At 33.0% G+C, this 144179-nt stretch overlaps 4 protein-coding genes across 11 annotated transcripts; 1 reads left to right on the top strand and 3 right to left on the bottom strand.

The window, feature by feature from the left end:
• The first annotated feature begins 62805 nt into the window (after positions 1 to 62805).
• On the top strand, positions 62806 to 64268 carry Rho1 (ras-like GTP-binding protein Rho1). Its single transcript, XM_081979706.1, has 2 exons — positions 62806 to 62982; positions 63096 to 64268. Exons 1-2 carry the CDS (start codon positions 62943 to 62945, stop codon positions 63677 to 63679), a joined length of 624 nt encoding a protein of 207 aa, XP_081835832.1. The 5' UTR covers positions 62806 to 62942; the 3' UTR covers positions 63680 to 64268.
• A 1961-nt stretch (positions 64269 to 66229) lies between these two features.
• Positions 66230 to 85194, bottom strand: LOC145729661 (gamma-tubulin complex component 2-like). 4 transcript variants are annotated; one of them, XM_081980515.1, is made up of 15 exons: positions 84866 to 85194; positions 84628 to 84804; positions 84306 to 84444; positions 83949 to 84250; positions 80574 to 80745; positions 80393 to 80521; positions 80168 to 80344; positions 79935 to 80109; positions 77595 to 77996; positions 74577 to 74923; positions 71543 to 71686; positions 71381 to 71452; positions 67098 to 67276; positions 66401 to 66488; positions 66230 to 66341 (listed from the first exon to the last, which is right to left on the bottom strand). In XM_081980515.1, the coding sequence occupies exons 1-14, from the start codon at positions 84916 to 84918 to the stop codon at positions 66431 to 66433; spliced, it is 2526 nt and encodes an 841-aa protein (XP_081836641.1). In that variant the 5' UTR covers positions 84919 to 85194; the 3' UTR covers positions 66230 to 66341; positions 66401 to 66430. The 4 variants fall into 4 exon arrangements, with proteins under 4 accessions (XP_081836641.1, XP_081836640.1, XP_081836642.1 ...); XM_081980514.1 differs by lacking the exon at positions 66401 to 66488 and having other exon boundaries at positions 84866 to 85161; XM_081980516.1 differs by lacking the exons at positions 66401 to 66488; positions 71381 to 71452 and having other exon boundaries at positions 84866 to 85153.
• A 147-nt stretch (positions 85195 to 85341) lies between these two features.
• Positions 85342 to 143018, bottom strand: Dg (Dystroglycan). Of its 5 annotated transcripts, XM_081980513.1 has the most exons (13): positions 142774 to 143018; positions 108130 to 108174; positions 96335 to 96585; positions 95966 to 96280; positions 95614 to 95911; positions 92012 to 93209; positions 90621 to 90972; positions 90350 to 90574; positions 89963 to 90295; positions 89661 to 89907; positions 89282 to 89515; positions 89177 to 89222; positions 86556 to 86782 (listed from the first exon to the last, which is right to left on the bottom strand). In XM_081980513.1, exons 3-12 carry the CDS (start codon positions 96557 to 96559, stop codon positions 89182 to 89184), a joined length of 3468 nt encoding a protein of 1155 aa, XP_081836639.1. In that variant the 5' UTR covers positions 96560 to 96585; positions 108130 to 108174; positions 142774 to 143018; the 3' UTR covers positions 86556 to 86782; positions 89177 to 89181. The 5 variants fall into 5 exon arrangements, with proteins under 5 accessions (XP_081836634.1, XP_081836638.1, XP_081836635.1 ...); XM_081980508.1 differs by lacking the exon at positions 89177 to 89222 and having other exon boundaries at positions 85342 to 86782; positions 142774 to 143017; XM_081980512.1 differs by lacking the exon at positions 89177 to 89222 and having other exon boundaries at positions 85342 to 86782; positions 92012 to 93206; positions 142774 to 143017.
• Positions 100721 to 102160, bottom strand: LOC145729230 (uncharacterized). The gene is made up of 2 exons (XM_081979908.1): positions 101766 to 102160; positions 100721 to 101712 (listed from the first exon to the last, which is right to left on the bottom strand). Exons 1-2 carry the CDS (start codon positions 102098 to 102100, stop codon positions 100743 to 100745), a joined length of 1305 nt encoding a protein of 434 aa, XP_081836034.1. The 5' UTR covers positions 102101 to 102160; the 3' UTR covers positions 100721 to 100742.
• Positions 143019 to 144179: the final 1161 nt, after the last annotated feature.

Raw genomic sequence — 144179 nt, 5'->3', positions numbered from 1 at the left:
CAAAATTCAAAAAAATGTCAAGAAACAAAAAAGGTAGAAAATTCATTTCCCTACTAAAGTAGAAAAACAGTATTTTGCCCTAAACCGTCCCTAGAGGGAGTTATTTGTAATAGAAAGTTTAGTGAGGACAAAGACACTAGGAACTTGAATTCAGTGAGCTTTGATCCAAATACAGTGCTTTTTGAAGCATTTTGGCAACGTTGCACATTTTTAAATAAAATTCTTGTTACAAGGGCCTTTTCAAGCGAATTTCCATGGATTTATTGGTTTAACTTTCGTAAATTTCAAACCAGAATTGCAATTTTTTTGACTTTTTTGACACCTTGTGCTTTAATCTCTAATAACTCAATTACTTGACGAAGTACGTCAAAAGAACATTGAATATAACTGATAGTGTTGACTTTGAGGTTGTCAAAAATATCCTTAGTTGATATGGTTTAGCCGCTAGATGGCGTCAAAATTGAAAGTAGTTTTTCTTGTCATATCTCCGCAACTTGGAGAATAATTAGAAAATTGTTTTCCGTGCAAACTTCACGAAAACGTAGTTTTCAGCAAACTAGTTAATTTTCCAACCACTGAAATTAAGCTTAATTATTCGTGGCAATTTCCAAGCAACTGAAACGACAAGCAACAGTTGGAGAATTTTCCTAGTAAGAAATCAGCCAACACACACAGAAAGGAATTATCGAAACTTCCTCAAAACTTTTAGTTTCCAAAACATTTTAGGAAACTCATTGGAATTGCTTAATGGTTTCGACAACTTCTCAGCTTTAACAGTTTTTTTAAAACAGTTTGACGACCACTCATTGCAAAAATACACAGTGTCCCAGACAAAACAGACAAAACGTTGTTATACATTAAGCAGATTTTTCTAAAACGAACCAGTAAGTAACACCATTATACAGGGTGATTTATAAAGATACTAAGAAATGTCTGTTATCTTCAATCTTTTTGATTTTATTCGCGTTTTTGAACTTAACTACAACTCGTATTAGTGAAACTTTAAAAAGGTGAATTTTTCGTGAATCGTCAAAATCTGAGGCCTAAATTGTCATCTGTCAATCACTTGTCACATTATTGACATGTGATTGTCAAAGATGTCAAATAAATTGAACTTATTGAGGTTATGTTGTTTACTTTTCAAAAATATATATTGTAATTGTCAAATGTATCACGTGTTGTTACCGTGACTACTAAAATATTTGAATTATTTGACTAATATTGGCATTTAGTGTCAACTGACTTTTACAGTGTTGCAAGCTCAAAATATGTTTTAAAGTCACGTGACGTGACACATTTTGACAGGTGTTATCTGGCCGTTACAGTGTTGCAAGCTTGAATCAACGTCACGTGACCTGGCTTTTACAATATCAACTTCCACAACTGTCTAAATTTGATTTACCTCTTGTTCAATGTTTGAAATACATTTTATAAGTGACGTGACATATTTTGACAGGTGTCAACTGGCCGTTACAGTGTTGCAAGCTTGAAATTGTATTACCAACGTCACGTGACACATTTTGACATGTGTTATCTGGCCGTTACAGTGTTGCAAGCTTGATATTGCATGATTAACGTCACGTGACCTGCCTCTAATAATTTCAGCTTTCACAAATGTCTAAATAGTATTAACCATGTGTTCAATGTTTAAAATATATTTTAAAAGTCATGTGTCACGTTTTGATAGGTGTCAACTTGCCGTTGCAGTGTTGCAAGCTCGACGTTGTATTATCAACGTCACGTGACTGATTTTGGCAGGTGTCAACTGGCCGTTACAGTGTTGCAAGTTTAGTTTCCCGGACATTTTAGGAAACTCATTGGAATTGCTTAATGGTTTCAACAACTTCCGAGCTTTAATTTTTTCAAAACAGTTTGACAACCACTCATACGATTGCAAAAATACACAGTGTCCCAGACAAAAAGGAAAAAGTATTTGAAAAAGGAGAAAATAATAAAACCAAAAAAATTCAGTGTTGAAAACTGTCACTTATATCACATTTTGTTTGAAAAGAGACCATAAAACTTCTTGCTGATTGTAATAATTTATTTGTAAAGAAGACAGCTTCCAGCTTATTCCAGGATTAGCTATTTTCCAGAGTAATTTTTGCGACTGGTGGTTGGCATGCCTTTTGCCTGGATTGTTTGTTGAGCTTTGCCAGAATTAATTTGGGCATTGTGTTGTAAGCGGGAAATATATGGAGCGTCCCAGTTTCGCATAAATAATGAGGATTCGCGCTATAATAAGAATGGGAATGATTCTCCTTGCTTAGTTTACATTCTGTCTGAATTCAATTTGTGTAATAATTTGCTTACAGGCTATGGAAAACTAATATACAGGGTGGGACCGTTTTATTAAAATCACTCTGAGTATGGTAATTGTCAAAAGTTTAGTGGGGACCCACAGCTGCAAATAGTTCTTTTCTGAGGCTGTTTAAGGTGAAATATTATTTTTGAAGTAGTAAAAAACTGAATTTCCTACAATTTTTGTTTCTTGACGTTTTTCTGAATTTTGTCAAATGTCCGAGTTACGGAGGGTTCAAATTTTGTAAATAGGTGTTTTGCCCCCAGATTCACAGACTCAAATAGCTCCTTTCTGGGGCTGTTTAGGAGAAATTAGTATTTTAGTGTTTTTGTAGGTAATTGAATTCCCTACAATTTTTGTTTCTTGACGTTTTTCTGAATTTTGTCAAATGTCCGAGTTACGGAGGGTTCAAATTTTGTAAATAGGTGTTTTGCCCCCAGATTCACACACTCAAATAGCTCCTTTCTGGGTCTGTTTAGGACAAAATAGTATTTAAGTGTTTTTGTAGGTAATTGAATTCCCTACAACTTTTGTTTCGTGACAATTTCCGGAATTTTGCCAAATACCCGAGTTACGAGGGGTTGAAGTTATAGTAGCCCCCACTAAACATGTTCTAGTAAATTGATCCTTTCTGAGGCTGTTTAGGACAAAATACTATTTAATGACAGACTAAACTAGACGTCAAACAGCATTGTTTTGGATACAGACAAAATCCCACCCATAGAGGTCTGAAATACTTTTTTATTACTTTTAAACAGAGTTTCCCGTATTCATAGTGGAATTTACAGCTTTAGAATTTCATGGACAGACGTTTGACAGTTGACACGTTAACTACACGTTAAGTAATTAGTTTTGCTTTAGAAACAGTCAAAAATCCGCTCATAGAGGTGTCAAATACTTTTAATATACTTTACAGTTACAGTCTCACTACTGCCTTCTTCCAAGTGGATTTATAGCTTCATGGCGCTTATTTTGACAGTTGACACATTAATGACAGACCTAATTACATACGAAATAAACAGTATTGCTTTTAAAACCTGCCAAAACTGTTCCCATGAAGCTGTAAATTCGTGGAAAGACCTATGGATTGTGTAAATTGCCATTCCTGTCTTCCAACTGTGTTTTATAGGTTTATGGCGCGGATTTTGACAGTTGACACATAAATGACAGAGCTAATTACATGCCAAATAAGCAGTATTGCTTTTAAGACCTGCCAACACTCCTCCCATGGAGCTGTAAATTCGTGGGAAAACCTATGAATTGTGCAAATTGCTATAGCTCTCTTCCAAGTGTGTTTTATAGTTTTATGGTTTTTGCGTGCAAATTTTGACAGTTGACACATTAATGACGCAGCTAATTACATGCCAAATAAGCAGTATTGCTTTTAAAACCTGCCAAAACTCCTTCCATAGAGCTGTAAATTCGTGGGAAAACCTATGACTTGTGTAAATTGCCATTGCTCTCTTTCAAGTGTGTTTTATAGTTTTATGGTTTTTGTGTGCGGATTTTGACAGTTGACACATTAATGACGGAGCTAATTACATGCCAAATAAGCAGTATTGCTTTTAAAACCTGCCAACACTCCTCCCATGGAGCTGTAAATTCGTGGGAAAACCTATGAATTGTGTAAATTGCCATTGCTCTCTTTCAAGTGTGTTTTATAGTTTTATGGTTTTTGTGTGCGGATTTTGACAGTTGACACATTAATGACGGAGCTAATTACATGCCAAATAAGCAGTATTGCTTTTAAAACCTGCCAAAACTCCTTCCATAGAGCTGTAAATTCGTGGGAAAACCTATGACTTGTGTAAATTGTCATTGCTCTCTTTCAAGTGTGTTTTATAGTTTTATGGTTTTTGTGTGCGGATTTTGACAGTTGACACATTAATGACGGAGCTAATTACATGCCAAATAAGCAGTATTGCTTTTAAAACCTGCCAACACTCCTCCCATGGAGCTGTAAATTCGTGGGAAAACCTATGAATTGTGTAAATTGCCATTGCTCTCTTCCAAGTGTGTTTTATAGTTTTATGGTTTTTGCATGCGGATTTTGACAGTTGACACATTAATGACGCAGCCAATTACATGCCAAATAAGCAGTATTGCTTTTAAAACATGTCAAAACTCCTCCCATGGAGCTGTAAATTCGTGGGAAAACCTATGAATTGTGTAAATTGCCATTGCTCTCTTCCAAGTGTGCTTTATAGTTTTATGGTTTTTGCGTGCAGATTTTGACAGTTGACACATTAATGACGCAGCTAATTACATGCCAAATAAACAGTATTGCTTTTAAAACCTGCCAAAACTCCTCCCATGGAGCTGTAAATTCGTGGGAAAACCTATGAATTGTGTAAATTGCCATTGCTCTCTTCCAAGTGTGCTTTATAGTTTTATGGTTTTTGCGTGCAGATTTTGACAGTTGACACATTAATGACGCAGCTAATTACATGCCAAATAAACAGTATTGCTTTTAAAACCTGCCAAAACTCCGCCCATGGAGCTGTAAATTCGTAGGAAAACCTATGAATTGTGTAAATTGCCATTGCTGTCTTCCAAGTGTGTTTTATAGTTTTATGGTTTTTTCGTGAGGATTTTGACAGTTGACACATTAATGACGGAGCTAATTACATGCCAAATAAGCAGTATTGCTTTTAAAACCTGCCAACACTCCTCCCATGGAGCTGTAAATTCGTGGGAAAACCTATGAATTGTGTAAATTGCCATTGCTCTCTTCCAAGTGTGTTTTATAGTTTTATGGTTTTTTCGTGAGGATTTTGACAGTTGACACATTAATGACGGAGCTAATTACATGCGAAATAAGCAGTATTGCTTTTAAAACCTGCCAACACTCCTCCCATGGAGCTGTAAATTCGTGGGAAAACCTATGAATTGTGTAAATTGCCATTGCTCTCTTCCAAGTGTGTTTTATAGTTTTATGGTTTTTTCGTGAGGATTTTGACAGTTGACACATTAATGACGGAGCTAATTACATGCCAAATAAGCAGTATTGCTTTTAAGACCTGCCAATACTCCCATGGAGTTGTAAATTCGTGGAAAAACCAATGTATGGTGTAAATTGCCATTGCTCTCTTCCAGTTTTCCTATTTTAGTGATTTAGTACTTTTAGTAGGGAAATCAACTTAAATAGTTTTTGTTTCTTAACATTTTCCTGTGTTTTTAAAATATTTAAAAATACAAATCCTTAAAGTGTTCAACGAAGCAGGAGCATTCAATTTAAATTCCTCCCTACGTTTATCAGATATTCATTATTCGGTTAGAATGTTCCCTAATCCCTTTTCCGCAGAAAACCCCAGTTTACCTGCTTATAAACAAAGCCAAATATTTATCTTGATTTGGAAGTTTCTTTGTCGGTTTTTGCGGGGGAGTTTACAAGGCTTCAGGCCAGGATCCAGCATTTTTACCGAAAAAAATCCAATATACGCAGCTGAAATATTAAGAGGAAACAATTTTTCCATGTCGGGGAAATCATAAAACAGATTTTTCAAGAAGGATCACCGGGCAAAAAGAAAACGGTTGTAAACGTGTTCGGTGAACTGGAATTGTGTTGCTTTCTGTCCATATAAATTCAGGTTCCGACACTTTTAGTCGTATATAAAGGAAAGAAAATTGTGTTTGTAGTTTTCCTGGCTAAGCTCAAAAGTTTTCCTAAAAACTTTCCAAACAGCTGAAGTTGTTAAAGTGGTTTTTGCACTTACGAGAAAGTTTTTTCGTAAATTAAATGAAATAAGGATGAATTGAGGTAAAAACATTTTGGTATTCACTGATTTTGTTCCATAATATATTGAAAATTGTAACATTTTTATCAGCTAAACAGATCAATTTCAGCGTCTTAGATACTTTATCTTTACTAAAATTTCTAGATTTGCTTAGGACTAAGAAAAAATTTAAATCCAAATTTAAGCTGAAAATTGTCAAATGAACAACAAGAATGGATTTTGCAAATAATTATCTATATTATAATAAATATTGAAACTTTCACAATCAAAATTTAATTAGATTAGTCCTATAATATCCAAAAATTGCCAATTGCCTCTAGAATCATTTTGGAGCTTTCTAAAAACCTTTGAAAATTGCCAAGTGCCTCTACAAATGTCATGAAACCTCCAAAAACTTTCTGAAATTGCCAGATGACTCTACAAGCATTTCAAATTTTTCAAAAAACTTTTGAAAGTTGCCAAATGCCTCTACAAGTGTCCTAAAACCTCCAAAAACTTTCTGAAATTTTCAGATGCTTTTAGAAGCATTTGGGAGCTTTCTAAAAACCTTTGAAAATTGCCAGAAGGTTCTGCAAGTGTCCTAAAATTTTCATCAACTTTCTGAAATTGCTAGATGCATCTAGAATCATTTTGGCGATTTTCAAAAAACCTATCAAAATTGCCATATGCTTCCTCAAATATCCTAAAACCTCCAACAATTTGCTGAATTTTCCATATGCTTCTAGAATCATTTTGGAGCTTTCCAAAAACCTTTGAAAGTTGCCAAATGCCTCTACAAGTGTCCTAAAACCTCATTTTCAGAAATTTCCAGATGCTTTTAGAACCATTTTGGAGCTTTCTAAAAACCTTGATGGTTCCGCAAGTGTCCTAAAACTTCCTTGAACTTTCTAAAATTGCTGGATACATCTAGAATCATTTTGGGGATTTTCCAAAAACATTTGAAAATTGCCAAATGCTTCTGCAAATGTCCTAAAACCTCCCAAAATTTTCTGAAAATTCCAGATGCTATTAGAACCATTTTGGAGCTTTCTAAAAATTTTTGAAAATTGCCAGATGGTTCTGCAATTGTCCTAAAACTTCCATCAACTTTCTAAAATTGCTAGATGCATCTAGAATCATTTTGGCGATTTTCCAAAAATCTTTAAAAATTGTCATATGCTTCCTGAAATATCCTAAAACCTCCAACACTTTTCTGAATTTTCCATATGCTTCTAGAATCATTTTGGAGCTTTCTAAATACCTTTGAAAATTTCCAAATGTCCTAAAACCTCCAAAAACTTTCTGAAATTGCCAGATGACTCTACAAGCATTTCAAATTTTTCAAAAAACTTTTGAAAGTTGCCAAATGCCTCTACAAGTGTCCTAAAACCTCCAAAAACTTTCTGAAATTTTCAGATGCTTTTAGAAGCATTTGGGAGCTTTCTAAAAACCTTTGAAAATTGCCAGAAGGTTCTGCAAGTGTCCTAAAATTTTCATCAACTTTCTGAAATTGCTAGATGCATCTAGAATCATTTTGGCGATTTTCAAAAAACCTATCAAAATTGCCATATGCTTCCTCAAATATCCTAAAACCTCCAACAATTTGCTGAATTTTCCATATGCTTCTAGAATCATTTTGGAGCTTTTCAAAAACCTTTGAAAGTTGCCAAATGTCTCTACAAGTGTCCTAAAACCTCATTTTCAGAAATTTCCAGATGCTTTTAGAACCATTTTGGAGCTTTCTAAAAACCTTGATGGTTCCGCAAGTGTCCTAAAACTTCCTTGAACTTTCTAAAATTGCTGGATACATCTAGAATCATTTTGGGGATTTTCCAAAAACATTTGAAAATCGCCAAATGCTTCTGCAAATGTCCTAAAACCTCCCAAAATTTTCTGAAAATTCCAGATGCTATTAGAACCATTTTGGAGCTTTCTAAAAATTTTTGAAAATTGCCAGATGGTTCTGCAATTGTCCTAAAACTTCCATCAACTTTCTAAAATTGCTAGATGCATCTAGAATCATTTTGGCGATTTTCCAAAAATCTTTAAAAATTGTCATATGCTTCCTCAAATATCCTAAAACCTCCAACACTTTTCTGAATTTTCCATATGCTTCTAGAATCATTTTGGAGCTTTCTAAATACCTTTGAAAATTTCCAAATGTCCTAAAACCTCCAAAAACTTTCTGAAATTGCCAGATGACTCTAGAAGCATTTCAAATCTTTCAAAAAACTTCTGAAAGTTGCCAAATGCCTCTGCAAGTGTCCTAAAACCACCCAAAATTTTCTGAAACTTCCAGATGCTTTTAGAACCATTTTGGAGCTTTCTAAAAATTTTTGAAAATTGCCAGATGGTTCTGCAATTGTCCTAAAACTTCCATCAACTTTCTAAAATTGCTAGATGCATCTAGAATCATTTTGGCGATTTTCCAAAAATCTTTAAAAATTGTCATATGCTTCCTCAAATATCCTAAAACCTTCAACACCTTTCTGAATTTTCCATATGCTTCTGGAATCATTTTGGAGCTTTCCAAAAACCTTTGAATATTGCCAAATGCCTCTACAAATGTCCTAAAACCTCCAAAAATGTTCGGAAATTGCCAGATGCCTCTGAAAGCATTTTAAATTTTTCCAAAAACCTTTGAAAGTTGTCAGATGCCTCTGCAAGGGTCCTAAAACCTCCAAGAATATTCTAAATTTGCCAGATGCCTCTAAAAAATCCTCTAAAACTGATGGATGCCTCTGCAAGTGTCCTAAAAGTCTCAAGAATTTTTTAAAACTGCCAGATAGCTTTAGAATCATTTTGAAAATGCTAAAAGCCTTCAAATACTGGTGGAAACCTTCCAAAAAATGTTCGAAAATTGACTGAGGCCTCTACAATTGTTCTACAAACTCCAAGATTTTTCAAAAATTGCCAAATGCTCTTAGAATCATTATTGAAATGCCAGACGCCTCCAGTTACTAGTGTAGACTTTCCAGAAACACTCTAAAACCGCTAGAGACCTTTATAAGTGTCCTAAAAGTTCCAAGAACTGTCTAAAACAGTCAGATGCTTCTAGAATCATTTTGGAAATGCCAGAAATACTACCAAAAACCTCTTGAGACTGCCAGTGGTCTCTAAAATACCAAAAATATCTTTCAAAACTGCTATATGAGTCTATAAGTGTCCAGAAACTGTAGAGCACTCTCTAAAATTTCCAGACTCTTCTAAAATTCTTCTGGAACTGCCAGAGGCCCCTACAAATATCCCAAAACTCTAAGGAACATTCTAAAATAGTCAGATGCTTCCAGAATCATTTTGGCAACGCCAGAGGCCACTAAACACAACAGAAAACCTCTGGTGTTTGATGTGTCAGATGACTATTGAAATTTATGACGTCATTCCAATTTTGTTTGAATTTTAGTATATAAACTAAAATGCACTTGTCTACACATTGCTGTCTTAAATGCAAGGTTATGTTAGGAACTTCCAAAGAAACAATGTAATGCAAATTACAGGACCGTAACCAAAAATTTAAAAAGTGACATAAATCAAACAAATAGAGTTCTTTGAAAATGATTTTTGCAAAACAACTGAAATGGTTACTTTGGTATATGTAAAATCTGTATTTAAATAGTATCAACAGGACCATATTAAGCAGATATCTGTTAATTAAAACAATGAAAATTTAAGGAACTAAATACATTTGAAATAATGCTGGTTGATCCTAATTTCAGTGAAAATTTTATATTCCTACATTCACTAAAGTTAACTTTTAATATAATTTCCATACATTCCCCTGAATATAGAACACCTGTGGAAATAATAAAATATTCATGACTTTTCCCCAGTCAGTCATAAAAGACTCATAACAAAACGAACTTTAAAACTTACCCCAGTTTTTGGTAGTAATATTAAACAATACCATTTCACCAAATACAGAATCCGTGTAGCCGTACACCAACTCTCCACTGATTACCCTGAAAACTAATTATGGTGACATGCTCTAGGAATTGATCATGCATGTATCAACTGGTTCTATAGGGAGTAAGAGAGAGAGATAGAAAGATTCCAGGCAGAAACATGTCACTATTATTAAATTTACTCTCAACTACGTATAACGGAATTGCAAACATGTTTATGGATTTGAAGATGGCTGAAACCCACAAAAAGTTTTCTTTTAAAAAGTTAAAATTCACATTTTTTTTGTGCGGAGAAAACTTATCGTGGTAAAATGGTAAGTTGTATGGATGTATTTTTAAGCTAATAAAGGAACCAGGGCTGGTTCTAAAGTAATTGTTAAATACTGTCACTCACCACTTTCTTAAGATACTTACTGGAACCTGGTAAAAATAGAAAAGTCGGTTAAATAGTGTTTGATAATAATAAATACAGTGTGAGAAATAAAAATTAATTAAGTAAGTTAGAGTATTTATAGGGTGTTTCAATTCTAACCTAGAGTGACATTGCAAAATGTCAGTAAAACGTCACTCTAGCAGTTATTCGTTGTTGGTAACGTTGGTAAGATTGTGATTGGTCAAAAAAAGGAGCAAGCTGTAATGTTTTTTTTTTGACCAATCACAAATTACTCACTGTGCTATGCTGACTATGATTGATGCTAAATTTGGTGACATCTGAAAACTCTCTGTAACTTTTGATGGATGACATTTGAAGTAAGCATGACACCGGTAACTTATTTGTTCCTCACTTAAACTACATCAAACGTCACTTTGATGTGGAAACATTGTATCTCATTTTTTGTCCACCCTGTACGCAATTTTTAAGATAGAGCTTTTTGCTTTACACCACTGGAAAGAGGAGCTCAAGACGGTTAATTTGAGTGGTTCAACCTCCCTGAACTCCCAAAAATAAGCGAGTTACAGGGTGCTCAAATTTTAAACCACAACTTCAATTGATTTGAAAATGTGTTGCATCACACCAGTTTTTGCTAAATAACTCAGAAACGGTGAAAGTTACAAAAAATGTGAATGAGAGCAAAAATGTTAGTAAAGAACTGCTAAACTTATCTCTAGAAGTTTCACAGTCTGTCATTGTATTGCTTTTTCATTATACAGGGGGTGCATGAAAAGTGTAGTGATTCAGATTTTTTGTCCACCCTGTACGCAGTTTTTAAAATACAATTTTTTGCTTTACACCTTTGGAAAGAGGAGCTCAGGACGGTTAATTTGAGTGGTTCAACCTCCCTGAACTCCCAAAAATAAGCGAGTTACAGGGTGCTCAAATTTCAAACCACAACTTCAATTAATTTGAAAATTTGTTGCACCAAACCAGTTTTGGTAAAATAACTCAGAAACGGTAAAAGTTACAAAAAATTTGAATGAGAGCAAAAATGTTCGCAAAGAACTGCTAAACTTATCTCTAAAAGTTTCACAGTCTGTCAGTATTGCTATTATACAGGGGGTGCATGAAAAGTGTAGTGATTCAGATTTTTTGTCCACCCTGTACGCAGTTTTTAAAATACAATTTTTTGCGTTACACCATTGGAAAGAGGAGCTCAGGACGGTTAATTTGAGTAGTTCAACTTCCCTGAACTCCGAAAAGTAACCGAGTTACAGGGTGCTCAAATTTCAAACCACAACTTCAATTAATTTGAAAATTTGTTGCATCAAACCAGTTTTTGCTAAATAACTCAGAAACGGCAAAAGTTACAAAAAATGTGAAAGAGAGCAAAAATGTTAGTAAAGTACTGCTAAACTTATGTCCAAAAGTTTCACAGTCTGTCAGTATTGCTATTATACCGGGGGTGAATGAAAAGTGTAGTGATTCAGATTTTTTGTCCACCCTGTACGCAGTTTTTAAGATAGAACTTTTTGCGTTACACCATTGGAAAGAGGAGCTCAAGACGGTTAATTTGAGTAGTTCAACTTCCCTGAACTCCCAAAAGTAACCGAGTTACAGGGTGCTCAAATTTCAAACCACAACTTCAATTAATTTGAAAATTTGTTTCATCAAACCAGTTTTTGCTAAATAACTCAGAAACGGCAAAAGTTACAAAAAATGTGAAAGAGAGCAAAAATGTTAGTAAAGTACTGCTAAACTTATCTCCAAAAGTTTCACAGTGTCAGTATTGCTATTATACAGGGGGTGAATGAAAAGTGTAGTGATTCAGATTTTTTGTCCACCCTGTACGCAGTTTTTAAGATAGAACTTTTTGCGTTACACCATTGGAAAGAGAAGCTCAAGACGGTTAATTTGAGTGATTCAACCTCTCTGAACTCCCAAAAGTAACCGAATTACAGGGTGCTCAAATTTCAAACCCCAACTTCAATTAATTTGAAAATTTGTTGAACCACACCAGTTCTTACTAAATAACCCAGAAACGGTAAAAGTTACAAAAAATTTGAAAGAGAGCAAAAATGTTCGCAAAGAACTGCTAAACTTATCTCTAAAAGTTTCACAGTCTGTCAGTATTGCTATTATACAGGGAGTGCATGAAAAGTGTAGTGATTCAGATTTTTTGTCCACCCTGTACGCAGTTTTGAAGATAGAATTTTTTGCGTTACACCATTGGAAAGAGGAGCTCAAGACGGTTAATTTGAGTGATTCAACCTCTCTGAACTCCCAAAAATAAGCGAGTTACAGGGTGCTCAAATTTCAAACCCCAACTTCGATTAATTTGAAAATTTGTTGCACCTCATCAGTTCTTACTAAATAACCCAGAAACGGTAAAAGTTACAAAAAATTTGAAAGAGAGCAAAAATGTTCGCAAAGAACTGCTAAACTTATCTCTAAAAGTTTCAGTGCCGCTACTATACAGGGGGTGCATGAAAAATGTGATTCAGATTTATGATTTTTCAAATTAATAACAGGAAAACGATATCTTTCAAGCAAAGTTTAATTAAACCTAATTTACTGGTCAAATTGGAATTTACTGGTAAAATTGGTAAATTTTCCTTTGATTCTAATTTTTGATAACATTTTTACTTTTTAATGGTTTTCAACACTAGTTCAGTTGTAAAACAATATATTTCACAACATTAAAAATTTTTAATGTAAACTGTGGCAGAAATTCAGCTTTTGCATTATTCCCGTTTCTGGCAACACCTTTGCGTGTTCAAACTAGTTACACTCGGAAAAAAACACGCAAATACAGACCCGAACTTAAAAGTTTGTTAATTATGCCGTTTTACATGGGGGAATTTCAAAACTCTCGACCTTCATCGGTTTGAAAGATAACGTACGCGGTGACCGCAAAGTTGTCGGTAAAATCCATACCGCTATTTATATTCAATCTAACCACCCCAAAAACTCGGTAAACCCTGAAACGCGGTAAAGTTCAAGATCAAAGATTATTTCGGGTATTGAGTTAAAATTAGGAGTAGCTACATACGGAATTCAGGTTATTTCCGCTCTGTGCACCATTGACGTAGGTGCCAGCCGGTCAATAAAACTTTATACCCCTGGGGAATTGGACAATCAATTTTGTTAGGTAAACGTCTGGGTTTTGTGGTATTGAGCTGATTTGTTTCCCATACTAAAGGAAAATATTACACAAAGCTAACTTACAGGTTAAAATTACTTACTAAACCCTCCCAAGCATAATAGACACGCCCTGGGACCAATCAACTCAAGTAACTTTCAATAGCAACGCCCATTGACCAATCAAAATCATTATTAACCCTCCTTGATTAACACCAAATTAACCCCACCAATTAGATTATTTCTTTTAGTTTGATCTAACATATTGGCAACGCCCCTTCAAGTTCTTCTCCACAAATGAATCTCTCTGAACTAAAATAAACCACGCCTTCACTATTTTATCTCTCTTTTAATTTGTACCTAACCAGAGATGGCAACGCCCACTAACCAGTATACTTATTAATTTTGACAAAGCAATTTGACACGCCCATTGACCAATCAAGTTTGGTTCTAACAAATGGTTACGCCCCCTTACTGATACTAAACCACGCCCTTTGTTTTTGTTTTTTTGGTTTAAACTGTTTAATCAGTGTTCTTTGAACCACCCTGTACTCCATAAAATAAGCGGAATACCGAGTGTGCAAGTTTCAGACTAGTTTTTGGGTGAAAGTGCGTTAAATCAGTTTTTGGCAAAAATCTCGAAAACGGTTAAAGTTACAAAAAAATTAAAAGATACCAAAAACGTTGCTAACGAACCACTGAACTTATCTAAGTAACGTTCACACTTGGCAACGTTTGTTGCTATACAGGGTGAGCCTGTAAGCTGTAGTGGTTTTTCGCTCACCCTGTACACATTTTTTGAGATATTTTTTTTCCAACACTACTAAAAAGAACACCTAAAGACGGATCTAGTGAGTAACTCAAACACCCTGTAACTCAAAAATTGAGGGAGTTATGACTGTTTGAAAATTGGAAGTTTCATTGAAGAACCTCAGTGCAAAGTAGGTTAAGAGCAATGTAACTCCTCAACGGTGCCAGATACGAAAAAACTGCAAGGGAGCAAAAATGTTCCTAATGATTTTCCTGATCTACCGTTGGAAGTTTCAAGGTCACTTTTTGCCGCCCCTATACAGGGGGTGCACAAAAAGTAAGGTGGTTTCCTTTTTTGGGCCACCCTGTACGTATTTTTTATGGTAGAATTTTTTGCTTTACACCACTGCAAAGAGGAGCTCAAGACGGTTCTAGTGAGTAATTTAAACACTTTGTAACTCAAAAATTCAGGGAGTTATGACTGTTTGAAAATTGGAGGTTTCATTTAAAAACCTCGAGTGCCAAGTAGGTTTAGAGCAATGTTTTTTAGAACAGAGTAAACAACAGGAATGCAAAAACATCAATTGGAAATCGCTTTCCTTGCTTACTTAACACGTTTTCACGTTATTTTCGCAGTCAGAATCACAGGAATTACTTTACTAAAATTAACCGCATGCATCAAGCTGATAAATGATGTTATTACCGCACAAAAGAGCGTTATTACTTCGGTTGTTAGATAAGACAGAAAACGGAAAGCGCCTAAACGAGCGATAATGTAAACGCAAGGACGAAATTTGCTTTTTTAATGAGTTTACTTCGGATCATCAAGTTTTAGCACGGTTCCTAAGTAATTATTAGAGCGATCGATGAAAGGAGTTTTATAACTTTGTATTCGAATTGGAATTGTTAACAAATTGAATACAGGACAATTCAAATTTGAAACTCAACGTTTTGCTACAACTACCCCCATTTTGTAACTGATTTTGAAATTAGCACCCATAAAATAATTTGACAAAATTTAATTAATTTAAAAAATAAATAAATTACAAAAAATTTTAAAAGTTATGGAAATTATTTACAAATAATAACACTGTCAAATGAGTGAGTGAATAGTGACAACTGTCAAAATTTGACATTTTAGAAGAATATTGCATTTAAATGAAAAAATTGGTCGCTTACAACCTTAAATCACTATGTTTGATTACTTTTTGCCATACCATGGTAACTAATGACAGTTGGACCGTAACATTTTGACAGAGGGTAGTTCAATAAGTCAGGAAACTTTCTTCCTTCTTCACGTTTCTTCGTCAGACATACAGTTTTGTGTCAAAAAATCAAGAATTTACTTACAAGCTTCACTAGCTCATTTACAATCACCTTCTTTAGCTAGCTTGGTCTGACAAGTTGGGTTTTGGCGCCCTCTAGCCGCGAAACAAACCAAACTACGACTTTATATTATCATATTTTCAGAAACCTCATACACTGGACTATCTTTTACCTTTTCTGACTTTTTTACGTAACACATCAAATAACTCAGTTATTGACGGTCAAAGCGAAGAATGTCAAAATAGTCAACATCGCTGTTTTGGCCTGATATGCTGGGTTTTAGCGGCTAAATTTTTGACAGTTTTCAAGACATAAAAAATGACACTTTACCTCATATTTCTACCATTAACCTAAACTAATTAAGGCAGTTGAAAGCGATTTTCAAAATTAAAAATTGTCCAAAAATATTCATGGGGTTCCCCCCTTTAAAAATTGTCAAAAATCTAGTTTTTTATTTTTCAAGCTCAACCGGTGAGTTGTACGAAAAAATGTCATATTCAACAATAGTTACGTCTTTTAGAGAGCCTTACATGATGAAAATTTCAAACCGTTTTTGAGATATTTCGAGAAATGTCCGAAAAAAAGTAATCAAGTTGGACGCCCTCTAGCGGTTAAACGGGGCAACTTAGTAGTACCCGCTCAACGTCACGTGATAGCTCTACTCATTAGCTACCTACAAGCATAAGATGTATTTTACGGAATGTTTCAAATAATCCAGTTATTCGCGATTTTTTGGAAAAACTCACTGAAATTTTGTCCAAATGATGCTTTTTCTTCGTTTACTATACTAACCGCCGCCATATTGGATTTAGACGTATTAAAGAGGCCGTTTTAACTAATTTTAGTATGGAGAATACGAATTGAATGTCCGTTTTGCTGTAATTGTCGCCATTTTGCCACTGACAGTTTAATAAAAATCAAAAATCAAATTTTTAATTTTTTTTGGGTAATTTCGGAAGTACTGTGAAAATCCAAATTTTTAAAACTGCATTTGGTTGAGCTTTTAATTGCACAACTTTGCCCCAATTTAAGCTTTTTCATATCTTCTATAGTTTTTGAGATCCCAATGGTGAGAATCAAATTTCAATTACCCTGTAGAGTGATGAAGGTAGCGAGTTTTACAACTTATATTTTTTTTAATTTGCTGGAAGCTGTCTGTAGATAGTTTTAAATAATTCATCTCTCGTAAATGACAAACCATTACTACAATGTTTACATATTCTGTTGAAGTATCAAGAAAAAAGCAACGCTTTGCACATTTCTGATTTATGACAGGGCTTGACGCGTTAAGGGTGGAAAACTCGAGCAAAACACTTTTCTCCGAGACAGGTAAATGTATGAGTGTTTTCGGTATGATGGGTATTGATTTAGGAGCACAGCTCCCCTGAAACAGTATTTTCTCCTCTATCTAGGTCATATACAGCGATATTTATTGATGTACCAAACGCATAAAATTCTCAAGTAAAGCCTGGTTTAGGGTATAACACTATTTTAGATCAGCTTTATTTGGTAAACTGCTGCAACAGTATTCAAATTCAGTCACTGTTAAGGGCAATTTCCATTGAGTCCACCGGAGATTATCAATTAATCACAGCCACTTTTCCCTCCAGAACGGTAATAACTCGGAAATAAGAACTTCCAACCCATTAAATCAAAATCTTCTCAATATTTTAGCTGCACCGACCTAAATCCAAAGTTAAACCGATTCAAATTAATAATTTAAGCTGGAAAGGCAAATTAATCAATCTGTTGTTTGTTAAACACTTCACGTAATTCGGGCACACAATATTAATAATGAAACTCACGCATTATGTTATTAGGTTAGGTTTGAAATATACCGGACTTTCACGAAAACAGGGGTGGTCCTGTCTGGTGTATTGACCTAAATTTGTGTAAGAAGACAAGCTTTTCATAATACATTAATTAGTATAATTTTTTAAGATATTTACTGCGTAATTTTGCGTTAGTTTTGAGTTCAAAAAGTACACTTAAAAGCACTTTTTTGTGCTTTAAAGTTTTTAGGAAATATCTCCCTTAAGAGGCCCTTTAGGGCAAAAGCAACCTTGTAGAGGATGAAATTTCTTACGACTGTCATTTTTAAACTTTTTCGCAAATAACGCGTGGATGAAATTGAATGTGTGTTTTTTGAAAGTTTTTTGGGTTTCAGCTAGTCATTTTTAGTTGGATAAAATCAATTAGTCTGGTGTCTTTGAAGATTTTACGATTAAACCCCTATAATTTCGCTCTTTAGTCTGCGAGTTGTCCGAACAATCTCAAATTTGCCTCTAATTACACACAGAATGATAATTTCGACTGAAAGCTTGACAACCTGTTGTCAAAATTCAGCTCGTCAGCTTTCTAATATTACTGAACTCAGTAAGAAGAAGCTATTAATGGTATTTTTTGATTCATCGAGCTGTAAAAGAAGGCAAGAACATTTAAAACTGATCGTAAACCTCTAAAAGATCTGAGCAGCTCTCTAATATTACTGAACTGAGTAAGAAGAAGCTATTAATGGTATTTTTTGATTCACCGAGCTGTAAAAGAAGGCAAAAACATTTAAAACTGATCGTAAACCTCTAAAAGATCTGAGCAACTCTCTAATATTACTGAACTGAGTAAGAAGAAGCTATTAATGGTCTTTTTTGATTGATCGAGCTGTAAAATAAGGCAAGAACATTTAAAACTGATCGTAAACCTCTAAAAGTTCTGAGCAGCTCTCTAATATTACTGAACTCAGTAAGAAGAAGCTATTAATGGTATTTTTTGATTCATCGAGCTGTAAAAGAAGGCAAGAACATTTAAAACTGATCGTAAACCTCTAAAAGATCTGAGCAGCTCTCTAATATTACTGAACTGAGTAAGAAGAAGCTATTAATGGTATTTTTTGATTCACCGAGCTGTAAAAGAAGGCAAAAACATTTAAAACTGATCGTAAACCTCTAAAAGATCTGAGCAACTCTCTAATATTACTGAACTGAGTAAGAAGAAGCTATTAATGGTCTTTTTTGATTGATCGAGCTGTAAAATAAGGCAAGAACATTTAAAACAGATCGTAGGCCTCTAAAAGATCTGAGCAGCTCTCTAATAATACTGAACTGAGTAAGAAGAAGCTATTAATGGTCTTTTTTGATTCATCGAGCTGTAAAATAAGGCAAGAACATTTAAAACTGTTCGTAAACCTCTAAAAGTTCTGAGCAGCTCTCTAATATTACTGAACTGAGTAAGAAGAAGCTATTAATGGTCTTTTTTGATTCATCGAGCTGTAAAATAAGGCAAGAACATTTAAAACAGATCGTAGGCCTCTAAAAGATCTCAGCAGCTCTCTAATAATACTGAACTGAGTAAGAAGAAGCTATTAATGGTCTTTTTTGATTCATCGAGCTGTAAAATAAGGCAAAAACATTTAAAACTGATCGTAGACATCTAAAAGATGTGAGCAACTCTCTAATATTACTGAACTGAGTAAGAAGAATCTATTAATAGTCATTTTTGATTCATCGAGCTGTAAAGAAGGCAAAAAAATTTAAAACTGATCGTAGACATCTAAAAGATCCGAGCAACTCTCTAATATTACTGAACTGAGTAAGAAGAAGCTATTAATGGTATTTTTTTATTCATCGAGCTGTAAAAGAAGGCAAAAACATTTAAAAATGATCGTAAACCTCTAAAAGATCTGAGCAACTCTCTAATATTACTGAACTCAGCAAGAAGCTATTAATGGTATTTTTTGATTCATCGAGCTGTAAAAGAAGGCAAAAACATTTAAAAATGATCGTAAACATCTAAAAGATCTGAGCAGCTCTCTAATATTGCTGAACTGAGTAAGAAGAAGCTATTAATGGTCATTTTTGATTCATCGAGCTGTAAAAGAAGACCAATCGTAGACCTCTAAAATATTAGAGCAGCTCTGTTAAGATCAGTGTCTCAATTGATTCATTAAGCTGTAAAAGGAATAAAACAACTGTCTAAACTCCAAAAAAGTCAAAAATCACTTTAAATTCCAATTGAGGTACAAAAAGTCTGTAAAATACACATGCTGCTTAAAAGTTTCTCTTCAAAGAGATCCTTGTTCACAGTTTTTTCAGTTATAGGTTAAATAAGCTATTCATCGAGCTATACAAGCTCTCATTAATTATCTACATTTATTCATCATTGTCCTATAAATATCTGAGAGGGTTGTCTCAAATCAACTACTTGTCAGGAACCTGTTAATCATTCATAGAGCTGCAAAAGAGCTCGGAGAACTGTGTGCATCTAATCATTGACTTTAAAATAACGGAGTTGCTCTAAAATTAAGAGACTGTCAATTTTCTCAAATGATCCATAAAGCTCTGAAAGGTCACATCAACTATCTAAAATTGACTTGTAAAGTGTAGAAGCACCTCAAATCAACTAATTAGATTTGCTGAGAATAACTAATTCAAATTAAGCTGTAAAAGGTCTCATCAACTGTGTTTGAGCGGTTTGAAATGTTCCATGGAGCTGTAGAATTTAGGGTTGTATTAAGTTTTGCTTTTACCTCACTCTTTGCCCATATAAAAGCATTGACAATTTCACCAACTAAAAAACCTGTTTTTGAGCCGTTTCTTCACAAAAGTATTCGTGTTGCAGTCGCTCATTAAAGAGTAATTTAGAGCAGAGTCGAAACCTCCTTAACAATCGTTATTACCATAACTCGAAAACAAAACGCTAACGACTCTAACCGGACTCTAATTATTACCCTCGAAGAGTGAATTAAGTTTTGAAACAATAAGGGTTCTAAATATAAAGTTGCCATTTTGCTATCGATTTTCCTAAAGAAATTTCAATCAAAATGATCAGGCTTGACCGTATCAAAAGGGTTTTGCCTGTAGGGAGTTGGGACAAAACGTTTTCATATTGTGGCAGTTTATTGTCGATGAGATGGATTTATTTAGGGTCCGATAGTCCCTTGGAGATGTTGCCCTTTGTGTGATGGAAGGGTTAATAATTGAAGTTGATATTCGGGTATAGTAGCCAAAGCCGTATAATATTATTTGCACGTCAAGTTTCGTATGATTGATAATTTGTATTTCAACTTTTTACTTTTAAGTACTATTAGTAATAATGATTTAAAAATATTAAATAATGTTAATGTAAAACCATTTCCATACACATTTTGATGTGTAAGTCACTAGTATTTCCATCAATTGGTGTCAAGAAATCAAAGAGTTTTTAAGTTTCTAGGACACTACAATTCTAAATGTTAATTCTCTACAAAGCTATCTTTCTTTAATTAGTTCTTCCTTAGGAAAACTTTGGGACTTATTTTATACTTTTGCCATTGTTTTTTAAAGGTTTCATATTCAAGTATTTTGATTTTTCTTCAAAAACTCTTTTGTCTCCTAAGGGAGATATTCCGTAATAATTCTGTTAAAAAAAAACCTGTACAAATTCAACATAGTGTAACTTCGTTATTTGCCAAAGTATCAAAAAAGTTTTAAAGAGTATAGTTGTAAGAAATTTCATTACCTACAAAATTTTATTAAGGTACTTTTGCCCTAAAGAGAGCCCTGAGGGAGATATTTCATAAAAACAGTGTTAAAGCACAAAAAAGAGCTCTAAAAAACCACATATAAGTTTAACCACGCGTAACTACGTTATTTGCAAAAACATCAAAAAATTGTATTAGGGAAAAGTTGTAGGGAATTTGACTCTGTATAAGATTATGTTAGGGTGCTTTTGTCCTACAAGGTTTTCTAAGGGAGATATTTTATAAAAACAGTGTTAAAGCACAAAAAAGAGCTATAAAAGACCACATAAAAGTTTAACCACGCGTAACTACGTTATTTGAAAAAACATCAAAAAATTGTATTAAGGAACAGTTGTAGGGAATTTGACTCTGTACAGGATTATGTTAGGGTACTTTTGTCCTACAGGGTCTTCTAAGGGAGATATTTCGTAAAAACAGTGTTAAAGCACAAAAAAAAACTTTAAAAGACTCTATGCAAGTTAAACCAAGCGTAACTCCGTTATTTGCAAAGATATCAAAAAAGTGTAATATGTTATAGTCGTAGAAAATTGTATTAGAATATCCTTTTAAACCTAAAAGAGTACTATTTTAAACGGGAAAGTAGTCACGTGACATTCGAAACTTTAGTTTGACTTCAGAAACAGTTACGTGACCTTTAGGATTCCATTTTGATACTAAAACGATAATCACGTGACCTGATCAGCTCTATGGAGCCAAATTGGTCCGTTCTCATGTTAAGGAACACTTTTGTACTCTTCTTTCGTCACGTGACAGCTGTCATAATTGTCAAAATTTGTTTTCTAGTGACCTGAATGTATCAAATGTCAAATAAATGTGGTTCTTTGAGGAATTACACTGTAAGTTGGGTTTACAGCTCCATGGAGCTAAAAACATTTTTATACTTTTCTGCTGCAGGTTTCAGGGTTATAGATATTATGTCGACAATGTGGCAACATTGTATTCCCACATTGCAGAACAGCTGATTTCACTGAGTTGTAAAGTGTGATTCTTCCACCAAATCATTGCAAATTTTAAAGCTTTTATGAAAATGAAAAATGTTTTAGAAATTCTAGAAATGTTGCAGAAAAGTCTAATAACGTTTTGAAATATCTTAGAATGGTTTAGGAAGACCGGAAATGTTGCAAAAACTCTACAAATTTTGCAGGAAGTATAATAATGATTTGAATAATTGTGACACCCTGTAGATACAGTAGAAAACCGAAAAAGTCCAAATTGAAGTGTTGGTTGCTTTTTTATATTTTAGTCAGCTAAATTTTTTTCTTTGTCGTTCAACCGTACATATCACGTGACAAAAAAAAATAAACAAAAAATTAAAAATAATAATATTTTTTCGATATCAACAACGTTGCCAAACTATTGGATGGATTTTCGTAATCGAAAATTTGCAGAGTTGCCATCATAATAATTTAATGCCAAACTTTTTTTCTAAAACTACCATAAATAATTATTATTCACATTTTAGCAACGTTATAAAAAAACTGGATTTTTCAAATTAAAAACCCCAAATTTAAATTTTTTAATTTTCCAAAAAAGGTTTGAATCACTTTTCTCATTTCAGAAACAAATTATTTGTCATAATTTAAACATAAAAAGAAATTTTTCTTCACCTCAAACACGATTTTGTCCTTGACTGTCCCTTTAAATTGTGTTTCTGGCTGTTCAAACTTTGACACCTCTTTTCTGCCTGACTGTACTAAATTTTGTAGTGTTTTTTTTTAGGTTATTGAATAGGAAATTTAATGAGAATTCTAAAAATGTGCTTAAAACAGTCATTTTCTCACTGGATGTGGGTTTTACAGTCGATTGTGTCCCTGACTGTCGTTTCAAACTGTTTTTCTGGCAGTTCAAATTTTGACACCACTTTTCTCAATAACTGAACCAAATTTTGAATTATTTTTTAGGTTATTGGATAGGAAATTTAATAAGGATTTCAAAAATGTGCTTAAATCTCTCATTTTCTTACTCTAAATGAATTTTAAAAACGATTTTATTCCTGACTGTAGTTGCAAACTGTATTTCGGGCAGTTCAAATTTTGACACCACTTTTCTCCTTAACTGTACCAAATTTTGTAGTGTTTTTTCAGGTTATTGTATAGGAAACTAAATGACGACATTTTCTGTAATTTATAACCAAGTTTTTGTAATGTTTCATGTTCACAACTTTTTCTAATTTATTATCATAATTTTTACAATATTGCCAAACTTACATTTTCCGTACACTTTTGCAACGTTGCCAAAATGACAATTGTCCTAATTTATACTAACTCTTAGCAATGTTGTCAAATAACCAGTCTCTGATTTATTCCCACATTGTAACAGTGTTGCCAATAAACAATTTCTGTAATTTTGTGTAATCTGTAATGTTAAATTTTTGTGTTTGTGTTAATATTTTTGCAATCTTTTGAAATTTGCCATTTTACCAAACTTTTGCTACGTTGCCAAATTGCCTTTTCTCCTAATTTTTACTAAAATTTTGCAATGCTGTCAAAATAGGCATTTTCTGTACTTAATTTAAAAAAATTGTTATGTTGCTGAAATTTCTATCAAATATTTATAACGTTGCCAAATGGACATGACGTCGGACTGACGTTTTCTGGCAGTTCAAACTTTGACACTGTTTTTTTCCCTGGCTGTACTAAATTTTGTAGTGCTTCTTTTACATTCCAAAATAGCAAATTGAATTAGGATTCCGAAAATGTGCTTAAAACAGTCATTTACCAAATTTTGTAGTACTTTTTAGGTTTTTGGATAGAAAATGTAATGAAGTTAACTAATCTAACTCAAATTTAAATTTTTTAATTTTCCAAAAAAGGTTTGAATCACTTTTCTCATTTCAAAAACAAATTATTTTTCATAATTTAAACATGAAAATAAATTTCTCTTCACCTCAAACACGTGACTATTCTTTACGTAATTTATAGAGTGATAAAGCACAAAATTCTTACAACTTTTTCTCCCTTCAAGAGCGCTTTACACGAATTGCCTTTGACAGAATGAAACTGAACAAAACCACGTATCGTCGACATAATCCCCAAGAAAATGACAGGAACATTCCAGTGAAACGTTTCGCGAAAACCTGCAACAGCTTTTAAATAAATTGCTTTGCCAGAAATAAACTGCTGCCGTAATGAAGCGACACTGTCGTAAAAACAGGTTTTTCAGACATGCTAGGCAAAAGGTTACACGTGCTAAGGCTTTTCCGCTGTACCTTAATATACAGTGATTTTGAATTATGTATGCGGCCTTTAACATTTATGTCTGTTAACCACACACACTGAATTCGGGCAGATTTAATTACCTACGTAAATATTGCATTTAATTAAACGTCCTGGTTTAAAATATTCATAAATGGAAAGCTTTTCCACTAATAATTAAAATACCGAGACTACATTTATGATACTGGGAAAGAAATGTATTTTACTAGATTACTGAATCGTAGTGGCAACGCTGTACACTCTAATTTTGGCACACTTCATACCTTGAGCAGTGTATTTTCTAGATTTTTTGTAATGCTAGTTTGACAGTTGTGACAATTGACAGACCAGAAATGACGTAAAATGAATGTAAAATTGTTTTTTATAATAAAAAACCTCAAAAGTTTGAACAGTTTGAAAGGACAGTCAAGGACAAAATCGACTGTAAAACTCACATCGAGTGAGAAAATAACTGTTTTAAGCACATTTTTAGAATTCTCATTAAATTTTCTATTCAACAACCTAAAAAAAACTACAAAATTTTGTTCAGTTAGGGAGAAAAGTGGTGTCAAAGTTTGAACTGCCAGAAAAACAGTTTGAAAGGACAGTCAGGGACAAAATCGACTGTAAAACCCACATCGAGTGAGATAATAACTGTTTTAAGCACATTTTTAGAATTCTCATTAAATTTTCTATTCAATAACCTAAAAAAAACTACAAAATTTGGTTCAGTTAGGGAGAAAAGTGGTGTCAAAGTTTGAACTGCCAGAAAAACAGTTTGAAAGGACAGTCTGGGGTCAAAATCGACTATAAAACCCACATCGAGTGAGAAAATAACTGTTTTAAGCACATTTTTAGAATTCTCATTAAATTTTCTATTCAATAACCTAAAAAAAACACTACAAAATTTGGTTCAGTTAGGGAGAAAAGTGGTGTCAAAGTTTGAACTGCCAGAAAAACAGTTTGAAAGGACAGTCAGGGACAAAATCGACTGTAAAACCCACATCGAGTGAGAAAATAACTGTTTTAAGCACATTTTTAGAATTCTCATTAAATGTTCTATCCAATAACCTAAAAAAAAATACAAAATTTAGTACAGTCAGGCAGAAAAGAGGTGTCAAAGTTTGAACAGCCAGAAGCACAATTTGAAAGGACAGTCAAGGAGAAAATCGCCTGTAAAATAAACTTAAAATGCGAAAATGACTGTTATAAGCACATTTTTCAAATTTCCATTAGATTTCCTATTACATAACCTAAAAAAACACTACAAAATTTAATACAGTCAGGGAGAAAAGCGGTGTCAAAGTGTCAAATGACAGTTTTCAGCTGAATTTCTCAACTGTGACAGGGTTGTTACGAAATGAGTAGTGTAGAAAAAATCCCTCATAAAACATTTTAACACGTGACCGTTTTTTACGTCAAAATGACATACTTAAAGTCATGTGACCATTATTATAGAATCGTGAGGGTCACATGACTCTTTTCAATGTATTTTAAAAATGTGTCAAAACGTGTCTAATCCAGACAAATTTGACATCAAAATCGTTGAAAAAATGATCGTTTTAAGGGTCACGTGACTGTTTTCAATGTTAAATGATATTCTGAGCATCACGTGACTGTGTTGGTTACGAAAACAAACTCCTGAAGGTCACTAAGCTTTTTTAAGGTTAGAAATTGCATTACTAAAGTCATGCGACAGTTTTTAAAACGAAAATATACTCCTGAAGGTCAGGTGACTCTTTTAACGTTAAAAATAACATTCTTATCGTCACGTGACTGTCTTTAAAGTCAACTTATATTTCTGAATGTCATATGACTATTTGTACAGTTAAAATGTTATGCCTGCAGTCACGTGACCGTTTTTTTGTTTAAAACAGTATTTTGAATTTTACGTGACTATTTTTGAGGTCGATAAGACGAATGACTATTTTCAATGGTCAAATTGGAATTTTTAAGATTATATGACTAATTTTTAAGGTCACAATGGAATAGTAAACGTCACGTAACTGTTTTCAGTTAAATTAAATTTTAAACGTCACATTACGTCACGTGACGGTGTTCCATCATCAAATTTACTTTTAAAAGTCACATGATAATTTTTAAGAATAAAATTAAATCCTGAACGCCACGTGACTTTAAAAAGTCACTTCATCGTTTTCATGTTAAAAATGATATTTTGATGGTCACATTACTATTTAGTCCAAATGGAATCCTAAACGTCACGTGACCATTTTATACTGTCAAAATGGAATCCTAAAATTCACGTTTTTGTATGCAATCATCAAATTTAGTTTTTAACATCACGTTTCTATTTATAATGGTAAAATTGGCAATTTAAAGGTCACGTGATCATGTTTCATGTCATAGTGGAATAGTGACTATTTTTAAGGTTAAAATGACATTCTGACATTTACGTGACGGTTTTTAATGCCAAAATGGTACTTAAAAGGTAACGTGACCGTTTTTAAAGTCAAAAAGACATTTAAAAAGTCACGTGACTTGTTTTGAATACGAAAATGGAATTAAATTCAGGTTTTTGTAATCTCAGACAGTGTAATAACACTCTTTTTTCGAATTTAGCGTAAACTGCATGAAGTTTGAAGTGGTCACTTGTCTGTTATGCATTCCTGACTGTCTGAATTCACCATACTATCAAAAATTATGCTTTAATGCAAGTAAAACGTTTGTTATACCACTGTACACCAGCAAAATAAAATTCTACATACTCCTGACAGTTTGGTTTTACCGTATACACTGTAGGCTAATTGAAGTGACCCCATTTTTGTTTAACTATGCTTTACTTTTTTTTTAGTGCTTCTGGAATAATTTGGCAGGTTATTGAAACAAGTTTCACCAAACAAAAAAAGCACCAAATAAGCGATGATAATCTCTTCCTAAGTGTCGTTTAAGTTAGCAATAGAACTTCCTTGTTTCCTCGCGTTATTGTAATCTACGATCTGTAAACATGAAAGTCCGACAAGAGGCGGATGTGAGGGGAAAATTAATTAGAACTTGCCCAGATTTGTCCATTTTACCTCAATTTAGTCAGTAGTTTCACTTTCACAGATTACCACTGAAGAAAAGAAGTTTGACAAGAGGTTATTCATTTGACAACTGCACTAATGGCATTCTCGATTGGCTAAAAGCTCGTTGATTTGTTAAAAATGGTGAAGTTTTGTTGTTTGTTTATCAATCCCAATCCTCTGGTCGTTTTCTCATCAGAGAGGCTTGGTAACCAAGGAACAAAACCTTTATTCCAGTGAGAGTGACAGATATCACGTGGTTTTTGGAAGATAATTTAGCGAGTCAGTCACATGACCACTTTCAAAATAACTGTCATGAATTTCAGAAACACGTTTTCTAGTATCAAATACTACAAAAAAACGTTTTTTTGAAACCCTGATTTTTGCAACTTTTGAGAACAGTTTGACAGTGTGATAGTCAGGGAAAATTGATTGTCAAGCCCACTTGGAGTGGGAAAAAGACAGTGTTAAGCACATTTTTGAAATCCTCATTAAATTTGTCATATAATGACTTGAAAAGCACTACAAAATTTGGTACAGTCAGGGAGAAAAGCGGTGTCAAAGTTTGAACTGCCAGAAAACGTCAGTCCGACGTCATGTCCATTTGGCAACGTTACAAGTATTTGATAGAAATTTCAGCAACATAACAATTTTTTTAAATTAAGTACAGAAAATGGCTATTTTGATATTAAAAATTAGGAGAAAAGGCAATTTGGCAACGTAGCAAAAGTTTGAAAAAATTGCAAAAATATTAACACAAACACAAAAATTTAACATTACAGATTACACAAAATTATAGAAATTGGCAACACTGTTACAATGTGGGAATAAATCAGAGACTGGTTATTTGACAACATTGCTAAGAGTTAGTACAAATTAGGACAATTGTCATTTTGGCAACGTTGCAAAAATGTACGGAAAATGTCAGTTTCGCAATATTGTGAAAATTATGATAATAAATTAGAAAAATTTGTGAACATGGAACATTACAAAAATTTGGTTATAACTTACAGAAAATGTCCATTAGCAACACTGTAAAACTGTTGGAATCAATTAGAAACTGGCTGCTTGACAACATTGCTGAGAGTTAGTAAAAATTATTCAGTCAATATGACAACCTTGTAAAAACTAGAAAAATTTGAAACTTTGCAAAAACTTGGCTATAAATTTGAAGAAATGTCCATTTGGCAACATTGCAAAAATTTGGTAGGAAATTTTTTGGAATCGTCATTTAGTTTCCTATACAATAACCTGAAAAAACACTACAAAATTTGGTTCAGTTAGGGAGAAAAGTGGTGTCAAAATTTGAACTGCCCGAAATACAGTTTACTACAGTCAGGAATAAAATCGCTTTTAAAATTCACTTGAAGTGAGAAAATGAGAGTTTTAAGCACATTTTTCAAATCCTTATTAAATTTCCTATCCAATAACCTGAAAAAACACTACAAAATTTGGTACAGTTAGGGAGCAAAGTGGTGTCAAAATTTGAACTGCCCGAAATACAGTTTGCAACTACACTCAGGAATAAAATCGCTTTTAAAATTCATTTGAAGTGAGAAAATGAGAGATTTAAGCACATTTTTGAAATCGTTATTAAATTTCCTATCCAATAACCTAAAAAACACTACAAAATTTGGTTCAGTTAGGGAGAAAAGTGGTGTCAAAGTTTGAACTGCCAGAAAAACAGTTTGAAAGGACAGTCAGGGACAAAATCGACTGTAAAACCCACATCGAGTGAGAAAATGACTGTTTTAAGCACATTTTTAGAATTTCCATAAAATTTTCTATTCAATAACTTAAAAAAATCACTACAAAATTTAGTACAGTCAGGCAGAAAAGAGGTGTCAAAGTTTAAACAGCCAGAAACACAATTTGAAATGACAGTCAGGGACAAAATCGACTGTAAAACCCACGTCGAGTGAGAAAATGACTGTTTTAAGTACATTTTTAGAATTCTCATTAAATTTTTTATTCAGTAACCTAAAAAAATCACTACAAAATTTAGTACAGTCAGGCAGAAAAGAGGTGTCAAAGTTTGAACACAATTTGAAAGGACAGTCAAGGACAAAATCGTCTGTAAAATAAACTTAAAATGAGAAAATGACTGTTTTAAGCATATTCTTGGAATACCCATTAAATTTCCTAACCAAACACCGAAAAAAACACCACAAAATTTGATACAGTCAGGGAGAAAAGCGGTGTCAAAGTTTGAATTGTCAGAAACACAGTTTGAAAGCACACTTAGGAACAATATCGACTATAAAAGCCACTTGGAGTGGGAAATTAATTATTTTAAACACATTTCCGAAATTGTCATTAAATTTTCTATCCAATAACCTGAAAAAAAATTACATAAAATTTGATAGTGTCAGGAAGGAAAGCGGTGTCATAGTTTGAATTGCTAGAGAAACAGCTTAAATAGACAGTCAGGGACAAAATCGTTTGTAAAATCCACTTGTAATGAAAAAGTAACTGTCATAAGCACATTTTTCGAATTTCCATTAGATTTCCTATTACATAACCTAAAAAAACACTACAAAATGTGAGAAAATGACTGTTTTAAGCACATTTTTGGAATCCTCATTGAATTTCCTATCCAATAACCTAAGAAATATTACAAAAGATTGTTTTTGAAATTACAATAGCTTTTATTTAGACGACGAAAAGTTATAAAACTCTTTTCCTTCATCGCTCTATTAATTGCATCAAGTTTAGTCTTGTGTTTAACTGTATCTAGAAAAATCTACTTTAATCTGGTTAAAACTAATCTGTTTACTGCTAGACAACTGAAATTCTCTACCTTAAGATTGCGAAAACACAATAGCTTTTATGTCGTCGCCATAAATCAAAGACTACCATATTTTCGGTTATTATTCCATTCCCTCAAGTTCGCCAAAGAACTTCATTTTTACCAGACGTCAAAGTGATTCACTAATGGATGATGCTTCTTTCAGGAACTTTGGAGGAAAATTGGCTTTGATAATCATTATTGGCGCATTATTAATAACGAATCGATTAGGAGAATTAGTCATTCACAGACACGGAAAAGACAGGTTTATGATTGATTGAGGCCAAGTTCGGTGACAAAAACTTCAATACGATTTGTGCAGGTGTTTTGAAATAACGTTTCCAAGTCTCGTTGGCTGAACGTGGGTAATGGGGCATATTATCCACGGTCATTCATCTAAAATGCTGATGTCATCGTAGGGAGCTTTGCGCAAAGGGAGGGAGGTTAAATATAGCAATCTGTTATGAGGTGCATTAAACTTAATTATTTTTGGCTCTGGATTTTGCCATAGTAAGCCAAAAATGGATTTGGATCTTTAGAATGTAGAGTTGAATTAGTAATTTTGTATCTTATTCAAATTTTTGTGAATTTTTGAGCTGAAAATGTTCTTCTATCCCAAAAAAAAGCTTAAAAAGAACCCTTTCTTTAAAAGTGTGACTTTTACAATCGATTGACATTAACTCATTATTACACTGTTCTAGTTCCAAGTTTCAGGCCACGTTGTTAAGAGTTATTACAAGAAAAATAAATTTTTTGCTACTGCCATTTTAAAGAGTTTCCACATACAGAATTTGGGCAACACTGTAACATTTCAGTGGTTTTTTACGGTAAATTCTTGGTATGCTTCTATGCTTCTCTCTGAAAATAATGAATAACCAGTTAGGCAATGAAACAATGTGTGTATGGGTCTTTTATTTTACAGTTTAATCAACATTATTGCCAAATGTTTTTTCTGTAGTGTTGGCTCTCAAAAATTCTGTATAATCAAATCGTTTTTGGCACATTTTGGCAACAATGCAGTTTCTTAAAATTGATGAAAAATTAGCACTACTGTTTTTTAAATTATTATTATTATTACATTGTTAATATGAACATTTTATACATAATTTTTAATATTACGAAAAGTTAACAATTTCACATTTGTGAGTTGTGTGAATATTTTATATGAATTCGTGTTACTAGTCATTAATATACAAGTGAAATTCCAATTTACCATTCCAACAACAAACAAAAGAGAGCATTTAATTTATCAATTAAACCAATTTGTGTTACCAGTTAGTGGGGAGCTTCCATTAAATCTCGCCCACGGATATTTAAACATCATAAATAATAAATCACTACAAAATGCTAGGGATAATCACCTCTGTCACATTTCACCAATCAATACGTATATTACTATACGAATTAATAGAATATTGATGTTTCCTGTTGAAAATGTGATCAAATTTTACCAACTTTGAAATAAAACAAAATCTGGAAACGAATTTCCTACTCTGATAAGTCGGACTGAAAAATTGATGGAATAGGGTTGGGGAATTGGGCTTTACCAGCATGAAAAATTAAAATTCATTCATTCGCCCCCCATAAAGAAGAGAAGTCGTATTAAATGGTAAATAAGTTGCATGCCGTTCTTTTAACCCGAAATCTGAAAAAAGTCGAGTCCCTGGGGAAATTACTCTTTATATTTCGATTGCACACATTTGAATAACGGAGAATATTAGGATCATACATTTTCAAGCACAGAAAAATGCAATTTCCAGGTTAGTTATCCTAAAAAAGTGTTGCTTCTTTCCAGGTCCAGAAGTAATGATTTTACCACTTTTTGTCTTATTGACATCAAAATTTTGTATTTCCGCCGTTTTTGGGCTCAAAACATTTGTCTTGAACTGTTTTTTCAACTCGTCCTATCCACAACACTGTTGAACATATACAGGATGTCAAAAAACTATAATAACACGAAATTTTACAGTAATGCTTTGCCAAATGTGTCACTGCGTTTACCCAGTCCAAACTCTATCCGTTTCCACGATATTCAATTTTTTCTTTTTTCTTTTCTTAAAAAATTAATTAAAATGAAAAAACATTGTTTCTTCGCCGTTTTTTTGGGTTTCAGCGATTATAAGTAGCTCAAAATGTACCTTTTGAACTGCTTTTTCCCCTAGACCACAACCCTATTGAACATACACAGAGAATATAAAAACCGAAAAGTCAAATTTGAAACTAACTTTTGACCGGTTTTAAGTGAGTATAAAAATAGTCCACTGGGTAAAGATCATTCTGAACATTTTTGGTATGTTGCACAATTTTTGTATCTCTAATCGTTTCCGAGGTAATCGCTTTTTTACTTTTTTTTAGAAATTGCATCAAAATTTCATATCTCCGCCATTTTTGGGATTTCAGCGACTGTAAAAAGTTCAAAATGGTTATCTTGGACTGCTCTTTCACCTCGTATTCCGCAAAAGAATTGAAAATATACAGAGTGTCCGAAAAAACAAAACAAAAACAGTCAAATTTGAAACTAACTTTTGACAGTTGTGACGGCATTCACTCGGTTCTAAGTCAATGTAAACTTAGTTCACTAGATGCAGAAAGTCATTCTCAAAATTTTTGGTATGTAGCAAAATTTTCGAAACTCTAACCGTTACCGAGATATTCGAGCTTTTGGCTTTTTTTATTAAAATTACATTAAAATTTTGAAAATGTTGTTGTTCCGCCATTTTTGGAATTTCCGCGATTGTAAAAAGCTCCAAGTGTGCATCTTTTGAACAGTTCTTTCACCTCCTGCTATACGCAACACAATTTAACATATACAGAGTGTCTAAAAAACAAAACAAACACTCAAATTTTAAAATAAATATTGACAGTTGTAACCGCGTTCACCCGGTTTTAAGTCAATAAAAACTTAGTTCACTGGATGCAGAAAGTCATTCTGAACATTTTTGGTATGTTACAAATTTTTCGTAACCCTAACCGTTACCGAGATATTCGACTTTTTTACCTTTTTTTTGGAAATTCCATTAAAATTTTGAAAATTTTGTATCTCCGCCATTTTTGTAATTTCAGCGACTCTAAAAAGCTCAAAATATGCCTCTTAAACTGCTCTTTCACCTAGTACTAACCACAACACAATTAAACATATACAGGATGTCGAAAAAACAAAACAAAAACAGTCAAATTTAAAACTAAACTTTGACAGTTGTGACGGCGTTCCCTCGGTTCTAAGTCAATGTAAACTTAGTTCACTGGATGCAGAAAGTCATTCTCAACATTTTTGGTATGTTGCAAAATTTTCGAAACTCTAACCGTTACCAAGATATTCGACTTTTTTTGGAAATTGCATTTAAATTTGGAAAATGTATCTCCGCTATTTTTGGGATTTCAGCGACTGTAAAAAGCTCAAAATGGTCGACTTGATCTGCTCTTTCACTTCGTGCCATCCGCAACACAATTGAACAAATACAGAGTGTCCAAAAAGCAAAACAAAAACAGTCAAATTTGAAACTTAATTTTGACAGTTGTGATCGCGTTCACCCGGTTTTAAGTCAATGGAAACTTAGTTCACTGGATGCAAAAAGTCATTCTAAACATTTTTGGTATATTACATATTTTTGTAACTCTAACCGTTACTGAGATATTCGACTTTTTTACTTTTTTTTGGAAATTGCATTTAAATTTTTAAAATCTTGTATTTCCGCCAATTTTAGAGTTTCAGTGACTGTAAAAAGCTCAAAATGTGCCTCTTGAACTGCTCTTTCGTCTAGTACTAACCACAACACAATTAAGCATATACAGGGTGTCCAAAAAACGAAAACAAAAACAGTCAAATTTGAAACTAACACTCCGGCAGTTGTGACCGCATTTTCCTTGTTTTAAGTGTCAAGTCATTCTAAATATATTTTTCGTATCTTTACTCTAACCGTTTCCGAGATATTCGACTTTGATTCTCTGTTTTTTGAAAAATTCAACAAAATGTTAATAACTCCGCTATTTTTGGGATTTTAGCAACTGTAAAAAACTCAAAATGTTCATTTTGAGTTGTTATTTCATCTCGTGCTGCAATATAATTGAACATATACAGGGTGTTCAAAAAACAAAAAGTAAAAAAATCGAATAGGCATTTAACGATCTCTGTCAGGTGACCACGTTTATCTCGTTTGAGTGTATGTAAATTAACAATTTCAGAGAAAAATTATCTTTTATCTTTATTTTTTCCGGATCTTTATGTATAAACAACAAAACATTTTAAAACCAATAATTTTTTATTTTAAAAGTGGCAATTTAGCTAAAAACACTTTTGAATAGGTTTCTAAAGTTGAGTCTAAAAATGTCATGGAATGACAATGTTTAAAGCCCTTTAAGAAAAATATAAATTTTGAAACTGAATTTGACTGGATATCGATGCAATTTGAACTGAACCCTACTTTAACCTAAATTATCCAGATATTTTAAAAATTCTGTGATAATTTTGATATATCTTCTACAAAATTTCGTCTTTTCTTTCTTCTTTATAATTAAATCTGTTCTTAGTTTATAGTTTCTCAAAATTAATTTTTACTTTTGGCAATTCCTGTCATTACAAATTTTGACGTTTGACAAACTTCATTGCTCTAAACTAGACAGTCTAATAAATCAAAAATCATTAAAGTTGCATGTTTGTTAACCATATTTAACGAATAATTAAGTCCTACTTAAATAATGGCGTTTACAGGACGCCCATTGTTTAAACGACCCTTAAAATTAAATAAAAAATAGTCGTAGCAGACTTGAAAGAAAATTGTTGAGAAAGTGCATTAGTCAATGTCACTTTTCTAGTAGAAACTAATTTGCTTTCCGTAATGGGCTTGAATAACGAAAAGTTATATAATTTGAACCCTGATGGAGGGTAAAAGGTTATATTAAAACAGGAGCGAAATGACTTTCCTGCTTTTGCGATAAAAATAGGATAACATCTGCGACAATATCTCCTCTTTTGTCATTTTAACGAACCTATTATCACTACAAAGTGGTAGTTAATTAGGTAGTTACAGATTGGGATACAGGAATTTACCATAACAGAAGAGTTGTGAGAAAGTTGCAAAGGAAAACATACTAAACTAACCTAAACTGTAAAATTTGAAATCACACTAATTTTTCTAAAAAATTTAATTTTTTAGCTTTAAAATGAATTTTATTGCCACCTTGGAACAAATTATTGTTTCAGAATATTTTAGTTTTTACTATAAAACACTTATTTTACACTATAATTCCTACTTTCCCACACAGTAATTTCTGAGATATTGAATCGTTTCCAACGATAGGGGCGCTGGTAAGCAATTTACGATTTTCGAAGTGATAACGTGCGATAAAAGGGTAATCAATTTTCACTCTTGCATCCCTTACATGTCTGGAAATTCACTAGATAAGGGAAATGTGCGGAAACGTGGAAATTCTATTTCTACTACACACATCACCGTGTAGAATCTGATGGTTAATGGAGATATCGTACGTTTCGTACGTATCGAACAGTTCCAGCATAAATACCAGGTTTGAGGTTATGTCTATATAATGTAGCACTATCATAAACTATCATAAATCAATAGACAAAGTAAAAATGGTTTTACGACATTTTGTAATGGTAAATACAAAAACGTTGAGGAAACCATAATTATTCCTTTATAACTGGAGAAAGTTTAATTGTGTTTTTATTGATCGTTGTTGCACTTACACGAAGGTCGAACTCTATTTTAAATGTACTATGGAATTTTTCAGCAAACAAGTAAACAAACGGATACGACCTTCGTTAAGCAGCCTTGATACTCAAAAGGAATTCACACAATAAAGGTTTCTATGGTATTAAATTTAGATTTCTGTTGCTATAACCTAGTTAAAACACAAAAAAAACCGTACTTTATAATAGTACATTTTTTAACAAGCATTGCTATTACTCACGACGATGAAGTTCGAAAGCAACGAGTGAGTAATATCCATTACATACAAGTAGAATACTATTTTTCTTTTTCTACTTGAAAAGCAGCACAATCTGGCTAAAGCTCTTTAGCAGCATTTTACAACTCTATAAATGGGGTTTTGACAATTTTGTAAAGCCAGATTATTTATTTGATAAGTAGTCTAGTCTGTCATTAAAGTGTCAACTGTCAAAATCCACTTCACAAATCAATAAAGCTATAAAAACATACTTAAAAACAGCACAATCTGGTTAGGGAGGTTTAAAAGCGTTTTACACCTTCATGAATGTGGTTTTCACCATTTTGTAAAGTCAGTTAATTTGTTTGACATGTAGTCTAGTCTGTCATTAACGTGTCAACTGTCAAAATCCACTTCACAAATCAATAAAGCTATAAAAACATACTTAAAAACAGCACAATCTGGTTAAAGAGGTTTAAGAGCGTTTTACACCTTCATGAATGTGGTTTTCACCATTTTGTAAAGTCAGTTAATTTATTTGACATGTAGTCTAGTCTGTCACTAACGTGTCAACTGTCAAAATCCACTTCACAAATCAATAAAGCTATAAAAACATACTTAAAAACAGCACAATCTGGTTAAAGAGGTTTAAGAGCGTTTTAAACCTTCATGAATGTGGTTTTCACCATTTTGTAAAGTCAGTTAATTTGTTCGACATGTAGTCTAGTCTGTCATTAACGTGTCAACTGTCAAAATCCACTTCACAAATCAATAAAGCTATAAAAACATACTTAAAAACAGCACAATCTGGTTAAAGAGGTTTAAGAGCGTTTTACACCTTCATGAATGTGGTTTTCACCATTTTGTAAAGTCAGTTAATTTGTTTGACATGTAGTCTAGTCTGTCACTAAAGTTTCAACTGTCAAAATCGACTTCACAAATCAATAAAGCTATAAAAACATACTTAAAAACAGCACAATCTGGTTAAAGGGTTTAACAGCATTTTATACCTCCACAAATCAGGTTTTGACTGTTTGTGAAGCAAAACTATCTACTTCCAGTGTAGTCCAGTCTGTCATTAAAATGTCAACTGTCAAAGACCGTCCACAAACCAATAAAGCAATAAAACATATCTACATACCTTAAAAATAGCACAATCTGGTTAAAGAGGTTTAAGAGCGTTTTACACCTCCATTAATTTGGTTTTCACCATTTTGTAAAGCCAGTTAATTTTTTTGACATGTAGTCTAGTCTGTCATTAAAGTGTCAATTGACAAAATCCACTTTACAAACCAATAAAGCTTTAAAGCATAAAAAACAGCACAATCTGTTTAATGGATTTAACAGCATTTTATACCTTCACAAATTGGGATTTGACCGTTTTGTAAAAGCAGATTATTCATTTGACAGGTAGTCTAGTTTGTCATTAAAGTGTCAAATGTCAAAATAAAGCTATAAAATATTCTACTTTTACGTCAGTTTATTTTACTTTTATTTTTGCTATACAATATCGGTGGTTCGGGTAAACTGATCCCGCGAGTTATCATTACTCACGGGTGTTATTATCTATTTAAAAACTAGTGAATAATAAGCATATTATTAAACAGTCGTAGAAAAAATAAATTATTGTTTGAAAACATAATCTTTCCTACCTTATTACTCTAAAGTGTAAAGTATCCAATAACGTATTTATTTTGTATTAGCTGAAGCAGAACATACTCCTACTTTGATTAAATTGTTCCAACGTGACTGTGTTTTCCTATCAAAGGCAACATGTGAGTGTATCTAATGGAGCGACAAATAGGGATGTTTACCCTAAAGCTTTTATTCGATAGAGTTTTGAAAGTAGATAGGAAATTTTGAATTTAAGAAAAATAAAGGCGGGAAACTGTAAAAATTGTCGTAAAATACTAGAAACCTTTGGAAATTGCCAAATTGTCAATACAGGCTTGTCAAAGTTGTTTTTTTATGTAGTTTTCATCTTTAAGCACTTTCAGATATTTCTAAGAGAGTTATATTTTAATTTTACGAATTGATTTAACAAAAACAATTTATAACTATTTGGATATAAAATCATCTATTCATAAATGATTTAATAATAAAAAACTTGGCTTACTGCCCTGTTTGGAAGTTACTTTTTGAGACCAATTTTTGACCACTCTGCATCATTATTTTCGAAATTTTTCTGATCCCACTTTTAGAAAAAAGTTTTGTTGAAAAACATGAAAAAAAAAACATTTTTTTTTTTTTTTTTTTTTTTTTTTTTTTTTCTGATTACTTGTAAATTACCAATACTATGTTTCTGGCAGTTCAAATTTTGACATCGCTTTTCTCCCCGACTGTACCAAATTTGGGAGTGTGTCATTTTGTCACTCTAAGGGGATTTTACAGGCAATTTTGTTCCTAACTGTTCTTTCAAACCGTCTTTCAGACAGTTTATACTTTGACACCACTTTTCTCCAAGACTTTACATGATTTTGCAGTGTTTTTTATGTCATTAGATGGAAAATTTAATGAGGATTCGAAAAATGTGCTTAAAAACATGATTCGGTCACTCCAAGTGCGTTTTACAAGCGATTTTGTCCCTGACGGTCCTTAACAGTATTTAATTTTCAAATTACAATTTCGCTGATTTGTAAATTTGTTGCACCAAACAGTTTTTCCTAAATAACTCGAAAACGGTGAAAGTTGCAAAAAAATTGCATAAAACCAAAAATGTTCCTAATCAACTCCTTAATGCAACACTGTAAGTTTGCAGGACCGTTTTTGCAGTATACAGGGTGTGCCTGAAAACTATGGTGGTTCACTATTTTTGTCACCATGTAGGCAATTTTTAAGATAGAATTTTTTGCTCAATACCCCTAGAAAGAGGAACTCAAGACGGTTAATTTGAGTGGTTGAACCTCCCTGAATTCCCAAAAACAACCGAGTTACAGGATGTTCAAATTTCAGATCACAACTTCAACTGATTTGAAAATTTGTTGCATTAAACCAGTTTTTGCTAAATAACTCGTTTTTGAGTGAAAGTTTCGAAAAATTTGACAAGACAACAAAAATGTTTGTAAAGAACTGCTAAACTAATTCCTGAAAGTTTTACAGTCCGTCAGTGTCCCTACTATACAGGGGGTGCATGAAAATCGTAGTAATTCAGATTTATTACTTTTCAAATTAATGACAGCCATGACAGAAAAATGATATACTATAAAAATGCATATATCACAAAAACTGTCAAAATTGACATATATGTCAAATAACTATTTTAATTATTTTAACTGGAACACACTGGTTATGATATTGTTCACTTTTCAAAAAATATACAGTTTTATTTATTTTTTCGAACCTATATTCCTGACGTTTTTTTATAAAAAATTACAGTTTCAGTGATTTTATATTTTCCTTAGCGATATATTAAAATGTTAAAAATTACCAGTTTTGACAGTTTCATTGTTAAAATCACCAGTTTAGGTTTTAGTCAAAACATTAATTTTTATTTCCTTAAATTTGACACGTTTTGACGTTCACAACCATTTTTTTTTACTAGAATTCAGACAACTTTTGACAGATAAAATGCCAGGTTTCGACAATCTTTTTGTACCAATAGACTGAAAATTGAATATTGGCTAAATTTTCCAAATTGGCAGATTCAATTTTCAAGAAATTTGAAAATGTTTCTCAACCTTTTGGAAACATTCACAAACATTACTGGAAATAGTGCGTTCAAACAGTATTCCTGTTATTTGACTATTTTTTGATCAGTTTCTGGCGATTCAGGGAACATACTACAAACAATCACTCTGTACATTGACAATTTTTCTCTTATAAAGAAAAACAAATCAATTTGACTGTACTGGACGCTCCAAATTCGTTGTTTTCAGCATTTCTGCCAACATTCTCATTTCAGCAAAGTCCTCCACATTGCTCTGACCTAAAAAAAATACGGACAAAGCGGGAAAACCAATTATTCTCACGCCTTTTCCGTCACTAATGAAGGTAGTTAAGTACGACCTTATTCGCAGAGGGCAAACAATGAATTTTCCGACAAAAAAACTGTTGAAATCAATTCAATTTTCTGAAAGCCTTACCTAACACTAATCAGAATTTAACATAATATTTCGGCTGTTATGTAAAAATTTAGGACGAAAAAATTAGGTTTTATGGATGTACAGGATAGTTGGTGAATAAGAAAAACTGAGGATAAATCCCATGCAAATTTCCCTAACAAAATCCAATAACCTTTAAAATGTGATATTAAAAAAGGCTCGCGTGCACGTAAAATATTCTCGTTGTTTTTGTTTCGGCTATTTAGCCAGGTGAAACAAGGGAAAAGGTCGTGATTTTTGTGTACAAATTGGGACAATCGAGTTTTAATAAGGATTTATTGATTTCGCAGACATACAAAAAAAAACATCAAAAGGAATTGACAAAGCACTACAACAACAAGGTAAATAACAGTTTATGTCCATAATAAATTAGGTTTTAAACTTTCCTAATTTACTGGCATTTGTTATTAACTGAACACGATTAAATCTATTTTGTTTCCTTAACAAAAATGGTCACGCGACTGTTTGGGGTCGTCTTAGTCAATTTTCAAAGTCAAAACGTTAAAAAAAAAGTCAAATATCATTAACACTGACTTGACACTCTATTTCCGGTCATTCTAGTCAAATTTCAATGTCAAAATTCAAAAAAACAGTCAAATTATATGAAAATTGACTTACCGGCTATTTGTAAATATTTCAGACAATTTTCAAAGTCTAAATAATGAAAAAATGATAACTTTTTGTGAAAATTGATTTACTGGTTCATTTGCAGACATTCTAGTCAAATTTTATGAAAATTGACTTACCAACGTATTTCCAAATATTCTAGTCAATTTTCAAATTCAAAATATTGAAAAACGCTAAAATTTTATGGAAATTGACTTACTCTAGCTTATTTGTAAATTTTTCAGACAATTAATTTTCAAAGTCGAAATATTGAAAAATGCTAAAATTTTATGAAAATTAATTTATCGGCTTATTTGTAAATATTTCAGACAATTTTTAAAGTCAAAATATTGAAAAAATGGTAACATTTTATGAAAATTGACTTACTCTGGCTTATTTGTAAATATTTCAGCCAATTTTCACAGTCAAAATATTAATAAAATGGTAACTTTTTGTGAAAATTGATTTACTAGTTCATTTGCAGACATTCGAGTCAAATTTCATGAAAATTTACTTACCAACGTATTTCCTAATATTCTAGTCAATTTTAAAATTAAATATATTGAAAAATGCTAAAATTTTATGGAAACTGACTTACCGGCCTACTTGTAAATATTTCAGATAATTTTTAAAGTCAATATATTGAAAAAATGATCTTTTTGTAAAAATTGATTTACTGGTTCAGTTGGAGACATTCTAGTCAAATATCATGAAAATTGACTTACTGACGTATTTCTAAATATTCTAGTCAATTTTCAAATTCACAATATTTAAAAATGCTAAAATTTCATACAAATTAACTTCCTCGTTAGCTTTACAGACATTCTAGTCAAATTTCAAAATAAAAACGTTGAAAAACAGTCAGGTTTAATGAAAATTGGCTTACCGTACTATTTGCACTCATTTTAGTCAATTTTCATTGCCAAAACATTGAAAAACAGTCAAATATATTTGAAAATTGACTTATTGGACTATTTACAGACATTTTAGTGAATCAAGTGGTGACGATCCTGGCAACCGTATCAGCCTAGTTGGACAATTAAAAAAATTAACAAAATCTGTCATTCCGTCTGTCAACACTGTCAAAAGTTGTCAAGATTAACAATTAAGAATGTCTCTCTTTCTTTCTCTATTTCCGATTTATCAAATATCAAGTGTTTCATTTAAAATCATCAAAACGTGTGTCAAGGATTTGACAAGTGATATGTCAATTTCAATATCAGATTGAGGAAAAATACTGCAATTCTGCTAATTTAATAAAAATTAACAGAGTTAGCTATTAAGCCAACTCAATAGTCATACAAATTATCAAATTTACTGTATCAGCATTTAATTTGATCGTCCAGTATAGTCGCTTTTCCTGTTTTCTTCCTGACTGTTTATTAACAATTTTCTGTCACCAAAGAAAAAAAATAATTAAGTTTTTAAAATCTTTTACCAATCATGTTAAATAGTTTTTCTGTTTCTTTCCAGAAAAACTCTACTAACAAAATTGCATAGTAAAATTGCCTTCTATCCTAGTTTCGAACGTCAACTTAGTCAATGTTTAAATGGAAGTGATATAAATCAGAACTGAAGGGTAAAAGCCCGGTAAATGTCAGAAAACTGATTTTCTTGCACGGTTTCAGCCAAGAAATTGATGACTTTACCTACATGGACTGAACTAACACATTATTTTTTGCGATGCCAATTCACTTTTAAAATTGTTTTGAAAAACTCTCTAATTAATGTGAAAATAAGTTTTGAATCCAGTACGGTAATTAAGTCATAATTTGTTAGTGTATGATTGCCACTTTTTCATAATTTTTATTTTAACTTTTGTAACTTGAATGTAACTCAATTTCCGACATACAAGCTATTTTATTAAGAAGAAAACTATGAATTTTCCAACATGGCAGCTCATATTACTTCTCCTGTTTTCTGTTCCCTTTGTAACATTTACGTGTCTCGTAAATTCAGTGAAATCATTGCCAACCAGCTAGTTTTCTAGTATTTTTCTCTCCATTGTAAAGTCGTTTACTGTACGAAACGAGCAGATAACAAAAATCTGAAGGTTGCAAATTTCAAGAATATTCCTTTAACGTTAGACTTTCATATTATTTTATGACTTGCTAGAGTATTACAGAATTTTATAAGTACTTTACAGTGAAATATTTATTAAATTTGATATTCAAAATTTTAAAACTAAAGTCGCTTGAAACAGTTTTCAAGCTCTTTTCTAACAGAATTCTTTTCTGCTCCGTATAACTTACATTGTGCAACTGAAATTGCTTTTCAAGGAGAAATTCTGGCAAAAACACGGGACAAGTTTTATTAACGACTTGTCCTTTAGTAATGTGTTGTTTATGTCCACTTTTTTTCAAACCAAAAGGTCTGCCAAACTGATTTAAGCGTCACTGTTGCCTGCAGTTACTATTAGAATAAAAAAAAAATGGAAAAATCGAGTGGAAACCTGAAATTGCATGATAACAAATTGATTACGTCTGGATTTATTCAAGTTTGCACCACTGTAAGGGGTTAAATAAGATTTGTTTAGTTTGCATTTCTAAAAATATCTCTGGATTTTTGTAGATAGAAGAATTTCAATTTTAGACTATTCTAAGGTATCGTGAAAGAAAAAAAACAACGAATTTGGATTGAAAGGTATGCTAAATTGAAATCTAAATAAATAAAGGACCTTAAAAAGCTTAGTTAGTAAAAATTATCTTGGCATTTGGATCTGGTGTTCCTTGTTGTAATAAAATTACATGAACCACAAATTGTACTTAAATGCTCTGAAAACTAGTTAAATATCATGAAAATTGACTTGATAGTCAAATTTTAGATCCATAAATTGACACTGACACAGTTTGAAGAAAATTTACTAAGCTAGTTTGCTACAAAGTCAAAACACATGAAATATGACTTGACAGTCAAATTGCAAGACATAAAACGTTTGAAATGAGTGTCAAATGCTTGAAATTTGACTAAAAAATTTTGTGTAAAACAGAACAATTTAAGCATCAAGCTGAACATAGAAGAAACTTGTCAAATTGAAGAAATGTCAATTTTATACATTTAAAACCGAAAAATTTGAAAAATGCTTTAAGCTTCAAGCTGTATAACTGTGGATATCTCAGAAATTACTTGTTGAGATCAAACTTCGGAAAAGTGTCCAACTGTACTAAATTTGTCAATTTTACACAATTAGAGTGTTTAATACTTTCATTATAGTACATTTGTAAACTTTGGTTTCCTTTCATAATAGTATATTTTAAACTGTATAACCGTTGATATTTTCTGAGATTTTTATTACCATTGTAACAAAAGTTTTTTAAACTTTGCTTCTGAAATAGTTCAGTTCAGGCTTCAAGCTGTTTAACCAGTATTGTCTCAGAAAGTATTGAGCTCAAATTTTTTAAATGTCTATCTATTGTACTAAATTTGACAGGTGTCATTCCCGTACGACCGTAGCATGAGGTTTTTAAGCTGATATTTGCGTACCAGTTAGTACATTTTAGGCGGCAAATATCTCAGAAACTACTGTAGTCATAAATCTGCAATTTTTCTGAGTGTTTTAAAGTTGAGAAACTGCCTTATTTGACTGACAAGGTATGAATTTTTGTATGTCGATAGATAGGCAATAAAATGAGCTTTTCACCGATATGCAACATTCGTTGATAAGTTAAATAGTTTGGCCGCTAGAGGGCTTCAAAGTTGACCAAAGTTTCTTGTTCACTGTTTTTCATGCATTGCTTTGTTTGAACCTCAGAAACTGCTTTATTTGACTGACAATTTAGGACTTTTATATGTCGATGGATAGCTAATGAAATGGGCTTTCCATTTATATGCAACATTGGTTGATTGGTTAAATAGTTTGACCGCTGGAGATCTTCAAACCTGACCAGTTTTGTCTACTGTTTCGTTTGAACTTAAATAACTGCCTTATTTGACTAAGAAGGTATGGACTTTTATATGTTGATGGACAGCCAATGAAATGTGCTTTCCACCTATTTTCAGCAACCATTGATTAAATAAATGCAGATTATTAATAAAGATCATTCTTTTGCCTATTTCTATGCAATAGATGATAAATAAATCAATTATGGGAAACTCACATTTGAGTGGTTAGTTTTTAAACTAAAACAGTGGCGTAAATTCAATTTCGGTAAATTTTAAATCATAAAACTAGTACGGCTCTGTCTTCATTTATTTCCCATGAATTGAGTGTTTCTTGCAAAATTAATACAGCATACAGTGGTTTGGGTAAATTAAAATAGACAAGTTTTTGGTTAAATGTTTAACACAATGGGACCATTCGTGGAAATGAAATTTGCCACCTCAATAGACATAAATATTTTAAAATCATCATGCACAAACCAAGTCGATCAATAGAAAACATAATCTATAAATGAACTTCATTTATTATTTGTCGGCTAAACAACCAAACTGGAATTTTTCAATTTTGGCTTTCAATAGCGTGATTTTATACCCAACAATATTGAATAAATTTCTTTCGGGGAAAGTATGCCTGCAGTATCCTAACCTTATTGTGGTGTCATTTTGTTGGTTTAAATCGAAAGAAAAAGGTCGTTTCCTGCTTTGACTTTAACAAAAAACTGGGTTATCTTTTAACTTTATTAATGCATTAATTTAAAAGGGTTTTTCAGCTTAAAATGTATTGATCACAAGGCTTTTACACAAAAAAGTTACAATCACGGTTTTTCATAGTGCCAGTACGGTGAAATGTCATTAAAGTTTCCTCTTTTTATTCCAGGCTCCGACATCGCAAATCCTCAACTTTTTACTCGTTTTAATTAAAATGTTTCATTAGACACCAAAAAGCTTGAAATTTAACTTTAAGCCACCGTTTCAGCTTCAGCAAAGTTTCGATGCTTGTTCACTGTACCTGAAACTTCAATTATCACAACTTGATCCCACAGCTTATCAATTTCTAATTAAACCCAAAAGGATTGAAGATTGAGCACCGCTATTCCCATCGGTACTATTTATTGATTACATTCCTCGAACAAAGACATTGATTCAAAATGATAAGCCTGAGATGGATTTAAAATTTAGCAGTCGGTAAATTTTCCGAGAAAACACCCGGCAAATCCGTCTGATTCAATTTCAAATATTCGGTTCAAAGCGGCACATTCGGACGGAAAATAGATTTGAAAAAACAACCCCGAAAGGGATAATGTTAGGAAATGGGAATGTCAATCTGATGAGGGGTGTGACAGCCAAAGGGTCGATCGTGATTGATCTCTTTGCCACTTTTTATTCCATATATTGGAAAAATGATTTACAATATAAAATTGTGTTTTTCATAATTTGTGCCTATATGATTGCCACTTTTCCATAATTTGAATTTTGCTCTTTGTAACTAACTTTCAATTGTTTGTCTGTGTTTTCACACAATTTTTAAGAAATTAGCTATTCTATTTATTAAGAAACAGAAAAAGACAATTTTTCCAATTCCCTCACGATTTCTCTTGTTTCTATTCCCTTTGTTACATTTACGTTACGTGTGTAAATGCTTGGAACGAAAGCACCAATTAGAATGTAACACGACCGTAAAGCAATCGCTTTTATTGTATACAGCAAAAATCAAATAAAATAACAATAACGTAGCTGGTTAAAAAATCTGTTCTACCCTAAACAATAGCACATTGTTTGCATAAAAATCAAGTCGAATTGACTAGAGTGGCAATAATCCCGGTTTCTATAAACTGTCAAAATTTTACAGTGACAGTTTTGACACAAAATACCCTGCTACTATACAGTGTGGTGCAAACTTCAGTATTAGTGGCTGTAAAACCTTTAGGTTGATAGGAATTAGAAGGTTTATACAGGGTAGCCCAAAAGTACGTCACACCCTTTATATTATCTCCACAATTATTTAATAGTTAATTTATGTAGGTACAGTGTGATCATATAAAGTTAAAACTGATTCATTTCAGATATATTATTTTTTTACTCGCTTTTTTTGAGAAAAATATTAAATGTACCGGGTGTCCCAAAATTGAGATCACAAAAAGTTTAAAAATTAGTTTTTTATCATCAATTCAACATTTTGGGTCTTTTTTCAGACATGACATTTTTGACACCTGTCAAAATTAAAGCTTCTAAAAAAATAAAATAGGAACATGCAATTCGTTTTACCCTTTTTAAGGTTAAAATAGCTACCTTACAGTCACGTGACCTTATTTGAGGTCAAAATGTTGTTCAGAAGGTCATGTGACCATTTTTACGATTAATTGGAACTGCTGAAGGTCACGTGACTATTTTCAAGCGTCGAATGGAATCTTTAACGTCACATGACTCTTCTTACGGTTAAAAAAGCATTCTTGCAGACACGTGACTGATATACGTGATATTTAAGGTCAAAATGTTGTTCTGATAGTCACGTGATTGTTTTCAACTATCAAATCACACCTACAAAAGTTATGTGACTATTTTCGAGCGTCGAATGCAATCTTCAAGTTCACGTGTCTCTACTTACAGTTAAAATAGATATCTTTACAGTCATGTGACCATATTTAAGGTCAAAATGTTGGACTGAAAGTCACGTGACCAATTTTAAAAGTGTATGAGGGTCAAGTGAATGTTTTCAATTATTAAATCCACCTATAAAGGTTATGTGACTAATTTTAAGCGTTGAATGGAGTCTTTAACGTCACATGACACTTCTTACAGTTAAAAAAAGCATTCTTGCAGACACGTGACTATATTTAAGGTCAAAATGTTGTTCTGATGGTCACGCGATTGTTTTCAACTATCAAATCACACCTACAAAAATTATGTGACTATTTTTGAGCTTCGAATGCAATCTTCAAGTCACGTGTCTCTACTTACATTTAAAATAGATATCCTTGCAGTCATGTGCCCCATTTAAGGTCAAATTGTTGGACTGAATAAAGTCACATGACCATTTTTGTGATTGAAAAATTGTCTGAATGTCACGTGATTGTTTTCAATTATCAAATTTACCTATAAAGTTTATGTGACTATTTTCAAGCGTTGAATGGTATCTTTAACGTCACATGACTCTTCTTACGGTTAAAAAAGCTTTTTTGCAGACACGTGACTATATTTAAGGTCAAAATGTTGTTCTGATGGTCACGTGATTGTTTTCAACCATGAAATGCACCTACAAAAGTTATGTGACTATTTTCGAGCTTCGAATGGAATCTTTAACGTCACATGACACTTCTTACGGTTAAAAAAAGCATTCTTGCAGACACGTGACTATATTTAAGGTCAAAATGTTGTTCTGATGGTCACGTGATGGTTTTTAACGATCAAATCACACCTACAAAAGTTATGTGACTATTTTCGAGCTTCGAATGCAATCTTCAAGTCACGTGTCTTTACTTACAGTTAAAATGGATATCCTTACAGTCATGTGACTTTATTTAAGGTCAAAATCTTCGACTGAAAATTGTCTGAATGTCACGTGATTGTTTTCAATTATCAAATTTACCTATAAAGTTTATGTGACTATTTTCAAGATTAAAATAGTTATCCTTTCAGTCACGTGACCATTTTTACGATTGACAAAAATTTCTGAAGGTCACGTGACTATTTTATGCTACGGTACTGCTCAACCTGTATTTATATCATTATTACTTTAACCTAAAAATCATAAATTTCTAATTTCTTCACACAAAAATGTATTTATAGTTGGAAAGTCCATTTCATTGGCTCTCCATGGACATATAAAAGTTTATTTACAGAAATTTGGTAATAAGTTTTGTCATAAAACTGCAGTTCCAATAAACCTTTAGTATGAAAATATAAAAGTATTTTTTTAACGCAATTTAACAAAAAAAAATATCTTGAAAATAGCAATGTCGTTAAAGTAAAAATTCGCTTCAAACATATTGCTAATTTAATAAGATTTTCAATAGTAAAGTAGATTGATGATAAGCAATATTAGCCTTTATTTACGTTGAACTTTATAAAGTTCGTTTTCTAGGTTTTAGGATTTGAAACTCTGTGGAGCAGTCATAGTGGTGTGAGTTTGATTTAGATATAATTTAAAAAAAAGTTTTTTGCTTATAAAAATAGCAGTTTTAATAGAAATTTCCATTATAACGCATAATTATAATAAACCAAAAATAGGCCTTATAGTAGGCCTCAGATGTTTGACAATATTTAGACAGTTAAGTGGTTTTTTTAATAGAATTTCCTATCAAAATTATTTTGCAAAAAGACGAAATTGCTTTAAACCAACAAAATATAATAAAAGTTAATTTGCAGAAATTTGTAATAAGTTTTGATGACAAAACAGATCAACGTCATTAACTTTAAGACACTCTATTAGCTCCTCTTGCAACATCACACAAAGTTATTTCCATTAAAATGTATACCGAGTAAACATTGCCGTAATACGCAATTTACGATCGATTAACGAGTAATCGGAACCATTAAGGTGACCAAAAGTGACATTGTTTACCCCGCCTGGTTCAACACTTTACGGAAACCGAAAAGGTTACCGTTATTTAAAAATCGGGGGCTGCAATGCGGTTTAGTGGGGGGAATTGTGTTGCGTGTTTCGATTTTAACAAAGATTATAACCTGCGTCACACAATATGGGTATATTTTTCAACGGAACGTTTCAAAGACAGCCAAGGCTTCGAGTTAAACGTTGCCGCAAAGAAAGGCCCTAAAAAGGGTAAAAGCGGAACGTCGAGGGCATTAAAGTAGGGCATGACGTTAAATGTGTTTGTTTCTTTTATACGCGTTACATAATGAGGAAGTGGGGCAACAATGAACCACGACTACGATTAACGAACTGAGAGATGCAGGATTGAATAATGAACCGGAATTGCACAACTCCTGGCCTGCATCGATTTGTAGATTATTGCAACTTAAAGTCATTTTTTTACTCTGCTACAAAAGTTACTATTAATAACCTGAATTTATGGAATGACCAGAGCAAGATGAATCAAATACCAAATCCAGTGACGTGCTTTAAGTTTTTCTTTTAACAAACTGTCACTTAAGACGTTCCTCTCCATCTTTGTCGATTCCATTGAATTCCCCATGACGTTAGATGTGTTTTATACGCGTTACATAAAGAGGAAGTAAGGCAACAATGAACCACGACTGCAATCAACGAGCTGCTACTGCCTTTTGACATCATCTTTGTTACGAGTGATGAAGGATTGAATAACGAACCGGAATTGCACAACTCCTGGCCTGCATCGATTTGTAGATTACTGCAACTTAAAGTCATTTTGTTACTCTGCTTCAAAAGTTACTATTAATAACCTGAATTTGTGGGGTAACCCTGTTTATCTTTGTCGATCCCATTGATTTTCCATATCGTTCTTCCTTCTTACCCTTGATCTTGTATCAATCGTTTTAAACCAAAATAACTAATTTGAGGTGGTTTAGAGCAGAACTTAAGTTGTGATTATTTAAATGATCAAAACCCTGATATTTGTAAATTTTGAGTTTCATTTTCATTTTATCTCGTTCTTCATTAATATACAAAATTTAACGCTATAAGTAGTTTTAGAAAGTAAATTCCGCCAAATTTAAAATTTACAAATAACCGAGTTCTTTGATCGGAAATAGAGCAGTTCAAGTAAACAAGTTTTAATAAAAATGTCACTGATTTGACAGTCTCGATCTAAGTTCTTATGACAGCTAGGAGGTTCATTTAAACGTCAAAATGTAGTTCGTAATTTTATTTCATTTTTTTTTTCGTGACGCCAGCAAGGTATTAAAGTGTTCCATAACTGTCAAATTTTGCTCCATGGAGCTTTAAACACAACTTTTCGTGTAATTCCTCAAATTAACAACTATTTTCAATTTTATAATTTTCAGGTTACTGGTGAATGAGTTTTGACAGTTATGACAGCTGTCACGTGATGCCAGCAAAGTATTAAAGTGTTCTTTAACGCCCCAACTGTCAAATTTGGCTCCATGGAGCTTTAAATACAACTTTTGGTGTAATTCCTCAAATTAGGAACTATTTAAAATTTTATCATTTTCAGGTTACTGATGAGTGAGTTTTGACAGTTATGACAGCTTTCACATAAAGCTAGTAAAGTATTAAAGTGTTCCTTAACGTTCCAACTGTCAAATTTAGCTCCATGGAGCTTTAAACACAACTTTTCGTATAATTCCTAAAATTAGCAACTATTTTCAATTTTATAATTTTCAGGTTATTGGTGAGTGAGTTTTGACAGTTATGACAGCTGTCACGTGGTGCCAGCAAAGTATTAAAGTGTTCCTTAACATTCCAACTGTCAAATTTGGCTCCATGGAGCTTTAAACACAACTTTTCGTGTAATTCTTCAAATTAACAACTATTTTCAATTTTATAATTTTCAGGTTATTGGTGAGTGAGTTTTGACAGTTATGACAGCTGTCACGTGATGCAAGAAAAGTATTAAACTGTCCCCTAATGTCGAAACTGTCAAATTTGGCTCCATAGAGCTGTAAAGCCTACTTACAGTGTGGTTTCTTCCAATATTGTTTCCAAATAGTCCCTTGTCTGATTTGTCGTTTTTGACGAGCATTTATTAGTTTTTTTTAAATCATTTTATTGAATTCTTCTAAAACTAAATTAATAAAAATATCTGATTTTTTAATATTATCAATGTTGTTTAGCTGTGTGTTTTAAAATTGTAGAACTGATGCTCCAAACTATCTTGTTGTCTCCAAATTATCAAAAGCAGCTTTTTCTTGTTTTTAAACTGTTTCAGAAAGAAGTATTCTAAAAGCTTACAAAGCTGTAAAATTTATTTTTTTTCAAATCCTTTAACTGACAAAATGTATACTAAAAGCTTCCTTAATACCTCCAAATTGTTGCATTAAAGTTAACTAAGAAACCTGGTGATTGTCAAAATGTTTCAATTGATGGAATTTTTAAGAAAATCATTAATATACGTTTCACTTGATAAATATTGTTTTTCTTTCTAGATATACATTTAGCTTTTTTATAAAATTTAATACGACCCTGGCTTAAATTCTGTATTTTTGTTTTGGTGATCATGTTGATCGTATATCTCTTTGTTTTTAAATCCCGATTTAGATCTGCCATACTACAGTAACCTGAGCCAAAAAGAAAATTATTAATTTTTTTGCCAAATGCAAAAATTAAAAAACCAAACCTAAAATTGTCTCTTTTAATTTAAAATGCTGTTAGAAAAATGTTCGCAGCCTGAAGGTAACTTACCTGTCAGATATTTTAGTTTAATAATGTAAATATTAATTTTAGAAGTTTATTAACACCTCTTCAGTGTTTGGCATAGTGTAACGAAGAATAATTATTTAAAATAAGTGCGAACTATAAATAATTGCCTTGTACCTTTATCGCTGATTGATTAATCACACTGAGATTATTAAAAGGTTTTAATCAGAGTTAAATTCCTGATTAAGCTAACAGGTTTTCTTTTGTATTTTTAACCTTAAACCGTTTATTAATACCGAAAATGCATAATAGACTGTTTAAATCAATAATAAGCCTTTAGGTGCCAGGCTGACGATAAAAATACCAACCCTCGTACGTAAAGTAATGCCTCTAAATATTTATTACCGTTGAGATTACGATTTTCCGTGTATTCGGCAGTTTAGAGGTCCGAAAAATAGAGCAAGAGATTGAGTTATCGAAGAGTATCAGGTGCAAACACGAAACAAATTTCTAACGTTAATTTACTGGTTTTGTTAGATCACTTACTTCAAATACCATTTTGCCTCTATTTGAAGTTTTATTAACATTATTTAATTGCCAAAAATTTGTTAGTTAAGTCGTTTTTGAGATATTACTCAAAATGTACCAAAAATATGGAGCTGTTTTGGCGTCCTCTAGTGACCAAACTATAAGACCTACAATTCTGCTCTTAACGTCATTGGATAGCCGATTTTCTTGGATATTTATACATCTATAATGTGTTTTATAGAAAATGTTTTGATTAACGTTTGAGTAGAAAGCTGCAATAAAATTTTCCCACCATATTGGAAAGAAATGTTAAAATATAGTTACAGAGTGTCAATTTAGCTCTAAAAGTGTTGGAAACCTAGAAAATATTACATTTTTATATTTTTTTACATTTCTTTCAATACTTATCTATAATGTGAAAAGTGAAACAAAAATGTAAAGAGAGACAATTGATAATTTGTCATTATTTGACAGTCAAAAGTCACAGTTTTCTAACTCAAATACAAAATTTGACTTTACAGTATTTAGTTCCATACAACTTTAAACATCGACTTTTGTTTTTTTCTCGATTTTTATGCTCTTTTTCCTGGAGTATTCATTTTTTTAGAACATTTCCAGATTAGTATTATTTGGTGGAAGAACCACACACTGATGTGCTGTTCCAGAATTTTTTACAACTTTAGTACATTTTATTGTACTACTAGAAAATTGAATGTATGTAAGATCAAAAATGGCATCAAACGCTCATCCCACGCTAATAGTTTTGAGCCCAAATGAGGTTAGATAAAAAAAAAGCAGTTTGGTACACCATGCCACTTTTTGCTTTGTCACTCCTTAAAAAAGGCCTTGAGGGAAAAAATATCTTAACAATCGTTTAGGGGATGAAATTTCCTACAACTTTCATAATTTACACTTTTTTGTAGCTCTTCAAATAACGGAGCTACGCTCAGTCGAAATAGAGTTCAGTTTAGAAAAACAGTTTGGTGCATCCTGTCATTTTTTGACTTGTAACTCCCTAAGAAAGCTTTGAATGCCAAAAACCTTTAAACCTTTTAACAATCTTGTAGTGGACAAAATTTCCTACAACTTTCATTATTTACACTTTTTCGTAACTTCTCACCCAAATAACTGAGCAATGCTCAGTCGAAATGGAGTTACTTTAGAAAAGACAGTTAGGTGCACACTGTCATTTTTTGCCTTGTAGCTCCTTAAGGGAGCCCTTAAGAGCAAAAATACTTCAATAACCTTCTAGAGGACGAAATTTCCTACAACTTTCTATATTTACACTTTTTCCTAACTTCTCACCCAAATAACTGAGCAATGCTCAGTCGAAATGGAATAGAAAAGACAGTTAGGTGCACACTGTTATTTTTTGCCTTGTAGCTCCTTAAGGGAGCCCTTAAGAGCAAAAATACATCAATAACCTTCTAGAGGACGAAATTTCCTACAACTTTCTATATTTACACTTTTTCCTAACTTCTCACCCAAATAACTGAGCAATGCTCAGTCGAAATGGAGTTACTTTAGAAAAGACAGTTAGGTGCACACTGTCATTTTTTGCCTTGTAGCTCCTTAAGGGAGCCCTTAAGAGCAAAAATACTTCAATAACCTTCTAGAGGACGAAATTTCCTACAACTTTCTATATTTACACTTTTTCCTAACTTCTCACCCAAATAACTGAGCAATGCTCAGTCGAAATGGAATAGAAAAGACAGTTAGGTGCACACTGTTATTTTTTGCCTTGTAGCTCCTTAAGGGAGCCCTTAAGAGCAAAAATACATCAATAACCTTCTAGAGGACGAAATTTCCTACAACTTTCTATATTTACACTTTTTCCTAACTTCTCACCCAAATAACTGAGCAATGCTCAGTCGAAATGGAGTTACTTTAGAAAAGACAGTTAGGTGCACACTGTCATTTTTTGCCTTGTAGCTCCTTAAGGGAGCCCTTAAGAGCAAAAATACTTCAATAACCTTCTAGAGGACGAAATTTCCTACAACTTTCTATATTTACACTTTTTCCTAACTTCTCACCCAAATAACTGAGCAATGCTCAGTCGAAATGGAATAGAAAAAACAGTTAGGTGCACACTGTTATTTTTTGCCTTGTAGCTCCTTAAGGGAGCCCTTAAGAGCAAAAATACATCAATAACCTTCTAGAGGACGAAATTTCCTACAACTTTCTATATTTACACTTTTTCCTATCTTCTCACCCAAATAACTGAGCAATGCTCAGTCGAAATGGAGTTACTTTAGAAAAGACAGTTAGGTGCACACTGTCATTTTTTGCCTTGTAGCTCCTTAAGGGAGCCCTTAAGAGCAAAAATACTTCCATAACCTTCTAGAGGACGAAATTTCCTACAACTATCTATATTTACACTTTTTCCTAACTTCTCACCCAAATAACTGAGCAATGCTCAGTCGAAATGGAATAGAAAAGACAGTTAGGTGCACACTGTTATTTTTTGCCTTGTAGCTCCTTAAGGGAGCCCTTAAGAGCAAAAATACATCAATAACCTTCTAGAGGACGAAATTTCCTACAACTTTCTATATTTACACTTTTTCCTAACTTCTCACCCAAATAACTGAGCTATGCTCAGTCGAAATGGAGTTACTTTGGAAAAAGCAGTTAGGTGCACACTGTCATTTTTTGCCTTGTAGCTCCTTAAGGGAGCCCTTAAGAACAAAAATACTTCAATAACCTTCTAGAGGACGAAATTTCCTACAACTTTCATTATTTACACTTTTTTGTAGCTCTTCACTCAAATAACTGAGCTACGCTCAGTCAAAATGGAGTTACTTTAGAATAAGCAGTTTGGTCCACTCTGTCGCTTTCTGCCTTGTAACACCTTAAGGAAGCCCTTAAGGGAAAAAATACCTTAAGATAATCTTATAAAGGATGAAATTTTCTATAACTTTTATTATTTACACTCTTTTGTAGTTCCCCAAATAACAGAGCTACTATCAGTCGAAATGGAGTTAGTTTAAAAAAACACATTTTAGAGCACTCTGTCACTTTTTGCCTTGTAACTCCTTCAGGAGGCCCCTGAAGACAAAGACACCTTAATACAGTCTTGGAGACGAGGAAATTTCCTACAACTTTCATTATTTACACTTTCTTTTAGCTCCTCACTCAAATAACTGAGCTACGCTCAGTCAAAATGGAGTTACTTTAGAATAAGCAGTTTGGTCCACTCTGTCGCTTTCTGCCTTGTAACACCTTAAGGAAGCCCTTAAGGGAAAAAATACCTTAAGATAGTCTTGTAAAGGATGAAATTTTCTATAGCTTTTATTATTTACACTCTTTTGTAGTTCCCCAAATAACGGAGTTACTATCAGTCGAAATAGAGTTAGTTTAAAAAAAATCATTTTGGTGCACCCTGTCACTTTTTGCCTTGTAACTCATTCAGGAGGCCCCTGAAGACAAAATCACCTTATTACAATCTTGTAAAGAATGAAATTTCCTACAACTTTCATTATTTACACTTTTTGTAGCTTCTAATCATTGGTGTTTTAATAGGATTTTCAGCTAGGAACCTAATTGTAAACGATTTTAGATCATATTATTTCTTCCTTCAGTTATTACTGAAACTAGATACATCTCAAAATATTTACTGTTTAGTAAATCATAAATACGCAAAAAAATTAAACAGACAAAAAAGTTTCTAAATTGAACAAGAAACTGCATCAAATTATCAATTATCAACATTAATTCCAGATTTTTTTTGGACTCCCTTAACGACTTTATGGATTATATCCCACGCTAATGGTTTTGTATGTATGCCTCAATTTCGTGTTAATACTTATTTACATTATCGATCCAGGGTCGGCGCAGCAACAATTTTTTTGAAATTAAGTGCTCTTTATTCAAACAAATTTCAATAGAATGTGACAGAAACTGGCCTTTGCCAATGAGTTCTGTCAGATTCTATCATCAGTTTTTGAAGAACCTCACCTCATCGTAAATAAAATTGTCAATCTCCTCCAAAGGGCGTCCATACAATTTCTTAGGGAATGGTTCGAACTTTGAAGGTAATCTGGAACCGTCCTCTACACTTAACTTCCTTTTGGGCTGGAACCCATACTCGCGCACCAGTTGAATCGTCTTCCTCTGAAGCCGCTCCAACGACTCTTTCGTAAACGGTTTCACTTGAGTCTTGCCCTTTGGAGGCAACTTGAGCGGATCACTAGAGTACCTCCTGGTGAGCGTGACATCTTCGCCGGGTATTTCGGCCACCACGTCACTATCAGGTCCGCATGGGTACGAGACCGGTCTTTTGGTCTTGGTTTGGTCGTCTGAGGCCACCGCACCGGCGCTCATAATCCCAGGACTCAACATTGAGGTAACAGTGTCAATCAGAGGCGTTAAATGGACGTGGGGGACATCTTCGTCGAGTGTCGTCGACGTAGCCAGGACTCGCGGCGGACTGAGGCGTCGTGACGCTAATAGCGGCGTCGAGGGGCGGGCGACGCAAACCCTGGAGCGCCCTCGGCGTCGCGGATTTTGCGCTACCGGAAAGTTAAATAAATAATTAGACAGTTTATTATATGAGACCGCTGGTTTAGCTGGTATGCAGTAAATCGGGAAGAAAAAACAACGATTGGGGCTTGTTCTACAGATGTTTTACTATGTGCCGCAATACACGTCATAAAATAAGAAAAAACACTGTTTTGGAGTATTTGGAGTTTTCTCCTAGGCTACAATACTCCAACCAAATTCAGACACATCATTTAATTTTAAATATTCACTCACAGCTTAAAATTCTCTGTAAAAAATAAAATGGAAAAGTATGACTTTGCAGCAATTCAGACAAACGAATTTTGGATGAGTGATCTTGACGTTTAAAACTCACTCCAAACCTTTGCAATCCGAAAAAATATCAGTTTTTCAGACTCTAAAACGCCTTTTCCGCCTGGAAAATCTTAAAAATTACATCTAAATCAACGTTGCCAAAGCCAAAACGTTTGATTCAGTCATTTGGCAACGTCGAAAGAACAATTTGTGTTGTTGGAAAAACGTGGATTGAGAATCTCAATGAAATACTGTTATACAATAATTTGGACTACAGAAACTCAAATCCGGAGTCAAAATAACGCTAACTGGTACCATTTTTGATATAACCTTGAAAATATACTTTTATTTATGCTAAAAATTGTACGGTTTTTGAGATATTTACGAAAGAAAACTTGGGTTAACTTTGACGCCCTCTAGCGGCCAAACGAGACAACTTAACCGCGCATGCTCAGCGTCACGTGAGAGCTCCATTCTTTGGCTAACCACGCTCTTATAATGTGTTTATTTGGATTGTTTCAAATAAGCGAGTTATTAGCGATTTTATGATAAAGTGCTCCAAAATAGTCTCAAAATGGCTGTTTTTTTCAAAGTTTTAATTAGGGTACCTTGTAAAGTACCATATTGATATTATCTCAATGAAATATCTGTTATAGACTAATCTGGACCTTAGAAACTCAAATCCGGTGTCAAAATGACGTTAACTGGTACCATTTTTAATATAACCTTAAAAATATACTTTTCTGTCATTATTTGATAGTTTTTAGGGCGTGGCTTTCTAATAAAAGCCGTAATCTCCCTTTGACACCCTACGTTACTTTTTTACTATCCACCCAAAGGTATTTGCCAGACAAAGTTGATTTTAAAATTTTGATTTTTTTTGAAATTTGCTAGGGAACCCCCTAGAAAAATAGTAAAAAATCAGTTTTTATTTTTTTCCAGCAAAACGGTGAGTTTTATAAAAAAATTGTATATATAATAAAAGTCGCGTCTTGTTGAGACACATTTGTGGTAAAAATTTCAGGTTTGTAAATTGGATGGTTTTCGAGATATTTACGAAAAAGTACAGAAAACTTGGGTTAACTTTGACGCCCTCTAGGGGCCAAACGAGACAACTTAACCGCGCCTGCTCAGCGTCACGTGAGAGCTCCGTTCTTTGGCTAACCACGCTCTTATAATGTGTTTATACTGATTATTTCAAATAAGCGAGTTATTAGAGATTTTATGGTAAAGTGCTCCAAAATTGTCTCAAAATGGCTGTTTTTGCAGCCATTGATTAGGGTACCTTGTAAAGTACCATATTGATACTATCTCAATGAAATATCTGTTATAGACTAATTTGGACCTCAGAAACTCAAATCTGGTGTCAAAATGACGTTAACTGGTACCATTTTTAATAAAACCTTAAAAATATACTTTTCTGTCATTATTTGACAGTTTTTAGGGCGTGGCTTTCTAATAAAAGCCGTAATCTCCCTTTGACACCCTACGATACTTTTTTACTATCCACCCAAAGGTATTTGCCAGACAAAGTTGATTTTAAAATTTTGATTTTTTTTTCAAAAATTTGCTAGGGAACCCCCCAGAAAAAATAGTAAAAAATCAGTTTTTATTTTTTTCAGCAAAACGGTGAGTTTTATAAAAAAAATTGTATATATAATAAAAGTCGCGTCTTGTTGAGACACATTTGTGCTAAAAATTTCAGGTTTGTAAATTGGACGGTTTTCGAGATATTTACAAAAAAGTACGAAATCGAACGATCATCAACTTAAACGCTCTCTAGCGGTTATTCGTAACTCTGTGGAGTTGTGACATTAAATGACAGTTTTCGACGTTTAATTTGACTATTATGACACTTTACAGCATGACTTTTAGTCAGGTGACACACACTGAAATTACCTCATGAAATGACTGTGCTAAAATGTGTTACCTCTTTTACTGAAATCGCCCTAGTAAATAATGAAATTGCGTTTTTGAAAAATGCCGAAAAGCATTTAAATTATGAAATCATCATATGAAATTAATGAAATTTGAGATACTGAAACTTGATTTCCAATCCTTCATAAATTGCGGAAATTGATTTTTAAAAATGCTGAAATTACCCGTTTTAAATGATTTTGTAAACTGCTTAAATTTATGAAATACAAATTTTCAAATAGTTCAAAATTTTTTGTCAAAATTGCTGAAATCGGCTCATTTAAATGATGAAATCGTTATACTAAACTAATGAATTTGAAATGCTAAAATTTGCCCTCCAAAGTGCTAAATCTGATTCCATAAATTGCTGAAATCCATTTTCAAAATGCTGAAATTACTCGTTTAAATGATTAAGTAATTGTATTAAAATGCTGAAATTAGTTGCCTAAAATTGCCTCTTTAAATCAAAAATCAAATGCAAATCGGTTGTAGTACCTTGTATTTTATAACTCAATAAAGCCTCAATTTGATATTTGTGAGGCTAAGTGACACTTTGATATGTTTCTTACGTCACCTGACAGCTGTCAAAAATTGACGCTAAATTACCAATCCAATTGTACATTGTATTTATAGTTCTATGCAGCCACATTTGACAGTTGTGACGTTTAGTGACGTAAATATGAAAGTGTTTCTTATCGTCAGATATGGCTTCATGGAACTGTAAAACAACTTACAATGCAATTACTCAAAAAACATATTTATTTGACATTTTATACTTTCAGAGTTTCAGGTCACTGGTGTGTCAGTTTTGACAGTTATGACAGCTGTCACGTGACGCCAGCAAAGTATCAAAGTGTTTCTTCTTAACGTCCCATCTGTCAAATTTGGCTGGAACACAACTTCCCGTGTAATTCCTCAAATTTGCAACTATTTCTAATTTTATGCTTTCAGGTCCTGGTGAACGAGTTTCGAGAGTTATGACAGCTGTCACGTGACGTAATAAAAGTATAAAAGTGTCAGAACTGTGAAATTTGGCTCCATGGAGCTGTAAGACTACTTACAGTGTGATTTCTCCAAGAAACACATCTACTTGACATATTCTAATTTCCAAATAGTTCATTGTCTGAATTGTTGCTTTTTATGGGGTTTTTCTTCATCATTCCCTTGAATTCTCCAAAAAATCAGTTAAATTTCCTTTCCAAAAATTAATTTCTGCAAATTTTCCATATCTAGTCACAACACTTATTAAAATGAGAATAACATCAAAACCAAATTAAATTTCTAGGAATTAATTTTTTTTTGGTAAAAGTAAAAAGTCAACAATAGGTGTGAAACCAAGTATACCGTTTGTCGATAAATTACACACGCCGCAATACTAAACAAACCTTCTGAAAAATAAGCTAAATATTAATCTTGACATCATGTTTATGACTTGATATCTTACTGGATTACAGTACAATTTATTTTTTTTATGTAATAGGCTTCCTTAACAAACAGATTATCTGTTTTTCAATAACACTGTTAATTTGCATTTCAATCATTATATAAATTCCATAATTGGGAAAACTTTATTACAAATAACTCGGTTATTTGTACAACAGTGTTCTAGGACGGTTTTCTCAGTTATTAGTGGTTTTCTCACAAAAACTCTGTCTTGACAAAAGAAAGCAGACGTTTTGGGCTACATTTTGACGTTAGAACGAACCTCCTAACTGTCACAGTAACCAAGTTAGGAGCTGTCATACTGTGACATCTCTAAATAGCTTGATGTACTTGCTTTGCTCTATTTCCGATCAAAAATCTCGGTTACTTGTGACGCTTTAAAGAAAATAAAGAAACAAAGCTATTATTACGAGCTACATTTTGATGTTTGAACGAATCTTCTTGCTGTAATAGGGACGGGAAGTTAGGAGCTGTCAAATTATGACATCTTCATTAAAACTGGTTTACTTTAAACTACAGACTACGATTACAGTTTTCAAATTAAAAATTTTCTGGAGCATCAATGAAATCTGAAAGTGCAAATTGAAAACTGATGTGTAAATGGAGTATAAATTAGTTGAGTGACACTTTATAGCTTTATGAATGCAGTTTAAGAGGATAGATCAAATGACAATGTCAAACTAACAATCATTGGTTATAACTGAGGAAACGTAAACCTATAAAATGATTACGATAAACTTTCTATTGACTTCTTTATAGTTTTACTGTCATTTTGGGATGAGTTTTGACAGATGTATAGCAGTCAATTTTGGACGCAGCTTGATTTGTCACAAATGTGTCAATTGTCAAAAATCCTGTTTATACAGACTTGAAAACAGTGTAGGTACTTATAAATGAGTATAAATAAGCTGAATGGCATTTTATAGCTTTATGAATACAATTTTGACAGTTTCTAAGGTAATGACAGATCAAATGACAACCTCAAACTAACCACCATACTTCAAAATTGTTAGAATCACAATTATAAACCAATAAAATGATTTTAATACATTGTCTATAGGGTTAATCAACTTTCAGGGTTTCTTTATAGTTTTATTTTGTCATTTTGGACTGGATTTTGACAAATGTCACATCTAGCTGTCAATTTTGGACGCAGCTTCATCTGTCACAAACGTGGCAACTGGCAAAAATTTTGTTCATTTTGATTAAAACAGTCACGTGACCCTGATAAATACAATTTTAAACGTGGGAAGGTTATGGTGTCAAACTTGAAATTCAGTAAAACAGTCAGGTGATTGTGAAAGAATGTATTTTGAAACTGTCAAAGTTGAAATGTCAACCATATAAAATGAATTGATGTTTAAAAAATAGTCAAATCAGTTACTTGACTCCAATAAATAGAGTTTTGAATTTAAAAATTATTTGGGACGTCAAATTTAAGTTGTCAAAAATCAAATTGAAAAAATTGAGTTTTAAAATTATTAAAGCAGTCACGTGACCCCATGTAATGCAGTTCTGAACTTGAAAATGTTGCGGAACGGATAATTTAAGTTGTCAAAATTCAAATTAAATAAAACAGTCACGTGACCCTCAAAAAAATTGAATTTGTAACTGTCAAATTTCAACCGTCAACATGATTTGTAAAAAATAGTCAAAATAGTTATGCGACTCTAATAAATACAGTTTTCAATTTAAAAATTATCTGGGACGTCAAATTTAAGTTGTTTAAAGTTCAAATTGAAAAAAATATTTTTAAAATTACTAAGGCAGTCACGTGACCCCAAGTAACGGCTGTTTTGAACGTGAAAATATTGCGGAACGGTTAATTTAAGTTGTCAAAATTCAAATTAAATAAAACAGTCACGTGACCTTAAAAAAGCTGAATTCGTAAATTGAACTTAAGTTAAGTATAAGAACGGTTCATTAAACGGTTTTGGTTATAAGAACATTTATGACAGATGTCAATGCGTCATGTGTTACTTAAACGATGACAGGACTAGCAACATGTGATTACTTGTATTTTCGAGAACCTCTTGTGTGTTTTTAATTTTAATAAACATCCAATTAATTTATGACCAACTTTATTCTGCTTCAGTATAACCTTATTTTTGCTATTTGTTCCTATGGTGGTTGAATATGTGGATGACAACAACCACATCTACCCAGCACAAAACTTGCTAGACGGTAAAGATTATTAATTTAAAATTAAAAACACTGGATAAAAACCCGTCTCTAGTATCCAACATAATCGATCCCATTCCTACTAAGCGTACACCGTCAACTGTCAGATTTCAAACTTCAATTTCGACGTTCGAGTGTCATTAATGTCAACCGTCACTGACATCATCGCCTAAAAGGAAATCCCAAGAATTCCAATAGTCATAATAATTTTTGTTTATTTTATATATTTGCGTTTAAATTCTGAGGAAGACTTAGACAGGCAACGAACGGTCGAGGGGCACAAAATCATTGGCGGCTAGTCCAACTGGATGTTTTCTTGCTGGTCGCAACAAGAGGACTTTGGAAAAGGTAAGAAACGAGGTTCTAATCTCGATCGCTTTCGTTTCCTGTTCAAACATCCGCCATCTTTGGTTAGTCACCCGTCTAGGCGTTAACTTGAAGTGTTTTTCGCTATTTTCCAGGTCCGATGGCGGCTATAAGAAAGAAACTAGTGATCGTCGGTGACGGTGCGTGTGGTAAAACGTGCCTGTTAATCGTATTCAGCAAGGACCAGTTTCCTGAAGTTTATGTGCCTACCGTTTTCGAAAACTACGTAGCCGACATAGAAGTAGATGGAAAACAAGTTGAACTCGCTTTATGGGATACGGCAGGACAAGAAGACTACGACAGGTTACGTCCATTGTCCTATCCCGACACCGATGTGATTCTCATGTGCTTCTCAGTGGACTCTCCTGACTCCCTAGAAAACATCCCCGAGAAGTGGACTCCGGAGGTGAAACATTTCTGTCCTAACGTGCCCATTATACTTGTTGGTAACAAGAAGGATTTGCGAAACGATCCTACCACTATTAATGAGCTGAAAAAGATGAAACAAGAGCCAGTGAAACCGCAGGACGGCCGCTCCATGGCTGAAAAGATCAATGCCTTTGCCTATCTAGAGTGTTCAGCTAAAAGTAAGGAAGGTGTGAGAGAAGTGTTTGAAAATGCCACTCGTGCTGCTCTTCAAGTCAAAAAGAAGAAGAAACATCGTTGCATTATGTTCTGAATGTTACATTCAGTATATTATTCAGTTCAGTTGTATTTCCTCTTAGGTTTTTTCAAAAGTGGGGACCTTTGCAAGGTGTATTTTTAAATGTTTTGTTACTGCTACTAACAAGTATTTTCCCCCCATTCATTTTCCAGTTTAGTTATTCAAAGTAGAACACATATAATGCTTAAGTTTATGATTATATTATTACTGTTGTCCATGCCTTAGTGTTAAAGTTATTACTGTTCATTAACAAGTGTCCAGTGCACAACATATTTATATAACACCCCCCTTATAACCTTTAACAAGCCTTTTAATGCATGTTTCTTTGGTCTTCAAACAACTGAACATTTATTGGTATTTTGTTCTTTAAGTTATTCTTAAATTTATCCAAATTATGCTGCATGATTCAGTGCATATTTTTAAGTGAATAATATACATATATTATATTTTTTTTTTGGAATTTTGGGAAAAGTCTTGAGATACTAAATTCCAACTGATAATTTGTATAGACAATAGTGTCATATTGTGAATTGCGTATCGATGTAATAGCTTTAACTTTTCCATACTATGATGTATTCTAAAACAAATAAAACTGTTTTTCCTATTTTGCTTTTGTATTTCTGTTCAACTCAATTGAAACAGATTAGTAAATGCATTTTTACAGCGCTTTTCTAAGTAAAATCCAGTGTGTTTACAAATTCTCCTATTAGTCACAAAAATATTTATCCTAAATTTCCAGTGAAATAAATTAGTGATAACAAACAACAGAATGCATCAAAATGCACACAAAAAAATATATATTCAGCAAAAATCAAAGTTAAATTGAATTTAAGTCAGGTTTTAAATTGTTATACGTCATTCCGTTTAACTTTGATTCTTGCCTTACATTTGCACAGAAATAATTTAGAAAATGTTAATTATTTTATTTCATTGGGTATATCAACAAAAAGTTTAGGTGATAATTGTTTATTAGATGATAATAGTGATTTAAAAATCTCAGTAAATTAGCCAGCTCAATCAACACATTCTTCTACTCTTCTTTTAAACATTTTGGACAATTAGCCAGCTACTCAACTTCCACCAAAGATAGTTTAAAAAAAACCACCTATAGGCGTGTCCTGTCACTTTTTGTCTTGTACCTTCTTAAGAAAACACCTTACAATCTTGTAAGTGTGTCCCTGTTATTTTTTCCCTTGTAGCTCCTTAAGGAGGCTCTTAAGAGCAAAAACACTTTAACAACCTTGTAGAGGACGAAATTTCCTACAACTTTCCTTATTTACACATTTTTGTAGCTCCGCAAATAACGGAGCTTACCTCAGTCGAAATAGAGTTCGATTTAAAAAAGCAGTTTGGTGAAGCTTGTCACTTTTTGGCTTGTAACTCCTTAATAAGACCCTTAAGGGCAAAACACATTACAAATCTTGTAGAGAATGAAATTTCCAATAACTTTCCTTATTTACCCTTTTTTGTACTTCCTCAAATATTTAACTTCAGTCCAAATGGATGAGTTAGTTTAAAAAAAGTAGTTTGGTGAACCCTGCCACTTTTTCTATTGTAACTCCAAAAGAGTCCTAATAAGGGCAAAAACCCCTTAATATAATCTTATGTAGGATCAAATTTCCTATAACTTTCTTTATTTATATGTTTTTGTAGCTCCTCAAATAACGGAGCTAACCTCAGTCGAAGTGGAGTTAGTTTAAAAAAAAACAGTTTGGTAAAGTTGGTCACTTTATGCCTTTGTAACTCCTTAAGGAGGCCCGTAAGGGCAAAACACCTTGATACAACATTACAACCTTATAGAGGATGAAATTTTCTTAGGAGATAGTTTAAAAAAAAAAAACAGTTAAAGGCTGGTTACTTTTTCTTAAACCTAAGGGCCTCCTTAAGTCCTTAAGGGAAAAAACACCTTTTACTCATTCTTCCACTCTTCTTTTGAAAATTCTGGACAACTGACTATAGCACAATCATTTGAACACATTCACCTACTCTTCTTCTGAAAACTCTGGACAATTAGCTAGCCCATTCTTCTAATCTTCTCTGGAAAATGATTCTTCTATCAGGTTAGCCTTTCCTTAAAATTTTTAGGCAAAATCAGCCAGCTTAAACATTTTGACTCATTCTTTCGTCTTCTTTCATAAGATCGACTTTCTATGCTTTTTGGGAAATTATCCAGTCTTCAGCTCTTCTTTTGAAGTATCTGGACCATTAGCAAGCTCAATGATTTTTGAACATCACTGCTTCGTTCTTCTTTTATAATTTTTTTTTTAATTTCCAGGCAATTAGCCAGCTGAATCATTTTAACATGTTCATGTTTTTGGCCAAAATGTGTTCGTAGTCCCACAATTTTTTCTTAAAGTGCCCGCTAGAGCTTTACATACCTTAAATACGGCCCATTTTTCCGATACACACAGGTTCACAAATTTCAAATTTGTCCACAGAAAAGCAATAGTAAGAAACAAGAATCATCAAACCAAGCACTAGACAAGCCTGAAGAAAGCTTCCTAAATAACCCAAAAAAAATTTAAATCTGTTAAGTTTAAAATGGTATTGAATAAAACAAGCAGGGCACTAAAATTTGTATATTTCGACCTAATAAATAAAGTAAACAAATAAAACAAATTATCCGGAAGAGTTGCGAAAACCTCGACTGCTGGTGTAGAAAGAGTTAAAATCCAACCTGAAATTGTAACAAACGACATTAACACCACAACAAAATACGAAAACAAGGACGCTCACCAACATTAAAACAACCTCTTGAATTTGATATTAATGTCGATTTTTCTTATACACTAATTTAAAAGAAGTAGCATAATCTAACTGCATGCTGTAAGGGAAATTGGATACAAATGGATGGATTAGGGGTGTGGTACACACAATCATGCAATGTGGGGTCGTAAACCAACAGGTTTTTACATTTTAGTTTTACATTACATCGATAGTAAAGTAATTTTATAAAAAGCTTTAAAGAAAAAATTAAAATGAGCCGGGCACTGTCTACTGTGACGTAGTAAGAGACATTTCTGTTTTATAACGTACGTGAAAGTCTAAAAGTCTGTAGGATAAGTACTTATTTCACAGGTTTCGGTTTTTCTCGTAAAAATATCTTATTTGGGACACCTATTACTATATTGTTTGAACAGAACGCTTAAACGTCACTTTTTCAAGCAGAAAATAACTTCCTAAACACGAATCACTATAAAATAAACTTAAAACATAACCTACAAATCCAGTTCCGCCTTCCTCAACGGTTGACGGTTAAAATTGATACTAGACATACGTTCCATGCATTCTGTCTCACTTAACTCACTGTAAACAGAAAAGAGATAGGACACATGTCCCTTTCTACGTCACAGGTGTACCAAATCAGTATATGGTTTTCACTGACGTTTTTTTTGGTTTACGACCCCATTATAACCGTAAATCGCGGACATACCTGTATAATAAATTAAAAAGCCTGTCGTGTTCCGTGGTTTCTCGATTCAAGTCGTTGATTTGAGTTAATAAGGTTCTGATGGCCTTCAAAAATCTAGTATCAAAGTGAGTGATGTTGTCTTTGAAACTCATGTTTAACTCGCCGTCTTCTGAGCTTGCTTGAAGCATCAGAACGTCATTCTAGAAATTATAGAATTATATTTTGGGAAAAAAATTGTTATAAACTTGCATATATTATTATAGAAAGGACATATAGTCAGGTCGTTATTTATACCTCCACTGTACTTATGGTTTGTCAGCATTGATTTTGAAAGAAATATATACAGGATGGAAATCCTTGTGATGTTAGAAACAGTAAAATAGGTATAGTTACAGAGTGTTCATTAAATAAAGAAAAAGTTGCGACAATGACATGTTAATAAAGTAGAATGTCAAACTAAATTGTTCTGACGTCCTAAAGCTCAAAGACTTGGATGAAATAAGTCAAGTTAATTTGCTCTAATAATTGAAAAAAGTTTATTTGGCAAATTTAGAACACTTGGAGGGTTTTGCAGACTTTGTAGATGTCTCTGGCAACTTTTAGGAGGTTCTCAGTACTGTCTACAGATTCTGAGATTTTTAAAACGATTCCAAGAGCCTCTGGAGCTTTTATAGAAATCTTAGAAGATTTAGTACACTTTTACAGCTCTCTACAATTTCCAAAATGATCCAAGACGTCTCTCTGGCACGTTTCAGTAGCTTTTAAATTTTTAAAACGATTCCAAGAGCCTCTGGAGCTTTTAAAGAAATCTTAGAAGATTTAGTACACTTTTACAGCTCTCTAGCATTTCCAAAATGATCCTAGATGTCTCTCTGGCACCTTTTAGGAGCTTTTCAATGCTATTCAGAGGTTCTGGAATTTTTAAAATGATTCCAAGAACCTCTGGAGCTTTTAAAGAAATCTTAGAAAATTTAGTACACTTTTACAGCTCTCTAGCATTTCCAATATGATCCTATTTGTCTCTCCGGCACGTTTTAGGAGCTTTTCAATGCTATACAGAGGTTCTGGGGTTTTTAAAACAATTCCAAGAACCTCTGGAGCTTTTAAAGAAATCTTAGAAGATTTAGTACACTTTTACAGCTCTCTACCATTTCCAAAATGATCCTAAATGTCACTCCGGCACCTTTTAGGAGCTTTTCAATGCTATTCAGAGGTTCGGGAATTTTTAAAATGATTCCAAGAACCTCTAGAGCTTTTAAAGAAATCTTACAAGATTTAGGACACTTTTACAGCTCTCTAGCATTTCCAAGATGATCCTAGATGTCTCTCTGGCACCTTTTAGGAGCTTTTCAATGCTATTCAGAGGTTCTGGAATTTTTAAAATGATTCCAAGAACCTCTGGAGCTTTTAAAGAAATCTTAGAAAATTTAGTACACTTTTACAGCTCTCTAGCATTTCCAATATGATCCTATTTGTCTCTCCGGCACGTTTTAGGAGCTTTTCAATGCTATACAGAGGTTCTGGGGTTTTTAAAACAATTCCAAGAACCTCTGGAGCTTTTAAAGAAATCTTAGAAGATTTAGTACACTTTTACAGCTCTCTACCATTTCCAAAATGATCCTAAATGTCACTCCGGCACCTTTTAGGAGCTTTTCAATGCTATTCAGAGGTTCGGGAATTTTTAAAATGATTCCAAGAACCTCTAGAGCTTTTAAAGAAATCTTACAAGATTTAGGACACTTTTACAGCTCTCTAGCATTTCCAAGATGATCCTAGATGTCTCTCCGGCACGTTTTACTAGCTTTTCAATGCTATACAGAGGTTCTGGAATTTTAAAACGATTCCAAGAGCCTCTGGAGCTTTTAAAGAAATCTTAGAAGATTTAGTACACTTTTACAGCTCTCTAGCATTTCCAAAATGATCCTAGATGTCTCTCTGGCACCTTTTAGGAGCTTTTCAATGCTATTCAGAGGTTCTGGAATTTTTAAAATGATTCCAAGAACCTCTGGAGCTTTTAAAGAAATCTTAGAAAATTTAGTACACTTTTACAGCTCTCTAGCATTTCCAATATGATCCTATTTGTCTCTCCGGCACGTTTTAGGAGCTTTTCAATGCTATACAGAGGTTCTGGGGTTTTTAAAACAATTCCAAGAACCTCTGGAGCTTTTAAAGAAATCTTAGAAGATTTAGTACACTTTTACAGCTCTCTACCATTTCCAAAATGATCCTAAATGTCACTCCGGCACCTTTTAGGAGCTTTTCAATGCTATTCAGAGGTTCGGGAATTTTTAAAATGATTCCAAGAACCTCTAGAGCTTTTAAAGAAATCTTACAAGATTTAGGACACTTTTACAGCTCTCTAGCATTTCCAAGATGATCCTAGATGTCTCTCTGGCACCTTTTAGGAGCTTTTCAATGCTATTCAGAGGTTCTGGAATTTTTAAAATGATTCCAAGAACCTCTGGAGCTTTTAAAGAAATCTTAGAAAATTTAGTACACTTTTACAGCTCTCTAGCATTTCCAATATGATCCTATTTGTCTCTCCGGCACGTTTTAGGAGCTTTTCAATGCTATACAGAGGTTCTGGGGTTTTTAAAACAATTCCAAGAACCTCTGGAGCTTTTAAAGAAATCTTAGAAGATTTAGTACACTTTTACAGCTCTCTACCATTTCCAAAATGATCCTAAATGTCACTCCGGCACCTTTTAGGAGCTTTTCAATGCTATTCAGAGGTTCGGGAATTTTTAAAATGATTCCAAGAACCTCTAGAGCTTTTAAAGAAATCTTACAAGATTTAGGACACTTTTACAGCTCTCTAGCATTTCCAAGATGATCCTAGATGTCTCTCCGGCACGTTTTACTAGCTTTTCAATGCTATACAGAGGTTCTGGAATTTTAAAACGATTCCAAGAGCCTCTGGAGCTTTTAAAGAAATCTTAGAAGATGTAGGACACTTTTACAGCTCTCTACCATTTCCAAAATGATCCAAGATGTCTCTCCGGCACGTTTCAGGAGCTTTTAAATTTTTAAAACGATTCCAAGAGCCTCTGGAGCTTTTAAAGAAATCTTAGAAGATTTAGTACACTTTTACAGCTCTTTACCATTTCCAAAATGATCCTAGAAGTGTCTCTGGCACCTTTTAGGAGCTTTTCAATGCTATTCAGAGGTTCTGGAAGTTTTAAAATGATTCCAAGAATCTCTGGCGATTTTAAAGAAAATATTGAAAAGTTTAGGATACTTGTAGAAATATCTAGCAATTTCAAAATTTTCGAAGGTTTTCAGTACTAGTTAGAGTTTCTGGAATTGTTAAAATGATCCCAAAAGCCTCTGGCACATTCAAATACACCTTGAAAGGTTTAGAACACTTTGTAGAGGTTTCTAGAACTCCCAAAATGATTCTAGATGTCTCTGGCAACTTGTAGAACGTTTTCAGTACTATTTAGAGATTCTGGTATTTTAGAAATGTTTCCAAAAGCCTCTGGCGCATTCAAACCCACCTTGAAAGGTTTAGAACACTTTGTAGAGGTCTCTAGCAATTCTAAAATGATTCCAGATGTCTCTGGCAACTTTTGGGACGTTTCCAGTACTATTTACAGAGTCTGGTATTTTGAAAATGTTTCTAAAAGCCTCTGGCACATTTAAATAAACCTTGAAAGGTTTAGAATACTTTGTAGAGGTATCTAGCAAATTCCAGAACTTTTAGAAAATTTCAATACTATCTAGAGGTACTAGCATTTTTAAAATGATTCCAAGAGCCTCTTGAAACAATAAGGATTACATATTAACAGACGGTTATTGGTTGTTTAGGCCACTTATTTTGCCTGATATTAACCCCCTATGGACATTCCTAAAGAAAAAAAATAAAGTGCTGATTTAATAGACAGAAGATTTAAACAGTATTTTTGTCTGTTTCTCCAACATTGGCTAAGTTTAAAGACACCTTAGATAAGTTTAGTTTATACTGTGTTATTTGGGACCGAATCTGTCACATTCAAACAGCAACTTAGCTTAAGTTGTACTTAAAATTGTCGTGGAAACAGGCCAATTAATGTAGTAGTACTTACCGTATTTTCTACGATATATTATGAATGTAGTTAATTAAAAAAATGTGAATCAAAGCATATTGGTCAGATAACAGTTTTGTGTCAAATTAGCTGGAAATTTTTTAGAAACATGCGTAATATTACGAAACGCTCTCACAAGTGAAAAAAAAGCTCAGGGTTCCAGAACACCACCTGCACTAACTATTCGGGTAAAATTCCAATTTAAAATTAGTGCAGACAGCTTTAAAGCACTCAAAATACCTGCGTGAACGATTCGTATAGAGAGTTTGGCAAAGAACCCAACTCAGCCTCCACAAAATAGCGCTGCATCCGCTGCGTTAAGTGCAAAATCGAGTTTAGTAAAATCCCAACTCATTCGAAATATGTAAGGGCTTGGAGGAATTAATATTGGAAAAAAATTACCTGCATAAACTTGGAAAAATCCACACAAATATCCAAAATATTCACTATAGTACTCAAAATGCCTGGGATAGTTAACATACAGTCTTTGAGGCAGCTATCCAAGAAATCGCTATGGCACACCAGAATTTCGTCGACGTTCTGCACCTACAACTTACCGAATTAATCCACCAGTACTATACAGGGTGTCCATAAAATGTGCGCAAAAATTGCTACCATAATGTTCATCAGGCTTAAATATTAAATTTGGATCATATTGTGTGTTTATTATATATCTGGTAATGGTAATGGTAAAAATTTCACCCTGCTAACTCAAATCGTTTTCGAGATTTTTAGAAAATTGCCCGAAAAAAAGTGATCAAGTTTGACGCCCTCTAGTGGCCAAACGGGGCAACGTAGCAGGGCCCGCTCAAAGTCACGTGATAGCTTCACTCATTAGCTACCTACGATCGTCTGAGGTGTCTATACGAAATGTTACATAAAATCAAGTTATTCGCGATTTTTTGGAAAAATGCACTGAAATTTTGAAGGTTTCTCTTGGCCTACTACACTGATCGCTACCATGATGTATTGAGAGGTGTCAAGGTGGCCATTTTAACTAATTTGGGCATGGAGAACTCGAATATGGTGTCCGTTTTGCTGTAACTGCCGCCATTTTGTCACTGACATGGAAATTAGGGCATTTTTGTCAGTTTTCAAGACATGGCACCCATAAAAATGACATTTTGACTAATGATACTTCCTGTCACATTTCTACTATTAACCGAAACTAATTCAGCCAGTTGAAGACGAATTACAAAATTCAAAAATTTTTCAAAATAATTTATGGAGTTACACCCTTTAAAATTGTAAAAAAATCTATTTTTTTATTTTTCAAGGTCAACCGGTGCGTTGTACGGAAAAATGTTATATTTAATTAAAGTTGCGTCTCTTTAAGGAGCATAACATGGTAAAAATTTCACCCTGCTAACTCAAACCGTTTTCGAGATATTTAGAAAATTGCCCGAAAAAAAGTGATCAAGTTTGACGCCCTCTAGCGGCCAAACGGGGCAACGTAGCAGGGCCCGCTCAACGTCACATGATAGCTTCACTCATTAGCTACCTACGATCATCTGAGGTGTCTATACGAAATGTTACATATAATCAAGTTATTCGCGATTTTTTGGAAAAATGCACTGAAATTTTGTCCAAATGAAGGTTTTTCTTGGCATACTACACTGACCGCCACCATGTTGTGTTTAGACGTTTCAAGGTGACCATTTTAACTAATTTTGGCATGGAGAACTCGAATATGGTGTCCGTTTTGCTGTAACTGCCGCCATTTTGCCACTGACATAGGGCATTTTTGGCAATTTGCAAGACATGGCACCCATAAAAATGACATTTTGACTAATGACACTTCCTGTCACATTTCTACTATTAACCGAAACTAATTCAGCCAGTTGAAGACGAATTACAAAATTCAAAAATTTTTCAAAATAATTTATGGGGTTACCCCCTTTAAAATTGTAAAAAATCTATTTTTTTATTTTTCAAGGTCAACCGGTGCGTTGTACGGAAAAATGTTATATTTAATTAAAGTTGCGTCTGTTTGAGGAGCATAACATGGTAAAAATTTCATCCTGCTAACTCAAACCGTTTTCGAGATATTTAGAAAATTGCCCGAAAAAAAGTGATCAAGTTTGACGCCCTCTAGCGGCCAAACGGGGCAACGTAGCAGGGCCCGCTCAACGTCACGTGATAGCTTCACTCATTAGCTACCTACGATCGTCTGAGGTGTCTATACGAAATGTTACATATAATCAAGTTATTCGCGATTTTTTGGAAAAATGCACTGAAATTTTGTTCAAATGTAGGTTTCTCTTGGCATACTACACTGACCGCCACCATGTTGGGTTTAGACGTGTCAAGGTGGCCATTTTAACTAATTTTGGCATGGAGAACTCGAATATGGTGTCCGTTTTGCTGTAACTGCCGCCAGTTTGTCACTGACTTTGAAATTATGACATTTTTGGCAGTTTTCAAGACATGGAACCCATAAAAATGACATTTTGACTAATGACACTTCCTGTCACATTTCTACTATTAACCGAAACTAATTCAGCCAGCTGAAGACGAATTACAAAATTCAAAAATTTTTCAAAATAATTAATGGGGTTCCCACCTTTAAAATTGTAAAAAATCTATTTTTTAATTTTTCAAGGTCAACCGGTGCGTTGTACGGAAAAATGTTATATTTAATTAAAGTTGCGTCTCTTTAAGGAGCATAACATGGTAAAAATTTCACCCTGCTAACTCAAACCGTTTTCGAGATATTTAGAAAATTGCCCGAAAAAAAGTGATCAAGTTTGACGCCCTCTAGCGGCCAAACGGGGCAACGTAGCAGGGCCCGCTCAACGTCACGTGATAGCTTCACTCATTAGCTACCTACGATCGTCTGAGGTGTCTATACGAAATGTTACATAAAATCAAGTTATTCGCGATTTTTTGGAAAAATGCACTGAAATTTAGTTCAAATGAAGGTTTTTCTTGGCCTACTACACTGACCGCCACCATGATGTATTTAGAGGTGTGAAGGTGGCCATTTTAACTAATTTTGGCATGGAGAACTCGAATATGGTGTCCGTTTTGCTGTAACTGCCGCCATTTTGTCACTGACTTTGAAATTAGGACATTTTAGGCAGTTTTCAAGAAATGACACCCATAAAAATTACATTTTGACAAATAACACTTCCCATCATATTTTTATTTTCATCTAAAGTTTAAAGCAATTATTCGATCGATTATGAATAAGTATCGAACTAAAACTTTCTGTAAGACTCTCTGTATTTAACTCTAAACTAAAAATGTGTTCTTCTTTACGAAACACAAAAACTAAGTTGTACTTTTGACACTCTATAGCTCCCATCTTAACCACTTTTAAAACTAAGGTAAGTTAGGTCTGATCGTCATTATATTTAAGCCACAAGAACGCTGCGCTAGCATTTTTTCCGCACATTTTAAAGACAGCCCCCGCAAAACACCACACCAAACCTACTTTACTAATTTTCTGTAAAAACAGACACCAATGAGGCTCGATCACCTCCACCATCATGTGATACTCCAAATTCTGAACGCAATGCAACATTTTTTGTCGCAACACGAACGCTTCTCTGTAATGTTTGGCGTCTTGATACTGAAACTTTTTGGCCACTTTATTCGACCTCCATACTTGGCACAATAGTCGTTCCACGTATTTGGAGTAAAAGAGATGACGGAAGAGCATTTGATAACACGCTAACGATTTTTTGTTCAGTATTAACGATAATGGCCAATGCACTTCGTAGTTGAACGTGAAAGATTCGATTACTAGGAGTTTTTTTGAATCCAAGTTTGATCGATATTCTAAAAAAAAAAAAACATTTAAAAGAACTCATTAATTCAAAGAGTAACTCAAATTTTTTAAGACTGAATTTTAGTTGAAGAGGAGGAACATTTTGACAGACAATATAAGCTAATTAGATGTTTCTGTAATTTTTATTAATCTAGCAACTAAGATTCGTTCAAAAACAACGATCTAAAAGCTTTTTTTCGGTCAAAAATTGCACTTTTGACTAAGATAATGTTGGGGAAGTTTGAAACATTATTTAGAAACAAAACATTTTTTTCTACCATAATAAGAGCTTACAAAGCTTACTTGAGGAGATAAGTATTAAATTAACGGTGCGCATGAAAACGTGACTACGTTTACGCCAACAGTAAGACAATAAACTATAATGCACCGGTATTAGCAATAGAACTTGAAAGTGACTAACTCTTAGTAAAAACTGCGCTAGGGCTAGTATAGGGGTAAACTAACTCATTTATGAAACTAAATGTAAATTGAGTTTAGATCGGTGTAAGACAATCTCCTGTGTAAACTTAGTCAAGCAAACGACCTTTAGCCAATTTAAGTTTTGTTTTTGTATGAAAAAGTTACACTATTTAACTACTTCAGTATACAGTTGAAGAGCCAAAGGGAATACACTCTACTCTTGCAAAATTTCCCTAACTCTAACCGTTTCTGAAATATTCGTTATTTTTTTGATATTGCATGACATTTTTGAAAAATCCGCATCTGGGCCATTTTTGGGGTTTCAACCACCGTAAAAATCTCAAAATGGCCATCTTTAACTGCTCTATCTCCTCGTGTTAACCGCAACACGACTGAACATATACAGTTGGTGTTCAAACAACAAAAAGAGAGAGCTAAATTTGAAACTAACGCTCTGTCAGATGTGACCGCGTTTACACGAATCTAAGTGGTTGTAAAGGTAGTCTACTGGATGGAGAAAATCATTCTGAACATTTTTGGTCTCTAGCACAATTTCCGTAACAGTAACCGGCTACGAGATATTCGAACATTTTTGAAAATTGCAAAAAAATTTTGGAAATATTGTCTTTCCGCCATTTTTGGGGTTTCAGCGACTGTAAAAAGTTCAAAATGTTCATCTTTAACTGCTCTATCCCCTCGTGCTAACCGCAACACGATTGAACATATACAAAGTGTTCAAAAAAACTCTTACATAATTTCCTAACTTAACCTAACCTAACCTTTTCCAAGTTATTCTACTTTTTTGAAAAGTTGCAACCACCATATTTAGAAAATTCCATTTACGGGTTTCAACAACTGTAAAAAGCTCAAAATATTTGTCTTGAGCTGCCCTTTCACCTCGTGTTAACCATAATACGAATAAACATATACAGAGTGTCCACAAAACAAAAACAGCTAAATTATTTGAAACTAACCTAACCGCGTTTACCCTGGCTCTAAATGGGTGAAAACTAAGTCATTTTGTACATTTTTGGTCTCTTGCAAAATTTTCGTAACTCTAACTTTTGAAAATCATATCCAAAATCGTTATTTCCCCTGGCTCTTCAATGGGCCTGTCCCACAATTTTTTTTTATTTCATAACTACAAAGAGGGATTGAAAATATTATACCCGTATTTTTTTGTTTTCAAAAATATTAAGTCTAAATAGAAAAAAAATGATGATAAAAACTACATTAATCTCATGTTTAAAACGCCCACCGCCGGTGACGTACTACACTATCAACCAATCAGCGACAAGAAGTGAAACAGATGGAGTGCAACAGCCAATAAAATCGCCCAGAATTATGTACGTCACATGCGCGCCAAAACAGATCTTTATGGACAAATTCAAACTAATGTAGGAACATTTACGACCATAATTTTTTCTTCAAGAATATGAAAAATTAGTTTTTTGATCCTATTCTTTCGATTCCAGTCATTAAAACAAAAATGTATGTTATGTGGGATAGGCCCATTCTAGTATAAGAAATATTGTGTTGCTGTTTACACGTCTGCAGTGAACGTAGACAATTTTACCGCTCATAAGCAGCAGTTTCAACAGTCTTTGAATGAAATTCAGACTGTCAACAAGCCCGTAATTTTCTGAGTAAACCTAGTCAAAATAATGCTGAGGAAACTCTTAGTTTGTATACTATTAAATGTGTGATTTGGTGAGAGGTTCAGGGTAGTCACATTCCAAGTATAACACAGTGATGGGCAAAACTACCAAACTTGCCTGCCAAAGTTAACTTGACTACATTTACACAAGAAGTATAAGTAATAAGGCAAAGTCATTATAGCTCTTTTTCAAAAAAAAATAGTGAGCTAACAAAGCGTAAAAGCGCTGAAACAAACGTAGTCAAACAAACTGTGATGTCTTGTTGGTTGCATACATTCGGGCTTGGTGGAACTCAACGAGAGAAACTCAGAACTGAGCATATCAGTTACTACGCGCTACATTTTAGAATTTGACGTCATAATGAGGCAATTTGATCAACTGTCAAATTCGTTAAAAGCAAGCGTGGCCACGGTTACACCCACAAAAGTTGCACTGATTATTTTATACTTTCCCTTCTGTACATTTTAGATGATTTTAGTTAATTAACTAAAATGAAATTAGAGAAAACTGGAAGTAAACCAAGTCATCCTACTGGACATTTTAGAATTACTTATAACTGGCGCAAAACAATGGTTACATAAAAAAATCCAACAAAAATACTAACCTTGTTCTGAATTAGTCTGGATACTCAATATCTTAAACATTTGATACTGCAAATTAAAAGGCAGCAACTCCGCCTTCAAATCATCCTTAAACGGATCGTTAACAGCGCTAGAAAGTCTTAAAGCCAAGTCCATCAGACTTTCTAGTCGTCCCTGCACCACATCCACCACCGATTTGTTAAGTTCCTTCTCGCAAAGTGTCAAAAGCGTCACTATAAAGTCCCCTTTATCGAGTAGGAAGTAGTTTTTCACCGATCTCAGACGACCCATAAGATTTTTCTCTTTTAGCACCAGATCCAGGAGGTTTTGACTGGCGAAAGTGTACGCTTTCTCGATTTCCTCGATGTAGTGTTTTTCTTCTATTTTGTATTTAATTGAGTTGACTTTGGTTTTTACTGGCTTTCCTGTGTGTGTATGTATGAATTAGTTTAAGTGGCTTAAGTCTGGGTTATACCTCCAAATTAATACATTAAATTTGATTTAGTTTAATTTCAATTACATGTAAAACTAAACTTTAAACTGATGCAGTTTATACTTTAGAAAATGTGTTAAATTAAATGACATACAAGCACAAAGACAATGAAAAATTAATGAAATTATTATGAAAACTTGCAAAAAAAATTATGGGGGTTTCCCTTAAACTAAGCTGTTAATTGAAAATTGGTCCAGTTTAAAAACTCTTTCTGTGTGTAGTAACAGTAAACAAAGACAGAAACAGTGATTTTTTAAACAAAATAGCTTTAGGACTACGCGTTTGATGTAAATAAGGTCGATTTTTGCTTGTAAATGGTTTTTACCCCAAGCTAAAACAAACCTTATTTACTTTGAAAATAAAGCTGTCAATTGCACTGAAAATTGTTCCTGTTTGAAGACTCTTTGTGTCTCCTTCTGTAGCAACAGTAAACAAAGACAGAAACAGTGATTTTTTACTTAGAAACAAAATTGCTTTAGAACAACGCAGTTGCTGTAAATAAGGCCGATTTTTGCTTGAAACAAACGAGTGTTTCAATGAGATTTACCGTTGTAATTGGTATTTACGCTAAGCGAAAAGGAACCTTATTTACTTTGAAAATAAAGCTGTCAATTGCACTGAAAATTGTTCCTGTTTGAAGACTTTCTGTCTCCCTCTGTAGTAACACTAAACAAAAACAGAAACAGTGATTTTTCTTTAAAAACAAAATAGCATTAGAGCAACTTAGTTGCTGTAAATAAAGCCGATTTTTGCTTGAAACAAACGAGTGTTTCAATGAGATTTACCGTTGCAATTGGTTTTTACGCCAAGCGAAAAGGAACCTTATTTACTTTAAAAATAAATCTGTCAATTGCACTGAAAATTATTCCTTTTTGAAGACTCTTTGTGTCTCCTTCTGTAGCAACAGTAAACAAAGACAGAAACAGTGATTTTTCCTTAAAAACAAAATAGCTTTAGAACAACTTAGTTGCTATAAATAAGGCCGATTTTTGCTTGAAACAAACGAGTGTTTCAATGAGATTTACCGTTGCAATTGGTTTTTACGCCAAGCGAAAAGGAACCTAATTTACTTTAAAAATAAATCTGTCAATTGCACTGAAAATTATTCCTTTTTGAAGACTCTTTGTGTCTCCTTCTGTAGCAACAGTAAACAAAGACAGAAACAGTGATTTTTTACTTAGAAACAAAATTGCTTTAGAACAACGCAGTTGCTGTAAATAAGGCCGATTTTTGCTTGAAACAAACGAGTGTTTCAATGAGATTTACCGTTGCAATTGGTTTTTACGCCAAGCGAAAAGGAACCTTATTTACTTTAAAAATAAATCTGTCAATTGAACTGAAAATTATTCCTATTTGAAGACTCTTTGTGTCTCCTTCTGTAGCAACAGTAAACAAAGACAGAAACAGTGATTTTTTACTTAGAAACAAAATTGCTTTAGAACAACGCAGTTGCTGTAAATAAGGCCGATTTTTGCTTGAAACAAACGAGTGTTTCAGTGAGATTTACCGTTGCAATTGGTTTTTACGCCAAGCGAAAAGGAACTCTATTTACTTTGAAAATTAAGCTATTAATTGCACTGAAAATTCATTATATTCAAATCTTTGTTTTTAGAAAAAGAAAAACAAAGATGAAAGTTTTACACTTTTGACAGTCAGACAGACAGACAATTATTTTGACAGTTTATCACAACGAAAAGGTTCACGAATTATCCCGAATCTTGGAGAGTTTAGTTTAAATTCTAAGTAAGTATATACCATGTCGTATACGAAAGTGTAGATTAAACTCTAACAAAATTACTATAATTTCAATGAAAGTTTAGTTAATTTGGAGGTATAAATCGGGCATTATAAGTAGTCAAGATGGGCTTACCGCATTGCCGAATAACATTAAGGTATTTGCCAGCTTTCAAAATAATATCAGCGACCGATTCCAAAAATTTAGGGATTCGTTCCCTTCTAATTGAGTATTTTTTATCCCAATAGTCTGCGGAGTAGTCTACGGGCAAATCCTCTTTTTGTATCACCTCGTTATCCTCGATTAGGAACTGCAAAACCGTACATACTCACTAAGAAGAGTAAATTCTGCAAAGGAAGATGAAATACCTCACTAATAGGATCGGAAATAATCCCACGACAAATCCACATTCCTAACATTTTCATATAAGGAACACAGGCAGCTTCCATAAGTTTAAGGCACAGCTGCTGGTTTCTTTCATCGCCAATTGAGGTAACAACATTATCATGCAACAAACTCAAAACTTTACCACCTTTAGCATCAGACTAAAAATTTGATTTATTATTTTGGCTTACACGTACACTAAAACTCACTTTACTTATTGAGAACGCAATATCTGCCACAGTACCCAAACATTGCATGTTTCTTTGAGTGAAAAACCACAGTTTTTGCAAGCTGAGATTTCCTGCCCTCGCTTCAGTCTCTAATTGCACGATAAACAACTAAAAATGTTTAACAGTAATTTTTTTTTTCGGTAAGTCTCAGGTGTCATACCAAATGGTTATTAAGTAAATCCTGCATTGCTTCCGCTAATGCATTGTTGACTTGACCGAATTCAAATCGCATTTTTTCTTCTGTGAACCTTTGAACCATAGAATAATGACTGGCTAGTGGCAAGATTTGTTTTACCAGTTCTTTCAGTGTTAATGACACATTATCGTTTATTCTACAAATCATAACCAATGCATTAGACAGTGTTGTTTCATAATAAATTCCCCAAAAAAGATCAGTAAGTCAGATCAGAGTTTTGCTTTAATTCCCCTTTCTTATACTTTGCAAATCCTTTAATTAAAATGCTATTATTACGTCTACGCAACATGGATTTGCTGATCTCAAAACGAACAGAATTTTGTCTTTGGATTTTTAAAACATTTTAATTTTGACACATGAAATTAGCATCAAAGAAAACAGCTTCACATTCCATTTGTCAAAAATCCTCCTCAGGAAGCTCTAAAACATATTTAATGTGAATTTTAACAAAGTGTATTAGTTTTAAGAAAGTTTTGTAATTTTATAGCTTCATAGAAAAAGTTTATGACAGATTGAAATATGCTCAAAATAGACAGATACACATTTTCAAGTGATTGTTTTAGTTTAATAGCTGTATGGATCCCATTTTGCCAGTTGACACGTTTGTAACAGATTAGTTTTGATCCTAAAACCTACATTCGTATGTCAGAACTGTCAAAATTGTATTCATAGACCTACAAACAAGCATTAAATATGATTTATAATGCTTTTAAGCAATGTTTTATAGTTTGATAGCTTCATGACAGCTACCATTATTGTGACTAATCAAAATATATCCACAATCAACTTTTATACGTCAATAGAAAGCTTATTTCCTTGGCTGTCCATTGGCATATAAAAGTTTATATAAAGTGTGGCGAATAAGCTAGTTATTGACGATTGAACGAAAGAATGCACCAACAAAGTCATGAAAAAATTAGTAAATTTTGACACCCTCTAGCGGCCAAACCGTCTAACCTATCAATCCATGTTGGGAACTTTTTAGAAAGGTCATTCCATTGGCTTTCCATTGACGTATAAAACTCTAGCAAAAATACTGCAATTAAGCGGGTTTTTGAATATTAAACAAAAGGATACACCAAAAAAGTTGGTCAAGTTGACGCCCTCTAGTGGCTAAACGGTACCACTAACCAACCGACTTTTCTACGTCAATGGAAAGCTCATTTCATTGGCTGTCCATCGACATATAAAAGTATATACAAAGTGTTAAAAATACGCGTGTTATTTACGGTTTACAGACAGGGTGCCCCAGAAACACTTTTTGACTGGTTAGGGCTAATTTGACCCTAGAAAATTAGGAAAACACGGCAAATTTTTCAATCACATGGAAATTTCTTGAAAAACCGATTTTAGAAATGACAATATTTGTAAGGGTCAAATTTGCCTGAAACACCACCACTATCCCAATGGGTTTTGCGTTAAGTTGGCCACTTAGTGCAAGCGAAAATCGACCTTAATGATTTTATTTTTACAGTTTTGCTAGGGCTCTAAATTTGACTCTCACTGTGCTCGGTTTGTACCAAATATCAGGGCCGTACCTGGCCGATTTAAAAAAATATCTCAAAGAAATTATAGAGTGGTTACAATCAAGGAAAACATTTAGTTAGCTTTGGAGCCCTCTGGCGGCCAAACGGAGCAGCCTAACAACACAAACAGCCAGATTTTTGGAAAGCCCATTATATTTTCTATCCATCGACATATAAAAGTCTATACAAAGTGTTGTAAATAAACGAGTTGTTTGACAATAAAGACAGTTTTGACTGAATTTGACAGCTACTACTTTAACCTTCAATAACTCGATTATTTTGACAGTTACAGGGTGGTTCAGTGTATCAATTTAAAGAATACATTTTTTAAAGAAGTGACCTAATACAAAATTACCTTAATTTTGAACAGAGAATCAGACAAAGTTATAAGAATAAGAGGAGTGTTTAATTTGGAAAACATCTTTTTTGAAACTGACGTCTTGAGCACATTTTTTGACCATCCTGTACAATATATTTTATCGTTTTTCTTCACCCACTCTTAGAACAAACCTTGTGTAACACGACAAAACACAAAAACCAAGAAAAAAACATTCTCTGATATGCATAAATTAAAATTATTGTTATGGAGACTGAAAATATTAAATTTTACATAGAACGGTAAATATCTCAGAAAAGTGTATTAATGTCATACACTTTTGACGTAGAATCCAAAAAAGGCAATAATATACAAGGTGTCTAATTTAAACTAAGCAGCAGTTGGTTGACAACTGGTTAACACCATCCAAACCTAAATCTTATTGACAAAGTGATTTAGATTAGTGTTTTACCGCTCCGCGGTGTAGTGTTAATGGATTTGACATAGTTTTCTACTTATGACGTGTTTTAATGTCAAATACACTGCAAATATAAAATATTGAAGCTTGGCTGGATACTGTAAAGCAAGATGTGATTGGAACTGAAATCTTAAATTGTGCTTTACAGCCTCCATCAGTTTTTGACATAAAAGTCCATCTAGAACGTGCCTTAATGTCATTTGTCAACTGCCAAGTACATGACACCCAAGAAAACCATGAATGTATAAGAAAATGTAAAAATCTTTGACTAAGTTAATTTGCTTGGGTCATTTTACCACTCCATAATGCAGTTTCAAATATTATAAAGTAACTGTCTACTTGGAACGTTTCTTGACAACTGTCATACATTAAAAAAATATAGAAACAAATTAAGGTGTAGCTTTGACAATTCTGATGTCTAATTAGTGGCTATCTTTATGTCAGTTGTCAATATGGTGTCCAAAGCCAGAGAGGCCTAACTCACTTGTCTTTATATGGAGACTTCTAAAATCATTTGTAAGGTATTTTTTTGATACCACAAACAGAAATTTGCTATTCTTTTGTTTTCTTGTAATTAGCATTTTTTTTTCAACATTTTGGACAAGTTTCTATAATTTTGTTATTATAAAAGTTTGGTAAAAATAACTATTACATTATAAGGGCACTTTTTTACTTAGATTATGATTCTGCAAATATTAGTTTTATAAATTTTTTGAATTATAAGCTTTTTTAAATATTAGTCATTATTTATTTTTACCTCTCAGTAAGGCCCAAAATGACCTATAATATGTATGGTTTAGGCAAATTAAGCCACCAAGTCAAGTAAAAAATGAAATATTTTACTAACTTACTAGAGTTGGAGGATAAAGTTAAAAAAACAATTTTTAACAGTAAATAAGGTCATATTTTAAAGTCTACAGTGTGTGTAGACATTTTGGTAGACAATAGAGCAATAACTGTTATACTAAATTTATAGTTTAACTTAATATTTTAAACAAATGCCTCCTAAAAACTCTTACCTGAAAGTTCTGGGTCCATAAGGATCTTTAAGGTCTTCAGGCTCAATATAACAACCGGGCAGACCAATAAGAACATTCAACAGATCCTCAATCAGTATGTTTTCCTGTGAAACATCCGGCACAGCAGGAGTGATTGAACTAATATTGGTTACAGAAAAATCAAAAGACATTGTGGGTCTTCTCTGCACCCAAGACATTACAGATGGAGTGGATGCGATTGGTAATGAGGATGACAGATTTAACATGCTGCTTAGATCTCCCACAGGAGTTTGCTTTGTTTTTTCTTTCAGCAAATTCATAACCTGCATAGAAAATGTTTAGTAACACTGCAAGTTGAGAAAACCATTGATGGATCACCTGGGGTAGATTGTCTTTTGTTATGTTGGTTTTTGGGGTTGAGTATTGGCGTTTTTTACTTTTTGATAGCATTTCTTTTACTCCACTGTCTTGTGATATGCTATTTAACAGTTGAACAAATAGATTGAGGCAGTCCACACTAAAATATGTTGTCGTATTATTTTTACCGCTACACAAACCCTGTAAAATTAATTCTATGGCCATGACACCCTATAATTAGTAACAAAAACATTCAGACCCACCTTTAATTTCTAGACCAACCCAAGCAATTACAAAACAGCTCAACTGAGTGAAACCCAAATAGAATTAAGGCAAAACTTACTTTTTTACTTTCAAATCTTCATATTTAGCTGTAAAAGGTTCTGGGTTTTGTATCCGATCAATCAAACTCTGAATTTGGGTTCTTTCAACCACCTGAATGCCAGAACATCCACTATTTAGGTTTTGATTTATGCTTTTCTGTAGATAGTCCACGATTTCCTGGGGTGGAATTTTGCTTCTAAAGTTTTAAATTAAAATAACAATTGTTCAGTGCTTTAAAAACTGTACTGTTTACATACCCCAAGTGGTGCATTAAAGTGTCAACAATGTTCTGAAGCTGAAATTCACTCATATTGAAATAACTGGCTATTGTACTCCAAACAAACTAATTTTTTTGTTATAAATTTGTTTATATTTACTTTTTCCGTTTGAATTAAAATTGAATTATTAAAAATTGAAATAAACAAACCGCTCAGTTGACAGTGACAAATGTCGTTATTGACAGTAGCTAAAATGTCTCAGTTAATTGGAGAAAACTGATTATATGTTTGTCTCTGTCTAACCTTAAATATACATGGACAAAAACTGAAACAAAACACTTGACAGCGTTTTCCGAATGAACAATTTTGATATTTGACAGCATGACAGCACAGGCATATAGCAGGTACATTACAAACTTGTTGGTATAGAGCAAGCCACCGTAGTTGACTGTTACGTCATGGTGTGGTTTTTCATAAATGTACAAAATGTTATGGTACAAATCATAAAAACTAAATAGAGTTTAATATATAATTTTATTCAAACAACTGATTAATACAAAAAGTTATGGATTACAGAGATTCGGCAAAATCGCTGTTAGCAGAGTTTTTATCACTTATTACACGAGTAAATATGTTTTTTTTTGTGGTTGTGTCAAGAAAACTGTACTTTACACTTAAAAACAATTCCTTAAGACATACAGTAGTATATATAGCCACCATTTTCAGTCTAATCTACTTTCAGAAAAATCCCTACTCACTTATAAATTATTGTTTTGTTGTTATATACCATGTAATACACCTAAAGTATTATTATCAATAATAGTAGTATATGCCATAGATTATTACTTTACAAATGAAGACGCGAGTGTGTATCAGTTTATATAAGTACTTCAAAAAAGTCCTATTTACACAAAATAGCATATATCTATAGTTGTCGGCATTAATTCGGGCTTTTGTACGTCATCAGTGAGTTTAATTTGTTTTGCTAATAAGCGATCAGATGCGCTCTCTTTCTAACAGTTATTTAACAGACAAGATACAAACGTGATCTACTTTGTTGCCAAATTACATTGTTGCCAAATTAGCACAATTTGCTGTTTATGTTGTGACTGAAGAGTCTTGCGATGATTTCCATATACAAGGGGGTATTTACAGTCGTTATTTATTGGAGTAGTTAGTAGCTAATTATTGTGTTACATGATGATTAAATCTGGCAACTCAGCTCGTTAAATGACGTGCAACGGCCGAATTAATACCGACAACTATACTATACTACTATTCTATTTGCTGCAAATTCGAGTATCATTATTTCCTCTCTGCAATTGATATGAGTGATGCTATATTAGATATGCATTGGTATACGCACCAAAATTACCCATTTAATGTACAATTGGCTCACTTTTTAGCTAGGTTATAGGGTTAAACGCCTAAAAAACTTACAAATAAAAAAATATATATCTAGTGAAGCATAATGAATCCTTTGGTATATGCTTTATAGTTAAAAGGGATTCAAATTAATCATCCACTTTGCTCTAGGAAGCATCACAATTGAAGCAAAAGGAACTAAACCCTTTTATTAAATCATTATCAAAAATTTCGATTTGGTCATATGAAATCCCTATACAAAAAACTACCCAAATCATCATCAGGTTTCACTTCACTGGCAATCAGAAGCGTTGCTACCGAAAAACGTAAACTGTAATTGTTAAGGAGGAACATACGGGGGTGGTTTTCTGTATGTGGGGGTGGGTTTCGGTCTAGGTTGGCGGCCGTTGTCTTGAGTACGAGTGAAAGGGGGCGGCGGCTGATAGGGCTCTGAATCTTCCATTTTAAGGGAACCACTTTTGCTGTACTCTGGTGGTGCTAGAGGGGGTTTTTCGTCCTTAAGGATCACTGGTGTTTTGGTGCCTGGTTCCGGTTTTTCTTCCAGTTCTTCTTGGAATATTACTGGAATGCCTATTTAAATTGAAAAACTTTTATATGAAAGAGTTTGAAGTTATATATTACTAACTGGAAAAGTATTAATATAACAGCAGTTAAATACAGTGAAAGCATCAGTGGTTTGATTACCTTTCACCCTGTATAGAAGTATTATAATTATTGTTTGTAAAACTTTTTAAATATCCATTACAATTCTCTAAGTTACGTTGGTTTAGGCTTGTTTAAAAATGCATTAATATCTTTAATAAGGGTACTTGCATGAATTTTTTTAATTTTCCGAATAATAGACTTATTTTGACCTAAATTTTTCTGTGTATAATCTCGGTTACTTGTGACTTTTTAAAGAAAATTGTATTAAGGTGAAAGAAAGCCAAAATTACGAGTCACATCTTGACGTTTAAACGAACCTCCTAGTTGTCATAGGGACGCAGTTAGGAGCTGTCAAATTATGACATCTTCATTAAAACTTCGGTTTTGTAAATTTTTAAAGAAAATAGTGTTGAGATAAGAGAAATTTGAAATCACGGACTATATTTTGACTTTTACAAGCAAATTTCGTGCAGAATCTAGAATAAGCTTCTAAAATGCATTGGACAGGCAGAAACTGTCAAACACGCTTAAAATCTAGTATTTTTCAAGTTAACTTTCAAGGATTCAGACAGTTTGTTTCCTATGTTGAACAGTTGTCAAATAGAACCTAGAAGCTTCTAGAAACATCCAACTAAACCTTAGAAGATTTTGGAACAAATTCTGCAGACCTACAAACTTATAATCTCTACTTCTTTCCAACTTAACTTGAATTCTTTGTCGTTTTTAGGGCTTGTATATTCTATTTTGAACAGTTGTCAAATATAATCTAGAACCCTCTAAAAAGATCCAGATAACCCACAGGAGATTCTAGAATGCATTGGACAGGCAGAATCTGTCAAACAGTGTTTTAAGCTTAAAATCTACTACTTTTCAAGTTAACTTGGGTTTTCCAAGTTTGCAGAGCTTGCATTATATGTCGAGCAGCTATCAAATAGAACCTAGAAGCTTCTAGAAACATCCAACTAACCCGTAGAAGCTTCTGGAATGAATATGATACAAACTTAGTAGATTCTACTTTCCCAGTTGACATAAGATTTTTGATGTTTTTAAGGTTTTTCAGTTTGTTTTCTATGTTGAAAAGTTGTCATATAAAACCTAGAAGCTTCTAGAAGTGTCCAACTAACCCATAGAAGGTTCTGGAATAAGTTCGGCAGAGTTACAAACTTAGAATCTAACTACTTCTTTGCAAGTTGACATGGGTTTTTTGACGTTTCTTGGGGGTTTGTAGTTTGTATTCTATGTTGAACAGTTGTCAAATATAATCTAGAAGCTTCTAAAAAGATCCAGATAACCCACAAAAGGTTCTAGAATGCATTGAACAGGCAAAAGCTGTCAAACAGTGTTTTAAGCTTAAAATCTACTACTTTCCAAGTTAACTTGGGTTTTCCAAGTTTGCAGAGCTTGCATTATGTGTTGAGCAGCAATCAAATAGAACCTAGAAGCTTCTAGAAACATCCAACTAACCCGTAGAAGGTTCTGGAATGAATATGATACAAACTTAGAATCTACTACTTTCCCAGTTGACATAAGATTTTTGATGTTTTTAAGGTTTTTCAGTTTGTTTTCTATGTTGAAAAGTTGTCATATAAAACCTAGAAGCTTCTAGAAGTGTCCAACTAACCCCTAGAAGGTTCTGGAATAAGTTCGGCAGAGTTACAAACTTAGAATCTAACTACTTCTTAGCAAGTTGACGTTTCTTGGGGGTCTGTAGTTTGTATTCTATGTTGAACAGTTGTCAAATATAATCTAGAAGCTTCTAAAAAGATCCAGATAACCCACAGAAGGTTCTAGAATGAATTGAACAGGCAAAAGCTGTCAAACGGTGTTTTAAGCTTAAAATCTACTACTTTTCTAATTAACTTGGGTTTTCACCTTGTTTTCTGTTATGAGTAGCTGTAAAATAGAAGTTAGAAGCTTCTGTAAAGATCCAAATAACCCACAGAAGGTTCTAGATTGCATTAAACTGGCAGAAGTTGACAAACAGTGCTTCTAAGCTTAAAATCTAGATTTTTCAAGTTAATTTGGGTTTTTTTAAGTTTTCCAGCTTGTTTTCTATATTGAATATTTGTAAAATACAACCTAGAAGCTTCTATAAAAATCCAGATAACCCACAGAAGATTCTAGAATGCATTGGACAGACAAAAGCTGTCAAACAGTGCTTTTATGCGTTTAGTCTTCTTTCTCAGGTCTACATTCAGTTTTTGATATAAGTTTTCCCTGCAAGTACCCTATTGGCAATCCATCAGTTTGATTAAAACGTTACAAAAGAGAAGTAGGAAAAGTTGCAATAGAAGAAGCCTTCTTCAAACCGTCGTTTACCTTTATTAGATCCTATAAGCCTCCAATTTAGTTTCTTTATCACTTTCTAACAAACAGACAAAACTGAAAAATCAAACAAAGACAACCACTCTAAAAATACATTACCTTTATTGCCATAAGACTGCCTTCCGTCCTCCTCCATGTTCATTTTCCCGATCCTCCTCTTCCTGTACAAAATACAGGCAGCCACAAAAGCCACAAACAACATTATTGATATAATAATAATAGGTAGAATTAGGGTGATCATCATATCGTTTTCCTCCTGGGGTCGTGGAGTTTCTTCCGAAGGTACTGGAACCTCCTGAGTCGGAACTGTTGGAGGTTTTGATTTGCAGTTTCCTGTAAAATTTAACTTGTATGATTCAAAGACAAACTTTGGTCTAAGTGCCGTGTGACGTCACGAGGCATGTTATGGTCTGTTTTAGTGTATTAATTCTACCTTTGCTTGTTTTGGTATGATTCAGTTGATCTAGAGTAAACTTACCACTGTGATGGACTTTGATGGTTGAAACGGTAAACTCCGGCCCCATAATTCGATGTACTCTGCTTGATATGCTTCGAGAATCACTATGTAACATGTATTCCAGTCTTTTGATTTCGTCGATAGGACAAGACTCTATTGGCAATGATTTGTTGAACCAATAGACCACGGTCGAGTCGAAATTCGCTTCTCGTTTAGGTTTGAATGGGAGAAAGTGGAAATTTGTTGGTGTTGTTTCTTCAAAAATGTCCTGCATTTAATCAAAAATTAAGTACTGTGTTTTGAAGAACTAGTTTAAAACAAACCATTAATTTCTCCACAAATTTCCTTTGCATGGCAGTATTATGAGAAAACTCTTCGAATGGCACACCAATTGTCATACTAAATTCAACGTTGTACGGTCGTTTAACAGCAGGATGGACCACCACTTCCAAACTGTCTTTGGCACTCATTCCTCCAGTATCGACGCAAAGCAGGAAGTACTCGGTTCTTCCAGTTTTACGTGGAATACCATAGAATTCACGGTTTTTACTGTCGAATTGTAGCCAATTTGTGGGAGGAATCGCCTCTAAATCGGCAGTCAATAAAGTAATGTTCAAACTTGAAGGATCCACATCTTCAGGGTCGTAGAATGTGTCCTAAACAAGTTATTATCAGTATTTTAAAACACTCAGTAGCATTGAGGGACCTACATCTTTAACTTTATACACCAGCAACTCTCCTAAAGTTGTATTAACTTTATCCACTGGATTTCTGAGTATTGGTGAGAAGTTGGTGGTTGGAGTAACTGGTGGAGCTGGTTGCGACTGTTCGCACGTGGTCAAATCCTTACTCAAAACCTTCTTAACCCTCAAATCTGGTGCCAAGAGCTGGCTTAACTCCCTCGAAGGATCGCCCCGATCATTGGCAGTTAACGACTAAATTAAAGAGTTAACCAAACATCTCCACCAACCAAAACCTTACCTTAAACAATTCTTGAATTTCACTCCTCTCGCAAACGTTAGTAGCCAAAGAATCGTTCGACCACACAAAAACCACAGGTTCGGAGGTGTAATTGATGTGTCTGACAGTGATTTCGGACATGTTGGTGTTGTAAACCCGCCCTAAGGCTCTTAAAATCTTCAACGACCAATCAACGTAATGGGGATACTCTTGCGGTTTTTCAATTCTAAGGTTGAGCGCAAACTCATGGTTGATCACTCGTTCCAGTCGGTGTTGTTGCACTTGAACGGTTAGTTGGTCTTGCTCGGAAGCGCCCTCTTTATCTGTCGCTCTGATGACGTACAGCCAGTTCGAAACGTCTTCAGCTAGAGGCCTGTGTGAAGGACAAACAAAGTTTTTGTTGAAAAGGTTTATGTAATATACAGGATGAAGGCATAACGAATTTATCAGCAATTGAAGTAGTAAATCAAGCGCGTCAAAATCACAGTGCCGTGTGACGTCACGAGGCACGTTTCGATAATATTCAGAGGCGCGTCTGGCCATAAACAATTTTCCTAAGGTATAGGACATTTGTAGTCCTTTGTCAGTTTTAGGATGTTTCCAATAGTATAAAAAGGTTCTGTTAAACTGATAAAATGACAGTTTTAAGCACCTTTTTGAAGTCCTCATTAAATGTCCTATTTGATAACCTAAAAAAACACTACAAAATCGAGTACCGTCAGGGAGAAAAATGGTGTTAAAGTTTCAACTGCCAGAAACACAGTTTTAAAGGACAGTTAATGACAAAATCGCTTCTAAAACCTAGTTGGAGTGAGAAAATAAAGTTTTAAGTAAAATTTTTGGAATCTGATAACCTAGGAAACACTACAAAATCGAGTACAGTCAGTTTTAACACGTTTTCAATACTTAAACAATTTTTCTAAGGTTTAGGACACTTATAAAGGCCTCTGACCATTTTAGATGATTTTTCCTTAGATTAGAACATTTCTAGAGGATTCTGGCCATTTTAAAATGATTTGTGTACGGTTTTAGGACAATTGGAGAGGTATCTGAAGTTTTAGGAAGAAAGGACCGGTCGCGAATTTTGAGTAAGAATTCTAGGCGTGCCTCGTGACGTAGGAGCCGTTTTTGCGTGACGTCATTTTTACGTGGTAAGCGATAACTTTTCGTCCTTTCTTTAATGTCAATTTGTTATAGGTGTTTTACTGTAAAACTACTACTATAGCATTCTAATTATGTGTTTCAGTTGGAAACTACAAATATACTCGTCTAAATACTTTAAATTATTCATTTAGGTACTATAAACAGTAATTAAGAATCTCCTAAAATTGCATATGAAGCCTCAAAAATGATTTCCAAATATTTTATGGCCACTCACTAAACATCTAAGACATTTGAAAGCAAATACTTACAGTCCATATAGCTCTCTCCTAGTTGGATTAAATTGCAACCAAGAATCCTTTGAAAGCGGCTGTCCAGTCCCATCCAGCACCTCCAAAGCCAAATTGTACCCATCTTCAGCATCTTTGAAGGTATTCTTAGGAATCTCATACCGGAACACCTTTCCTGCTATCACAGATTTAAATTGCAACCTTTGCTCTATATAAGGCTTGGTATTCTGAGGAGGAGGAACTGGAACGATATCCACAGGTTGTGCAGTTTCTGGTATTATCACAGCTTCTTCAGTGACTGTAGTAGAAATATGTCTGGGAGTGGTGACTCTAGTTGTAGTCTCTTCCTCTGGAGTTGTCATTAGACGTTCAGTCGTTGATATGTTTACAACAAACTGAGTGGTTGGTTCTTTTACTGTGACTGCTTCTGTGATTGCTGGTGCTTCAGTGGTTGTGGTTGAGGTGACAGTGGTGGTTGTGATGGTATCCACAGTGGTTGGGGAACTTTCTGAGACATTCAGGGTGGTAGCTGCTGACGTAACTTGAGTTGTAGGTTCATTGTATACAATCAATGGTGGTGGTTCAGTGTCTACAATAATTTGAACTGTGGTTGGAGTTTCTGTGGTTGTAGTGGTTGTAGTTGATGATGTGATAACTAATGGAGTTTCACTCTTAACTTCCTCGTCTTCACTCTTAACTGTTGTAGTGCTTTTCTGGGTTGTAGATGAGGTCACTTTGGGTAAATCTTCAATAATGGGAACTATAGTTTCGCTTTCCACTGGATCATCATCTTCATCTTCATAAGCATCGTAATCGTAGGAATCATCATCATAGTTACGTTCTATAGGTATCAAATCCACTCTGAAAGATTTGGGTTTCGAAGTGGTGGTGGTAGAAGGTTTAGTTTCGGGGATCAACAACTCGTCATCAATTACTGGTGGTAAAATTTCGGAATCGTACTTCTCGCTCGGTTTAATTTCACCATGATGATGTCTGTGAGGATGAGTTGAAGATGGCACTGTAGTAGTTGAAGTGATCGTGGTGGTCGTAGAGGTAGTTTTAGGAACAGCTTCAGTATTTGTTGGTAGACTAACTGGTTTGTACGAAACTGGCGGATTGGGTTCTACATCACCTAAATCTTCATTTTCGTTGTATTCGCCTTCTTCGTAATCGTCGTAGTAGTCGTCTTCAGTGTAGTCACCACTACCAGCGTTACCTGCTATTAAATTATTCAGTTAACAGACATTTTTGATTTAAGTCACTTTTTAAGCAATTTCTTTAAGTAGTTAAACCATTTTTGATCCCAGACACTGTTCTTTTTTTGTATGACACGTTTTAGCTCATTTTGCAGGTCTTGACAAGCTGAATCGAATGACGTATTAATATACAGTGTGTCCCATTTGAAATGTTTGATTAAAGTCACTTTGATCGCACTAATGTTACTTTTTAAGCATTTTATTTAGGTGGTTAAAACCAATTTGGATCCTAAATATCTTCGAAACTGCTTATATTTTGTTCACCATTCATCAAAACAGTCACATGACCTTTAGGATTTCGTTTTGATGTTATAAAAAGGTCACTAAACCTTTTTTAAAAAAACTTTCATGATTGAAAATAGTCACGTAACTTTGAAAAACATCAGTTTAAATTGAAAAACACTCACGTGACACTTTTAATAATATTTTGTCATTTAAAACAGTCATGTGACCATTTGGAATGTAAACAGAGTTACTTGACTTAAAAAACATCAGCTTAAACATAAAAACTGTCACGTGACGTTAAGGATATTTTAATATTAAAAATGGTCGCGTGATTCAATCTATCAGTTTAAAACTAAAAAACGGTCATGTGACCTTCATGATTCTGTTTTGACGTTAAAAAAGGAGTCACGTGACTTTAAAAATATCAGCTTAAACGTAAAAATTGTCACGTGACGGTAAGGATGACATTTTAACCTTAAAAATAGTCATTTAACAGCTTAAAATTAAAAAATGGTTATATGACCTTCAGGATTCTGTTTTGACGTGAAAATATGGTCACGTGACTTTAAAGGTGTCAATTAAAAAAAAATAGACTAGACCCTTCAAATAACATTTCGACAATTTAAAACTGTCACGTGACATTATGAATGCCATTTTTAAGACGTGACCTTTATAATTAAATTTGATGATTGAAAATGTCACGTTACCTTAAAAACTTTAGGACTCCGTTTTGACGTCAAAACAGAGCAACTGGACATTTAAAAATAAATTTGATGATTGAAACTCGTCACGTGACCAGTTTTACCAAAAAGAGTCATCGGATTTTAAAAATATCAGCTTAAACTGAAAAACGATCACGTGACCTTTCAAATAATATTTTGGCATTTACAGTCATGTGAAGTTAAGGATTCCGTTTTGGCATTAAAAAAATAGTCACGTGACTTTGAAAAACATCAGTTTAAATTGAAAAGTGTCACGTGACACTTTTAATAATATTTTGACATTTAAAACGATCATGTGACCATTTGGAATGTAAACAGAGTTACTTGACTTAAAAAACATCAGCTTAAACATAAAAACTGTCACGTGACGTTAAGGATGATATTTTAATATTAAAAATGGTCGCGTGATTCAATGTATCAGTTTAAAACTAAAAAACGGTCATGTGACCTTCATGATTCTGTTTTTACGTTAAAAAAGGAGTCACGTGACTTTAAAAATATCAGCTTAAACGTAAAAATTGTCACGTGACGGTAAGGATGACATTTTAACCTTAAAAATAGTCCCGTGATTCAGTGTATCAGCTTATAATTAAAAAATGGTCATATGACATTCAGGATTTGGTTTTGACGTTAAAAAAGGGTCACGTGACTTTAAAGGTGTCAAAAAAATTGGATAGACCCTTCAAATAACATTATGACATTTAAAACTGTCACGTGACATTATGAATGCCATTTTTAAGACGTGACCTTTATAATTAAATTTGATGATTGAAAATGTCACGTTACCTTAAAAACACTCACGTGACCTTTAGGATTCCGTTTTGACGTCAAAACAGAGCAACTAGACATTTAAAAATAAATTTGATGATTGAAACTCGTCACGTGACCAGTTTTACCAAAAAGAGTCATCGGATTTTAAAAATATCAGCTTAAACTGAAAAACTATCACGTGACCCTTCAAATAATGTTTCGACATTTAAAACGGTCACGTGATCTGCAGGATCCGTTTTAGCATTAAAAAAAAAGTCACGTGACTTTGAAAAATATCAGTTTAAACTGAAAAACGGTTACGTAGTCTTCAGGATCGGGTTGGACGTTAAAAAGAGAGTCACGTGACCTTTAAAATTAAATTTGATGATTGAAAATAGTCACGTGACTATTTCCACCTTTAAAAAGAGTCATGTGACTTTAAAAATATTGATTTAAACTGAAAAACGGTTCAGGGACATTTGAAACTTAACTTTATTTCGACTGAGCGTGGCTCCGTTATTTAAGGAGCTACCACAAAGTGTAATTAAGGAAAGTTGTAGGAAATTTCATCCTCTACAAGATTGTATTAAGGGGTTTTTGCTCTTAAGGAGCTCCTTAAAGAGTTACAAGGCAAAAAGTGACCGGATGTATCAACTCTTCATTTACCTACCTAAATCATCCCCAGCCTGTCTTTTGCTTCTCAAAGGTGGTGTCGTATCAATCGTAAGTCTCCATCCTACCAAAGGCAGACCGAAAACTTCAGATAAAGTATCATTTGTGGTTTGGTCTTGGAGATTGGTAAGAAGCGGGTTCTTTGCTTTCCAATAATCTCCATTACACCCCACAAAAGCCTCCAAATGGCACGTATCTTTGGCAGTTTTGGAAGGTACAAACCATGAACTTTTCAAAGCGACTGAAGTGCTCGTAGCATAGTTTTTATCGTGTTGTGTATTTAATGTGAAGGCACTCTGAAATAGTCAATTTACTTGAATTGAGTCCAAAACTCATTAAAAAGTACTTACGTAAGGTAGGTTGAAAAATGTTGCAATTTTTTTCACAGCAACAATTCTCTTTTTGGGCGTGATTGATCGAAACTTTTTATCCAGATAAAGAGTTAGAATGACGTGGTTTTCTTGAAACCTACATTTTATAGTGTCATCGTTTTCTTCATCAACTACTTGAACAACCACATCAACAGACTCTGAACTGTCATCGAGAGAAGACACAGTGATATGTAACGTTCCTTCATCACCAGATAAGGGTAAACCCCAAAAGGTAGCAGTCTTTTTGTTGAAAACTAACCAATGAGGAAGCTTCTTCATATTCTCAGTTTTAACCTGCAAAAAACTTGAATACACATCCGATTTAGCACAAAATCAACACTGATTTACCTTAAATCCTTTTTCAGAACGTCCATGGAAAGCTACAAAGTGGAAGACTTTCCCCACCACAGCAAAATGATGGATCAGTTCAGCATGAGGTGGTTTAACATCAACATCTTCAGGCGTGTCAAAGGTAAATCCATCTTCGTGCACGTTATTGCCGTAGACCAAAACCCAAAGAGACACTACAAAGAGGAGCACCAGGTGCAGACTTTTCCAGTCGCAGCAAGACATTTTGTTTATTTTGACTAACACATTTCCTGGAAAAAAAAAACAAATTAGTTTTCCGGGCCTTGACCGATTCTGATTGAATATTTATGAGTCAATTTCTAGTTAAAAGCCGCAGGATTTCCGACAGTGGAAAAGATAGGAGGTTTTTGAAATATTTATTCGTTAGACGAGACATAAATTAACTAGGAAATGCGCTGCTAAATTCCTAGTTTGATATTCCAGGGATAGTAGAAAGTTTCGTTTAAAAATCACTAAATATTTCAAAAAGGGGCTTTTATCTCATTATTTCTGGATAAAATATATTACTTTACCACGTGAGGTTTGTCCAGAAACGATTTGGAGGAATTACTGAATTTTAATGGTCCAAAGTTCCAAGTTAAAATTATACATACAAAACCATGAGCACCACTTGAATAATAGAGTTGGAAGTTCACAGACCTGTTATTTAACATATTAACTATCTACTGGTAGTCCCAAATTATTGATCGAGCTGTAAAAGAGGTTAATAAACTAACCGTAGAGCTCTAAAATGTTAGAGCAGCTCTAGAAAATGACTGAGCTGGGTGAGAAGTTGTCCACTGTCTAGAACTGTAAAAGTGGTCAACATAACCGTTGTTATTGAGTTATGGACTATCTGAAATCATTCATCGAGCTGTAAATGAGGTCAGCAACAACTTAAAATTGATCGTAGACCTCTAAAAGATCTGAGCAGCTCTCTAATATTACTGAACTCAGCAAGAAGCTATTAATGGTATTTTTTGATTCATCGACCTGTAAAAGGAGGCAAAAACATTTAAAACTGATTGTAGACCTCTAAAAGATCTAAACAGCTCTCTAATATTACTGAACTGAGTAAGAAGAAGCTATTAATGGTCTTTTTTGATTCATCGAGCTGTAAAAGAAGACAAGAACATTTCAAACTGATCGTAGAATTCTAAAAGATCTGAACAGCTCTCTAATATTACTGAACTGAGTAAGAAGAAGCTATTAATGGTCTTTTTTGATTCATCGAGCTGTAAAAGAAGACAAGAACATTTCAAACTGATCGTAGAATTCTAAAAGATCTGAGCAGCTCTCTAATATTACTGAACTGAGTAAGAAGAAGCTATTAATGGTGTTTTTTGATTCATCGAGCTGTAAAGGAAGACAAGAACATTTAAAACTGATCGTAGAATTCTAAAAGATCTGAGCAGTTCTCTAATATTACTGAACTGAGTAAGAAGAAGCTATTAATGGTCTTCTTTGATACATCGAGCTGTAAAAGAAGGCAAGAACATTTAAAACAGATCGTAAACCTCTAAAAGATCTGAGCAGCTCTCTAATATTACTGAACTCAGCAAGAAGCTATTAATGGTATTTTTTGATTCATCGACCTGTAAAAGGAGGCAAAAACATTTAAAACTGATTGTAGACCTCTAAAAGATCTAAACAGCTCTCTAATATTACTGAACTGAGTAAGAAGAAGCTATTAATGGTCTTTTTTGATTCATCGAGCTGTAAAAGAAGACAAGAACATTTCAAACTGATCGTAGAATTCTAAAAGATCTGAACAGCTCTCTAATATTACTGAACTGAGTAAGAAGAAGCTATTAATGGTCTTTTTTGATTCATCGAGCTGTAAAAGAAGACAAGAACATTTCAAACTGATCGTAGAATTCTAAAAGATCTGAGCAGCTCTCTAATATTACTGAACTGAGTAAGAAGAAGCTATTAATGGTGTTTTTTGATTCATCGAGCTGTAAAAGAAGACAAGAACATTTAAAACTGATCGTAGAATTCTAAAAGATCTGAGCAGTTCTCTAATATTACTGAACTGAGTAAGAAGAAGCTATTAATGGTCTTCTTTGATACATCGAGCTGTAAAAGAAGGCAAGAACATTTAAAACAGATCGTAAACCTCTAAAAGATCTGAGCAGCTCTCTAATATTACTGAACTCAGCAAGAAGCTATTAATGGTATTTTTTGATTCATCGACCTGTAAAAGAAGGCAAAAACATTTAAAACTGATTGTAGACCTCTAAAAGATCTAAACAGCTCTCTAATATTACTGAACTGAGTAAGAAGAAGCTATTAATGGTTTTTTTGATTCATCGAGCTGTAAAAGAAGACAAGAACATTTCAAACTGATCGTAGAATTCTAAAAGATCTGAACAGCTCTCTAATATTACTGAACTGAGTAAGAAGAAGCTATTAATGGTCTTTTTTGATTCATCGAGCTGTAAAAGAAGACAAGAACATTTAAAACTGATCGTAGAATTCTAAAAGATCTGAGCAGCTCTCTAATATTACTGAACTGAGTAAGAAGAAGCTATTAATGGTGTTTTTTGATTCATCGAGCTGTAAAAGAAGACAAGAACATTTAAAACTGATCGTAGAATTCTAAAAGATCTGAGCAGTTCTCTAATATTACTGAACTGAGTAAGAAGAAGCTATTAATGGTCTTCTTTGATACATCGAGCTGTAAAAGAAGGCAAGAACATTTAAAACAGATCGTAAACCTCTAAAAGATCTGAGCAGCTCTCTAATATTACTGAACTGAGTAAGAAGAAGCTATTAATGGTCTTCTTTGATACATCGAGCTGTAAAAGAAGGCAAGAACATTTAAAACAGATCGTAAACCTCTAAAAGATCTGAGCAGCTCTCTAATATTACTGAACTGAGTAAGAAGAAGCTATTAATGGTCTTTTTTGATTCATCGAGCTGTAAAAGAAGACAAGAACATTTAAAACTGATCGTAGAATTCTAAAAGATCTGAGCAGCTCTCTAATATTACTGAACTGAGTAAGAAGAAGCTATTAATGGTGTTTTTTGATTCATCGAGCTGTAAAAGAAGACAAGAACATTTAAAACTGATCGTAGAATTCTAAAAGATCTGAGCAGTTCTCTAATATTACTGAACTGAGTAAGAAGAAGCTATTAATGGTCTTCTTTGATACATCGAGCTGTAAAAGAAGGCAAGAACATTTAAAACAGATCGTAAACCTCTAAAAGATCTGAGCAGCTCTCTAATATTACTGAACTGAGTAAGAAGAAGCTATTAATGGTCTTCTTTGATACATCGAGCTGTAAAAGAAGGCAAGAACATTTAAAACAGATCGTAAACCTCTAAAAGATCTGAGCAGCTCTCTAATATTACTGAACTGAGTAAGAAGAAGCTATTAATGGTCTTCTTTGATACATCGAGCTGTAAAAGAAGGCAAGAACATTTAAAACAGATCGTAAACCTCTAAAAGATCTGAGCAGTTCTCTAATATTACTGAACTGAGTAAGAAGAAGCTATTAATGGTCTTCTTTGATACATCGAGCTGTAAAATAAGGCAAAAACATTTAAAACAGATCGTAAACCTCTAAAAGATCTGAACAGCTCTCTAATATTACTGAACTGAGTAACAAGAAGCTATTAATGGTCTTTTTTGATTCTTCGAGCTGTAAAAGAAGACAAGAACATTTAAAACTGATCGTAGAATTCTAAAAGATCTGAGCAGCTCTCTAATATTACTGAACTCAGCAAGAAGCTATTAATGGTATTTTTTGATTCATTGAGCTGTAAAAGAACACTCATCGTAGGCCTCTAAATTATTAGAGCAGCTCTGTTAAGATCAGTGTCTCAATTGATTCATTAAGCTGTAAAAGGGATCAAACAACTGTCTAAACTCCAAAAAAGTCACTTTAATGTCCAATTGAGGTATAAAAAGTCTGTAAAATGCACATGCTGCTTAAAAGTGTCTCAATCAACTAAATGTCAGGAACCTGTTAATCATTCATAGAGCTGTAAAAGAGCTTGGCGAACTGTGTGCATCTAATCATTGACCTCTAAAATTACAGAGTTGCTCTCGAAAATCTAAAATTAAGAGACTGTCAACTTTCTCAAACGATCCATAGAGCTCTGAAAGGTCACATCAACTATCCAAAATTGACTTGTAAAGTGCACCTCAAATCAACTAATTGGATTTGCTGAGAATAACTAATTCAACTTAAGCTGTAAAAGGTCTCATCAACTGTGTTATGTTCTATGGAGCTGTAAATTGGCTCCTCAAGTGTGTTAAAATAATCAATCATCATAAAGCATTAAACAAGCTGCTGTTAACACATTTTTTTTTTTAATCGAGCTCCAAAAGATTGTACAACAGATCAGTGTTGGCAACACTGAAAAAAGTGACTAAAAAATGTAAAAACTTTATTATAATCACGGTTTTTCCATATTTTTTGTCATTGTCGACCTGGACTCTAAACTGGATGCACTTTCTGAATTACCAGCGTGTCGTAGATAGGAAATAAAGTTATTCCAACTCTCCTCCATCTTCTCCCCCATACAAATAAACTGTTTGCTGGTATTAATCCTGAGGGCGTAAAAGGACTGACCCATTTTCTCAGCAAACTGCATTGAACTATACTTCATGTAATCGTTCACAAACTTTTCGAGTTCTTGCACTTCTGATTGTTTGAATGTTTTATTTTTTGTGTTGTCTACGTGATTTGCTGAAATAAAGTCCTTGATCAGATACTCTGAAGGAATTTTGGAATTGACGGAAAAGTCCCCTGAGGCTGACAAGTTTACTTCCAAATGTTGTTTCCCTTGCTCTGTGGATGGTTGGAGGTTGATTGGACCTGAAGGTGAAGCTCTGATGTTTTTGATGTGACCTCCATTGTTGATTAGTAAGGTTCTGACAGGGCTTTTCAAGTTTCTCGAGTCGTAACTTCTTAGTTGATTGTAAGTGCTGACAGCCAAATCGTAACTGTTTGTAAAATACGCCACACTGGATAGCGCCCCATCCAAGTTGTTTCTGGTTACAAGTTGGTGGGTTCTCAGATCAAAAATGCACAGGAACCCATCTGTGCCCACTGAGGTTATGGTGTTTTCTTGGAAAGCCAGGTCAGTTATTCTGGATGTATGTTCTTTGCAGCATAGTTCCAAGTCTGTGGTTTCGGAATTCCAGACTGCGAATGATCCATCTTTGCTAGCACCTGCTAGCAGTTTGGAGTAGTTGCTAAACAAGGTTGTAGACAAAGAGTAGCAGTTCGGAACCATAAAACTGGCTGCTGGCCTTCCTTTGTTATCGTACAAGAATATGTTCCCATCAAAGCATCCAGCCAGAAGATTTTGATCATCAAGGGAGATATCCAAGTTTTGAATCCCACTAGGCAACTTCTTATACCTGGCAAAGTGTCAACACTATAACCTCCCACAAATAGCCTAAACCAAACTCACCTAATCAGATCTTTGGTCTCCAAATTGTAAATATTCACCTCCCCATTCTCCAACCCTAAACCCAAAAGTCCAGGATGAGATTTGGAGTAAACGCCAGCAAACACGTTACTAAATGGCAAACATTTGATAGTGGACACTCTAGTGCTGCCACTAGGGGCAGAAATCAACAAAGGTTCTCCTTTACTTTTTACCACAAGAAGGTTGTTTCCTTCGCAGCACCAGGAAATGCACTTCACTGACATGCATTCTGCTGGTAGCTCGTAAGAGCCAGTGAAGTAGATGTTGGGCCATTCGTAGAACTTTACGTCACGGGCACATACAGCTAATGACATCATTTTATTATTTATGTTTTAATTCTGAGGTTGAAATTTGAGAAGTCATGCTGAAGTTTGCTGGTCTCGCTTTGTTATACCTTACAACAAGGAATGAGAATGATTAGTAGTAAAAGTAAATGAGGAAGATTAGTAGTTGCAATGGTTGGTAATCAGCAGAATGGTTGTTTATTGTTATTAATTTATTTTGCTACAAATTATGGTAATTGTAGTCGTCTATGGTTGTTTTTAAAATGAGCTGTGTTGTCAGATTTTAGTGTATTTTTTACGTGACATTTAGTGGTTTGTTTAGTAATTTTTTTAAGAGGAAAATCTATAGAAAATACACAGGTTTGTGTCAATAATGTCTTGAACATTACTTGTCATCTTCAGAAGTCATAAGGTCTGGTCGTAGAGAGAATCTCCTACTAGTAATCAGAGAAATAGAAACATCACAGTTTGGATGCTCTTAAAAAGGATCACACTTAACACCCTATGGTGGCCATGTTTGAACAAGGAAAATTCTGAAGAAATTCTGGAACACACCCTTGACCACCCTGTACACATACTAAACAAAAATCAACCCTCTAACTTAAAAACTCGATATTTGGGAACGTTTTGAAAATTGTGTTGCTTAGTCATTTTTAATAACTCCTTGTTCAGCTAAATGTAAATCGTTTCCAGAAGATTTCTTATATTTTTAAATCCACCTAGTGTTTCTGCTATCCTCTGTATAAGGGATTTTGACAGATTTCAGAGATTTTTAAGTATTTTTCCAGAGTTACAACAAGTTCAAGACTTCTTCATAGTTTTTAGTGAATTTCAGACAAATTTTCCAGAAATTTCAATATCTTCTTGTTCAGTTAAATGTAAATCATTTCCAGAAGATTTCTTATGTTTTTAAGTCCACTTAGTCTTCCTGTTGCCCTCTGTATAAGGAATTTTGACATATTTTAGCATTTTTTAAGTATCTTTTCAGAATTTTAAAGGTTCAAGTCTTCTTGACAGCTTTTTTAGTGAATTTCTGACAAATTTTACAGAAATTTCAATATCTTCTTGTTCAGTTAAATATAAATTATTTCCAGAAGTTTTCTTATATTTTTAAGTCCACTTAGTCTTCCTGTTATCCTCTGTATAAGGAATTTTGACATATTTTAGCATTTTTTAAGTATCCTTTCAGAATTTCAAAGGTTCAAGTCTTCTTGACAGCTTTTTTAGTGAATTTCAGACAAATTTTCCAGAAATTTCAATATCTTCTTGTTCAGTTAAATATAAATTATTTCCAGAAGTTTTCTTATATTTTTAAGTCCACTTACTATTCCTGTTGTCCTCTGTATAAGGAATTTTGACATATTTTAGCATTTTTTAAGTATCTTTTCGGAATTTCAAAAGTTCAAGTCTTCTTGATAGCTTTTTTAGTGAATTTCTGACAAATTTTCCAGAAATTTCAATATCTTCTTGTTCAGTTAAATATAAATCATTTCCAGAAGATTTCTTATGTTTTTAAGTCCACTTAGTCTTCCTGTTGCCCTCTGTATAAGGCATTTTGACATATTTTAGCATTTTTTAAGTATCTTTTCGGAATTTTAAAGGTTCAAGTCTTCTTGACATCTTTTTTAGTGAATTTCTGACAACTTTTCCAGACATTTTAAGATCTTCTTGTTCAGTTACATATAAATCATTTCCAGAAGATTTCTTATGTTTTTAAGTCCACTTAGTCTTCCTGTTGTCCTCTGTATGAGGAATTTTGACATATTTTATCATTTTTTAAGTATCTTTTCAGAATTTCAAAAGTTCAAGTCTTCTTGATAGCTTTTTTAGTGAATTTCAGACAAATTTTTCCAGAAATTTCAATATCTTCTTGTTCAGTTAAATATAAATTATTTCCAGAATTTTTCTTATGTTTTTAAGTCCACTTAGTCTTCCTGTTGTCCTCTGTATGAGGAGTTTTGACATATTTTAGCATTTTTTAAGTATCTTTTCAGAATTTCAAAGGTCCAAGTCTTCTTGATAGCTTTTTTAGTGAATTTCTGACAACTTTTCTAAAAATTTCAATATCTTTTTGTTCAGTTAAATATAAATCATTTCCAGAAGATTTCTTATGGTACTTTCAAGTCCACCTAGTGTTTCTGCCATCCTCTGTATAAGGAATTTTCAGTGTTTTCAAGTAACTGTAATGATCTTTCTAAAGATCCAAAGTTCTAGTGTCTTTTTGAGAGTTTTTTAGTGAATTTGTGACGATTTTTCCAAAGACTTCAATAACTGCTTTGGCAAATATCACTTTATTTAGGTTAGGTTAGGTTCCCTTGTTTAGGGTTTTTAGGAGATTTTGGCATATTTTGGAACCTTCCACACATGACTGACATCTTTAGTGGATTTCTGAACTATTTTAGAACATGGAAAATACACTTCAGAGAGATTTGCAAGTTGTAAACCTACAAATTTGATATTTCCAAGATTGTTTGTTTTTTACATACTTTTAGGAAATTTCGATTTATTTTACTTGGTTCTAGTTGCATTAAATCAGTGGATTTCAGATGTTTTGGTATATTCTATAGTGTGAAAACAAACATTGAATGCTCTACTATAAATTAATGGATTCGAGGAAAACAATGGCACAAATTGCATTTTATCCACGATAAAGTAGGTAATAAGTAATTTTTAAAATCTTCTTAACATCCTCTTAAATGAAATTTCATAACAACGACTAATATCAACAAGTTTCTGAATGAATTAACAACAGAGTATTTTCTCAATCAAGTAAAGTTCATAGTTTGATATGGTTAAATTAACCTTCAGACTGATTTGTTTCACTTGCTAAAATAAACAAAACGCATTTTCTAAACTGTTTGTCCGAGAATTCCGGCATTTGTTTATACAATTATGTAGCAGATCTTAAACAGACCACAGTGATCAATCAACAAAAAAGAAATGTGCAAAACTATTTTTAATTTTTATTGTAGGCACTAAATCTCTTTCTAAGAAATTCTGCAGCTCTAGAATATTACTGCAGCAAAAGCAATTACAGAAGCTTTTAAACCTGCACAAGCTGGAGGCAAACGTTAAAATCCAGTTTGCAATTTTTCCACAAAATTTACTTTGCTAAAAGTTAGGAAATAATTGTTAAACTTACTTTAGTGTAATTACTTCAAAGTATTTACACTGTCTGGTAGATATTCTAACTAAAACAATTTTAACTCAGAAAATAAACGTTTTTAAAGTAAAATTCCTGGAAATCTCATGTCAGAGTAAATTACTTAATCAATAGTGAATTTAATATGTTTTTCATTACATACGTAATATTGACTTAATACTGATAAGATGACTAGTTAAGTAAACTGAATTTGGTGGTACAACGTTATAAATAAAACTTAATAAATTTGAAATCATTTTTGTGTAAATTACTTTCTTATCTTAGGTAAATAGTGAGGTTAGTGTCTTAATTTATTTTAAAAGCTGTAGAAATGTTTGCAAAACTGTACAGACAACACGTTTATCTAAAATGAATTGTTTTTATATTTATTACTAGTAAGTAGTATTTTTTGGCATTAAAATAATTTTTAGAAGGTTTTTTAAGTTCTCCAAGAATTCTTCTTCTTATTATTTTTAATTGTCGTTTTATTTTACTTTTTTATGATTCTCTGGACTGGTAAATTTTTTATATTTTGCTGCTTTTTTCACAGTGTTTTGTTAAATTTCAACACCCTGTAGATTAGAAAAATAGCTTATTATCCATTAAATATTGTGTAATATTTGATATTTTGGGTACATTCAATTTGTCTCTTACTTCCCTGTCATTGCTTGAAAATTCTAGTTTTTTTTAAAATTTATTCTAAAAATTAATGTTTTTTCAGCCTATTTATTGGTAAAAATTTTCTTGTCTTCTTTATTTAATTATTTTTTTTCTAAAAATAATGCAATTAAGTGAAAACACACAACTTTTAGTTTCTATTTTTTTTATCTTTGTTTTTTCTCTTTAATTACTTTTTTTCTGTTTTTTTTTTTCTCAAAATGACGAAATATTTTCTAAATACATTTTTCTCGCATTTACCCACCTTAATTTTCCCTTTTTCCAACTTTTCTGTATTTCTACTTAAACTTAAAAAATTATATTTTGAGGTTTAGCACGTCATTTTTGTTTGCTGTTCTTTGTTGTCTTATTTCAATTACTCATCTACTCAATCTTTCCGTTTTTCTTTTTTCTTGTTTCATTAAAAAAGAGCAATTTCTGTTTCATAGAAGCGTCAAAATTTGACAACGCCGCAATTATACTTTTTTCTTCAATTTTTTTTATTTTTTCTGTTTATATCATTTTTCTGTCCTACGTAATTTTAATTAACCAAGTGTCAAAGTAAATGGTGTCCTAAAATTATTAAGAAAACTTTTATAAAGGCAAAATGGTGCAATAAGACCTTACTATTTATTGCAACATTGCCAGAGTGTCAATTTTTCTACAAACTACCGAAAAAGTGACTTCGGATAGTTTTATAATTTTCTTTTAAAGCCCAAATTGGAATTTAAATGTTCACGTGATCGTTTTTACGTTTACACTGATGCTCTGAAAACCACGTGACTATTTTATACGGTCAAAATGGAATTTTAAAGGTCACGTTACTGTTTTTAAAATCACATTTGAATTTGTTATGGAAAAATTGGTATTCTAAAAATCACGTGACCATTTTTAAGCTTACAAGTCACAATGTAATCGTGACTTTTTTTAAATGTTACAATGGTATTTTGAAGGTCACGTGATCATTTTTAGTGGTCAAAGCAAACTGTAAAAAATTGCATTTCTTTGACATTTGGCATAATTTAAAAAATACTAACAAATGAACAGTAATTGGACTCGTTTCGTTATTTAAAACAGTTTTGGGAGAATTTCACCCTTAAATGACCTTTTAGGGCAAAAGTACCCCAAAGCAGTCTTGTAGAGAATGAAATTCCCTACAACTCTCCCTTATTACATTTTTTTGATATTTTTCAAATAACCAGTTATGGACTCATTTATGGACTTATTTAATTACACTTTTTTGACCATTTTTAAGCTTACAAGTCACAATGTAATCGTGACTTTTTTTCATGTTAAAATGGTATTTTCGAGGTCACGTGATCATTTTTTAAGATCAAAATGGTATCTTAAAAGTTACGTGACTTTTTAAATATCCGAGTTTTTAGTTGTCAAAGCAAACTGTCAAAAAAATGTCAAAAATTGCATTTCTTTGACATTTGGCATAATTTAAAAAAAACCAACCAGTAATTTCGAACATTTTGACTTGAAAAAATGCTCACGTAAATAGTGCAACGTTGCCAAAATGTAACTTTTGCAGAAAATTAGGAAAATTTATTTAAAACTTTTGATTACTCCAGTTCAAATGGATTTTCCTAGTGCTTTTGGATGGTGGAACGGTTTTTACGTTCTTACAAGGAAACTGGATGGTAAAATACTAATTTTGCGAAAAGAGGAAGGTTTGATGAGGCAGAATTCTGAAGTGCATCGTTGCCAAATTCTAAAAAAATTTGATACTTAACAAAGCATTTTAATTAATTTTAAGTTCCTTCATGCTTAAGCTATAAATTGCCCTGATAATCAGTAATAAACAAAAAAATAATGAGGCCAAATTATGAATTTATTATTAGACCATCAACGTATTAAATAGTTATTAAAATTCGATTTTAGATTAAAACCATTGGTGGTCCTTTAATACGTTTAGAAGCCGCCAACATGACTTTATAATAGTAAATCAACAAACATTCTGATTAATAATTATTTTCATTTAAAAATCATTATGAAACCATACAATATGGTCGTTTAATAAATGATTTTTTTTGATACGTTGTTTATTTATAATTTTGCGTTACTTTAGGTAATAAATTTGTAATGAACAGAGAAATGCTAATTTTCCGGAAACGGTCCCTAAAAGCACTCGAATTACCGGGGCTAAAGGATCTCGTAATGGCATCTAATTCTTCTCTTTCAGGTTATTAGGGGAAACTCCCCTAAAATTTCGTCTTTTATGCTTTAAATTCAATTTGAGACGCTTAGAAAAACTTACCCTAAGATGGACTATTCGGAGTGTCGTTACGGTTTTGAAGAAAACCTGAAAAGTGAGAAAAAAATTAGGGCGATTCCATTTATTTCTCCCTACGGAAATCATTTTAAAACACCCCCCAATGGAGCTTTAAAAGCTCCATTTTTGTACAATTAAGTTAAAAGGCGTTGTCGCCAAAAATTGTTTGATTGGAAAATAAACCAGGTTGACTGATTTGACTGTGACTTGTCATGGGTAAAATGTCACAGTCAAATCACCACTTGCAATCCATAAAACTATTAATAACACACCTCACAGGAAATCTCATAAAATCAGCAAGATTAAACGGTCAAAACTACTTTTATTTTAGCCAGCAACTAGGAATGTGACTTTCCTCGTGTACATACATAAAACAAAACTAAATATTCGTGGTAATAAAGAAGCGAAAATAGAGCTTGTAACGTGAACTAAAAGCGATTCGATATGCCATTCTAAACTGCCTCCTTAAAAAGTTGTATTACTTTTCAGTAAGGCTTTACGAGGGCTTTGTAACAGCTTTGTATTAAGCTTTTTCTAGGATTCGTTTAAAACGAATTGAAGGGAGCTGTAATTCGGTAAAATGCTACTTTAGTTTCACTTATCGATGAAATTGGAGAAAGTTTCAACTTTATTAGGCTACAAAGTTGATTTTAACTTCCCGTCATGTTTTTAGTGAAAACCTAGCTGAATTATCTCAAATTGTTACTAGTTTTACCAATTCGGCATCATCAGACTTTTAAAACGAATCATGTGATTACAAATTATATCTGTCATAAATAAATAACGGTCATCCCCTTTAAATAAATCACCCTGTATCTGTAGTGGAGTGTCACTGTGTACTCTGAATGTGCGCAAACCACTCACAATAAAACATACAGGGTGTCTCATTTGCAAATTTCGTGCTTTTTTGGTCGTGAGTAGGCGCAATCCACTGATCTAAAAATATACAGGATGTCCCACTTAAATTTCCTGACTTTGCATGCAAATTTTTCAGGAAGTTAAAACCAATTTTGACCTCAAATATCTCAGTACTGGGACTTTACTTCACTTTTTAGGTCACTGTGTAGCACTGAGTGTGATCAATTCACTGATATAAAAATATACAGGGTGTTTTATTTAAATTTCCTGATACTTTGCACCCAGTGATGTCACTCAATTCCTTCACTGAGCTAATGAAAACCGTTTCTATAGCACTTTTTGGGTCACTGTGTAGCACAATTATCAAAATCCGGCCATAGAGCTGTCAAATGATTTCAATATACTTTTTATAGGGTTTGTAGGGTTTTAAAGTTTTTTTTATACTTTCATGATCTTGCGGCACGAATGTCGACATTTGCTAATGCAATGACAGTTCAAGTAATCTGTCAAACTAACGTACAATCCTAAAGTATTTAAGGTCGAAATTGGCACGAAATTTACTAACACTTTAATGCGGTTTGCCGTTACAATTCAAACTAATTGGAAACGATTTTGGACCTTATTTACCTTAAATTGTTAATTTCCTTCTAATTCATAAACTAAAGGTAAGCGGTATATAGGATGGTTCTCAAAATTCAATGCATTAATTTTTGGATCTAGTTTTGCTTCCAGAAATATACATTTCCAAGATACAGAGTGTATAAAAAAATGTAAAGCAAAAAATTTGAAACAAATATTGGTCAGCAAACTAATGCATTCAGTTTTGTTAATAACTCTGTATATGTAGTGCAGAAAATTGATTTTTTACACATTTTTTTGACTTAAAAACTTAAAAAATCCTTGAATGTAAGGTCGAAATTGGCACAAAATTTACTAACACTTTAATGCGGTTTGCCGTTACAATTCAAACTAATTGGAAACGATTTTGGACCTTATTTACCTTAAATTGTTAATTTCCTTCTAATTCATAGACTAAAGGTAAGCGGTATACAGGATGGTTCTCAAAATTCAATGCATTAATTTTTGGATCTAGTTTTGCTTCCAAAAATATACATTTCCAAAATACAGAGTGTTTAAAATAATGTAAAGCAATAAATTTGAAACAAACATTGGTCAGCAAACTAATACATTCAGTTTTGTTAATACCTTTGTATATGTAGTGCAGAAAATTGATTGTTTTACACATTTTCTTGACTTAAAAACTTAAAAAATCCTTGAATGTAAGGTCGAAATTGGCACAAAATTTACTAACACTTTAATGCGGTTTGCCGTTACAATTCAAACTAATTGGAAACGATTTTGGACCTTATTTACCTTAAATTGTTAATTTCCTTCAAATTCATTAACTAAAGGTAAGCGGTATACAGGATGGTTCTCAAATATCAATGCATTAATTTTTGGATCCAGTTTTGCTTCCAGGAATATTTCCAAGATACAGAGTGTTTAAAAAAATGTAAAGCAATAAATTTGAAACAAACATTGGTCAGCAAACTAATACATTCAGTTTTGTTAATAACTCTGTATATGTAGTGCAGAAAATTGATTTTTTTACACATTTTCTTGACTTAAAAACTTAAAAAATCCTTGAATGTAAGGTCGAAATTGGCACAAAATTTACTAACACTTTAATGCGGTTTGCCGTTACAATTCAAACTAATTGGAAACGATTTTGGACCTTATTTACCTTAAATTGTTAATTTCCTTCTAATTCATAAAGGTAAGCGGTATACAGGATGGTTCTCAAAATTCAATGCGTTAATTTTTGGATCTAGTTTTGCGTCCAGAAATATACATTTCCAAAATACAGAGTGTTTAAAAAAATGTAAAGCAACAAATTTGAAACAAATATTGGTCAGCAAACTAATGCATTCAGTTTTGTTAATAACTCTGTATATGTAGTGCAGAAAATTGATTTTTTCTGCACTACATATGACACATTTTCTTGACTTAAAAACTTAAAAAATCCTTGAATGTAATGTCGAAAATTGCACGAAATTTACTAGCATTCTAAAGGGGTTTGCCGTTATAATTATTCTAACTATGTCTAAACGATTTTGGTCCTTATTGCCGTTTTTAGACGAAGAAATCTGGAAATCAATCCTTTAGAGACAAAGATGGTTTGGTCAGTGTGCCAAAACGAATGTGACGTCATTTGAGAGTTGGTCACCAGATTTGACTTTGCTGATAAAGTCACCAGATTTGCTTCGTTTCTGTCTATAGAGCGTGCGTTCTCTCTTCTCATCATAGGATTTTGACTAAATGAGTCTTACAGAGGGGTAATTTTTGGGACACCTTGTATATTTCAAGTGACAGTCACAAATGACAATTTTTGAGTAGTATTTTTCCAAATTTATTTACTTTTTACTTGCTTTATTATTTACGTTAAAATACAGTCCCTACCAGAAAATTTAAACTTGATGTCTCTAGCAGCTGTTGAGATATCGGTAAAAAAGTATATATGCAACAATTTTTTGAAAATGACTTTTACAGTCAAATTTACAGGCAAGTCAAAATCTCGTGACATTGTTGCCAAAGTAACATTTGTAGTCATTTATTTTAAAAACAGACATTTAACATCATTACAATTCCCAACGTTTTGGCAGAAAAACGCCAATTTATTAAAAAATCAAAAAATAAGTTTTAAAATTGAATTTGACCTCATTTTCAGCATTTTCATGTTCAATTAACCAATTAGGTAATACTGATTAGCTATAACTGTTCAGCAGAGTTGATTGATCGATTGAATTTGATACACTTTATTATTATTATGCTTTGCTGCGTAATAAAACTGTGGTTATGTTGCTTCCTCAAATAAATCTAAAAATAAATAATAAAATTCTTAAATTATTTCTACTTTTTATAAAGTAACATAACGTTGTTATGATACGGTGGCGCCGCTGTCTGAAAGATTGAAATCTAGACGGTTTAGGTTTGGCCATCTCGGAGACCACACTCTCATTGTTTATGGTTAACGCTAGTTAATTTTAAGTCCATAAACAGATATGGCAAATCAGTAATTAAGATAACAATAGACAGAGCTTGTTTGTATGTGTAATCACTGGGTCAAAAACAAATCTGGGATGAAGAAAAGTTATATTTTCTATAGAACCTACTCTTGCTTATAGTATTATACCGTTAAAAATGCAATTATCTATTGTATGGTAGTGAGTCGGTGGGCGGTTTTTGTTCAATGGTCCCATTAACCAACCTTGATTTTTAATCATATTTTTTAGTTGACTTAAAAAACACTGTAAATTGATTGGAATCAAGACCCAATTGACTTTTAAAAATGCTTGTTAAAACCATGGTAATTAACACTTGTGGGACAGGAAATAAGAAAGTAAAGCTCAATCTCTATCTAAATCTAAAATCTCTGAAAGTTAGATGTTCCATATAAAATAATCTATCCTAAAGTATTTTTTACCGTTTTTAGACAATCGGCAACATTGCTAGACCTTTTAGAGGGATATATACATTTTTTGCCACATTTATAAGTGTTTTTAAACATTTCTAGACCCTCTGCAACATTAATAGACAATCTGTAATAATTCTAGGACTTGTGAAGGATTTTTAGACATTTTGCAATATTTCTAAGTTTTCTGCAACATGTTTAGATCTTCTGGAACATTTTTAGCTAATCTACAACATTGCTAGGTCTTTTAAACAAACCCACAGTTGAGTGAGTGAAGTTGATGATGCCTGTCGCATGACGAAACGTCGGACGGCAAATTTGACACCATCATCGTATATTAGTTTTAGGATATCTTTTTAAATAAGGTCAGAAATAAATAGAAACAAAAAATCAAATTTTTTGTTTTAAACTTCTCGTATTGTAATTTCTGAGATCCTTAAACATTGGAAGATCGAATTGAATTGATATTGGTGTCCCAAGTTTCATTATGATCGGTTCATCAGAAGCAGAGCTCTACCATAAAAATGTCCATGTTATTTTGTGTACAAAACTCACATATCATTATGGTTCATATTGGCTTGTAACAAATAGTTTGCTCAATAAGATTCGCCATAAGCGCTACAAAGAACAGCAAGCAAAAATGAACTATAATGACGTTCAATGATTATTTAATATAAAAATTAGCTTAACTTAATTAAGTTGTTAATTAGTTTTTGTACTTTCAGACGTAAAAGAACTCTTTTGATAACACAATCTAACAATTTCAAGAAAACTATCAAAAGTTATTTAAAAAGCAGCATGCAGACTGAAAAAGTCTTGAATGATAAGGACAATTTTGAATTTTGACTTTGAAATAATATAACTTTCGTAATGATGTTTTTTTTAAAAAAATAAACATGTACCATAAAATAAAGACCAAACTAATTTAAGAAAAATACAGAAATGGTTCTAAAACCCAAAAAAAATTGAAAAACAGCTTTGAATGGTTAGGACTTTCTGGAATATTATTATCAGCTTATAAATAGGACTCAATATTTTCAAAAAATCAATATTTTAAACCTGAAATCTACAACTCTTCAACAAAAACTCTGTTAGAGTAGATTGATGATTATGGTTCATATTCGCTTGTAACAAATAGTTTGCTCAATGAGATTCACCATAAGCGCTACAAAGAACAGCAAGCAAAAATGAACTATAATGACGTTCAATTATTATTTAATATAAAAATTAGCTTAACTTAATTAAGTTGTTAATTAGTTTTTGTACTTTCAGACGTAAAAGAACTCTTTTGATAACACAATCTAACAATTTCACGAAAACTATCAAAAGTTATTTAAAAAGCAGCAAGCAGACTGAAAAAATCTTGAATGATAAGGACAATTTTGAATTTTGACTTTGAAATAATGTAACTTTCGTAATGATGTTTTTTTTTTAAATAAACATGTACCATAAAATAAAGACCAAACTAATTTAAAAAAATATATAGAAATGGTTCTAAAACCCAAAAAAAAAATTGAAAAACAGCTTTGAATGGTTAGGATTTTCTGGAATATTATTATCAGCTTATAAATAGGACTCAATATTTTCAAAAAATCAATATTTTAAACCTGAAATCTACTTTAAAAACTGCAAAAAGCTTCAACAAAAACTCTGTTATAGCAGATTGATGATTACGGTTCATATTCGCTTGTAACAAATAGTTTGCTCAATGAGATTCACCATAAGCGCTACAAAGAACAGCAAGCAAAAATGAACTATAATGACGTTCAATTATTATTTAATATAAAAATTAGCTTAACTTAATTGGTTGACAAAAGTTGTTAATTAGAATAGTTTTTGTACTTTCAGACGTAAAAGAACTCTTTTGATAACACAATCTAACTATTTCAAGAAAATTATCAAAAGTTAATGGAAAATAACTATAAAATAATTGAATTTGTCTAAAAATAGCAATAATTGGGACTGAAAAAATGTTGAATGATAAGGACAATTTTGAATTTTAACTTTGAAATAATGTAACTTTCGTAATGATAACTTTGAATGGTTAGGATTTTCTGGAATATTATTATCAGCTTAGAAATAGGACTCAATATTTTCAAAAAATCAATATTTTAAAGCTGAAATCTACTTTAAAAACTGCAAAAAGCTTCAACAAAAACTCTGTTAGAGTAGATTGATGATTATGGTTCATATTCGCTTGTAACAAATAGTTTGCTCAATGAGATTCACCATAAGCGCTGCAAAGAACAGCAAGCAAAAATGAACTATAATGACGTTCAATTATTATTTAATATAAAAATTAGCTTAACTTAATTGGTTGAGAGAAGTTATTAATTAGAATAGTTTTTGTACTTTCAGACGTAAAAGAACTCTTTTGATAACACAATCTAACTATTTCAAGAAAACTATCAAAAGTTAATGCAAAATAACTATAAAATAATTGAATAAAAATAGCAATAATTGGGACTGAAAAAATCTTGAATGATAAGGACAATTTTGAATTTTGACTTTGAAATAATGTAACTTTCGTAATGATGTTTTTTTTTTAAATAAACATGTACCATAAAATAAAGACCAAACTAATTTAAAAAAATATATAGAAATGGTTCTAAAACCCAAAAAAAATTGAAAAACAGCTTTGAATGGTTAGGATTTTCTGGAATATTATTATCAGCTTATAAATAGGACTCAATATTTTCAAAAAATCAATATTTTAAACCTGAAATCTACTTTAAAAACTGCAAAAAGCTTCAACAAAAACTCTGTTAGAGTAGATTGATGATTATGGTTCATATTCGCTTGTAACAAATAGTTTGCTCAATGAGATTCACCATAAGCGCTGCAAAGAACAGCAAGCAAAAATGAACTATAATGATGTTCAATTATTATTTAATATAAAAATTAGCTTAACTTAATTGGTTGACAGAAGTTGTTAATTATAATAGTTTTTGTACTTTCAGACGTAAAAGAACTCTTTTGATAACACAATCTAACAATTTCAAGAAAACTATCAAAAGTTATTTAATAAAAAATGATTTTTATGTACTTGCAGCATGCAGTTAATGCAAAATAACTATAAAATAATTGAAGTTGTCTAAAAATAGCAATAATTGGGACTGAAAAAATCTTGAATGGTAAGGAAAATTTTGTATTTTGACTTTGAAATAATGTAAAGATAATTTCTTTAAAAAATTAACATGTACCATAAAATAAAGACCAAACTAACTTTAAAAAAATATAGAAATGGTTGTAAAACCCAAAAAAAAAATTGAAAAACAGCTTTGAATGGTTAGGACTTTCTGGAATATTATTATCAGCTTATAAAGAGGACTTAATATTTTCAAAAAATCAATATTTTAAAGCTGAAATCAACTTTAAAAACTGCAGAAAGCTTCAACAAAAACTCTGTTAAAGTAAGCATTGAAATAATTGTAAATTGTGTTAAAATTTCAAAAAAAAACACTAATTTAATATAAAAGACAATTATAACTTAAGAGAAAACCATGACTATAAATTAAAAAGGATAAGTTAAGTGAAAATGAAGAAAGTTTCTACACTTTTACTATTATGTGCGTTAAAAGGCAACGTTGCCAAATTGGTTTTAGTAACAGACATTTTCAGAAAGTTTTTTAAAATTTTTGTCAGTTTTGTCAAGTGGTGGTAGTTAGATCATTTTAACTCACAAAAAATGCATCCTACCTGCCTCTCGAGCTGAAAAATGTTATTTCCTCATTGATCGAACTAAACGAAAAAAAGCCGAATTTGAAAATAACCTCCGCGACCGCCTGATTCGTACCCCGTCGATCACTAAGCCGCAGATTGTTACGTCAAAACGGTACGACCATTCCGGGCAAAAATGAGGTCAGTACTTAATTGAGGTCCGGCAATTAAACGGATCGCCTTATCGACTAACTGAACGCGACCAGCGTTCCTATATTGTAAATTAAACGGGACTGAACAAGCAATACGAAGTACTCTCGGGTACTACATGACAGGGAAAATGGCGGCGAGATCGTTCACCCTGTGTTTGCTGTTATTTGTCATCGGGCTGAAAATAACACGCGAAATGCAAACTGCCTCTGGTATGACTAATACAGCGCTGTCGTCTGCATGCACCAATGCTCTCTGGGTGCTTCCTAGATGTTGAGGTGATTTACTGTTGTTTTTTTTTTTGAATGATGAAAATAGGCTTTAAATCCACGGAATTGTCATTTTTTTTTTAAAGCTTATTAGAGCTTGAAAGTGTTAAAACACTTGAAAATATGCTGGAACATTTATGATCTAACCACTTATCCTGAAGTGGATTCGATATTTTCGAGTGTTGTGATCATCTCGGTACATTCCTCGAGCTGCAAAGAGATGAAAGGATGAATTAACGGTCCATTAACTTGGTAAAATGCATAAAGCATCGATTTTGGTACATTCACTTTGAAGGTCGTAGAAAAGTAGGTTTACTTAGCTTAGATATTACTGCATTAAGTTTTTAACAATAATTCTTCTACATTTACATTAGCTACTTACGATAGTTCTTTGAGAAAGCAAGTTTTCCCTAAAGATGCTATGAACTTAATAATTTCCAATAAGAAAAGTTTCAAGGATTTCATTTGAAGATTTTGACATCAGAAGATTGAATGAACTGCAAAAGATTACTAATAATACCAACACACGACAAAATAAAGTTTAAGGTAAGAAATATATAAAAATGTTTAAAAGGGATTTTACTGAAAGAACTATGAGTAAATTGTTAAATTTAGACACATTTTCTCTGCAACAAATGTTGACAAATTTGGAATGGATTGGATGATGTTGTTCTGCATTTTTACTGCTCCTCAAGCCTTCTTTGTTTGAGTTGAGTTTTTATGACGTTTTCCATTATCCCGAAGTTGGAATATTAAAAATATGATATTTGATGGAATTTTGACGTTTCTGACGTTTAAACGAAATTTTTAGCTGTCATTTAAACCAAGTTGGCACGTGTCCAATCAGGACATCGGTCATCTTTAAAGAAACAGAAGAAACATGGCAGGCTGAAGGAATCCGGGAGAGAGAGAGACAATTAAAGAAGATAGGGAAAACGACAATCACAGACGAAAGAAAATGGAATAGGTAAAGAAGAGAAATTTGAAGAAAGTAGAAAAACACAAAATTGAACAATCGGTGGAATCGACTATACATAGCAATTGTAATCCGTTTATACCATTTGCCTACTGATTACGCTTTTTTGGGAGAGTTTACTTCAAAATCTGTATAAGACTATATTCGACTGGAGAAATCGAGTCGACGGATTTGGCAACCCTGCATAGTTCAAACTATGAATTTTTAGATCAACAGAAAGGAAGAGAAGAAATTATTATGGAAATTTTCTTTTGCCCTTTCCTTGTTTCTTTTTATTATCTTTTCTCTTACACTCTTTGTGTATCTTATTCAGTTTTTTGCTTTTCTTAAATTTTTCTTTTCTTGATTCGTTTGTTTGGGTTTTCTAGTTTACTACTTCTTTTTCTTCTGCTGTTTCTTTCCTTTTTGCCAGAGAACGAAATTTCTCAAGCATCTTTTACATTGAAAACCACAAAAAAACGGATTTCTAACTAACAGCTAGAACCAGTAAGTAAATAATAATTTATGAGACAGTCAACAAGTTATACGAATTCCTTAAACAAACAATGAATAATAATTTGTTATGACTAAAAATGCTGGTTTTAGTGTCATTTTAGCCTGAAAAATGAGAAATAATATATAAACTGACTTGAATATTATAAACAGTCTAGAGGAAATGGATAACCACATGAATCAATCATCAAAACCACGAAACGTTCAAAAATTTCTCAAATCCGGGAAACATAAAGAAAGGATTATTTGATCATTGACCCGAATTGGTAGATTTCTGCTTATTTATTGAGTTTGCATGTTGATGTACTAAATGATAGATATATGGATAAACAAATAGTAATAACGTGTATAAATTACGAATATTTGATCCTTGTTGAGCCGTTTTTTTGACAGTTGTCACGTGAGACGTAGGAAGTTTAAAATTAGAACACGTAAATCATGAAGCAAGTTAAACAGTTTTAGTAGTTTGTTGAATTTTTAAAATTTTGAAATAGTAGGAAAGAACATGCAAACCGTTTGCCTGTCATAAACTTACAAATACTGAAAATTCCAATGTTTAATAGTCAATATCTCGAAAACGATAACATTTAGGCCCAATTGTACAATCACAGTTCAGTTGAACTTTTTCATATGAAATGTATTGCTGTCAATATGACTTGAACTAAGTTTAAATGTTGAACCACTGTTGGCTACAACTGGGCCTTAGTAACAGAAAAGATGTCATTTTGGTACATTTTTGCTTCAAACAATTCTCAGTTCGTATGAAAGAGCCCTCTACACTTACACTTTTTCAGAACTGTTTTAAATTGTCAGAGACATCTAGAATCATTTTGAAAGCATCTGAGAGAAATACAAATGCTACTGAAAAACTTCTTAAAAGTATCAAAATCCTCTACAAGTGTCTTAAACCTTCCCAGAGTTGTTTTAAATTGCCATTTTGAAAGTTCCATAGACCTCTAAATGCTATAGAGAACTCTCTAAAAAGTGTCAGAAGCCTGTACAAGTGTCTTAGTCTTAGAGGCCTCTAACAATTTAAAACAACTCTGGGAAGGCTGTGGTAAATGTGCCAAAGACCTCGAAATGCTACTGAGCACATTCTCAAAAACTCCAGAGCCCTCTAAAACTGTCTTAAACCTTCCCAGAACTGTTTTAAATTACCAGAAGCCTTTAGGACCTTTTTAAAAGTTCCATAGACCTCTAAATGCTATTGAGAACTCTCTAAAAAGTGCCAGAAGCCTCTACAAGTGTCTTGAACCTTTCCGAAGTTATTTTAAATTGTTAGAGGCTTTCAGGACCGTTTGGACAGTCCTATAGACCTCTAAATGCTATTGAGAACTCTCTAAAAAGTGTCAGAGGCCTCTAAGACCGTTTTAAATGTACCAAAGACCTCAAAATGCTACTGAGAACTTTCTGAAAAGTTCCTGTCTGTCTTAAACTTTCCCAGAACTGTTTTATATTGCCAGAAGCCTCTAAGATGGTTTTGAATGTGGCAAAACCCTCTAAATGCTACTACAAACTTTCTAAAATGTTCCAGAGCCCTCTACAACTGTTTTTAAACTTCCCAGGGTTGTTTTAAATTATTAGAGGGCTCTAAGACCATTTAGAAAGTGTCATAGACCTCTAAATGTTATTGAGAACGCTCTAAAAAGAGTCAGAAGCCTGTATAAGTGTCTTAGCCTTCCCAGAGTTGTTTTAAATTGTCAGAGGCCTCTAAGGCTGTTTTAAATGTACCAAAGACCTCGAAATGCTACTGAAAACTTTCTAAAATGTTCTAGAGCCCTCTACTACTGTCTTTAAAACTCCCAGGGTTGTTTTAAATTATTAGAGGCCTCTAAGACTATTTGGAAAGTGTCATAGACCTCTAAATGCTATTGAAACCCTTTGAAAATGTGCCAGAGGCCTGTGCAAGTGTCTTAACTCTTCACAGAGTTGTTTTAAATTGCCAGAGGCCTCTAGGACCATTTTGAAAGTTCCATAGACCTCTAAATGTTATTGAGAACTCTCTAAAAAGTTTCAGAATCCTGTACAAGTGTCTTAGCCTTCCCAGATTTGTTTTAAACTGTCAGAGGCCTCTAGGACGGTTTTAAATGTACCAAAGACCTCAAAATGCTACTGAGAACTGTCTGAAAAGTTCCTGTCTGTCTTAAACTTTCCCAGAATTGATTTATATTGCCCGAAGCCTCTAAGATGGTTTTGAATGTGGCAAAACCCTCTAAATGCTACTACAAACTTTCTAAAATGTTCCAGAGCCCTCTACAACTGTTTTTAAACCTCCCAGAGTTGTTTTAAATTATTAGAGGCCTCTAAGACCATTTTGAAAGTGTCATAGACCTCTAAATGTTATTGAGAACCTTTTAAAATGTGCCAGAGGCCTGTGCAAGTGTCTTAAATCTTCTCAGTAAACTGTCAGAGGCCTCTAGGACCATTTTGAAAGTTCCATAGACCTCTAAATGTTATTGAGAACTCTCTAAAAAGTTTCAGAATCCTGTACAAGTGTCTTAGCCTTCCCAGATTTGTTTTAAACTGTCAGAGGCCTCTAGGACGGTTTTAAATGTACCAAAGACCTCAAAATGCTACTGAGAACTGTCTGAAAAGTTCCTGTCTGTCTTAAACTTTCCCAGAATTGATTTATATTGCCCGAAGCCTCTAAGATGGTTTTGAATGTGGCAAAACCCTCTAAATGCTACTACAAACTTTCTAAAATGTTCCAGAGCCCTCTACAACTGTTTTTAAACCTCCCAGAGGTGTTTTAAATTATTAGAGGCCTCTAAGACCATTTTGAAAGTGTCATAGACCTCTAAATGTTATTGAGAACCTTTTAAAATGTGCCAGAGGCCTGTGCAAGTGTCTTAAATCTTCTCAGTAAACTGTCAGAGGCCTCTAGGACCATTTTGAAAGTTCCATAGACCTCTAAATGTTATTGAGAACGCTCTAAAAAGTGTCAGAAGCCTGTATAAGTGTCTTAGCCTTCCCAGAGTTGTTTTAAATTGTCAGAGGCCTCTAAGGCTGTTTTAAATGTACCAAAGACCTCGAAATGCTACTGAAAACTTTCTAAAATGTTCTAGAGCCCTCTACTACTGTCTTTAAAACTCCCAGGGTTGTTTTAAATTATTAGAGGCCTCTAAGACCATTTTGAAAGTGTTATAGACCTCTAAATGTTATTGAGAACCTTTTAAAATGTGCCAGAGGCCTGTGCAAGTGTCTTAAATCTTCCCAGTAAACTGTCAGAGGCCTCTAGGACCATTTTGAAAGTTCCATAGATCTCTAAATGGTATTGATAATTCTCTGAAAAGTGCCAGAAGCCTCTACAAGTGTATTGAACCTTTCCAAAGTTATTTTAAATTGTCAGAGACTTCTAGGACCGTTTTGACAGTTCTATAGACCTCTAAATGTTATTGAGAACGCTCTAAAAAGAGTCAGAAGCCTGTATAAGTGTCTTAGCCTTCCCAGAGTTGTTTTAAATTGTCAGAGGCCTCTAAGGCTGTTTTAAATGTACCAAAGACCTCGAAATGCCACTGAAAACTTTCTAAAATGTTCTAGAGCCCTCTACTACTGTCTTTAAAACTCCCAGGGTTGTTTTAAATTATTAGAGGCCTCTAAGACTATTTGGAAAGTGTCATAGACCTCTAAATGCTATTGAAACCTTTTGAAAATGTGCCAGAGGCCTGTGCAAGTGTCTTAACTCTTCACAGAGTTGTTTTAAATTGCCAGAGGCCTCTAGGACCATTTTGAAAGTTCCATAGACCTCTAAATGTTATTGAGAACTCTCTAAAAAGTGTCAGAATCCTGTACAAGTGTCTTAGCCTTCCCAGATTTGTTTTAAACTGTCAGAGGCCTCTAGGACGGTTTTGAATGTGCCAAAGACCTCTAAATGCATACTGAGCACATTCTCAAAAATTCCAGAGCCCTCTACAACTGTCTTAAACCTTTCCGGAACTGTTTTAAATTGCCAGAAGCCTCTAGGACCATTTTGAAGGTCCCATAGACCTCTAAATACTATTGAGAACAGAGGCCTCTAGAATCGTTTTGAATGTGCCACCGATGTGAATATAATGATATTTATTGATTTTTCTGATGAAATATTTAAACCTTGTAAAGTTGACTTAATAACTAGTTTCTGAAATTATTTAGCAAAAAAGAAAGTGTCATTTTGGTCCATTTTTGCTTCAAACTATTCTCAGTACTTATGGCAAAACCCATTAAGATAGTGGTTTATTTCAAGCAATTTTGAGACAGAAAAATAATGCTGCTTTCTAAAACCTGAAGAAAATGAAATATTTAAGTGTTGACAACTGCTTATGAGTAAATCAATCAAATCAATTTCTTTGACTTCAAACTGCGGTGTAAAATCTGTTTAAAGCGTTAACCCAAAGCCAAATTTAGACAAATTCCTTGAAGCAAAAGTGAATAACGCTCCAAATATAGGACTAAAACAGTATTTAGTCATAAAATTGAGAAAGTTATTTCCAGAAATTTTACTGAGTTACTATAAACACTGTAACGTCATACGCAATCTGGGTTTTCCAGCAAACGAAAAAAAATCACATAAAACAATCATCAAAAAACTCCACGTTTAGCATATAAAATGCAAAAATCTGATTTAATTTAAGTTAAAATAACTAAAAAATATCAAAACTTTGTAGTCATACGAAAGTAAGCGGCTTGTTTACCACTTGCATTCCTGCTAAGCTCATAAATCGTAAATTTGTATGGAACTAATTGGAAAATACACACACAACTAGACCGTATATAAATTTCCATTAAAGATTCCTGTAATTCCTTCCTAATTGGAACATTTCCATTATGACCAATTAGGGTTAAGTTATGCTTGTTGCATCTTCCTATGTATTTTGTGGGAAAGGATGTTTCTAGGTTATTTGCTCCTATTCATTAATATTCCTGGAGCTCTATTGTGTAAATTTCCAACAAAGTGCTTAAAATAACACTTTCTCACACAAGGTTTACTGGTCCAAACTGCTATAAATCAATTTAATGTGCCTAGAAAACAATTGGGTTTAAATTGAGCAATTCCTCCCGCATTGTGGTGACAAGAATTAGGAAAAATGGCAATAAATATCCATTTAGTGTAAATGTTAGGTTAGATGAATCAATTTACTTGATCACAAAATTAATTAAAACAAAATATAACCTACACTGGCGCCTTGTGCGATAAAGACAAGATTACAGATTAAGGTAATAATAGTCTTCAATCATAAACATGAATGGGTGTATAACACCGACCTTATCCAATCCATTCATCGCAATTACTTTCAACGGTAAAATTACTGATAGGTGTGATTATGCTTATTCCCTATAAAGGATAATGAATTGCCAGTCAACGTGTTTGGTGATGACTATATTGAATTGACAGTAACTTATTTGGTTTTAACTAGAACACTGTTTTGATCAGGTTGAATTACCATAAGAAATTCCATTTCGTTACGACACTATATTTGTCAGGATATTTTGTCATGTCTGAATTTCCAAGCAGGTATTAGTTGCAATATGGTATCCGACTGCATTCTAACAGTGGAGAAGTGGTTACTTTCATAATTTAGTTATGCTACTGAATTACAGCGCCCTCTGACTTGTTATGTTAAACTAGTGGTAATTAACACACTAAGTAAGCCAAAAATTACCAATTACCCTAGTTTGATAATAAACTTGCAAATTTATTCAGTAATGATACAAATGTGTAGTATGTACTGAAAAAAATTGTACTACATAACATAACCTAACCCATGTGGACATCCCTGTATACCATAAAAAGTAAATTTTCTTCATATTTCAAAATCAGATTTTCTGGATATTCAGTTCAACATAGCGTTAGAAAATCTGTGTTATATGGAAAAATCAAATCAAATTACGATGACGTCAAAACAAACAAGTAGATTTGCCGGTTATTCCGTTGGTAACAGTGAGCGCTATTGCCGGGTTTGTATACTTTCTGTCAAACTGATTGTTCCAAGATTCTGCTCTTTTCGCAGACAAAACAGTTGGTAGTTTGTGATTGGTCAAAAAAAGCTTGCTACCTTCACTTGACCAATCACAGACCATCAACCGTTTTGAAAGTTATGACAGTAGTCACGTGATACCTACCTACGTTCTATATAATCAGCTAGGCAGCTAAAAAGTGACAGGTCGTCTTAAACCGACAAACTCAAAACTGTCAAAATATAGCTTGTACCCAAATCAAGCTGTAATTTTCTAGAAAAATTTGAAAATTAAAAAATATTTGTTTTTTTCAATCCCAATTAAAGTTTAATGTACTTTTAATCGTTAAATTTAGATGTCTTAAGTTGTTTGTTTAGAATTAATGACAAGTTTGACACTAACAATGAAAAATTTGACAATGACAAGTTTGACAATTCTTTTCCCTATCAAGGAAAATTTTCATTTATGCATAACTGACTTTTGAAAAGTGACGTATTACTAAGGATAAAAAAAACTGTCTTATAGAGCTCTAAAACAACTATTGCAGTGTTGCAGTTATAAACATTTAGTGTTTCACAGCTTTTTGTTTTGATAGGTGTCAACACTGTCAAAATTCAAACCACAGACACATTTGTCACGTGACAGCAATTAGTTAACTGTCAAATTGGCTTCGTCAAGGTGTAAGTTACAACTTTTGTAGCATTTCCAGGTTGTAAATTGCTGTTTTACAGCTTTGTGCCCTGGCCAACTTCTGATGTAGGTATAGGGAGAATCAAACTGCTTTAAGATGACGTCAGAAGTTTATTTGACGTTTCAAGTTGTCAAAATTTGTATAACTAAATTTTTTGAGGCCTCTGACATTTACTAGGTAATTCTAGAAGCATTTGACAGTATTAAAAGGGTTTTTGGATGGTTTGAGGAATTTCTGGAGACTAAAATGTTTTTTTGGTTTCAACACAATTCTAAAGGCATTTGGCAGTTTTAAAAAAAATATTTGGAAAAAATCATTATAAAAGTGTTGACATATTATGGGATCGATTAGTTTTGACAGCTGTCATACGTCAGATGCAAAAACACTGAAAAATATCTGTCACTTTCTTCTAACATATCACGTGACTAGTTGTTGATAAATTCAACGAGCGTCGCATTTTTTTGACAGGAATTTGGAGTAATATTTTTTGACAACTGTCAGAAACGTCAACACTAACAGGTCACGTGACTTTTAATGAATTACCCCAACCATCCCCAACTCGGCTTAATTTTGTCGAAAACGCTCAAAGACCAGTTCGAGTTGTTGCAATAAGGATAATTATAAAAGTGTCGCCATATTGTGGGTTCGATTAATTTTGACAGCAGTCATACGTCAACTGAACGAAAATTGAAAAATAGCTGTCACTTTATTTTGACCAATCACGTGTCTACACTTGCTCCTACATTGACCTACTCCAGTTGATTTTGATCAGCTAAACTGTATCTTGAAACTGCTTTTTTATGCAATTTTTGACAAATGTCATAAACGTCAAGACTACCAGGTCACGTGATTTTAATGAATTTATCTAATGCGGTTTAATTTGGTTGAAAACAGTTTCAGACTTTTGCACATTCCTCTGACAATTTTTGGCAGGTTTTCAGCAGTATTTAGAGATATCTGAAAATTTTCAATTTTTTTTTTGAAAGTTTAGAATAGTTGTAGAAGACTCTAGCAATTTTTGGCAGGAACTTCTGGTATTTTCAAAATTATTTTTGAGGTTTTTGTGAATTTTAAAAAAATCTGGGAAGATTTAGAACATTTGTCGAGACTTTTGGCAATTTTGACAGATTTTAGTAAGGTTTAGAGGGTTGTAGCATTCCCAAAATGATTTTAGAAGCTTGACATTGAAAAAATTTAACTTTAAGACATTTGTAGAGACGTCTAGCAATTTTTAGGACATTATCAGTAGTATACAAAGAACACTAAAAATTCTAAAAATTTCTGGGAGATTTAGAGCAATTTTAGAGTCCTCTGGAAATTTTTGAAAGTTCATCTGCCTCTATTAAAGCACTCTTGGATGGTTTTAGAGGGTTCTGGCAATTTCAAAATGTTTCCAGAAGCATCTGGCAGATATTTAAAGTTTCGTGAAAAGTCTCTGTCAAAAATTGTTTAGTTTTTTTCTACTTCTCTTTGTCAAGAGTTTGTCGTGCAAATTTGTATGGCTTTCACGTCATCCTATTGTTGTTTGATTTTCGTTATAACACATTTACGGTTGCAAACATGTGTATTTTGGTCATTTGTTCTGTTGTCAAAAGTGTCAAACAACAGTTGACAGAGCGGTATTGCCGTATGTTTATGATTAAATAAACTCCAACAGTGTTTTTAAGGTTATGAGCCAGTTTTGATAGCTGAATACGTCACAAAGGACGGTTAGGTAACTAGTCACTAGACAACAAAGGAAATTGTCTTTTATAGCTTTTGTGGCAGTAGACTAGATTATTAGAGAAAGTACAAAACAGTGAAAACAAAAATCAAAAACTACTGAAGAAGTGCGTTTTCAACCTTTACAAGTTGAAGTGACACTCCTAGAGCCCATTGAGTTGTTAAATATAATTTAATAAAAACATATTGTAGCAACTCTTGAAAATTAACCTAAACTTAATGCACTAAATTGAAGTTTAACACACAGTATACATAAATACAATGTGTCTCACAATTGAACTAAGTCGCCTATTGAATTTTGAACAAAGTGGACCACCCTAATGATTTCCTTTATAAAAATCTAATTCAATATTGCTTGCGCAAATAGTCTATTATTACAGACCGATTAAGGATCGTTCATCCTTGGATTAGCATCGAAGAAGGTATCTGGGTATAAAAAAACCGGATATTCAAAAGGTGATTGATGCGACTGTGCAGGAAGTTTACAAATCATCGTCGCAACGATGGCACATGACATTAATATGCATTGGAACGGATTTAGCTTTTGTTTTCCAACAATTTGAGCCCAACAAACGATAATCAGTGCAGAAAAACTCCCAAAGCACCATAATACACAAAAAACAACTTTCAGTTGTGACGTCCTCACAATTTTGTCTGACTTTAGCTATACTTATATCAACCAAAAAAAACCTGAATATTTACACAAAAAATGTATGTTCTTGCATCTAGCAAAACTTCCAGCATCCATTATCATTATACGAATGTGAACGGAAAAGCAGAGATTCAATATTTGTATGAAAGCTCAATCCCTGTGTATTTAAGCCTTTTGGATGTGGAAATAGGTCACATTCGGATTGCTTTCTGCACGTATTCGTTCGATTTATGAAAAATGCTGTAACTGCACCGAAATGTGACACGAAACATTATCGTCAAGTTTAATAAGCACCATATCACTTTCCACACAGTCTTCGGGTTTTATTTGTTTAAGCTTAACAATCACACCTTTGTCATATTATACATATCAGGTAGAATTTTGGGTTCCCAGAAATCTTTAGGACTGAATCGTATATTTTGTGTCTGAAGGAAGAATTGTGTAATATTGTGGGATGACTATGAGAGCTGATAGAGTGGCAGTAAATTTCTGAAAATCAAAAAATTGTTTTTTTTTTATTTGTACAGTTATTTTAACTCCAGTCAACTGTCAAAACCCCTACAGCGCAAAAATACAATAATTGTAATACGCAGATTAGTTGTATGTTGCTAAATTTGACTCTATGGAGCTGTTTTACAGTTATGACAGCTGTCACGTGATGCAAGTAAAGTACTAAAGTGTTCCTGAACATTTCCCAACTGTCAAATTTGGATTCATGGAGCTATAAACACCAGTTCCAGTATAATTCATCAAAATTAGCAACTACTTTTAATTCTATAGTTTCGGGTAACTGGTAAACGGGTTCCGACAGTTTTGACAGCTGTCACGTGACGTAAGAAAAGTATAAAAGTGTTCCTTAACGTCACAACTGTAAAATTTGGCCCAATGGAGCTGTCAATGTTGCCAGGTCTACTGTTAAAACGGTATATCTACCGTTTTTGTGGTTCTTCTACCGTTCTCCTGCTTTTATTTTTGTAATCAATCTAACGTTTTATTTTGTAGTGATTTTCAGGTTATTGGATAGAAAATTTAATGAGAATTCCAAAAATGTGCTTAAAACAGTAATTTTCTCACTCCAAGTAGGTTTTAGAGGCGATTTTGTCTCTGTCTTTTGGAATTGTGTTTGTGGCAGTTCAATCTGAAACACCGCTTTTCTCACTGATTGTACTGGTTTTTTCAGGTTATTGTATAGAAAATTTAATGAGAATTCCAAAAATGTGCTTAAAACAGTCATTTTCTCACTCCAAGTGGGTTTTAGAGGCGATTTTGTCCCTGACTGTCTTTTGGAATTGTGTTTGTGGCAGTTCAATCTGACACACTGCTTTTCTCACTGATTGTACTGGTTTTTTCATGTTATTGGATAGGAAATTTAATGAGGATTTGAAAAATGTGCTTAAAACAGTAATTTTCTCACTCCAAGTGGGTTTTAGAGGCGATTTTGTCCCTGACTGTCTTTTCAAACTGTGTTTCTGGCAGTACAATCTTAAACACCGCTTGTCTTACTGATTGTACTGGTTTTTCAGGTTATTATATAGAAAATTTAATGAGAATTCCAAAAATGTGCTTAAAACAGTCATTTTCTCACTCCAAGTGGGTTTTAGAGGCGATTTTGTCCCTGACTGTCTTTTCAAACTGTGTTTCTGGCAGTACAATCTTAAACACCGCTTTTCTTACTGATTGTACTGGTTTTTTCAGGTTATTGTATAGAAAATTTAATGAGAATTCCAAAAATGTGCTTAAAACAGTCATTTTCTCACTCCAAGTGGGTTTTAGAGGCGATTTTGTCCCTGACTGTCTTTTCAAACTGTGTTTCTGTCAGTTCAATCTTAAATACCGCTTTTCTCACTGATTGTACTGGTTTTTTCAGGTTATTGGATAGAACATTTAATGAGAATTCCAAAAATGTGCTTAAAACAGTCATTTTCTCACTCCAAGTGGGTTTTAGAGGCGATTTTGTCCCTGGCTGTCTTTTGGAATTGTGTTTCTGGCAGTACAATCTTAAACACCGCTTGTCTTACTGATTGTACTGGTTTTTCAGGTTATTATACAGAAAATTTAATGAGAATTCCAAAAATGTGCTTAAAACAGTCATTTTCTCACTCCAAGTGGGTTTTAGAGGCGATTTTGTCCCTGACTGTCTTTTCAAACTGTGTTTCTGGCAGTACAATCTTAAACACCGCTTTTCTTACTGATTGTACTGGTTTTTCAGGTTATTATATAGAAAATTTAATGAGAATTCCAAAAATGTGCTTAAAACAGTAATTTTCTCACTCCAAGTGGGTTTTAGAGGCGATTTTGTCCCTGACTGTCTTTTGGAATTGTGTTTGTGGCAGTTCAATCTTAAACACCGCTTTTCTTACTGATTGTACTGGTTTTTTCATGTTATTGGATAGGAAATTTAATGAGGATTTGAAAAATGTGCTTAAACAGTCATTTTCTCACTCCAAGTGGGTTTTAGAGGCGATTTTGTCCCTGACTGTCTTTTCAAACTGTGTTTCTGGCAGTACAATCTTAAACACCGCTTTTCTTACTGATTGTACTGGTTTTTTCAGGTTATTGGATAGAACATTTAATGAGAATTCCAAAAATGTGCTTAAAACAGTCATTTTCTCACTCCAAGTAGGTTTTAGAGGTGATTTTGTCGTTGACTGTCTGTTTGAACTGTGTTTCTGGCAGTTCAAACTTTGACACCGCTATTTTCTCTGACTGTACCAAATTTTGAATCGGAAATGTAATTAAAATTCCAAAAATGTGCTTAAAACAGTTTTTTTTTAAACTTTAAGTTAGTCATGTGACTGCCTAGCTAAATTAATTATCCTCTAACAGTTTGCAAAACGGGACCTGTTTCTTAGATTTATGACAGTTACTTGAACAATTATCACGTGACCGTTTAGCTAAATAGTGTTCTAAACCACGTGATAACTGTCACTAACATAAAATTGTGCTAAAAGGTGGAAACATCAAGGTTTAGAAAACTTTTCTTGTAGTATTTGATATAAAACCTGTTTCTGGGATTTTAGGATAGATACCGTTTTTTGACCGATTAATCAAGATTCAACAGTCCAAGAAATCCACTTTGTTGATGAGGCTTCTTTAATGAATTATAAGTAACTTAGCAATATTGGTTCATAAAAACAAAAAACCAAATGTTTGACAAAAATTTAATCAGTAAGCCCAAATATCAGAAAAAAAGTTTTGATCAATTAAATATTGACATTTCTTATCCAAAAAAATTGAGTCCTCATTTTTTTTAATATTGCAACATTAAAGTTTTTTCTTAGTTTCTGTCTATTTCTCTTTTCTTTCCCAGGTTCTCTACATTGTTTGTTGTTCTGTTTTATCTGTTTCTAACCTAAATAGAAAATAAACAGCAAAATTGAGAAGGAAAGAAACTATCAGGAAACAGAAAGAGAGAGGAATAGTGAGGATACAATAGGTTAGGAATGGCAAAGCATGAACAAAAAGGCAAACAGAAGGAGAGACGAGTTAGAGAAAGACTCTGTGCAACACAATAGATAAAGAAAGAGAGGAAACGCAATATAACATATTTATTATAAAATTACTCAACTATTATTTTATTAATTAATTTATTATCAAAAATCAAAAAAAAATATGATCTTCCACCTAGTTCAAGTCATAATAAATTTCAATAAACATTAAAAACAAGAACAATAAATAATACAGTTTATAAAACAGTTATGACACACAAACTATAGTAATCAACAAGCATGACGTCATAGAATCCAATGGTTCGTCGATTACATTAATGCATCTGCACGCGCTGCACCCTAATTGCCCTTTTGTCATGGTCCGGATACGTTTGACGGTAAGTCGGTCATAAACAAACATTTTACATGTACAACCCTGTCCATATGTCGTAAATAGTTCGGATAAATCGGCCATCTGCATTGCGCAATTGAAAAAGATCACTCTGTTAACCCAAATAGTAATACTTAACCAGTGGCGGCTGATTGCTTTATTTAGACACTTATTATGACTCGAATTAAAATTAATTGAACCCGACCCTGATTGGATGATCGAACTAATCAGCATAAAATTAATGAATACAAAAGTGATACAAAACTACAAATTCAGCAACAGTTTATGCATTTAGTGGCAGGCCGAAGGCGCCATTTGTATTTTTAGTTTGTCTGCATAAGATAATAATTTTTGCGGAATTTGTTATTGTTTTCTGATTAAGGATTTCCGTTAGTTTACATGGTTTAAATGGCGCAACCAGTTTAGTGATGGTCTAATAAAGTACGTTTTTGTCACTGTCACTTAGGGATGTTATTCTATTTAGGAAAAATGTCCCTATAGCAAAGCACACTGAAGTTGGCAGCAATAAATAAAAAACTACCAGTACATATTTTCAGTTTTATTTAACAAATTAAAAAAAAAAACTGGCTACTCATGTTCAGTTTTTGTAAAAAGTTATTTTTTTCTCCCCAAAAATTAAAATGTTCCAAACAAAACAAAATTTTCTGGAGCTTTCAAAGAAATCTTGTAAGGTTTACACTTGTCTCTGTCAATATTTAGAAAGTTTTCAGTAGTATTTAGATGTCTTTGGCATTTCTAAAAAGTTTCTAGAGGCTCCTGGCTATTTTTTGAGAGATTTTCGATAGCAGTTAGAAGCCTCTAACATTTTCTCAATAATTATAGAGGCCTCTGGCAATTCTTGGAAGGTTTTAAGTAGTATTTAGAGGTCTCTGACATTTCCAAAATAATTATAAATTCCTCTGGCAATTCTTGAAAGGTTTTAAGTAGTATTTAGAGGTCTCTGACATTTCCAAAATAATTATAGAAGCAAATGGCAATTCCTAGAAGGTTTCAGTAATATTTAGAGGTCTTTGGCATTTCTAAATAGTTTCTAGAGGCTCCTGGCACTTTTTGATAGATTTTCAATAGTAGTTAGAAGCCTCTAACATTTTCTAAATAATTATAGAGGCCTCTGGCAATTCTTGGAAGGTTTTCAATAGTATTTAGAGGTCTCTGACATTTCCAAAATAATTATAGAGGCATCTGGCAATTCCTAGAAGGTTTCAGTAATATTTAGAGGTCTTTGGCATTTCCAAAATGTTTCCAGAGGCTCTTGGTAGTTTTTGAGAGATTTTCAATAGTAGTTAGAAGCCTCTAACATTGTCTAAATAATTATAGAGGTCTCTGGCAATTCTTGGAAGGTTTTAGGTAGTATTTAGACGTCTCTGACATTTCCAAAATAATTAGAGAGGCATCTGGCAATTCCTAGAAGGTTTCAGTAATATTTAGAGGTGTTTGACATTTCTAAAAAGTTTCTAGAGACTCCTGGCAGTTTTTGAGAGATTTTGAATAGTAGTTAGAAACCTCTAACATTTTCTAAATAATTATAGAGGCCTCTGACAATTCCTGGAAAGTTTTCAATAGTATTTAGAGGTCTCTGACATTTTCAAAATAATTCGAGAGGCCTCTAGCAATTCCTAAAAGGTTTTTAGTAATATTTAGAGGTCTTTGGCATTTCTAAAATGTTTCTAGAGGCTCCTGGTAATTTTTGAGAGATTTTCGATAGTAGTTAGAAGCCTCTAACATTTTCTCAATAATTATAGAGGCCTCTGGCAATTCTTGGAAGGTTTTAAGTAGTATTTAGAGTTCTCTGACATTTCCAAAATAATTATAGAGGCCTCTGGCAATTCTTAGAAGGTTTTAAGTAGTATTTAGAGTTCTCTGACATTTCCAAAATAATTATAGAGGTATCTGGCAATTCCTAGAAGGTTTCAGTAATATTTAGAGGTCGTTGGAATTTCTAAAAAGTTTCTAGAGACTCCTGGCAGTTTTTGAGAGATTTTCAATAGTAGTCTCTGACATTTTCAAAATAATTAGTGAGGCCTCTAGCAATTCCTAAAAGGTTTTTAGTAATATTTAGAGGTCGTTGGCATTTCTAAAAAGTTTCTAGAGGCTCCTGGCAATTTTTGAGACATTTTCATTAGTAGTTAGAAGCCTCTAATATTTTTTATATAATTATAGAGGCCTCTGGCAATTCTTGGAAGGTTTTCAATAGTATTTAGAGGTCTCTGACATTTTCAAAATAATTAGAGAGGCCTCTAGCAATTCCAAAAAGGTTTTTAGTAATATTTAGAGGTCTTTGGCATTTCTAAAAAGTTTCTAGAGGCTCCTGGCAATTTTTGAGACATTTTCATTAGTAGTTAGAAGCCTCTAATATTTTTTATATAATTATAGAGGCCTCTGGCAATTCTTGGAAGGTTTTCAGTAGTATTTAGAGGTTTCTGGCATCGTAAATATAATTTGAGAGGATGTGGGCAATTTTTAATCTAGTTAGACTTATCTAACATTTTCAAACCAGTTTTATAAAACTCTAGAACATTTTTGGAAGTTTTCATTAGTATTTCGAATTGTCTGGCATTACCAACATGATTCTAATGGCATCTGACAATAAAAAAATTAGGACACTTCTAGAAGACTTTGACAATTTTTGGAAAGTTTCTAGTAGTGTTTTTCTAGTAGTTGAATCAGGCAATTTTTAGAAGATTTTCAACATTTGTAGAGGCCTCTAGCACATTTTGGAAGGATTACGATGTTTCCAGCAACATAGAGACAGTTTCACTGTCAAAAACTTTTTTTCTACACTTATTCAACCTGGCCTTATTTTGAAACAGTGTTTAGTAAAACAGAGCACATTGTATTGGGGTTTTTTCAGTATTAATGATATATTTTATATTTTAATGATATCCAAAGCAATACAATAAATGCAAAACTTTATATAAAGTTTTTAACTTAGTGACGTCATCCTAATTTAGTTTGATTTCTTCTGTACTTAATAATTTCTTAGTCGGTAACATACGGTTGATTTAGCTCAACATGAGAAAAGTGTTATTTATGCTCTCGTTACACGTCAAGATTTAACGATCAGTACATTTGCAGGCTGGTGGTTTTTTTTCTGTTAACTGTCCATAACTGGCCAACGATTTACTAGATGATTTATGTCCCGTGGTGATTAAGAGCCAATTATGTAGTTTTATCAAGTTAATTCTCAGGCCAGGTATGAGAGAAATAATCGCATTTAAATCTCGACCATATGGTCAAAAAAAAGTTATTGCCATGCTTTTAAGCCACTCGTTTCACTTGTCACAATTATCAAAAATCTACATTTTCTATTTAAATCTAACAAAAAATTTTTACTCAACTTAATAGGGAATAACAACATTATTCTGATGTTGTGGCAGTTTTATAAAAAGAGCAGAAAGGCACAAATTAAAGAAGATTAAGGATTTTTTTTATCACTTCTTAATTCCCTCCTTCAGATGATTAAATATCATAATTTTTCATTTTAATTAATTTGTAGGAATATGGTGAATGACCGGTTGTAATGTTGGGAAACCACACTTAATGCAACTTGCTTCCTAACAGCACTTTATATTTTTTAATTTAATTATTAACACATTAAGAGATTTACTAGAACATGTTGTAATTTACTGCTTTATTAACTATTTGCATATAATTTTTGAATGTTCGGTACTACCGTAGTTGCTTTTTTAAATAATGTTTGTGGAGTTTTTATTATATTGGGATTTTATTTAATACAGGGTGTTTTCAATAATACTAAATTATTAAAATACAGTTTTAACTGTCACGTGATTATATTTACAATTTTTACCGAAATTTTGATTTGTCTAGTGACAGATGTCTCTTAATTTTGACTTACATTTTTTTAGGTTTTCAGCTCAAATATTGACATAAAGTGAAATTTTTGTCTTTTTTACAATATTTTCGTACATTTACGTTTTAACTTAAATTTTGTTATAAATTTCGATTCTAAATTTGAGCTGAAAAGATATCACCGGTTATACAGCTTGAAGCTTAAAATGTACAGGGTGAGTCAACGATCGAGTAAACTTTATTACCTCATTTGTTTCGAGAAATACAAAAGTTTTAGAGAACATTGAGATGCATGGTCTAAAATTACTTTTGTATATACAGGGTGGTTTATAAAAGCGTGGCAGATAAAATATTAGTTTTTTTTAAATAGAGATTTAGTTAGATGCTACAGGGCGTTTAATTTTAAGAAATTTCGACTTTTTTAAATGGAACACCGTGTGTATTATTTTTTTTGTAAATTCTTATAGCCGCCATCTTGAATTTTTGCATTTTTGAAAAGCGCTTAAAAATCATTTTCAATGATGTACTATACAAAAAACAAACTAAATAATACCATCATCAAGTACATCATTGAAAAAGATTTTTCAAGCGTTTTCCAAAAATGCAAAAATTGAAGAAGGCGGCCATAAGTCGAGATTTCTTAAGTTGAATTAGTCAAAGTATGTTTGAAAAAATTGAACGCCCTGTAGCAACTCTAACGCAACTTTGGATAAATATTTTTTGTCGTCCCTGTATAACGTTCGCACCAAATATGAGTATTTTAACTTTAGAAACACAATAAAGACAATTTTCTATCATAGTAAAAACTAATATTTTGCTGAAAAAATTGAAATATTAAAAAAACTATTAGATTCAGGTACCTATATGATATTATTAACAAAAAAAGTTTTAAAATTTCATAAAGAATCTAAAAATGTGTTAAAAAATAGGGAATTTTATTAAAAAATTTTTTTATCTGCCAATTATTTATGAACCACCCTGAATATCCACAAGAATTTTTTTTTGTGTTTAAATATTTTTTGTATTTTTCGAACCTAATGAAATAATGAAACTCTATCGTTGACTCATCCTGTAAAGTTTAAATAGTGGAATAATTGTGGAATTGTAGTAGTATTTTTAGTAGCTGAATTAATTATTGTACGGAGTGTTTTGAAGTGTAAATAAATTTATTAATTGTTGAGTAAAACTGACTTTGTGTAAACCCACGGGAAAACCGTAACAATATTCTGGTTTCAACAGCTTAGTACCTAAATTGTACTGCTTATTTTTAGATTGGCCAAACTTTCAAAACTTGGCTTTTTACCGTGGTTTACACTGTATATTATTTAACCAAAAATGTTTCCAACTTTTAAGAGGTAATTTGGATAAAAAAAATCCTGCAAGTTTTGTTTATAAATCACATGCAACTTTCACAATTTTTATGTGAAAGAAAAGTGCTTGGGCGGAAAAAGCTGCAATTTTAGTGGAAAAATTTACCAAAAAAACGGGTAAACTAACGGTAATATTTCAAGTACGCTCACACGAACAGCACATAAAGTATTTTCAGATCATGCGAAAAATTACACGATTTAATCTGCCCGATTTAGCATAACGTGCGGATTTTAAGGGTAGATAAACGCCCCTAGCTAGGAGCTAATCAAATGAGAATAGAGCGAAAACAACACAATATGGAAGTTATTTTCAGATATTAACTCGATCGTTTTCAAGTTGTTTATTCTGATTAAGACAGTAGATTCCCTTTATATTAATAGTCAGTAGTTTGAATTGTACTACTGAGATAAACCCAGTCAAAACAAAAAAACCAACTAACGACGTTTACACCATCAATACTCTCTTCCATTTAAAACATCATATCAAATATGATGGGTAATATCTTGTTTGTAAACCGATTAGAAAAATAACTGGATTGTTTGCTCAGTTCTTGGATAAACTTTTGATTTTGTCCTGGTTGACGTCATAGTTTATTCGATCGCTTTGGGGTCAAGAAATTGAATGCATTAAGACTTTTCTGCGAACTTGAGACTACATCCGCAGATAACAAGTCATTGATCATTGAAACGTCTGGATTATTACAGTTGAACCTGAAATTAAGTCCATGTTTCAAGTTGAGAAATTTTTGGCGAGACCTTTTAGGTCGACAAACACTCGTAAAGATAGAGAATTAGTTTGTTATTCACAGCTTTAGTTGTGAAGGAATTTTAGAATAATTGCGATATTAATAAATTGTTTATTATGCGTGTATATTGCACAATATCACTGAAACTTGATATAAGAATGCTGTTTGCATAAACTGGATTTTTAACCCATTTACCTTATTTTAGTACTTTAAAGACTAAAAGTTCGAACAAAAATCTCATAGTAAACATTCAAAGTCAAAATTACAGCTGGAGGTATGAAAATAATATAAAAGTCAAAATTAGAAACATGGTGACCATAAAACTCTCACTGCAAGATGCAAAGTAAAAATTCAAGCTTAAAATAATTATGTCAAAAATTGGGAAAACAGTCACGTGACCATAAGGATTTAACTTTAAAGCTGCTATACGTATTGGATTCAAATTTTTAATGTTAAGTTAGGTTAAAAAATATACAAAACCAATTAATATTCAAGTACATTTGAAAATTTTCAGAGTAATTTCAGATTTTTGAGACTCAAAGTGGAATTAAAATTTTGGCAAAATGGTCACGTGACAGTGTCAATTTTCATTTAAACTTAAGGTAAGAAATAGTCATGTGACCATAAAACGACATTTTAACTGAATTCTAATATTTGAACTTTCAGACTCTAAATTCTTGATTAAAATTAATTTTTTATATTTTATAATTAAACAGATGCTTCTAGAAGTGTCTTGAATCTTAAAACCAAATCAAAATTGCCAGAGACCATTAGAATCACGTGAAAATGCCAGAATACTCTAATTACTACTGAAGATCTTTCAAAATTTACTAGAGGCATCAAAAAATGCTTTAATCATTCAAAATAATTTTAAAAACTGTTAGAAACCAATATAATCAATTGGTTTGAAATACCAGAAGACTCATCAGTCAGACAATAAGAAAGCTTCAAAAGACAGTAAAGAGGCTTCAATACTGCAGCAGGGCTTACTAAGTCAATTTTGAAAATCTTAAAACCATAAGAAAGCTTTAAGACGATAATGAAGTTTACAAAATCAAATTTTGACAATATGAAGAAAATAAGAAAGCTTTAACACAATAAGAGACCTTACGAAATCAATTTTGAAAATTTGAAGACAATAAGATAACTTCAAGTCAACAATGTAGCTTACAAAGTTAATTTAGCCAATCTGAAGACAATAAGTAACCTTACAAAGTCAATTTTGATGATCTGAAGATAATAAGACAATTATAATGCTTATGATGTAAATTTTGACAATAAAGAAAGCTTCAAAAAACAGTAAGGAAGGTTTCAAATATCACATTTTGACAATCTAAAGACAGTAAAGAGGCTTCAATACTGTAGCAGAGCTTACTAAGTCAATTTTGAAAATCTTAAAACCATAAGAAAGCTTTAAGACGATAATAAAGTTTACAAAATCAAATTTTGCCAATATGAAGAAAATAAGAAAGCTTTAACACAATAAGAGACCTTACGAAATCAATTTTGAAAATTTGAAGACAATAAGATAACTTCAAGTCAACAATGTAGCTTACAAAGTTAATTTAGCCAATCTGAAAACAATAAGTAACCTTACAAAGTCAGTTTTGACGATCTAAAGACAATAAGACAATTATGATGCTTATGATGTAAATTTTGACAATGTGAAGACACTCAGAAAGCTTTGAGACATCAATAAAGCTTACGAATTAAAATTTTGACAGTAAAGAAAGCTTCAAAAAACAGTAAAGAAGGTTTCAAATATCACATTTTTACAATCTAAAGACAGTAAAGAGGCTTCAATACTGTAGCAGGGCTTACTAAGTCAATTTTGAAAATCTTAAAACCATAAGAAAGCTTTAAGACGATAATAAAGTTTACAAAATCAAATTTTGCCAATATGAAGAAAATAAGAAAGCTTTAACACAATAAGAGACCTTACGAAATCAATTTTGAAAATTTGAAGACAATAAGATAACTTCAAGTCAACAATGTAGCTTACAAAGTTAATTTAGCCAATCTGAAAACAATAAGTAACCTTACAAAGTCAGTTTTGACGATCTAAAGACAATAAGACAATTATAATGCTTATGATGTAAATTTTGACAATGTGAAGACACTCAGAAAGCTTTGAGACATCAATAAAGCTTACGAATTAAAATTTTGACAGTAAAGAAAGCTTCAAAAAACAGTAAAGAAGGTTTCAAATATCACATTTTTACAATCTAAAGACAGTAAAGAGGCTTCAATACTGTAGCAGGGCTTACTAAGTCAATTTTGAAAATCTTAAAACCATAAGAAAGCTTTAAGACTATAGTGAAGTTTACAAAATCAAATTTTGCCAATCTGAAGAAACTCTGAAAAATGTTAAGTGAGCAGAAATCCATAAGATAACTTTTACGTAAAAACGCATTTTTTTTGACACTTCTGTCATGCTAAAGCAACACTTGCCAGTTTGTAATGGTACAGCACATTTGCTTGTTAGTAAAATGTTAAAACTTTCCCACTAAGTCAACAAACTTTTATTTATAGACTTATAAATCGAGCACTTTCCTTGATTTTGAAGATTAAAATTAGATATCCCAATACATAAAAGTCTTCAATCAATTGACGAAATTTCTGTTTATTTTTCTTTCAGACGTTTCACGGTGCACGTGGAGCAATAAACACAACTTATATACGAGATCCGTGTGATATTTTACGTTTCACTCAAACCAGCTGATCTCTATGGGGATGTTGAAGTTTTTACGTAATTTCCCACTTAAATCACTCTTTCCTATTTTTAGTGTGTTCAGTTGACATAAATTAAAATACAATTTTCCAGGAAAACACTGTTAAATTCAAGATAGCCCAGAAACTGAGCATACCTGAGAGCAATTAGGAAGTCTAGACTAAGTGTGCCAATTCTAAACCGTAACGACTAATTGCAAGTGGATGTTATTGAAAACGACGGTAATTAACGGAATAACAGTCAATTCTGGTTTAATGTTGTTTAAATAAAGAAATATCAGTGATAAACTATACTATTTAGTATACAAGTAGTTTAAAAGTAAGTTGTGTTGTCATTCTAGTTTGGTTTGATTTTTCGTATACAACACCCACTCTTCTTTGATATAACAAATCATAATGATATTAGCCTTTACCAAGACGATTTCAGTTACCAACCTATTTTAAACTTTTTCTGTAAACTGTATCATCTGCCTGAAACACTATAATTAGAATTATGGTTCCAACTATATTTTTTACTCCCGCATTTATATTTAAAATAAACCAGATCACCTCTGACAGTGTAAACACGACAATCATAATTAATGCTCAATCTAAACAAGCGTAGGTCATGAGTTTACAAAAAAAATTAACTAGGTTTATGTTTATATTGACTAATGATGCCAAGGTGTGTCCCGAAAAATAAAATTTACAAACGATCGTAAGGGGGAACGTTTTATTGATCTTAGATTCCTGTTGGTTGCCAGCCAAAATTTCGATAGAGAAAATGATTGTCTGATTGCAGGAAAGAAACAATAGGGAAAGTCATAGGAGCATAGGATGACGGCACAGCCAGAAAAGTTGTATTGTCGCCATAGTGTGCAAAAAGAAGCATCTATAACAAATTGGTATTACCTCATAAGTTTTAATAATTTATGTCAATATAAACGTCAAGAAAACCATACCCTACTGTGACTAAAATGTTTGGTTGTCATCAAATATCAATATTGTGTTTTTGTCATGAATCTAGTTCACTATGTGCAGAAAGTCGTTCTGAATAACTCTCACCGTTTCCGAGATAATCTACTTTTTTACTATTTTTTCGAAAATGTCGTATCTCCGTCATTTTTGTGGTTTCCGTGAATGTAAAAAGCTCAAAATATTCGTCTTGAACTGTGCTTTCACCTTGTGCTAATACAGACAGAAAGAAATAATCAGAAAAGTACGTATGTTATGTAGCAAGAGGTTGAAAAAATTGAAGACTAACATAAAGGACACCATTGCAATGTGGTTCAACGAAGAAATTATCTTGTGGTGAAGATAGACTTCTAATAGACCAAAAATAAAGCTAAAGCAGTGGAACCAGTGTTTGAGAGACAAACCCTAATCTTATCCATTAGTGTCAAAACAATCTAGGAAACCAGTAAACGTGATTTGCAGGAGAAGTGTTGATTAGAATGGGACAGAATCAAACTACATTTTATCCTGACTGTTTTACTGGTTTATGCAGACGACACTGCAATAATGATCTTGCACCAAACCAAATGTTTGGGTACCATTCAATGGCTCAAAAGTAACAAATATGCAGACTAGAACATCAGCGGAATCGATCTTTGCCGGTTTTGAGACGAAATAATACAATTTGGCACAGGTTGACCACGAAGGAGCCAAATTCAGCGTCCAATGTGGTCCCAACAGACGTAGAATGGCTAAAAAATACCAAATATGCAGACTAGAACATCAGCGGAGTCGATCTATGCCCGTTTTAAAACGAAATAATACAGTTTGGCACAGATTGACCACGAACGAACCAAATTCAGATTATGATTCCTGATCTGCTGAAGATACCTTCTTTGAAATCAACTGAATGACAATAATGTGGTTGTTTTTAGATTGTAGACAAACCAATTTTGTCCTCCAAATTGTTTTTCCAGAATGTCAAAAAAAAAAACAACTAAAAACCTTTGTTTTAAACTGTTTTATTCTATTGATATGATAGAATTTGCCAGAAGATACAAAATTTCAGTTCAAAAGAGGAAATACTGTTGGGCATTTAATCAGAAAATATGTTTTTGTGTTCTTATTGGAATTAACTTAATAAGATGTTCAAATATGACTTTCTTCAATACACCTTTGAGTTATCTTATTGAGTGTGAAATTGAGTTCTTCCTCTAAAATCTTCAAAAATGTTCAAATGAATTTAACAGATGTGCTCCATCCTGCTGCCAAGCCAGACTAGTCTTCTATTAATTTTTTACTAATCTTAAAGAAATGTATCACTTTGTGTGGGTTAAACTGTAACTTTAGCCGACTAATAATCTTTGGTAATTTGATCTTGACACCATGAAAACAGTCCAGTTTTTTGCTCTTTGCCACGTTCTTCGTCTTGTTTCCCCAACCTCTCATCCTACTTGACTTCTAGTGGAATTGGGGACACCCTGTAAACATCTGGCTTACAGTTACAGTTAGAGATGGAATAACTGATAACATTTTAATGGATAAAATAACAGATTCAACGAGTGATCTTGGTATTTCATCACATTTTCAAATTTGACAGTTGAGTATCAAAGTGTTCCTTAACGTCCCAACTATCAAATTTAGCTCCATGGAGCTGTAAAAACAACTTACAGTACAATTATTCAAGAAAACACATCTATTTGGCATTTTATATTTTCAGGTCACTGGTAAGTGGTAAAGTGCTCCTTAACGTCCCAACTGTCAAATTTGGCTCCCATTCTTCATCATTCTCTTGAATTTTCTTAAAATTTCTTGTGCCTCTTCTCAAAAAATCCATATTTCTGATCTCTGTTTTGAAACACAATTTTTTCCACAATTTTGAGTGTCCTTGGTGTTAAAAACACAAAAAAACAAATGCAGGAAGTGTACCAGAACAAATATTCAACCCTTCGTAAACAATAGACAAGAGAGTTATTATAATATAGGCAGACGATATTCAACACATGTGTACAAAGCCCGTTTCACTCATAAATTGAGCCTTACAGACAATACAATCTAAACAATAAAGTCTAGACTTCCAGGTGTCTGATTGGCTTGATTTATGGATTATTCCCGAGAACTATACTAAACTAATCCATTAGAGCTTTACTCAGAGCAAATGGAGACCAACTGCAACTTAGACCGGTTTTCCCCAAACTTGCAAAGCTCAAACGCAAATTTCATAACATAAACTATTGTCGATCTGTAAGGAACAACCGGCTTACCTAGTTGGGATCCGCAAATAGTGAAGGACAAGTCCGGAAATGTATCACTTTCGCGTACCGAAACGACCGTCTGACATTCCGTTAAAAGCTTTGCAAAAGCTCCGTCGATATTGCCCAGTCCGTAAGCCCTGTTTACACTGAGCTTTTGCTTGGTACGTGTGTGTTGGGCCTGAACCTAACGCCCCTCCTTATTCATCTCTCTCTCTCAAAAGACCCGTGAACAGCTGGGTTTTTCTAAAACTGAACCTGAACCACCGTGTATTCGTGTATAGAGCTGGAACGAATGGCTTGCTCGGAGGCAGTGTTGCCAAGTCAAAATATTGAATGGCGGTAGACTTGTAGACTAATCAGTCAAAAAACGGTAGATCAAAACAAATTCATTAGTTTTACATTATTATACAAAAATTTTAATCATTGATTTTTGCTATAAAAACCTGCTTCAAAAATACAGATTTTTCCATTAATAATTGTTTTTTTAAGTTTTGACATTAGTGACAGATATCACGTGGTTTTAAAAGATAGCTTAGCTAGGCAGTCACGTGAGCGTTGTCGAAAATCATAAATCTCAAAAACACTCTTTATATCGAATACTGCAAGAAAACGTATCTAAATCCTGATTTTTGCAACTTTAGAGCATGGTTTGACAGTTTTGACGTTAGTGACAGTTGTCACGTGATCTTAAAACACTATTTAGCTAGACGGTCACGTGATAATTGTCAAAACAACTGTCATATATCTCAGAAACACGTTTTATACCAAATACTGCAAGAAAACGTTTCTAAATCCTGATTTTTGAAACTTTAGAGTATGGTTTGACAGTTTTGACGTTAGTGACAGTTGTGACGTGATTTCACAAGACTATTTAGCTAAAATATGAAGTGACAGTTGTCAAAATAACTGTCCTAAGTCTCAGAAACCCGTTTTATATCAAATACTGCAAGAAAACGTTTCTAATTCCTGAGTTTTACAACTTTAGAGCTTGGTTTGACAGTTTTGACGTTAGTGGCAGTTGTCACGTGATTGTAAAACACTATTTAGTTAGAAGGTCACGTGACAAATGGAAAAATAACTATCATAAATCTCAGAAACACGTTTTATATCAAATACAGCAAGAAAACGTTTCTAAATCATGATTTTTGCAATTTTTGAGCACAGTTTGACAGTTTTGACGTTAGTGGCAGTTGTCACGTGATTTCAGAAGACTATTTAGCTAGACTATAAAGTGACAATTGTCAAAATAACTGTCATAAATCTCAGAAAGACGTTTTATATCAAATACTGCAAGAAATCTTTTCTAAATCCTGATTTTTGCAACTTTTGAACATGGTTTGACAGTTTTGACGTTAGTGACAGTTGTCACGTGATTGTAGAAGACTATTTAGTTAGACGGTCACGTGATAATTGGC

The sequence above is a fragment of the Ips typographus genome, linkage group LG5, assembly GCF_016097725.1.
Source record: "Ips typographus isolate SLU linkage group LG5, UJ_Ityp_2.0, whole genome shotgun sequence".
NCBI lineage: Eukaryota > Metazoa > Arthropoda > Insecta > Coleoptera > Curculionidae > Ips > Ips typographus.
The sequence above is the reverse complement of the archived record's forward strand: the minus strand, read 5'-3'. Positions and strand labels throughout refer to the sequence as shown.

Coding starts and splice junctions, on each gene's coding strand:
- Rho1 (XM_081979706.1), top strand. CDS start 62,943: ATGTTTTCTTGCTGGTCGCAACAAGAGGACTTTGGAAAAG. Junction 62,983..63,095: donor ACAAGAGGACTTTGGAAAAG/GTAAGAAACGAG, acceptor GCTATTTTCCAG/GTCCGATGGCGGCTATAAGA.
- Dg (XM_081980508.1), bottom strand. CDS start 96,559: ATGTCTTGCTGCGACTGGAAAAGTCTGCACCTGGTGCTCCTCTTTGTA. Junction 96,281..96,334: donor GTTCTGAAAAAGGATTTAAG/GTAAATCAGTGT, acceptor AGTTTTTTGCAG/GTTAAAACTGAGAATATGAA. Junction 86,783..89,281: donor GCAGTCTTATGGCAATAAAG/GTAATGTATTTT, acceptor CAATTTAAATAG/GCATTCCAGTAATATTCCAA.
- LOC145729661 (XM_081980515.1), bottom strand. CDS start 84,918: ATGAGTGAATTTCAGCTTCAGAACATTGTTGACACTTTAATGCACCAC. Junction 80,345..80,392: donor TTGCGTTCTCAATAAGTAAA/GTGAGTTTTAGT, acceptor TCAAATTTTTAG/TCTGATGCTAAAGGTGGTAA. Junction 74,924..77,594: donor CCAGACTAATTCAGAACAAG/GTTAGTATTTTT, acceptor TTTTTTTTTTAG/AATATCGATCAAACTTGGAT.
- LOC145729230 (XM_081979908.1), bottom strand. CDS start 102,100: ATGATGTCATTAGCTGTATGTGCCCGTGACGTAAAGTTCTACGAATGG. Junction 101,713..101,765: donor GAGACCAAAGATCTGATTAG/GTGAGTTTGGTT, acceptor ACACTTTGCCAG/GTATAAGAAGTTGCCTAGTG.